The 119,954-nt window shown below is 38.0% G+C and overlaps 2 protein-coding genes across 3 annotated transcripts; both read left to right on the plus strand.

Moving 5' to 3' along the window:
* The first annotated feature begins 2,586 nt into the window (after nucleotides 1–2,586).
* LOC150081790 (flavin reductase (NADPH)) lies at nucleotides 2,587–118,091 on the plus strand. Of its 2 annotated transcripts, XM_090379670.1 has the most exons (5): nucleotides 2,587–2,852; nucleotides 42,796–42,957; nucleotides 59,971–60,060; nucleotides 93,187–93,318; nucleotides 117,834–118,091. In XM_090379670.1, the coding sequence occupies exons 1-5, from the start codon at nucleotides 2,768–2,770 to the stop codon at nucleotides 117,977–117,979; spliced, it is 615 nt and encodes a 204-aa protein (XP_090235796.1). In that variant the 5' UTR covers nucleotides 2,587–2,767; the 3' UTR covers nucleotides 117,980–118,091. The 2 variants fall into 2 exon arrangements, with proteins under 2 accessions (XP_090235796.1, XP_090235797.1); XM_090379671.1 differs by lacking the exon at nucleotides 59,971–60,060.
* Nucleotides 3,020–3,927, plus strand: LOC150081791 (methylglutaconyl-CoA hydratase, mitochondrial). Its single transcript, XM_090379668.1, has one exon. It carries the CDS (start codon nucleotides 3,028–3,030, stop codon nucleotides 3,904–3,906), a length of 879 nt encoding a protein of 292 aa, XP_090235794.1. The 5' UTR covers nucleotides 3,020–3,027; the 3' UTR covers nucleotides 3,907–3,927.
* Nucleotides 118,092–119,954: the final 1,863 nt, after the last annotated feature.

The raw sequence follows: 119,954 nt of genomic DNA on the forward strand, positions 1-119,954 counted from the left end.
TCCATAATTATGAGAGCATCCTTTGACTCAGGGGAGGTTCCCACGGACTGGAGATGTGCAAATGTATCCCCATTTCACAAAGGGAGATCGAAGGGTGACACGAGTAATTACAGACCAGTTAGTTTAACTTCTGTTCCGGGTAAAATAATGGAGTCACTAGTTAAAGATGCATTTCAGGATCATCTAGACAAGACTGCAGCAATAATTCAGACACAGCATAGGTTTGTTAAGGGAAAGTCTTGTCTGACAAATTTGATAGGATATTATGATGTGGTTACAAAGGAACTGGATGCAAAAAATAATTTTGATATCATATATATGGATTTCAGGAAAGCTTTTGACACTGTTGCGCATGGAAGATTATTGTACAAATTGGAGCAGAATGGTATTAAGGGTAAGTTGCTACAATGGATAAAAGGATGGTTAAGTGGGAGAAGACAGAGGGTGGTAATCAATGGGTGCTGCTCTTCTTGGACTAATGTTATTAGTGGAGTCCCACAGGGTTCGGTGTTAGGTCCACTGTTGTTTTGTGTATTTATCAATGATATTGATGAAGATATATCAGGCTTAATGTCGAAGTTTGCAGATGATACAAAGGTTGGCAGGGTTGTTAGTGACAGTAATGGCAGTGTGCTACTGCAACAGGATCTAGATAATTTGGGCAGATGGGCTAAGAAGTGGCAACTGAAGTTTAACCTTGACAAATGCAAAGTACTGCACATGGATAGAAGTAACCCCAGAGAAACGTACCAACTGTGTGTGCTACTACACTTAAGGTGGTAGAAAATGAAAAAGAGCTGGGAGTAATTGCGCAGGCAGATATGAAGTTTTCTGAGCAATGCAGACAGGCTGCCAGGGCAGGTCATGGGGTTTTGTCAATGATATATAGGAATTTTGCTAGCAGGGAAAAGGAGGTGATTATCCCTCTGTATAAGGCAATGGTCAGGCCACGCCTTGAGTACTGCATACAGGTCTGGAGGCCTCATTTTAGTAAGGGTGTAGATTTACTTGAGCGTGTACAGAGAATGGCAACAAGATTGGTGAGGGGAATGAAGGGATCCTCTTACCAAGAGAGGCTTAAGTTCTTGAAATTGCAGTGGCTGGAGACTAGGCTCCTGCGCGGTGATCTGATTGAGGTGTATAAGGCCTTGAATGGGTTCAGCACGCTGAATTCTGATAGGATCCTTCCACTTGTTAAGATTACCAACCTAAGGGGGCATGAATTTAAATTAAGAAAAGACAGATGTAGATTAGATGTGCGGATATTTGCCTTTAGCCAGCGGGTGGTTAATTGCTGGAACAAACCTCCATCTGTCGTGGAAGTTGATAGGTTGAATAAATTTAAGGAGGTGGAACTGGACAGGCATTTGGAGGGAACGGTGTGATTTTTTTTTTTTTTTGGCTGATGCTGCATAAGCTCATACACTTACTTTCTTGCATCAAATGCCACTGCTACTACTAGTACTACTACTACTAGTACTACTACTACTACAAGTTGTGAGCCCGTGGTGCGTGAAAAGTTCAGGAGAACTGCCGTTTCAGAGATGCTTTGTTCATCACATCTGGCACCTACTACCATGCCATGTTCGAAGTCCGTCAGATCACTCCTTTTTCCCCATTCTTGGTACGGTTTGTACGCTTAAGTGATACTAGAAAGGTTGTAATGCTGCAATTATATCTACAACTGTGGTCATGTGACTTGTAACGTTGTGGGACAAACCATTATTATTATTACTAGCCATATAGTGCAAGGAAGCCTGGGACTTATGCTGCACCAGCTAAAAAAAATTGAGTTACCCTGAGAGAGAGAGAGAGAGAGAGAGAGAGAGAGAGAGAGAGAGAGAGAGAAGGGAATCACCAAGAAAGGGAAGAATGATGACATCCAGCTCAGGACCCTGGGTGTGCCAAGCCCATACTGACCAGTGTGCACAGCAGGGGTGTACCTAATAAAGTCGCAGCACAGTGTATATAATAATTTTATTCTTTATATAGAGGTACTAAATAAAGATCAATTATAGATCACCACAAAATTAAAATGATACAGTACAATGGATGTCGTACAGCTTTTTATAATGAAATAAATGTACAAATTAAAAAAATATATATAATAATAACTTTAAGTAACTTACACGGCACCCCGGTTGAAAACCACTGCGATATACTGTAGAACAAAGAGTTCGACGGCAAATTTTTGAATATCATTTTCAATTGGTTCGCGAATGATAAGTGAGGGAGGGAGTATAAATCCTTTCTCTATTTTTTTTTCAAAATTTTCTTGGAGCTCGAGCTTAATCCATAAAAAAAATATCATTATTATTGCTGTTATATTATTTCTCCCTGATTTGGGGGGAGGGTTTCACCCCGTGACGGGTACTGCTACTAACACAGGGTGGTCTATTTTTATTATTATTATTACCTATCTTTCATTCATTCAGAATATGAATATACTGATATTCCCTTTCGCTTTCCATAGACGAGCAGAATCGACTGAAATTATTTTTATCGTCCAGTAAATGTCCAACTATCGAATAATATCAGCTCCACTGTCATGTATTTGGAATTTGATTGGTTATCTGTGCTCGAACGAAACACCGACTGCAGTCTTCGACTTGTTGAGGAACTCTCGAATAATTGCTTTTAATGAACTGTGCTCTCCACCAGAGTAGTTACTACTCTGTGCTCACTACAAAACGTTATTTTCTGTCTGTAGGTCGATGCCAACGGCAGTTGTAAGTAAATCTTGATAGAATTCCGAATTCTGAAAAAAATGAGTTCTTCGCTAAAAAAAATTATTATATTCGGGGCAACTGGAAATACTGGATTGGCTACTGTGGAGAAGGCTTTAGAACTTGGTAAGGCTTGAGAAATTTTGTAAAGGTGTTTATATTATTTTCGTTGATGATCAACTAATAATTTTTCTCAACAGATGTCACTTCAAGAAGTATATACGTTTAGTTAAAACTTTGATAAATCATTCTGCTTTGTGTGAATTTTTTATGTCAATCGCTGCTTCGTCGGATATAGAAAATGTTGAGTTTGTCAGTTTTTTCGAGATTTTATAGATATCCGAGGCATTTTTGTAAAGGCTTCTCTTCGGTTTCTATTACGGATGAAATCAGAAAAGAGCTACTGAATGGTGAAGCAGATGGAATTGCTTTACTTGGTCTTAATAGACCATCCGCAAAAAATGCATTCAGTTCAGGCTTAATGAAACAATTTTATGAACATATAAAAATTCTGAAGTGTAATAGTAATGTCAGAGTACTTATAATACATAGTTTGGTACCTCAAATTTTTTGTGCTGGCGCTGACTTAAAGGAGCGAGCTACAGTTCCAGAAGCGGAAGTTGGACCTCTTGTTAGTAAAATTAGGCAGTTTATGAACGAAGTTCACGAATTGCCCATGCCAACCATTGCTGCTCTTGATGGTGTCGCACTTGGAGGAGGCCTGGAACTAGCATTGGCTTGTGACATTCGAATTTCATCTTCTAGTGCTAAAATGGGCCTTGTAGAAACAAAACTAGCAATAATTCCAGGCGCAGGAGGTACGCAACGACTACCGCGCATTGTTGGTTGTGCATTGGCTAAAGAACTAATATTCAGTGGACGCATTATTGACGGAAGGCAAGCTTGCAGAATTGGTCTTGTGAACCGTGTTGTGGATCAAAATGCAAATGGAGATGCGGCATTTCAGAGTTCGCTGGATTTGGCGAAAGAAATTGTTTCGAACGGCCCAATTGCTGTGAGAATGGCAAAACAAGCCATTAATGCCGGGAGTGAAGTTGATATTAAAAGCGGTCTCGAATATGAAGAAGCTTGTTATTCCCAAGTTATATCAACCAAGGATCGTATCGAGGGGCTTCAGGCATTCTCCGAAAAACGCCCTCCACATTATAAAGGCATCTAAATGCACAACATTTGACTGAAAAAAAAAAAAAAAAAAAAAAAAATTGTGAACGTTGCAAAAAAATTTTCTGCAATTGAATTCCAAAAATGTTTCGATTGGTACCACACACTTGTGGTGGTACCAATCGAAACATTTTTGGAATTCAATTATGACTTAGGCGATCGTGTTTGGATTTCTTAAAGTGAACCAAATCGCTATCGTTCCGTGTCCTGTTTTAATTTTTTTAATAGTAGTCGCATGGTGAGAAATCTGGTCAATAAGATGAGTATAGCACGACGAGAATGTTTTTGTCAATGAAAATTGCTTCATATTTTGTCATTTTTCAGTACAAGAGACAAAGCAATTTTCTGCTTGCAAACTCTAACAAGTTAAAACTTTTGTGTGCATGCTCCAAAGATGCATGTATACCCAACTCAAGGCCTTTAACGTGAAGATTCCATCATGCATTAACGAATTATATCATTCGCGAAATTTTTTTTTTTTTTTTTTATTAAACTTTGTATTAGGTTTTCAATATTCCTGAATTGTATGTTCCAAAACAAAACTATGGCAGTATATTTTATTTTTACTTTGTTGCTTGTAATCGACATTTTTATAAATGTTGATATTTTAAATAAATAACTTTTATACAGTGTGTGTGGTAGGTTTGGTTTTTGCACAAGCATTGTCGTAGAAAATTTTGACATACTTGTATGAGTTAACATCAGTATTAGTGACAGAAAATTGTTATCATACTTTGAATAATTATATTATGTCAAGATAAATTTTTACAAAGGATATGCACCCATTTTGAGATTTAGTGGATTGCAGATATAGGAGCTGTTAATAACTTTTTAAAGCTATTTGTTCATTTTAGCATACTGAAGTTTTAATTTTCAACACTTAGATTGCTTATTTCTGTTGCCATTACTTCTCTGATTATCATTTCTTAGTGTTATATTTGGATTTCAATCCCAGAATGGTATGGAGACTTCAGTTAAATTTTTTATTTTAACTACTTGCATAAATAAAGTTTATATGACAATGTGCGTGCACACACAAAATATACACTTTCAAAAAATAAGGTATTTATAGGAATAATTTTTAATTTATATAAAGGTTGGAAAATTCTTCATATTTCATGCAATTGTAGTTAATTAAGAATATTAGAAAAAAATTAAAGTTCAAAAAATAAAATTATAAATTAGCCAGTAGTCCTGTTTCGTGTGGGATTTGTCAGAAAAATTCTAGTAGTATTCTAATGCTGCATTTGAAGCTTGGAGAGTGATGAAGGAAGAATCAAATGCTTAACTTTAAGATAATATGGCAAACAACTTAAAGTGTTGTCAAGTTCAGTCCAAAAAAGCAGCTTTTGTAGTGTTTTTCAGTTGATGTTAAAGTGAGTGTATAATACTGCTGCCACAAGAATGACGTCACGGTCATTGCTATACAGTCTATTTAAGAATTAGAAGTATTAGTGAAGTAGGATAAAAGGTGAATGCAAAAGTTATATTTGTGTTATTGGATCAAGATTGAAATGACAATTGATTCTATACATTATTATTATTTGAAAAATGAGAATACTGTAATCACTCCTTTATCCTAAAATAGACAATCTGGCAGTATGACTATGTAATATTTTAGTGTTTTTAATTTAATTTCTCATCTCTGTTATGACATTTTCCTTCAGCATCATTATTAGTGTATTGCTGCAGGTTGAAGTCCACAGAAAATAGAAATTTTAGCTAATCTATAAATTTAATTTAACCTTCTGCTGGTAGTATGATATCTAACAGACTCCACTATTTTCAATTACTTTTTGTTTTTTAAAATTTGTAATTGGAAAAATCCTCCCATTTGCCCACCAACAATACTGGTTATACAATATTGTTAGTGGGCATATTTCTTTCCAGAAAAAGCATTTACCTTGTTTCTAAGCCATTTCCACTTTAATTTGGTGTCTGTGAGATACCAGATGATCTTGCCAATGGGGGCTTTGGTTTTTCTGTGGTGCTTTTGCCAGATGCTTTTTCATGGTGCTTTTGCCAGATATACGTAAGTGAAATAAAAATAAAGTTATTTTAAGAAATATGATGAAATCTTTGTTATGTTTTCTGCTTGTTTTTTTTAACTGGGTTTAGCAAATCATAATAGGGAAATATAACTAATATATCACAGATTAATTCAGTGAAAAAAAAAAGGTAAAAGTTAAATTTTTATAATTAAGACAAAATGGAATGTCTCAATGGAATGGCATGTGTCTTTGTTAAATTGATGGCGAATGGCAAAACATTAATTAGCAAGGGCACATGATACAAGAAGGCAAGCTTTTATAGCATCAGCCAAAAAAAAAAAAAAAAACACACCCCTTCTCGTTTCACCCATTCACTCGCTCCAAATGTTTGTCTAATTCTGCCTTGAATCTGTTTAAGCCATCAACCTCTACGACAGATGGAAGTTTGTTCCAGCAATCAACCACCCGCTGGCTAAAGGCAAACTTCCGCACATCTATCCTACAACTGTCTTTCCTCAATTTGAATTTATGCCCTCTCAGGTGATTATTCTGAGTAAGAGAAAGAATCCCATCAGCATTGAGCGTGCTCAAACCATTCAAGGCTTTATACATTTCAATCAGATCACCTCGCAGGTGCCTAGTCTCCAGACACTGTAATCGAAACCTTGGTTCTCCAACAAATGTGCTAAGGCTGTCCAAGAGAAGAATGTTGCATATCGTAATTGGCTTGTTTCTAATTTTTCATTTTCTGCCTACACCAAAGCTCGCAACAATTGTAAAGCAGTTATTAATCAGTCCAAACTAGAGTTTGAACAGGCTAAGAGTAGAAAACTTGCTTCTTGCCGTAATGGTAGCCGAGCATTCTGGTCTCTTGCCAAAGCTATTGGCCGCAACTTTTGCCCATCTCTGCTCCCACCTCTGTCCAAACTAGATGGTTCTGTTGTCACTTCAGCCAAGGATAAAGCTGACCTGCTAGCATCCCATTTTTCTTCCAGCTCATGTATTAATGATCTTGGTAAAACACCTCCCACCATTCCTAACACGCTCCATTCAATGCCTTCTGTGGTCTTCCGTCAAAAGGATATCAGAAGGATTTTGATGAATCTTGATGCTAAGAAAGCTCCAGGTCCTGATGGTATTTCTCCACTTGTTCTCAAAACCTGTGCTCCTGAACTTACTCCTATTCTTTGCCGCCTTTTTTTACTTTCTTATTCCAAAGGTGTTTTTCCTTCTGCTTGGAAATTTGCTCATATCCAGCCAGTTCCTAAAAAGGGTGACAAATCCCTCCCATCCAATTATCGTCCCATTGCAATTACTTCTACTCTTTCTAAAGTAATGGAGAAATCAATTAACCGGCAACTCTTAAACTATCTAGAAACCTTCCGTCTGATCAACGATCGCCAGTATGGATTCCGTCAGTGTCGATCCACTGGTGATATTCTGGCTTATGTTACACATTTATGGACTAATTCAATGGAAAGGTTCGGTGAAACACAAGTAGTTGCTCTTGACATCTCAAAGGCTTTTGATCGTGTTTGGCATAAAGGTCTTCTAAACAAGCTTCCATCTTATGGTTTGCCAACTGTTTTTAGTAATTGGTTATCCAGTTTTCTCTCTGATCGCTCACTGAGGGTGATGGTAGATGGCTCTCTGTCTTCTAACTTCTCCACTAATGCCGGTGTCTCCCAAGGTTCAGTTCTTTCCCCCACTCTTTTCCTCTTGTATATCAATGACCTTCTATCATTGACTGGATATCCTATCCATAGTTTTGCCGATGATAGCACATTGCATTCAACTTTCCATTTTGAGAAACCTTGACCTGCTCAATCAGCTTTAAGTTTTCGAAAATCTGCTGCCAATTCCTTAAATGCCGATCTTCAGGTAATTCTCCAGTGGGGCAAAGACAACTTATTTGATTTCAACCCTTCTAAAACTCAGTCTTGTCTTATATCTCGCAAAAAGGATTCTTCTGCTCCTATGATTATCTTTAGTGACACTCCGATTTCTAGGCAAAATGATATATCTCTTTTGGGGATTACCCTGACTTCTAATCTCTCTTGGCACAAGCACATTACAAATATTGCTTCCTCTGCATCTAAAAAACTTGGTTTTCTCTTTTGCTCTCGGCGTTACTTTTCTTCCAAACAGCTGCTCACTCTGTATAAATCGCAAATCCACCCTGACATGGAATATTGTTCCCACAGCTGGGGTGGTGCCCCAAAACCTCTCTCAGGCTTCTTGATTCCATTCAGAAGAGGGCAGTTAGGTTAATTAATGATTCATCTCTAACAGAGTCTCTCCACTCGCTTTCTCATAGACGTACTGTTTCTGCTGCATGCCTCTTCTACAGATACTTCCATGGGCACTGTTCTTCTAAATTGGCTTCTATAATTCCCGCTCTCTCTTTCAAAACAGTCCAAACACGTGCCGCCACCAGTCAACATCCATTTACTGTCCAGCTTCAAACCCACAGAACCAACTTTTCATCTTCCTCATTTATTCATTCAACTGCCGTTTTCTGGAACAACCTTCCTTCATACGTATTTCCTGAAAATTACAATCTACAGAAGTTCAAGTCCAATGTCAACAAATATCTTCTTTTGTCTTTTGAACCTTCAACCCAAGCACGGTACTAAGTACTATAGGTTCTAATACCTCTCGTTTGGGATTCTCATAAAAAAAAAAAAAAAAATTTGCAAAACTTAAGCCTTTCTTCGTATGAGCAACCCTTTGTTCCATTCACTAATCTTGTTGCCCTTCTCTGTACTCGTTCCAGCAGCTCTATATCCTTCTTAAAATGAGGCCTCCAGACCTGTCTGCAGTACTCGGTGTGGCCTGATCATTGCTATACAAGGGAATAATCATCTCCTTATCTCTGCTAGGAAAAATTCATGTATATCATTGACATGACACCATGAGCTACTCTTGCAGACTGTCTGCACTGCTGATAATACTTCATATCTGCCTGCACAATTACCCCCAGGTCCTTTTCATTGTCTATCCCTGTTAGTGTAGTACCACACAGTTGATACGTTACTCTGGGGTTACTGCTTCCCATATGCAGTACTTTACATTTGTCAATGTTAAACTTCATTTGCCACCTCTCAGCCCATCTGCTCAACTTTTTTAGATCCTTTTGCAGTAGTGTACTGCCATTAGTGTCATTAACAACCCTGTCGACCTTCTTTTCATCTGCAAACTTGGACATTAAGCCTGATATACCATCATCAATATCATTAATGAATACAGAAAACAGTGGACTCAATGCTGAACCCAGCGAGGCTCCACTAATAACATTAGTCCACGAAGAGCAGTGTCCATTAATTACCACTCTGTCTTCTCCCACTCAATCATCCCTTTATCCATAGGAGCAATTTGCCTCCAATGCCACACTGCTCCAATTTGTTCATTAGTCTTCCATGTACAACAGCATCAAAAGCCTTTCTAAAATCCAAAATATATGATATCAAAATTATTCTTTGCATCCAGTTCCTTTGTGATTACATCATGGTATCCAATCAGACAAGACTTCCCCTTAACAAACCCATGCTGTGTCCAAGCAATAACTGAACTCTTGTCTTGATGAGCCAGCAATGCTTCTTTAACCAGTACCTCCATAAATTTCCCGGGAACAGAAGTTAAACTAACAGGTCTGTAATTACCCATGTCTCCTTTTGATCCTGCTTTGTGGATTGTGGTCACATTTGCATATTTCCAGTCCATGGGTACCTCCTCTGAGTCCAAGGAAGCTCTCATAATTATGGCTAAGGGTTTGCTTACTTCCTTTGCTGCCTCCTTTAATATAATTGGATAGATTCCATCCACCTCGGGTGGCTTATGTTTATCTTTAACAATTTCTCCTCTACTTTATTACTCTACTCTCATTTATTACAAGATTATCTAGCTTACTGCCAGAGTTTAATACACCTCTGGCATTCCCCTTCCTGAATAACTCCTCATGTGTGAATATAGATTACAGACCAGTTAGTTTAACTTCTGTTCCGGGTAAAATAATTGAGTTGCTGGTTAAAGATGCATTGAAGGATCATCTAGACAAGACTGCAGCAATAATTCAGACAACATGGGTTTGTTAAGGGAAAGTCTTGTCTGACAAATTTGATAAGATATTATGATGTGGTTACAAAGGAACTGGATGCAAAAAATAATTTTGATATCATATATTTGGATTTCAGGAAAGCTTTTGACACTGTTGCGCATGGAAGACTATTGTACAAATTGGAGCAGAATGGTAATAAGGGTAAGTTGCTACAATGGATAAAAGGATGGTTAAGTGGCAGAAGACAGAGGGTGGTAATCAATAGGTGCTGCTCTTCTTGGACTAATGTTATTAGTGGAGTCCCACAGGGTTCGGTGTTAGGTCCACTGTTGTTTTGTATATTTATCAATGATATTGATGAAGGTATATCAGGCTTAATTTCGAAGTTTGCAGATGATACAAAGGTTGGCAGGGTTGTTAATGACAGTAATGGCAGTGTGCTACTGCAAGAGGATCTAGATAATTTGGGCAGATGGGTTAAGAAGTGGCAACTGAAGTTTAACCTTGACAAATGCAAAGTACTGCATATGTGTAGAAGTAACTCCAGAGAAACGTACCAACTGTGTGGTACTACACTTAAGGTGGTAGAAAATGAAAAAGACCTGGGAGTAATTGCGCAGGCAGATATGAAGTTTTCTGAGCAATGCAGACAGGCTGCCAGGGCAGGTCATGGGGTTTTGTCAATGATATATAGGAATTTTGCTAGCAGGGAAAAGGAGGTGATTATCACTATGTATAAGGCAATGGTCAGGCCACGCCTTGAGTACTGCGTACAGGTCTGGAGGCCTCATTTTAGGAAGGATGTAGATTTACTTAAGCGTGTACAGAGAAGGGCAACAAGATTGGTGAGGGAAATGAAGGGATCCTCTTATCAAGAGAGGCTTAAGTTCTGCAAATTGCAGTGGCTGGAGACTAGGCACCTGCTCTGTGATCTGATTGAGGTGTATAAGGCCTTGAATGATTTCAGCACGCTGAATTCTGATGGGATCCTTCCACTTGTTCAGATTATGAACCTAAGGGGGCATAAATTCAAATTAAGAAAGGGCAGATGTAGAGTAGATGTGCGGAAATTTGCCTTTAGCCAGCGGGTGGTTAATTGCTGGAACAAACTTCCATCTGTCGTTGTGGAAGTTGATAGGTTGAATAAATTTAAGGAGGAACTGGAGAGGCATTTGGAGGGATGGTGTGATTTTTTTTTTTTTTTTGGCTGATGCTGCATAAGCTCATACATTTGCTTTCTTGCATCACATGCCACTACTACTACTACACACCTCTGGCATTCCCCTTCCTGAATAACTCCTCATGTGTGAATATAGATGCAAAATATTCATATAGTTTGTTAGCAACCTGAGCAGGATCATCAAATGTTGAATCATCAATATCAGTGGACCAATGCTGTTTTTCTTTGCATCCTTTGCCAAAGATTTCTCGTAGTCTGCCTTTGCCTGCCTAACTTCCTTTGTAGCAGTGTCATTTGATGCAAGAAAGCAAGTGTATGAACTTATGCAGCATCAGCCAAAAAAAAAAAAAAAAAATCACACCATTTCCTCCAAATGCCTGTCCAGTTCCTCCTTAAATTTATTCAACCTATCAACTTCCACAACGACAGATGGAAGTTTGTTCCAGCAATTAATCACTCGCTGGCTAAAGGCAAATTTCTGCACATCTAATCTACATCTGTCTTTTCTTAATTTGAATTTATGCCCCCTTAGGTTCGTAATCTGAACAAGTGGAAGGATTCCATCAGAATTCAGCGTGCTCAACCCATTCAAGGCCTTATATACCTCAATCAGATCACTGCGCAGGTGCCTAGTCTCCAGCCACTGCAATTTGCAGAACTTAAGTCTCTTGGTAAGAGTATCCCTTCATTCCCCTCACCAATCTTGTTGCGCTTCTCTGTACACGCTCAAGTAAATCTACATCCTTCCTAAAATGAGGCTTCCAGACCTGTACGCAGTACTCAAGGCGTGGCCTGACCATTGCCTTATACAGAGGGATAATCACCTTCTTTTCCCTGCTAGCAAAATTCCTATATATCATTGACAAAACCCTATGACCTGCACTGGCAGCCTGTCTGCATTGCTCAGAAAACTTCATATCTGACTGCACAATTACTCCCAGGTCTTTTTCATTTTCTACCACCTTAAGTGTAGTACCACACAGTTGGAATGTTTCTCTGGGGTTACTTCTACCCATATGCAGTACTTTGCATTTGTCAAGGTTGAACTTCAGTTGCCACTTCTTAGCCCATCTCCCAAATTATCTAGATCCTGTTGCAGTAGCACACTGCCATTACTGTCATTAACAACCCTGCCAACCTTTGTATCATCTGCAAACTTCGACATTAAGCCTGATATACCTTCATCAATATCATTGATAAATATACAAAACAACAGTGGACCTAACACCGAACCCTGTGGGACTCCACTAATAACATTAGTCCAAGAAGAGCAGCACCTATTGATTACCACCCTCTGTCTTCTGCCACTTAACCATCCTTTTATCCATTATAGCAACTTACCCTTAATACCATTCTGCTCCAGTTTGTACAATAGTCTTCCATGCGCAACAGTGTCAAAAGCTTTCCTGAAATTCAAATATATGATATCAAAATTATTTTTTGCATCCAGCTCCTTTGTAACCACATCATAATATCCTATCAAATTTGTTAGACAAGACTTTCCCTTAACAAACCCATGCTGTGTCTGAATTATTGCTGCAGTCTTGTCTAGATGATCCTGCAATGCATCTTTAAACAGCGACTTCATTATTTTACCCGGAACAGAAGTTAAACTAACTGGTCTGTAATTACTCGTGTCACCCTTCGATCTCCCTTTGTGAAATGGGGATACATTTGCACATCTCCAATCTGTGGGAACCTCCCCTGAGTCCAAGGATGCTCTCATAATTATGGCTAAGGGTTTGCTTAGTTGCTTTGCCACCTTCTTTAATATAACTGGATAGATCCCATCCACCCCAGGTGCTTTTCTTATGTTTAACTTCAACAATTTCTTTCCACTCTGTTCTCAGTTATTACAAAATCATTAAGCACCCCGCTACAATTTGATAATCTTCTGGCATTTTCCCCGTTAATAACTCCTCATGTGTGAATGTAGATGCAAAATACTCATTCAGTTTGTTTGCTATCTGAGCAGGATCATGAATAGTCAAACCATCGACGTCAAGTGGACCAATCAGATTCATTCCCTTCCTTTTAGAGTTTATATAAGTAAAGAAATCCTTGCTGTTTTTCTTAGCATCTTTTCCAAGGATTTCTCGTAATCTGCCTTCGCCTGCCGAACCTCCTTTGTCACCTGATTACAGATTAACTTATATCTGCCATAGGCTTCTGAGTCGATTGATAATTTATATGCCTCCTATGCATTTTTCTTCTCTGTTACGAGTCTCATTAGTTCATTTGACAACAATTTAGGCCTAAACCTTGAACAATATTTCTTAATAGGTATGAAACTTTTAGTAGCTTCCACGATTAATTCCTTGAATGCTTCCCACTTAGAATTTACTGTTTGTAACATCAGTTGATCCCACTGTACAGAATTTAAAAACTGTCGGAGACCACTGTACTCGCCTTTACGGAAGCAAAAACCCTTTCCTTTACCCCTGATCATAATTAAATCTTTAAGTAAATCCCACGTCAGTACACTGTGATCACTGCCACTTAGTGGTTCTTTTATCTGCAAATTCCTAATACATGAATGATCACTGCTGATAACCAGATCAAGAGTATTACTTTCTCTGGTTGCGTCTCGAACATGCTGCTGCAGAAAACAATCATCCAATAAATCCACAAAAGTCTGACTAGTGTGTGAGTGCCCAACCCACAAGTTCCAGTCAATATCTGGGATGTTAAAATCCCCCATTATAAGACATTCCGATTTACTAGCCCACTCTATTTCTCTGTGCAATTGTTCATTGTACTCATTCGAGTCATTAGGCCTATAACACACTCCTACTCTTATTTTTGCTTTCGCAGTGCTTATGTCACACCAAACTGACTCAACAGTGCACTGTTCATCTATATCAACTGGATGCACTTCTTTTGATTTTAAATTTTTCTTTATTAACAGCATAACACCTCCTCCCTTTCTATCCTGTCTACCTTTCTGTACACATTGTACTCCCCAAATTCCAGTTCGGCATTCCTTATATCTGTGTGACACCACGTCTCTACTATCCCAACAATATCCGCCTTTGATGTCTTGACCAACACTTCAAATTCATCAAATTTATTTACTATACTTCTAGCATTGGTATACATGCTACTACTCCTATTCTTAGTTACCCTAACACATCCCATATACCCACCTATTTCAGGATGATGCCATCCGTCCCTTAAACCCCCAACACCCCACGCTTGTGACATGGTGACAGACCAGCTTATATCTATCATAGGCTTCTGTGTCACCTGTTAATTTATGTATCCCATGCATTTTTCTTCTCTGCTACACATGTAATTAGTTCATCTCACATCCATTTAGACCTACATCTTGAACAATATTTCTTAGTGGTATGAAAAGCCTAGTAGCTTCCAAGATTACTTATTTGAATGCTTCCCATTTTGAATTTTCTGTTGGTAACATCATCAGTTGGCTCCGCCGCAATGAATTTAAATACTGTCTGAGACCACTGTAGTCACCTTTACAAAAGCAAAAACTCTTCCCTTTACCCCTAATGGTAGTTTGAGTAAATCCCACTTCAGCACACTGTGATCGCTTCCACCTAGTGGTTCCTTTATCTGCAGATTCTTAATGCATGAAGAATCACTACTGATAATCAGATCAAGAATATTACTTCCTCTGGTTGCCTCTAGAATATGTTGTGGTAGAAAACAGTCATCCAATAAATGCACAAAAGTCTTACTGGTGTGTGTGAGTGACCATTCCTAAGTTTACTGGCCCACTATTTTTCTGCACAATTGCTCATTATACTCATCATATTCACTAGGCCTACTCATTTTCCCTTTTCCAGTGCTATGTCACACCAAACACACACCTACTCATTTTTCCTTTCCCAGTGCTATGTCACACCAAAGAGACTCAGCATTGCATTGTCCACCAACATCAGTGGAATGCACTTCCTTCGATTTTGTTTCTTAACTAACAGCATAACCCTTCCTCCCTTCCTTTTTTTTGTCTGTCCTTTCTGTACACATTGTATTCCTCAAATTCCAATTTTGCACTGCTTATGTCTGTGTGACACCACGTCTCTGATATCCCAACAATATCTGCTTTTGATGTGTTTACTAGCACTTCAAGCTTATCAAATTTATTAACTATATTCCTAGCATTGGTGTACATGCAAGTATACATGCAACTGTTTCTACTCTTAGTTACCCTAACACAGTCCATGTATTTTCTTGTTCCACTATAACTCCCAGCAGTCCTGGAAATTCGCCTTGCTTTCCAGGCTGGTGCTCAATTGCATTTCAATAGAGGTAGTGCAAGAATCACTTTTATCTCTGCCAGCGGCTACTGCTAATCTATTAGTCTATGTATCCCCCTCAAAGCTAGGAGTGTTCCGACCCACCTAACCCTGCCTTGATGGCATCAGCAAATATTCTTGCACCTTTTATATTTAAGTGTATCCTCTCTGTAGAAGCAGTACTCCTGTTAACAAGCAGAGACCAGGCTGAGAAAACTTCTACCCCTTGAGCCTTGCACAATCTCTCCATGGTTGAATTGATCGACAAGGCTCTTATCATATACTCCTTCCTATTGTGTCTGGGGAGAATTGCAGACACTTTCAAATTCAACCCTAACTCTTGGCTTTTTTCAATTGTGGTTTATTAGGCACTCAAGATCCTGGGTTGCATTGTTGTCCTGTACTCCGTAGAGTAAGTTCAACAGCCATAGCAAATGACTCACAAAAGACAACTCAGAATGATGAAACCATTTGATTTTGAATATGTTAAATTATCATGTTTTCAAGGTACGTAATTTCGATATTGAAGATTTAATTGTGTTTTTTTTTTTAGATGACTCATTCTTCATGCATGCGATTATTTGGTGACTGGATCTTTTTATTTTGTACTGAAATAATAAAGAGAATTTTCTTATGTAAACAAAAACACTAATTAAGCTTTCATTTTATATATATGAGGTAAGAATAGTAAATCTATTGAAAAGTGAAAGTGTCCTTAACCTCTCGCTATCTTTGTCATTTTTATCTACAGTTTCTTCCCTTCCCTCAATTCACTCCCTTGCCTTATACCATTTGCTTACATTATCCTCTAATTTTACATTTTTATACAAATTCTCCCAAAAAATCTTTGCTAAATCGTGTCATGCACCAATTCTCACTTATAACCGCTTGTTATTGCATCTAAGTTACGCTGTAAGCACTTATTTTAATACTATTTTACTTCTTAATTTACTTTAATTTCTTTTGTTCTACAGCATACACTGCGTTGGGGGACTATGTCCATATTTTGTGGAAGTTCTACTGCTTTAACCTCCTATTTGCTCTCACTTATTTTAAATTCCTTTTCTTCCACAAGTAGGGACAAATATAGAAATGCAGTTTTTGATACATGATCAGGTGAAGTCCCCTGATTATGCTTCAATATTTGTTTTTAGCTAACATTGATCAGATTTTAATTTTATAATTTTTCTCCCCCACTTTCCTGGACTTAAAACCAAAGTATCCCACCCTTATCTGATGCTTGCTGTTACTCCATATATTAATATCATTATTTTTCCTTTACAGTTCCATTCTCTCTAATTGGCTATCCAATTCAGCCTATAATTTTATTTAATTCATTATATCATATAGAATATTCACATTCTTTCTTATGCCTTCATTATCTCCAATTTCAGCTATTCTATTAGTTTTGGCATTCTGTGGTGTTTTTTTTTTTTTTTTTTTTTTTTAATATGTGAACCCCAAACACGAGACGTATTAGAACCTATAGTACTTAATACCGTGCTTGGGTTGGAGGTTGAGAAGATGAAAGAAGATATTTGTTGACATTGGACTTGAACTTCTGTAGATTGTAATTTTCAGGAAATACGTATGAAGGAAGGTTGTTCCAGAAAACGCAGTTGAATGAATAAATGAGGAAGATGAAACGTTGGTTCTGTGGGTTTGAAGTTGGACAGTAAATGGATGTTGGCTGGTGGTGGCACGTGTTCGGAATGTTTTGAAAAAGAGAGCGGGAATTATAGAAGCCAATTCAGAAGAACGGTACCCATGGAAGTATCTGTAGAAGAAGCATGCAGCAGAAACAGTGCGTTTATGAGAAAGCGAGTGGAGAGACTGTTAGAGATGAATCATTAATTAACCTAACTGCCCTCTTCTGAATGGAATCAAGAAGCCTGAGAGAGGTTTTGGGGGCACCACCCCAGATGTGGGAACAATATTCCATGGCAGGGCGGATTTGCGATTTATACAGAGTGAGCAGCTGTTTGGAAGAAAAGTAACGCCGAGAGCTAAAGAGAAAACAAAGGTGTTTTTTTTTAGATGCAGAGGAAGCAATATTTGTAATGTGCTTGTGCCAAGATAGATTAGAAGTCAGGGTAATCTCCAAAAGAGATATATCATTTTGCCTAGAAATCGGAGTGTCACTAAAGATAAGCATAGGAGCAGAAGAATCCTTTTTGCGAGATATAAGACAAAAGGGTTGAAATCAACCCTTTTGTCTTTATGAGTTTTAAAAGGGTTGAAATCAACTAGGTTGTCTTTGCCCCACTGGAGAATTACCTGAAGATCGGCATTTAAGGAATTGGTAGCAGATTTTTGAGAAGTTTAAGCTGATTGAGCAGGACAAGGTTTCTCGAAATGTAAAGTGGAATGCAATGTGCTATCATTGGCAAAACTATGGATAGGATTTCCAGTCAATGGAAGAAGGTCATTAATGTACAAGAGGGAAAGAACTGAACCTTGGGGGACACCGGCATTAGTGGATAAGTTAGAAGACAGAGCCATCTACCATCACCCTCAGTGAATGATCAGAGAGAAAACTGGATAATCAATTACTAAAAACAGTTGGCAAACCATAAGATGGAAGCTTGTTTAGAAGACCTTTATGCCAAACACGATCAAAAGCCTTTGAGATGTCAAGAGCAACTACTTGTGTTTCAGCGAACCTTTCCATTGAATTAGTCCATAAATGGGTAACATAAGCCAGAATATCACCAGTGGATCGACACTGACGGAATCCATACTGTTGATTGTTGATCAGACGGAAGGTTTCTAGGTAGTTTTAAGAGTTGACGGTTAACTGATTTCTCCATTACTTTAGAAAGAAAGAGTAGAAGTAATTGCAATGGGACGATAATTGGATGGAATGGATTTGTCACCCTTTTTAGGAACTGGCTGGATATGAGCAAATTTCCAAGCAGAAGGAAAAACACCTTTGGAATAATAAAGTGAAAAAAGGCGGCAAAGAATAGGAGTAAGTTCAGGAGCACAGGTTTTGAGAACAAGTGGAGAAATACCATCAGGACCTGGAGCTTTCTTAGCATCAAGATTCATCAAAATCCTTCTGATATCCTTTTGATGGAAGACCACATGAGGCATTGAATGGAGCATGTTGGGAATGGTGGGAGGTGTTTTACCAATATCATTAATGCATGAGCTGGAAGAAAAATGGGATGCTAGCAGGTCAGCTTTATCCTTGGTTGTAGTGACAACAGAACCATCTGGTTTGGACAGAGGTGGGAGCAGAGATGGGCAAAAGTTGTGGCCAATAGCTTTGGCAAGAGACCAGAATGCTCGGCTACCATTAGGGCAAGAAGCAAGTTTTCTACTCCTAGCCTGTTCAAACTCTAGTTTGGACCGATTAATAACTGCTTTACAATTGTTGCGAGCTTCGGTGTAGGCAGAAAATGAAACTGAAGAATTAGAAACAAGCCAATTACGATATGCAACATTCTTCTCTTGAACAACCTTAGTACATTTATTGGAAAACCAAGGTTTAGATAAAGGAAGAGATTTTAAAGTGGAGTGTGGGATAAAGGATTCCATTCCTGCAAGAATAATTTCACTGACACGATCTGAGCAAACGTTGACATCAGAAGTTTTGAAACAGTAATCCGACCAAGGAAAAGAAGTCTCGCAGGTCATCCCATATTGCGTTCTTGTAATGCCAAACAACACGAGGTTGGGAATAGCAATGAGATAAAGGTTCCATTGGAGAAGAGACAATCACCTAGTTATGATCTGAAATGCCTAAAGGACCTCTCACTTCGACCGTGTACTTAGAAGGGTTGTTTGTGAGAAAAAGATCAAGCGTATTGGCTGTATGATTATGATTGTCTGGTATTCTTGTAGGTAAATGAACAATCTGTGCTAGGTCATTAGTAATTGCAAAAGCCTCAGCATCTCGACCTGCTGGGTCAATGTGACTAGAAAACGGAAGCCAGCTGGAGTTGTGAACATTAAAATCACCAAGAAAAATTACCTCACTGTTAGCAAAGTTGGACTGGAGAAAGTCAAGTTGCAAAGAGAGGAAGTCAAAGATCTCCAAGTGATTAGTGGAGTTGGGAGAACGGTAGAGACAACAGATGAATTTGACACAATGAGGTAGAGAGATTTTAAGCCAGAGAAGATCAAAGAGGAGATTCCAAATTGCCAAGTCTCTGACAGGGAATATCAGAACGGACATATGCACAAGTACCACCTTTGAGGCGAAAGGAATCATACAGCGAATAATTTGGGCATCTGAGATGAGCAGTAGTTGAATAAACCGATAACTGAGATTCTGTCAGAATAAGTACATGAGGTTTGGCAGACTGCTAGTGGAAATGGACATCATTGAGATTAGAATTGAGACCACGTATATTTGTGAAATGAATTAGGAAGTGCTTGGGAGGTTTAGATCTTTTTGCAGATAAGCTTGCTTTATTAGTTTGACAATTCATGGTGTATTCAATATTAAGAAAAAGTGGGTGGGACATGCTGTATGAAGTAATGAAATTTTTGGATATGCCGTACACGTGGTAAGAATATACCCAGATCCTTGACATAACGTGGCCTCGCAATTCTCCCCGCATACAGACTACTCGGACTCCCTCCAGCCACTATCTGGCAGAGTAGAGGTAGCAAGATTATAACACTAGCTGATCCAGAAGCCTCCTAGAGTTACCAATAGGTTTGGTCCAGTGTACTAACTAGCGGCCGGCCTGTGAACACCGTTTTAGAGCTGTACCCTCAATGTAAGGTATATTGGATCTCGCCATGACATTCATCATAACCTCAAAAGTGATCAATCATACTGCATGATGGAAGAAATAGGGAAGGGTTGACCAGAACTTAGCTCTAGAGACTAAACATAGGTTTCCCCACTTCAAACCTCCAATAAGCAAAGTGGTGGTATTTCACTGGTTGATGAGAGTCATCTACCTCCATCTGTGCTCTTTTCAATAGATACTACCTTTATCTCATACATATATATAAACTTTTTTATCCTTTGCTGCTGCTTTGCATGCTTGCGTGCAATTGTCATTTTATTTTTATATCTCTATTATCACTTAATTTTTCACCACATTTTTATCCTTATTATGGATGCATGCATACACACACATATATATTTAAATATTTTTTTCCCACATGGTGTTGGCTTTCAGGTTGAGTAGACAAAAGATGATACTTGTTAACACTAGACTTGAATTTTTCTAAATCAGAGGGTCCCAAACTTTTATGCATTTTGCCCCTTTAAAATATTTCCTAAAATTTCACGTGCACATGCCCCCCTTCTTCTAGAACAAGTGCAAATAAACAGATTTGACAGAAACTTTCTTGGACAGTTTGATAGCCTCTTAATTGATAGCCTCTTAATAGTATAGTTATTTCTCATAGATAGGATTTCTTTTCATTTTTTTTTCATTCTCATAGAGAGCATTTTTTAGTCTCAAATTCCTCTGTTGCTCATCTTCACCACTAAAATCATATTGGAAGAGTTCATCCAAAATGTCTACATTGTATCTTTCTAGCCAAGAGTTTCCCTAGAGCCAGTTCGCTTAATAGCTGTACTCCTTCTGTTTTCAACTTATTCATCAGTATCTTAAAATGCAAACTCCAGGTGTCACGATTACTTTCACTTCAATAATATCTTGCCATGATTTTAGATTATAAAACCTTATCTTTCCAGCATACAAGTTTTTTAACTTGCATCTATTGCTCTGTATACAATCTATACTATCTGTAACACCTTGCTCTCTAGTATTTCTTCTTGGCCTTAATTGACTTAATAGTCAGTAAGCTTACTATTCCATCAAAGTGCATTCCATTTTTGTCCATTTATTTTTACACACAATTTTTACATTTATATAGAAAAGTTACAAAATATATATACAATTTTATATACATTAACATTCTTGTTATATTGCCCCAGGGGCTCACATCTGGTGAGTATGGGCCTGGCACACCCAGGGTCCTAAGCTGGATATCATCATTTTTCTCTTTCTTGGTGATTCCCTTCTATTTCTCTGTCTGTCTCTGTCTGGGGTAACTGAAATTTTTTTTTGGCTAGTGCAGAAAAAGCCTCAGGCTTGCACCATAAGGCTAATAATAATACATATATGAAATACTGTATTATATATGACCTCCTGGTGCATAGGATTCGTGTATCCCAGAATCAAGGGTGGCTCCTAGGCAAAAGCCCATCTCCACCTAGTTCATCTGTACAGCCGTAGAACCTGTACAAAGTTGGCTTAAAAAAATGTGCAGTATTATACCACCGTCGATCAAAGGCAGCCACTACCTGGTGCCCTTCTCTAGGCCCAGGTTTGTGTTGAATGCACAAGTCCTGCACCCACTGGAGATAGTGCAATACCAGTGGATGCCTATCTCCCTTCCAGATTACCCTGAACTTGGAGCGAGTGAATAATTAAATAAGAAATGAATGAAAAGTGAATCACTAGTGGAGAAAATTCCACAAATTATCCTCAGTTCACCAAGAAACAGTAATTATTATATAAACATATACAACACTTGTTTTAAATGTGCTCAGTCTCAGAATTCCTGAGAATCTGAAAACAATATATAATTAGTTTACATACAATAGACTATGTTTAACTACAGAAATACTCTTCAAAGAAAGACCACCTCCACATTCAATTAACAGCACTATCTAGTCTTTCTGCTAGAATTTCCAAACCTGCTGACATCTTGTCAATAGCAATTGACCTAAATCACCATTGATTAACATAAATCAACACAATAACAATTCACGTAAATCTTCTATTTCCATATTAATCATTTGTCTTTTTTGTGAAGTCAGTTCCCAGGAGAAGCTAAAGTTCTTAGCAGAGTCCTCAATGTAAAGACAGTTCTCGAAGGTTTGCAGAGCTGTAAAGTTATCACGATCTTCAACTAGGATATTTACATTGGTCTCCAATAGGTTTGGAACCACATACATTAAATCCACTGTAGGTTGAGAGTACAATGCAATGGACAGTTCAAAAGTACATGAATCCGATAGACTCAATTGTATGTCCTCAGTTGGCAGACAGTAAACAGACAATATGAAAGGTGTGGAGATCATTAAACAGGTCACAGTGTCTGTACACAGACCTGTAATTTGGTAACCATCAGATCGTTATTTAAAACAACTATTGCACTTTTTGGAGGCAAGAATTATTCATTCAAGGGAATGAATAATTCTTGCCGAGGTTGGAAAACCCATAACTTTATGGTCCCCACCTCCTACCTGCAAAGAATGGAAGGGTTCCTGTTTGCAAATAATGTCAAAAGTTATTTTCAAATGCTGATATTCTAATCTCATCCATTGCCACTCCTGAGTGCTGACCATTTATCTGAAGAACTTTTACACCCTCATATATAAAATCACCCAAAATTGGATTCTTATCCACCACTCTGTCACTGAATTTGAACCATTAACCATTATCACTCATGTTTTGTTCTACTGTCCATAAGCTGTACTGCTTTCAAGTATTCTGGACACCTAAAATCCCTTTCAGAATGATTATAATCTCTACCACATCTCTTACAGTTGATAGATTTTGGAGAATCTACTTGATGGGGACACTCTCCATAGACATGACCACCCTCTGCACCGGTGTCCACAAGAAACTGCCTTATGGGAACAAAATTGGGCCGAGTGGCCATATCCCAAACAACGGAAACATTTGCTTACAATCGTAAACCTACGGAACCTGTGTGATGTGAAACCAAGATATATTCTGTCACTCTCCAGAATATACCTCATCATGCGAGGACTAAATCCAATCACCCAATTAACCACTTTTGTACCTGATCCAGAACTAAATCTGAAAGTCACCTCGTCTTTAACTTCATCCTCCGAGAATCCAAAATGTTTTAAGTTTTTAAAGAATAGATCAAGTATATCCTCCTTAACATAATCATGAGGGACACCATATATTAACGCTGTTAGATCTGATAACCGAGGTTTTTCCATTGTAAGGCCTGTCTCTTTCAAGGCAGGAGCAGAAGAGATCCTATTAGCATCCACCGAATTTGTGGTCTCCACAAAGATCCCCTTATTCCTAAGGAGACAAATACCTTTTACTTTCGTCTCCTTGTGGTCACGCTTAATGACTTTAGTCACTTTCTGCTTTATGTTGTGACTCGAACTCAAGGAAGAGTCCTCAGTGGGCCTTAGAATAACCAGATTCTGAGGATTAGGCATACCTCTAGGAACTGATAAGGAGCTATCCCGATTAACACTGCCAGTCCCTTCTTTGGATCTTGGTTTATTCTTGATGTCCATAGGATCAGTTAACTTGAGATCCTGCCGCACTATATCTGCATAAGATTTGTTATGAAGTTCAATCTGGCAATCTAAAATTTTGATTTATCTGACAAGCATTCTCCTCCAGATCCCTAGCTCATACCTTGAGGCACTCATTGTCCACGAACAAAGCTGTTGTCACCACCTCCAAGTAAGCCCAGAGACCACAAATTTTATTGGACTCTGGTTTTGTTATTTTACTTTACCCTTTAGACATTATTTCTCCTAAAGCCTTTCTTATCTTAGCCAATGCCACACACCTCAGAGGCATTTAATGATCCTCCCAAGTTTAAACTATCTATAAAAGAAATCCTACGGTCCCCCCCCCCCCCTACTACAAACAGTAATTATATCATCCCCTACACTACTTGGGGGATCAATCTCCATAAACCTCACCGTTCTCGGCTGTACTTGATTGAACTACTTTAATGAGAGATGGGTGGTTCATATTTTTTTCATCATTGAAGGTAATAATTTTTTCCATAGTTGTTTTATCAAGTTTCGGTTTGTCTTTTTCCCTTATTATAATAGTTTTAGGGGTCTTTGATTTCCTTTTACATTTATTCCTTACTGGTGTCCGAGAAGATCCTTTCTCAATAGACACTTGTCTTGTTGCAAAATCCAGAGAGGAAAAATATGCTTCAGATTCCTGGGACCAAGTAATATCTCTGTCTTCTGACATTATGTTATTTAGAAAAGTAATCTAGACAACAAAAACCAATTAATTCCCACAGTCTATCAATATGTCTATACAGACACTTTTCCCCACCAGGGATGAAATCTTCATTGGAGTTGAAGATTTCCCTAAAGCGAGTTTTCAGATCTCAGCCCCTAATGGACAGGGGTGCCACAAAATTATGCACCAAATAAGTAATTTCAAGAAGTTTCCTTTCTTCAAATATAAGATCCTCAACCCCAAAATTAAGAAAGCTATAACCACTTCAAGTTTCTTTAAAAGTAGCTCAAAACTAGCCCCATGTTAGCCTATGGGACATTTACCAAAATGTAAATTCTAAGTTATTAAATACTAATATGTCCACAGTATATGATCACATATAAATATTTAATGGCTTCTCCCTAAAGGTAGCTAACCTAAGCCAGTAAATATCCAAGGCAACAAGGTATCAAGTCTCCATTTTGTGTAATGTTATTTCAACCGGACAATGTAAAGTCTATGGGAATTTTGACAAGGGAAAATCCTCTATGGTAATCATGAGGCTATGGTGTATATATGTGTCACTATTAGAGAAAATTTTCAAACACCAGTATCTTGTATGTCTCTTCAGCACCTGCAATAAAATTTTATCCTATGACTCACCAATGTTATCTATATCCATGTTATATATTTAATAAACGTAACAACTCTTTAAACCACACTTGTACATCAAAACAGGGAAGCACAATTCCATAAGTACTTAACACAACCATCACTATGCCAGCTATCTAAATACAGAGGTGCTTCCACAATGACTCCTCATAGAAACATGAGGCTCTGTATAAAATATTACCAAGTATGCATGCCTTATTAGATGCCAAGTTGCCATTCCAAAGAACTTCATTTTTTTCTGTCAGTTGCTGCTTATAAAAACTAGTTCAGTCAGTAGAGGAAACCACATCAATCCTTATCCATTCCTCCTGTTATTTCTTGATCAAACACATATTTAATCTGAAATAGAATGGCATGATGGTCACTTGTAGACCAAGTATCCATTACCTGCCTGTTCTGAATTTGAGTGCTAATGGTTATACTGGAGACTATTACAGTAATATATCCTAATGTAGATGAAAAGCTGCTAATCTGATTTAAAGTATTTATTATTTTGAGCCTGTTTGCTATGAAACAAACATCAAATGCATTCCTCTTTCATCTGTAACCTCACTGTCCCACAGCACAGACTTTACATTCATGTCCAGTCCTATAATTAAATGACTATTTCAATTTCTCACAAACTTTATCAACATACAAGGGGTGTTCAATAAATTATCTACCTAAGGTACTTCCCATAGTTGTATTTCAATGATTCATGATTTATGTTCCTACATATCTCAATTTGAATAATAGTAATTTTGATCCCATTATATTTTTAGGTTGTGCTGCTGTAACAGAAAGAAGGAAGACACCTGTATCAAATTATGGATTTGCTGAAATTGGAGCATTGTTCGGTCATAAAGTTTTTCACCAAAGAAGGAAATGGACTATCATGAAAGGATGGTGACTGTGTATGGCAACAGTGCACATTCAGAGTACCAAGTGAAATTCTGATCAAAACAATTCAAGTGGGGGTAGAGAGTCCATCAAAGGTGAACCACATCTAGGAAGGTCTGTGATGACAGTGACCACTCCAGAAATGTGCCAAGCTGTGGAAATCCATGTGCTGAATGACACATTTAAAGGTGTCCCAAATGTCTAGGGAATGTGACATATCTGAAGGCAGTTAACAATCCTCCATGAATATTTGGGGATGACTATGATCAGTGCAAGGTGGGTTCCCAGATTTCTGACCCCTGTTCAGAATACTGTGTTGTGGGGAGAATTGAGCTTTATGGAAGGGATCCTGAAACTTTCATCTCCAGAATTGTTACAGGTGATAAAACATGGGTTCATCACTGGGATCCTGAGACCAAGCAGGAATCAATGCAGTTGAAGCACACGGGTTTCACCCCCACCCAAAAAAATTTCAGGCAACCTTCAGCTGGCAAGATTATGGTCACCATTTTTTGGGATGCTGAGGGAATTTTGTACAATTCACTAATTGAAACACAAGCAGACAGTCACTGGGGAGTCATAAGTATCCCTACTATACCACCTAAGGGATGCCATAAAGAAAAAATGACATGGAGAACTTTCCAGTGTGCTGCCTCTTCAGGACAATGCCCCAGTGCACAGGTCACATGCTGTTGCTACTGCTTTGAGAGACTGCGACTTTACAGAACTTACCCATCCACCTTACAGTCTGGATTTACACCCCAGTGACTATCTCCTGTTTCGACACTTCAAGAAAAATGTACATGGACATCACTTTGCTAATGATAATGAACTGATGTCTGCTGTTTCTGCATTCTTTGATGGAAAGGACAAAGAATTTTATTTGTCTGGTATTTCCTCATTGTCAACAAAATGGAACAAGTGTATTTAAGTTCAGTAGCATTGCATTGAAAAATAAAACCAGATTTTTGCTTCTATCTAATTTCCTTCATAGGTAGATGGATAATTTATTGAACACCCCTCGTATTCCAGATATTTATGACTCCTCTCTATACTGGCAATAAACACTTGCTAAATACACCTTTCAGTGTCTTCCAGTCATTCCATACATACTCCATGTGACAAAAGTAAGGGGAAGGCCATCTTTATAAAGAGAGTCCTCTCAAGCAAGAGATGTGTGGCAGATTGTCTTTATTATACACTCGCACAGCAGCCTGACACCCTTGACCATTCTGCACAATCCTATACCTTAATGGGGAACCTTTAACCAGACCAACTGTGTAGAGCTCCTATACTAAAAGGACATCAAACTCTTTCTTTTTCAATTACTCAGCCACCTATAAAACATTTAAAGGAGCACTGACCATTAATCCATGCTATTTTCATCCCATTTGTCTTAATTTTCTTTCTGTCCATAATTAAATCATTGCTGAGTAATCTCTAGATATCCCTTAAACTCTGGACATTCATGTTAACAGGAGAGACTGCTTCTACAGGGATGGGATACCCTTAAATAGAAAGGGTGCAAGAATATTTGCTGATGCTATCAAGGCAGTGTTAGGTGGGTTGGAAAACTTCTATATTGGGGGTGGGGTTTGCAGGCTAAAAGATTAACAGTAGGCACAGGCAAAAGCTATTCTTCACCGCTTATATTGTAAGGAGCAGCAGCCTAGAGAGCAGGTTGTTGGGGATTTCAAGAGCTGCTGGGAGTATGGAACAAGTAAATGCATAGACTGTGATAGGGTAACTAAGAGTAAAAACAGGTGCATGTATACTAGCATGTACACCAATGCTCTAGTATAGTAAACAAATTTGATGAATTTGAAGTGCTTCAAAGGCAGATATTGTTGGGATATCAGAGATATATTATAACACACAGATTAAAGTAGTGCAGTATTGGAATTTGGGGAGTACAATGTGTGTAGACAGGATAGGAAGGGAGGAGGGGTTATGCTGTTAGTTAAGGAACACATAAAATCTAAGGAAGTGCATCCAAATGACATGGGTGGACAGTGCAATGTTGAGTCAGTTTGGTGAGACATAAACACTGGCAAAGGGAAAATAATAGGAGTGTTTGAGACCTGATTACTCTGAGTACAACAAACAAATGTACAGAGAAATAGAGGGCCAGTAAATCAGAATGTCTTGTAATGGGGATTTTAACTTTACCGATATTGACTGGAACTTGTGGGTTGGTCACTGACATGCTAGCAAGACTTTTGTGGATTTATTGGAGGATTGTTTTCTATAGCAACATGTTCAAAGGGAAACCACAGGGTGTAATACTCTTGATCTGATTATCAGTAGTGATGACTCGTGCATTAGGAATTTGCAGATAAAGGAACCACTAAGTGACAGTGATCACAGTGTACTGATGTGGGATTTACTTAAAGATGTAACTACCATCAAGGCTAAAGGGGAAGGGCTTTTGCTTTCATAAAGGTGACTACAAAGGTCTCTGGCAGGTTTTAAATTCTGTATGGTGGGATCAAGTGATGTTAAAAACAGTGAATTCTAAATAGGAAGCCTTAAAGGGATGAATCTTGGAAGCTAGTAGGCTTTTCATGCCAACTAAGAAACACTGTTCAAGTTTAAGCCTAAATGGATGTCACATGAACTAATGAGGCTCGTTCCAGAGAAGAAAAATGCGTGGCATGCATATAAATTATCAGGTGACATAGAAGCCTATGGCAGATATAAGCTAGTCTGTAATCAAGTCACAAAGGCGGTTGGAAATGTGAAGGCTGATTACGAGAAATCCTTGGCAAAGGATGCAAAGAAAAACAACAAAGACTTCTTTACATATGTAAACTAGAAGGAAGGGGATGAATCAGGATGGTACATTTGATGTTGGTGGTTCGACTGTTGATGATCCTGCTTAGATAGCTGACAAACTGAATGAGTATTTTGCATCTACATTCACACATGAGGAATTCTGTAAGGAAGGGGAGGACAGAAGTGTATTAAAATGTAACAGGGAGCTGAATGATTTTGTAATAATGGAGAACAAAGTGGTGGAGAAATTGTTGAAGTTAAACATAAAAAAGGCACCTGGGGCAGATGGAATCTTTTCAGTTATATTGAAGGTGGCAGCGATGGAAGTAAGCAAACTCTGAGCCATAATTAAGAGAGCATTCTTAGATTCAGCGGAGGTCCCCATACACTGGAGATGTGCAAATATATCCTCAATTCACAAAGGGGTTGCGAAGGGCGACTCAAATAATCATAGACCTGTTAGTTTAACTTCTGCTCTGGGGAAAGTAATGGAGTCACTGGTTAAAGAAGTGATGCAGGATCACCTAGACAAGACTGCAGTAATAGTTCAGACAGTATTTGTTAAGGGTAAGTCTGGTCTGACTAATTTGCTTGGATTCTGCAATGTGTTCACAAAGGAACTGGATGCAAAAAATCATCATTCCAGGGGCTCACACATGGTTCTGAGCTGGATATCATCATTTTTCTCTTTCTTGGTGATTCCTATCTCTCTCTCTCTCTCTCTCTCTCTCTGTCTCAGGGTAATTCAGAAATTTTTTTTCCTTGCACCATATAGCTAATAATAATAATTTTGATATCATATATTTGGATTTCAAGAAAGCTTTGATACTGTTGCACATGGAAGACTGCTGTATTTATGAATGACATCAATGTAGGTATATAAGGCTGAATGTCCAAGTTTGCAGATGATAACAAGGTTTGCAGGGTTGTTAATGATAATAAAGACAGCAGTCATCCATCCGCAACAGTATCAAGACTGAAGTTTAATATTGACAAATGCAAAGTACTGCATATGGGTAGCAGTAACCCAAGAGAAATATACCAGCTGTGTAGTACTACTCAGGGAATTGGAGAATGAAAAAGACCTGGGGGTGATTGTGCAGTCAGATATGAAGTTCTCTGAGCAGTGCAGACAGGCTGCCAGAGCAGGTCATGGAGTTTTGTGAATGATATATAGGAATTTTGCTAGCTGAGACAAGGTGATTATACTTTTGTATAAGGCAATGGAGAGGCCACACGTTGAGTACTGCCTACAGGTCTGAAAGCTTAATTTTAGGAAGGATATAGAGTTGCTAGAACAAGTACAGAGAAGGGCAGCAAGATTGGTGAGAGGAACAAAGCTGTTCTCTTACCAGGTGAGACTTAATTCTGTAAGTTCCAGCCTCTGGAGGCTAGGCACCAGCAAGGTGATCTGATTGAGGTGTCCAGGGCCTTGAATGGTTTGAGCAGGTGCAATGCTGATGGGATACTTCTGCTTGCTCAGATTAAGAATCTTCGAGTTTTGTTTAAATTAAATTTAAATTAAGGATCATTTAAATTGAAATTTTGAACTTACTGAAAAGTAAAAACTGAATAAAATGTGAAAAAAGTTTTAATCAAGAGAAATATTTTTTGTTTTGTGACCGAATGGGGCGGAAATGGAAGGTATTTTTATTTTTTGGCTGATTCTCTGTAAGCTTGCTTTCTTGCAACCGATGCCTGAACTAATGCTGAACATAATACAGTGTATCATGTTCTACTAAGGAAGGCGAACCCAGTTTTGCCTTTATTTTAAAATGCTGTCTATCATCGTCATCATCAACCATTTTCAATCCACTGAAAGATGAAGGCCTTTCCAGTTCCTTCTGTTTTGTGCAATAGCCATCCATTTACTACCCACAGACTCACGAATGAAATTTCATGAATTTCAGGAAATATATTTCCTGAATGCATCCAAAATTTATTTTTCTCTTGCCTTCCAGCCATTTATCATTATTACTGCTAATGACTTGTCCCAGATAAGTATATGACTCCGCCTTTTCAGTTACTGCTCTTTCAATCATTATATCCTTTTCTGTGGCATACTTGTTCATCATTACTTTTGTTTTAGCCATATTCATCTTTAGTCCAAAATCCTTAATAACTGTGCATAACTGATTAAGATTTTCTCTAATTCTTTGGGATTGTGGCTTATGACCACAATGTCATCTGTAAATGGTTTAGGTACTCTCCATTCACATTGACTCCTTTCTGCGACCAGTCTAATCTTCTGAAGCTTACTCATGGGCAGCAGTAAACAACTTCCGAGATATTGTGTCTCCTTGTCGAACTCCTTTCTCAATTTTAAATTTACTACTGTCTTTGTATAGTCTAATAAAGAAGGTAGCATTCTCATATTTTCTCCAAAATCATAATATATGGGGTGTCTATGCCTTGTCTTTCCAGTGCTGAAACATTGCCTTATGCTGTATGGAGTCAAATGCCTTTTTATAATCCACAATTGCCAGGCATAATGGTGTTTTATATTCATTTGCTTTCTCCCATTAGCTGTGATATTATGTGAAGGTGATCCATAGTTGAGAATCCTGTCCTAAAGCCAGCTTTCTCTTTCAGTTGATTCTCATCAAGTATTCTTTCTAATCTGTTAGCAATGATCCTTGTGAAAGACTTGTAGATAACAAGGGATAACAAGGTAATTGGTCTATAATTTCCAATTTATGATTTATCTCCTTTCTTATGCAGCAAAACCATGATTGCATTATTCCACTCCTTGGGCATCACACCTTTTCTAATGCATTTTGTGAAGAGTTTTTTGCCAGTTTGTGTCATGTCTGTTCTTCCCAATTTTAGCAACTCTACAGTAACTTCAACTTCCCCCGGGGTTTTCTGATTCTTCATTTTCTTCAAAGCATGTTCTACCTCATCAGGAGGGATATCAGGTATGTTGTATGTGTTACTAATTTGCGAGATCCATCTTCCCCACTGCTGGCATCATTCCCTTGCTCCTTGTATAACTCTTTATAGTAGTCTTTTGCTATTTGAATTATGCCTTCTCTGCTATTTATAAGTACACCATCGCTATTCTTCAGTTTCAGTATCATTTTGTCTTTCTGTATTACTGCTCATGGCTGCTGATTTCAATCCTTTGTTTTCCCTTAATGCTTCTTCTACTTTTGTTGTGTTAAATCTTATTAGGCCCTCTCTGAGTCTTTCTAATGGCTTTGCATAACTCAGTATACTCAATTTTCTCCTTCTCAGTGTTTATCTTGCTCATCATTTGTCGTCTTCGATTCACCATGACAAGTGTTTCTTGACTAATTTTTTTTCTTCTTTGGATTTCTTTTTAGGTTCTTTGGCTTTATCACTTACAGAAAGTTGTAGTACTCCTCATCGATATCTTGGTCCTGAACAGTCTGCAGAAGCTGAAACTTGTTCTTAAGTTACAGTATATACTGCTTTTTCTCCACTTCTGTTATCTTAAATACCTCCGTATTATTTACTCGAGTCAGTTTTTTTCCTTTCTTTTCTTACATCTATATCAAGTGTGCATCTTAATGTTGTAATCACTTCCAAGATTTACCTTGTTCAGGACAATATCATTCACGATATCTTCTGTTAGTGAGGATGAAGTCTATTTCTTTAGTTGTTAATCCATTTGGGCTCTTCCATGTTCACATTTTTTCCTTGAAAAAATGTTCATTACTGACAATCCTCTGTTCTGCAAATTCCACAAGTCTTTTGCCTCTTTCATTTCTTTTACCAATTCCAAAATTTGTCTCCCATAATGATAGTGTAGTGGGTTTTCTGATCGTCTAGAACCACAGTCACCAAACTTTCGGACCTCACGGACCACTAAACTCAAAATTTTGAACCCGCGGACCACTGCCATGATTTTTTCCATAAAAGTAACATTCTAAATATGAAATGGTACTTACACTTGTTTTTGAACTCCAAGTTATTTGCAAAAAATTGGATATCATTAATGTTAATATAATTAATAATATGGCCTTATAATGATAAAGTATAATAAATAAACGCAAATATATTCATTATGAAAAATGCAAAAAAACATTTTAAATTTCATTTTATTAAAAAAAGAATTAACAGAACCAATTAATATTAACAATTATCAAATATCGAGTGCACCTCAACATAGAGGTGTATAAAGGATTAATTATAGCAAAATAATCAGCGTGACATTTGTTGCTACAAACAGCTCTCTGTTACTGCAACATGGAGAGCTGTTTGTATTTCTAGCTGACAGCGGTACTTGTTTTTAATTGCCGTAACTGATGAAAATGTTTTTTTCATACATATATGTAGTTGCGAATGGAATTAAAATTTTGATGGCCTTTTCACTCAGCACTCTGTACTCACTTTTTACTGAAAGCCAAAAATGAGATCTTGTTAGGGACGAGTGGAATTTACCTTTGAGACTGTTGTCAGATGATAAATCGATTAGGCTTTCTTTTTCTTTCATGTTCAAATTACTATCCTCTATTTTTGCTGCAAATGGATCTATTATCCACGTATTTCCGTGTCTGGGGTCCTCTTCCTTTGGGTAATAACGACCAAAATAGTCAGTGAGCAACTGTAAGTGCAATCGAACAAGAGTTATTACCTGTTGGTTGACATCCTCCTGTTTCATATAATCATCAAAATTTGGGAACATTTGCAGATCTTCTTCAGCGAACCGCGTTTGCCACAGCAATATCTTCCTTTGAAATGCATCCATTTTGCCTTGCAGTGTGAACTCGTCCATAAGCTGTCCCTGCAAGGATGTGTTCAGCTTGTTTAACAGAGAAAAAATACCTGCCAAGTATGCAAGCTTGGCTAGCCAATCATTATCAGACAAGAGATCATGGAACCTCGAATTATTTTGCTGCTGGAAGAATAACTTGACGTCGTGGCGCAGGTCGAACGATTGAGTTAGTACTTTGCCCCTCGACAGCCATCTTACCTCAGCGTGAAGAAGAACATGAGTATGCTGAGAGCCCATTTCTTTACAAAGTGCCTAAAATATTTGAGAATTGAGTGCTTTGTGGCGAATTTCGTTTACAGTTTTAATTACATCAGAGAGTACTTCATGCAGTTCTGAAGATAATATTTTCACCACAAGTTGCTCACGATGTATAATACAATAAGTAAACAAGATGTCTGGGTGTCCACTGTCTTTCACTTTTGCAACAACTCCCGAATGATGTTGAGTCATGCTTGCGGCACAGTCTGTGCATATCCCAACACTTCTTCCATTCAATACTGTGTTTCAGGAAATAACCATTAAGTTCATTGAAAATTTCATAGCGGTTGTTCCACCCGACAAGATTAGTGAACGGAGGAGTTCTTCCTTTAATTCTCCTTGGCAATCAAACCTCACAAACTGCCTTGTTAGTTGTCCATTGATTCGTCAAGTTGAATTGAATTAAAACGTAGAATTTTTCACAAGTGCAATCACTTGATTTTCAATATCTTCGGCCATGTCTTTAATTCTGCACTTCAGTGTTAGCGGACATAGGAATTCCTTTCAGTTTCTGAACAGCCTGTTTCCCCAAAATCTCTTCACAGGCTTGTAACAAGCAAGGCTTAATTAATTCTTCTCCAATTGTATACGGCTTTTTACATCTCACGATTTGAAGTGCTATCAAATAAGATTTTACTAAGGACTTATCTTCAACAATCATCGTTGCTAATGAACTTTTTTGCTTTTGCAAATTTTCATGCATCCTTTGGAAATATTCATCTGGCTTTTTTAGCTAAATCTGGGTGTTTTTGACAGCAAGTGCGTGCCGAGTTTCAAAGGTTTCATGGCATCATTGGATAAACGCTCAGAACATATAATACAAAGCGGCCATGGATCCAGTTCACTTCCAGGTTGTTGAATAAATCCAAACTTCAAGTAGTCCACATCATATTTTCTTGAAACTTAACTTTTTCTTCTCTCCGCCTCCAGTTCTAATGTCCTTCCTGATGATGATGCCTTGTGGTGGCTGCGGAGGCTCTGATTCATTAATCAACTCATAAAAGCGCCATGTATTACCTAAGAAGTGCAAAATGCTTGCTTGTTTTTTCTCACTCATTGGGGTTATTTTATTTGAATCTAAAACCAAACAAGAAATAAGATAGTTATCAAACTCAAACTCTTTGATGCCATTAAATATCACACTGTGCACAGTTAAAATAAAAATATCACTGGTCACTTGCCTAAGAACTGCAAACCATGCCGTGCCCAGGCTAGGCCATTGATTAGAAATAGCTTTCTATATTTTTTACAATAAAAGCATCGCTAATATCGGATATTGCACTGGGCCTTTTATAAACATGCAACGTAATAAGGCGAAAATTGCAAAAAAAGAATCGGAATATAATGAAACATTTTAATAAACACGAAAATTGCAAATATATTCAGATTACTCTGCGGACCACCAAAATTCTCTCGCGGACCACCGGTGGTCCGCAGACAACTGGTCTAGAAAACTCAATTTCTGTGAACATTTCTTCAACCTCTTCATCATCATGGCTTGATTTTGGTGCATAAATAATTATAACCTTTAGCTTGTACTTCTTAGAAATCCTGAGTAGTAGTCTTGACACCCTTGGTCATGTAGTAGTATACTAAAAATGTAGGTAAAAATATGACTCCATTTGTTTTTCTGTATTTTATCCTCCTCTCACTACCTAATTGTGCTGTATTTTATCCTTCTGGCACTACTTAATATCAGTGTTTTCCAAACACTGATATTAAGTAGTGAGAGGAGGATAAAATACAGCACATTAGGTAGTGAGAGGAGGATAAAATACAGCACATTTTGGTAGTGATAGGTGGATAAAATACAGCAAAACAAATGGAGTCTTATATTTTTACCTACATTTTGTAGTGTACTACTGCATGACAATTTGGACAGCATTTTAAAATAAATGCAAAACTGTTTTTGCCTTCTTTGGTACCATCTGATACACTGTATTATGTTATTAGCATTATTTTTCAGTTGAACAAATTGTATATAAACTTCCAATATCTTTTGCACCTTTTGATTTTTATTATAAGAATACTAATAATCTAAAATTTTATTTTGTATGGCACTATTATTAGCTTAAATTTTGAACAGATTTAAGTGTTTGCAGATGATTAGATGAGCTTGAATTCGATGAGCTCGAAGTGCTAGTCAAGACATCAAAGGCAGATATTGTTTTGATATCAGAGACGTGTCACACAGACATAAGCTGTGCAGAACTCTAATTTGAGGAGTTCAATGTGTACAGAAAGGATAGACAGACAGAAAGGGAGGAAGGGTTATGCTGTTAGTTAAGAAACAAATAAAATCTAACGAAGTGCATCCAATTGATGTTGGTGGACAATGCAATGTTGAGTCTGTTTGGTGTGACATAAGCACTGGGAAAGGAAAAATGGAAGTAGGTGTGTGTTATAGGCCAAAAGAATCTGATGAGTATAATGAGCAATTGTGCAGAGAAATAGTGGGCCAGTAAATCAGATTGTCTTATAATGGGGGATTTTAATTTCCCAGAGATTGACTGGAATTTGGGGGTTGGTCACTCACACACTAGCAAGGTTTTTGTGGATTTATTGGATGATTATTTTCCACAGCAGCATGTTTGGGAGGCAACTAGAGGGAGTAATATTCTTGATCTGATTATCAGTAGTGATTCTTCATGCATTAAGTATCAAGAATCTTATGTATCAAGAATCTGCAGTTAAAGGAGCCACTAGGTGGCAGTGATCACAGTATTCTGAAGTGGGATTTACACAGAGGTAATTACCATCAAGGGTGAAGGGAAAGGTTTTTGCTTTCGTAAAGGTGACTACGGTGGTCTGAGACAGTATTTAAATTCTATGCGGTGGGACCAACTGAAGATGTTACCAACTGCAAATTCTAACTGGGAAGCATTCAAAGAATTAATCTTGGAAGCTACTAGGCTTTTCAAGATATTCATACCAACAAAGAAATATTGTTGGAGATTTAGGCCTAAATGGATGTCGGATGAACTAATTAGACGTGATAGAGAAGTAGTGACAGTGGTAGAGAAGAAAAATGCATAGGATACATAAAAATTAACAAATGACACAGAAGCCTGTGATAGATATAAGTTGGTCCGTAACCAAGTTACAAAGGAGGTTAGGCAGATTAAGAGAAATCTTTGGCAAAGATTTCTTGTAATGTGATGCAAAGAAAAACAGCAAAGAGTTCTTCTCTTATGTAAACTCTAGAAGGAATGGGATGAATCAGTTTGGTCCACTTGATATCGATGGTTCAACTGTTGATGATCCTGCTCAGGTAGCTAACAAACTAAATGAATATTTTGCATCTACATTCACACGTGAGGAGTTATTCAGCGAGGGGAATGCCAGAGGTTATTCAACTCTGGCAGTAAGCTAGATAATCTTGTAATAACTGAGAGTAAAGTGGAGGAGAAATTATTGAAGATAAACATAAGAAAGGCACCTGGGGTGGATGGAATCTATCCAGTTATATTAAAGGAAGTAAGCAAACCCTTAGCCATAATTATGAGAGCTTCCCTGGACTCAGGGGAGATACCCATGGACTGGAGATGTGCAAATGTGACCCCAAGCTACAAAGGAGGATCAATGAGAGACACACAGGTAGTAGTACTAGTAGTAGTAGTGGCATGTGATGCAAGAAAGCAAATGTATGAGCTTATGCAGCATCAGCCAAAAAAAAAAAAAAAAATCACACCATTCCCTCCAAATGCCTGTCCAGTTCCTCCTTAAATTTATTCAACCTATCAACTTCCACAACGACAGATGGAAGTTTGTTCCAGCAATTAACCACCCCCTGGCTAAAGGCAAATTTCCGCACATCTATTCTACATCTGTCTTTTCTTAATTTGAATTTATGCCCCCTTAGGTTCGTAATCTGAACAAGTGGAAGGATCCCATCAGAATTCAGCGTGCTCAACCCATTCAAGGCCTTATACACCTCAATCAGATCACCGCGCAGATGCCTAGTCTCCAGCCACTGCAATTTGCAGAACTTAAGCCTCTCTTGGTAAGAGGATCCCTTCATTCCCCTCACCAATCTTGTTGCCCTTCTCTGTACACGCTCAAGTAAATCTACATCCTTCCTGAAATGAGGCCTCCAGATCTGTACGCAGTATTCAAGGCGTGGCCTGACCATTGCCTTATACAGAGGGATAATCACCTCCTTTTCCCTGCTAGCAAAATTCCTATATATCATTGACAAAACCCCATGACCTGCCCTGGCACCCTGTCTGCATTGCTCAGAGAACTTCATATCTGACTGCACAATTACTCCCATGTCTTTTTCATTTTCTACCACCTTAAGTGTAGTACCACATAGTTGGTACGTTTCTCGGGTTACTTCTACCCATATGCAGTACTTTGCATTTGTCAAGGTTAAACTTCAGTTGCCACTTCTTAGCCCATGTGCCCAAATTATCTAGATCCTCTTGCAGTAGCACACTGCCATTACTGTCATTAACAACCCTGCCAACCTTTGTATCATCTGCAAACTTCGACATTAAGCCTGATATACCTTCATCAATATCATTGATAAATATACAAAACAACAGTGGACCTAACACCGAACCCTGTGGGACTCCACTAATAACATTAGTCCAAGAAGAGCAGCACCCATTGATTACCACCCTCTGTCTTCTCGCACTTAACCATCCTTTTATCCATTGTAGCAACTTACCCTTAATACCATTCTGCTCCAATTTGTACAATAGTCTTCCATGCGCAACAGTGTCAAAAGCTTTCCTGAAATCCAAATATATGATATCAAAATTATTTTTTGAATCCAGTTCCTTTGTAACCACATCATAATATCCTATCAAATTTGTCAGACAAGACTTTCCCTTAACAAACCCATGCTGTGTCTGAATTATTGCTGCAGTCTTGTCTAGATGATCCTTCAATGCATCTTTAACCAGCGACTCCATTATTTTACCCGTAACATAAGTTAAACTAACTGGTCTGTAATTACTTGTGTCACCCTTTGAACCCCTTTGTGAATTGGAGATACATTTGCACATCTCCAGTCCATGGGAACCTCCCCTGAGTCCAAGGATGCTCTCATAATTATGGCTAAGGGTTTGCTTAGTTGCTTTGCCGCCTCCTTTAATATAAGTGGATAGATCCCATCCACCCCAGGTGCTTTTCTTAAGTTTAACTTCAACAATTTCTCTTCCACTTTGCTCTCAGTTATTACAAGATCATTAAGCACCCTGCTACAATTTGATAACCTTCTGCCATTTTCAAACCTTAATAATTCCTCACGTGTGAATGTAGATGCAAAATACTCATTCAGTTTGTTTGCTATCTGAGCAGGATCATGAATAGTCGAACCATCGACGTCAAGTGGACCAATCAAATTCATTCCCTTCCTTTTAGAGTTTATATAAGTAAAGAAATCCTTGCTGTTTTTCTTAGCATCTTTTGCCAAGGATTTCTCGTAATCTGCCTTCGCCTGCCAAACGTCCTTTGTCACCTGATTACAGATTAACTTATATCTGCCATAGGCTTCTGAGTCGCTTGATAATTTATATGCATCCCATGCATTTTTCTTCTCTGTTAAGAGTCTCATTAGTTCATTTGACAACAATTTAGGCCTAAACCTTGAACAATATTTCTTAATAGGTATGAAACTTTTAGTAGCTTCCACAATTAATTCCTTGAATGCTTCCCACTTAGAATTTACTGTTGGTAACATCGTCAGTTGATCCCACTGTACAGAATTTAAAAACTGTCGGAGACCACTGTACTCGCCTTTACGGAAGCAAAAACCCTTTCCTTTACCCCTGATGGTAATTAAATCTTTAAGTAAATCCCACGTCAGTACACTGTGATCACTGCCACCTAGTGGTTCTTTTATCTGCAAATTCCTAATACATGAATGATCACTGCTGATAACCAGATCAAGAGTATTACTTTCTCTGGTTGCCTCTCGAACATGCTGCTGCAGAAAACAATCATCCAATAAATCCACAAAAGTCTGACTAGCGTGTGAGTGCCCAACCCACAAGTTCCAGTCAATATCTGGGATGTTAAAATCCCCCATTATAAGACATTCCGATTTACTAGCCCACTCTATTTCTCTGTACAATTGTTCATTGTACTCATTCGAGTCATTAGGCCTATAACACACTCCTACTCTTATTTTTGCTTTCGCATTGCTTATGTGACACCAAACTGACTCAACAGTGCACTGTTCATCTGTATCAACTGGATGCACTTCTTTTGATTTTGTTTTTCTTTATTAACAGCATAACACCTCCTCTCTTCGTATCCTTTCTGTACACATTGTACTCCCCAAATTCCAGTTCGGCATTCCTTATATCTGTGTGACACCACGTCTCTGATATCCCAACAATATCTGCCTTTGATGTCTTGACCAACACTTCAAATTCATCAAATTTATTTACTATACTTCTAGCATTGGTATACATGCACCTATTCCTATTCCCAGCCACTCTAACACATCCCATATACCCACCTGTTTCACGATGACTGACATCTGTCCCTGAAACCCCCAACACCCCTCGCTCCAGGTCGCTACTTATTCTAATAGAAGTTGTGCAAGAATCACCTTCACCTCTGCCTACAGCTACTGTTAAACTATTAGTCCTTGTATCTCCCCAAGCTATCAGTTTTCCGACCCACCTAGCACTGCCTCGATAGCATCAGCAAATATTCTTGCACCCTTTCTATTTAAGTGTATCCCATCCCTGTAGAAGCAGTCTGTCCTGTTAACAAGTACAGTCCAGGCTGAAAAAAATTCTACCCCTTAAGCCTTGCACAATCTTTCCAGGCCCGAATTGATCGACAAGGCTCTCATCATATACTCCCTTCTATCGTGTCTGGGCAGAATTGCAGACACTTTCAAATTCAACCCTAATTCATGGCTTTTTTTCATCAGTGACCTGTACTTGTTAAGTAATTGTGCCGGTCTCCTACTCTTAATATCATTAGTGCCAACGTGTACAACTATATCACCTTTTGTGCCCTTAAAAGATGATATCTGCTCTACAACATCATCAACCTTTGCCCCTGGCAGACATACCCTGGTCCTGTTCCATCTATCCTTTCTGCAAAGGATGTTTCCCGTTTCCCTGACAATAGTCACCAACAACTACTAGTTCCTTTGGGACCAGTGCAATCTGCCTTGGGGGTTGCCGCTGTGTTGAGTGATGACGAAGTGCAAGCTCTGGCGTTGATTTGGCCAGCTGAGAGCCTGATGGGCCCCTCAATTTAGATCTTTCGAGGGCATCCACCCTGTCCTTCAAACTCTCATATAGGCCCATAACAACGCTGAGTTGTCGCCTAATTTCCTTACACTCCTTACATCGCGCACACACACAAAGACATCCCCCATGGCAATATCATGTTCCGTTCCAAATAGTTCGGCAAACATTTCAGAAGTTGCACATTTTTTTAGGCTGTGACGCGTTGGAGAATCGCCCCCCTCAGTTCTCCCCCGAGTCACAGCACTCCTGCCACTTTGTGCCCGTTGCTTTGCTGCTCTTGTTTGGGGCATGATATTTTAAATTAATAAGATCGATAAATTAAATGTCAATACTACCCTATCTAATAGAAACAGTGAAGCGTATTACTGTTTCTATAATTATACGCTAGAGCTACCTAGCTATCTCAATTAAAAATTTGAATTCCCTATCACTATATACAAAAACAATGCCTGCAATATTACAGGTAATTACAGACCTGTTAGTTTAACTTCTGTTCCAGGGAAATTAATGGAGGCACTGGTTAAAGAAGCATTGCAGGATCATCTAGACAAGACTTCAGTTATAGCTCGGACACAGCATGGGTTTGTTAAGGAGAAATCTTGTCTGACAAATTTGATTGGATACTATGATGTAGTCACAAAGGAACTTGATGCAAAGAATAACTTTGATATCATATATTTGGATCTTAGAAAGGCCTTTGATGCTGTTACACACGGAAGACTGCTGCACAAATTGGAGCAGTGTGGCATTGGAGGCAAATTGCTGCTATGGATAAAGGGATGGTTGAGTGGGAGAAGACAGAGTGGTAATCAATGGATACTGCTCTTTGTGGACTAATGTTATTAGTGCAGTCCCTCAGGGTTCAGTGTTGGGTCCATTGTTGTTTTCTGTATTTATAAATGATATTGATGATATATCAGGCTTAATGTCCAAGTTTGCAGCCAATACGAAGGTTGGCAGGGTTGTTAATGACAATAATAGCAGTGTACACTGCTGCAACAGGATCTAGAAAAGTTGAGCAGATGGGCTGAGAGGTGACAAATGAAGTTTAACATTGACAAATGTAAAGTACCACATATGGGAAGCAGTAATCCCAGAGTACCATATCAACTCTCTGGTACCACACTGACAGTGGTAGAGAAAGAAAAGGACCTGGGGGTAATTGTGGAGACAGATATTAAGTTTTCTGAGCAGTGCAGACGGTCCACAAGAGTAGCTCATGGTGTCAGGCCACTCCTTGAGTACTGTATACAGGTCTGGTTTTAAGAATGTTGTAGAGCTGTTGGAACGAGTACAGAGAAGGGCAACAAGATTAGTGAACAGAACAAAAGGTTGCTCTTACGAAGAAAGGCTGAAGTTTTGCAAATTACAGTGTCTGAAGACTAGGTACCTGCAAGGTGATCTGATTGAGGTGTATAAAGCCTTGAATGGTTTGAGCATGCTCAATGCTGATGGGATTCTTCCTCTTGCTCAGAACAATCGCCTGAGAGAGCCTAAATTCAAATTGAGGAAAGACGTTTGTAGGATAGATGTGTGGAAGTTTGCCTTTAGCCAGTGGCTGGTTGATTGGTGGATCAGACTTCCATCTGTCATTGTAGAATTTGATAGCTTAAATTGATTCAAGGCAGAACTTGACAAACATTTGGAGTGGGGGGATGGGTGAAATAAGGGTGTTTTTTTTTTTTTTTTTTGGCTGATGCTATAAAAGCTTGCTTTCTTGCATCATGTGCTAATGCTAATTAGTGGTCTGTAGAGCATATGTTAAACACTGATAGAAAGTAGCTGGAGTCTAAAACAATTGGAAAGTGGCACAGAAATCTAACATAAATTTTTTCTCTTTGATGTGTGTGATATTATTTCAGTATTTAAAAATATATATTTAAAAAATATTTTTTGTTTTTTAGGTTGTGAAGTGACTGCTTTTGTTCGTGATCCCTCTAAACTGCCAGAAAGTTTGAAAGTGCAGCATATCATACAGGGTGATGTATTAAATATGAATGATGTTCATAAAGCACTTTTTGGACAAGATGGAGTAATAATAGCACTGGGAACTCGTAATGATTTAAGTGAGTAAAAGCATGATTGTCATTGCATTATTAATATAAAGAATTGAGAGATTTAATGTTCATAACAGTGTTTTGGCTTAACCCCCCCATCCCCCCCCAGTAGTAGCACAAACACCAATGGCTGTTGGGACCTGTGGTACTCAGTTCCATATATGATTTGAGAAGACAAATACTTGCTGATATCGGACCTGAATTTCTGTAGCCTTCGATTTTATAAAGAACAGAAGTAAAAAGGATATGTGAGGAATAAGAAAAGTGGGAGTGAAGTTTTAACTGTGAATTTAGGTTTTTTTTGTTTTTTTTTATGAAAATCTCAAACGCTAGAAGTATTAGAACCTATAGTACTACAGTAATACCCCGAAGTTACGCGATAGGTGGGTCCGACGAAAATCGCTTAAGTCAAATTCGCGTAAGTCGGGGTTCAACTTTGCATATAAATACATATAAATTTTGTTTAATTGGGACCAAAGACTAACAAAAACACTAGTTTAAAAGAAAAATATTTAATAAAATTGCAGTTATTTATACATATTAATACAAATTATGTATTAAAAAAATAAATGAGTTACGTAAAAAAGTTATTTCGATGTCGATGGCTTCATAAAATCTAACAAATTCGTCTGACGACACAGCGCCTTTTTTTCACGCAGAATTTCTTCGTAGCAAGCTAATAATTTTTTATTCCTTGCTTTGTAGCTATAATGCGTTCTTCGTTGGAGTCTGTTTTCTAAAATTTTTAAGCCCTTTTCAATTGAGCTGAGACCTTCTGTCAAGCTTGCAATTGTCTATGCTCTTCTGGTGGAACTGGGTCTGAAGTGTCGGATAATTCAGTGATGTTTTTCTCACGCATCTCTGAGCTCATTCATTGTTTAAAATAAAAATATTTAATAAAATTGCAGTTATTTATACAGTTGGTTATACAATTGCAGTTGGATTCACTATGTGAATCCAACAGCTCGTTGACATCATCACCATTGACTTCCAAATCTAATTGCCTGGCAAGATTAACAACTTCTATCATATAAACGACATGATCAGTTTATGGCATTGTTTTCGTCTCGTTTTTGAAAAAAAATGGACAAAGTTTCTTCCAGACACCATTCAATGTTTTTTTGTGAATTTCATCCCTGGATTCTTACGGCATCTAAAACATTGAATTGTTTCCAAAAGTCTTTAACAGATATCTCACTATTTTGTCTCATAGCTTCATTCAGACGTGCAAACGAACGCCTAGTGTATTAGGCCTTGAATGTTTTGATGACTCCCTGGTCCATCGGTTGAAGCAAGCCTGTTGTGTTTGGAGGCAAAAACACAACTTTCACACATCGGTCGAAATTAATTAGGGTGGCAGGAGGATGACCAGGTGCATTGTTAATAAGAAGGATCAATTTAAATGGAATCTGTTTAGACTTGCAATAACGTTAGACTTCTGGTATAAAGTGGTGACCAAACCAGTCCTCAAAAACGGAAGCTGTCATCCAAGCTTTATGATTTGACTTCCAAATCACTGGTAAGCTAATTTTAGATATATATATTTTTAAAACTCTTGGGTTTTCAGAGCGATAAATTAAAAGAGGTTTTAACTTGCAGTCACCAGCGCCATTCCCGCCGACCATCATTGTCAATCAGTCTTTGGAAACCTTAAAGCCTGGAAAGTTTTTTTTTTTTTTTTTTTTATTCGTGAAAATGATGTAATTTCCGACAAAAGTTGAGCACGAATTCGAACGCACACATATAAATATGACAGTTTATATTTTATGCAGCAGCAAAGTTGAATTTTGTTCATCTTTCGCTCTCACTCTCCGCCGTCGCACCGTATATCGATAGCATATGAAAAACGACCTTGAAGATAGTGGGCGGCAGTGTTGCCAAACGAAAAAATCAAGAACCGCGTAACTCAGAGTTCGCATAAGTTGGGGTATTACTGTACTTAGTACCATGCTTGGGTTGGAGGTTGAGAAGATGAAAGAAGATATTTGTTGACATTAGACTTGAACTTCTATTGACTAATTTTCAAGAAATACATATGAAGGAAGGTCGTTCCAGAGAATGGCAGATGAATGAATTAACTATGAAGATGAAAAGTTTGTTCTGCGAGTTTGAAGTTGGTCGGTAAATGAATGTTGGCTGGTGGCAGCATGTGTTTGGACTCTTCTGAAAGAGAGTGGGAATTATAGAAGCCAATCCAGAAGAACAGTTCCCATGGAAGTATCTGTAGAAAATGCATGCAGCAGAAATAGAACATCTATGAGACAGTGAGTGGAGAAACTCTATTAGAGAGGAGTCATTAATTTACCTAACTGCCCTCTTCTGAATGGAATCTAGAAGCCTGGGAGAGTTTTGGGAACACCACCCCAGACGTTGGAACAATATTCCATGGTAGGGTGGATTTGCAATCTGTACAGAGTGAACAGCTGTTAGGAAGAAAAGTAATGTCGAGAGCGAAAGAGAAAACCAAGTTTTTTAGATGCAGAGGAAGCAATATTTGTAATGTGCTTGTGCTAAGAGAGATAAGAAGTCAGGGTAATCCCCAAAAGAGATATATCATTTTGCCTAGAAATTGGAGTGTAACCAAAGATAAGCACAGGAGCAGAAGAATCCTTTTTTGCGAGATATAAGACAAGACTGAGTTTTAGAAGGAATGAAATCAATAAGTTTTCTTTGCCTCACAGGATATTGGCATTTAAGGAATTGGTAGTGGATATTCGAGAAGTTGAAGCTGATTGAGCAGGGCAAAGTTTCTCAAAATGGAAAGTGGAATGCAATGTGCTATCATCGGCAAAACTATGGATAGGATTTCCAGTCAATGGAAGAAGGTCATTAATATGCAAGAGGAAAAGAGTGGGGGAAAGAACTGAACCTGGGTGGGGACAGCAGCATTAGTGGAGAAGTTAGAAGACAGAGAGCCATCTACTATCACCCTCAGTGGGCAATCAGAGAGAAAACTGGATAACCAATTACAAAAAACAGTTGGCAAACCATAAGATGGAAGCTTGTTTAGAAGATCCTTATGCCAAACACAATCGAAAGCCTTTGAGATGTCAAGAACAACTGCTTGTGTTTCACCGAACTTTTCCATTCAATTTGTCCGTAAATGCGTAATATAAGCCAGAATATCAACAGTGGATCGACACTGATGGAATCCATACTGGCGATCGTTGATTAGACGGACGGTTTCTAGGTAGTTTGTGGAAGAGGTTGACTAGGTGATGTATGTATCCTTGGTGCACTATGGCCATAGATGCTAATGTGCCTAATAAATCCTTAAACAAATAAGCATGTATCCCAGTGGTTTGGAAAAAAAGGGGTGGTGTCCGATGTCACTTCAGAATAGTAGCAATGGAAATATCCATGAAAAAGGCATGAGGAAAACTGAAAGGGTTTCCTGAGAGAGAGAGAGAGATCATTAATTAACTGACTCCCCTCTTTGGATTTATATAGAATTTAAGAGGTTCTGGGATTATCTATTTTGGATTTGTTCGGAGTTAGCAACTCCGAACAAATCCAAACTGATTACACAAATTAATACTGAGAATGAAAGAGTCACTTTTTTTTTTTTTTTTAATATGGAGATAGCAAAATTTGTGATATGATTATTCCAATACAGATTGTTACATCTGAGTTATCTCCAGTAAAGATATACATTCTTATCTACAAATCTGAGTACTGCAGACAAGCATGGGACTAACATTCTGTTTTGCAAGAAATAGAACACAACTGGGTTTTAGGATTGGAGTTAAGCAAGTGGGTTTTCTCACTGGAACATTAACTGGAGATAAGCATTTAAGAAGTCATGGTGGATTTTCAAGAAGTTGTAAATGTGCAGAGCAAGGTTTGTTAGAAGTAGAATTTAGTGTGCTAACTTAAGTAAAGCTATTGATAGCACTTTTTATTAGTGGAATAAGGCCATGAAGACATTTAGTTTTCATTAATCTACTTGGAGGGGGGAGGTTTTTTTTTTTTTTCCCTTCAATTGACTTAGAACTTAGTTTTTCTCTTACAAAAAAAAAAAAAAATAAATTTTCTGTTTATACTCCGGCATGACAACCAAGTCAGTAGAGTTTACAATAAATCGTCAGTACAAATATTTATCGTATTTAGTAGTGACGGGCTTGAACCCTGGTCCAATCAAGGAACGTGTGCTATGCACTCTCGCTCCTGACCACAACTAGTCAAGCTTAAAAGTGATGTAAATTTATATGTATGTTATAATTGTAGCTGTTGTTATTTTTATTTGTCTATAAATGAAAGGAAAAGGAATATATATTTTATTGTTAGAAAGTAAAACTGTAATTTAGAAAATTAGGTGTGTGGAAAATGTTCTTAGTGGGATTACTTAAATTTTTGTGTTATGAAAAAAATGTAGAGGAAGTCCACATACACCTAATATTATTATTAGGTTAAACAATTCACCTAACCAATTAGGTGAATTGTTTAACCATTAATTAATTTTTGATCTCTGTAGCAGCAATACAGTGTAATATTTTATTTTTTTCAAATAAAAGTGTGTATTTTTATTCATTACTACAATTGTGATGTCACAATCTAAAGATGTTTTCAATGCCTGCCAGATTATGTACCTAGTACATAAATTTTTTTTTTTGAGATCATTAAAAAAGAAAATACTAATGTTCATGTACCTTTACTGAATGAAAGTCTTGTTAACTCTAGCTCCATGCTGAGTAATTATACAAGAGAGAGAGTGAGTGAGTGAGTGCGTGCGTGAGTGCAAACATGACAATATTCGTGAGAATGGAGAAGTGAAAATATGAAGTTAAAGTGCAGTATTAGAGTTTAAAGGGCTGATTTATTTTACCAATAATGTTATTGAAGTATCTTAATGATAAACACTGGTTTCTATTTTAAGAAAAGTTCTCTGATATTTTACTGCTGATAAGTGATCTGAACTACATTTTAAATGGAAATTTTGGAAGTTACTTGAAAGTTGCCCTTGCCCCATCACATTAGAATTTTAATCAAAAAATAAATATATATATATTGGAGGATGTGCTTCTGGTTTATTTTGTATGTTTACAGATTTATAAATAGGTTACTTTTATATAAGAATACTCAAAAATATATGTAGAAGCAGAAATATGAAAGACCATGTCTCTAACAAGCATAGATGGCTGCAAACTGGGTTTCCTATACACTAGACTGGGCTAAACTGCCAGCTAGTTTCAGTGGCTGTTTGTCTTTTTAGCGTTCAGTAGGCAGCTATCATATTGACATTCCTTCTCTCTTTGTACGTTTTTCATTCCTAGATGCATGGGGTCAAGTCAACCCTGTCAGGGTTAAATCGACCCTGTTCATCTAATTCAGGGTTAAATTAACAGTTACTAACCTAAACTGGTGAATCTATTTCATCCTTAGTTTCAGTCCCAGTAGCAGGGATATTAAGCACTTGATTGAGTACAAGAGATTGAGCTTTGATAGTAAAATGCTATTCTTCTCATCTGATTCAATTTGTTTATGCCTTCTGAATATTTTGTGGATATTCACTACTATCTAGAAAAATTCATTAAAATATGCCTATCAAAGAACACATTATTGATAAGTGCAGCATTTGTGTAACAGTAATCCTAGAATAACATACCATTTCAGTAGCATGAAACTCAATCAATAAAGAAAAAGAGCTAGAAGTAATTTTACGGTCTGAACTGAAACTGCAAACAGGCTACTAGAACAGCTCAAGCAGTTCTGTCAGTGATTATACAGGAACTTAGCTAGCAATGGTAATAATCTCATTATATAAGGCAATAGTTAGGTTGCATAAAGGTTTGGGAACCTCATTTTATAAGACAATGGTGAGGCTGCACCTGGAATACTTTATCCAAGCATGGCAACTACACCTGAAAAAAAAAAAAAACAACTTGAGCTTCTTTAAAAGATTCAGACAGGCAAAATGCTTGGTGATATTGGCAATGGGTACCCATATGTTTAAAAACTTGAGATATGTGGACTGTAGAGCATGGTGATTTTAGATACCTTAGAGCAGTGCTTCTAAACTGATTTAATGTTGACACACTATATTATGTGCAAGGGGCTTAGAGGGGAACAGGTATTCTGTGTGTTATCAGACACTCAGCCTAAAACACTGATGGATCCAAATCTCTCTATTACAGAAGATTTAGGAGAAGTCCGGTTGGCCTGCCTCCCTAAAATCCACTCGTGCACACCTTCTCGATGGTAAGCCCTGTTACGTCACTTAGGTGGCAACGAACGTGTAGAGTGGTTCTCTTCAAGACGCCTGGTCAGTGTGAAGAGGAAAAGACCAAACCCTCCAGCATATGACAGCATGACGAAACAAATGGCCCTCAGTCCCCAGCAGCTTTCACTCTCCCTCTTACGGCAGCAAGAGGATCTCGCTGCAGATCCTTAGCAGAGGGTGCTAAGAATCTCTGGATACGACCAGGCTGCCATGCACGGAAACTGAACCTGGCCTGTTATAACGTAAGATCACTCATCGGTGAAGACAGGATATTAGAGCTGGAAAAGGAATTAGAAAATGTGAATTGGAATATCATTGGTTTGGCTGAAACAAGAAGAAAAAATGAATCACTTCTAAGTTTATCAAGTGGAAATCTGCTGTACACAATGGAAATAGTGGAAGGAGTGAAGGTGGAGTTGGGTTTCTGGTCCATAAAGATTTTAAAAACAATATTTTGCAATTCTAAAATACATCACCAAGGGTGTCAAGACTAATACTCAAGATTTCTAAGAGGTACAAGCTAAAGATTATAATGATTTATGCACCAACATCGAGCCATGATGATGAAGAGGTTGAAGAAATGTACACAGAAATTGAGTCTTCTAGATGAGCAGAAAATCCACTACACTATTATTATGGGAGACTTCAATGCTAAGGTTGGAAAAAGACAAAACAGCGCAGAAAGGGGAACTATAGGAAATTTTGGAATTGGTGAAAGAAATAAAAGAGGTGAAAGACTTGGGGAATTTGCAGAATCTCAAGGACTGTCAGTAATGAACACTTTTTTCAAGAAAAGGGTGAACAGAAAGTGGACATGGAAGAGTCCAAATGGATTAACTACTAATGAAATCGACTTCATCCTCACTAACAGAAGATATATTGTGAATGATGTTACCGTCCTGAATAAGGTAAATGTTGGAAGTGATCACAGAATGGTAAGAAGTACACTTGATATAGATGTAGGAAAGGAAGGGAAAAAACTGACTCGAGTAAATAATACAAAGGTCTTTGAGATAACAGAAGAGGAAAAAAGCAGTATGTACTGGAACTTAAGAACAAGTATGAGCTTCTGCAGACTGCTGAGGACCAAGATATCGACGAGGAATATTACAACTTTTTGAAAGTGATAAAGCCCAAGAAACCTATAGGGAAAAAGAAATCCAAAGAAGAAAAAATTATCCAAGAAACACTTGTCATGATGAACCGAAGACGACAAATGAAAAGCAAGAAAAACACTGACAGGGAGAAAATTGAGTATACTGAGTTATGCAAAGCCATTAGAAAGAGACTCAGAGAGGACATAAGATTTAACACAAGAAAAGTAGAACAAGCATTAAGGGAAAACAAAGGATTTAAATCAGTAGCCATGAGCAGTAATACAGAGAAAGACAAATGATATTGAAACTGAAGAATAGCAATGGTGTACTTATAAACAGCAGAGAAGGCATAATTCAAATAGCAGAAAACTACTATAGAGAATTATACAAGGAGCAGGGGAATGATGCCAGCAGTGGGGAAGATGGATTGCAAAGTGGCAACACATACGACATACCCGATATTCTTCCTGATGAGGTAGAACATGCATTGAAGAAAATGAAGAATCAGAAAGCCCCAGGGGAAGATTAAGTTACTGTAGAGTTGTTAAAATTGGGAGGAAGAGACATAACACAAAAACTGGCAAGGCTCTTCACAAAGTGCATTAGAAAAGGTGTGACACCTAAGCAGTGGAATAACGCAATCATAGTTTTGCTGCATAAGAAAGGATATAAATCATAAATTGGAAATTATAGACCAATTAGCTTGTTATCCCACATCTACAAGTTGTTCACAAGTGTCATTACTAACAGATTAGAAAGAATACTTGATGAGAATCAACCGAAAGAGCAAGCTGGCTTTAGGACAGGATTCTCAACTATGGATCACCTTCATGTAATATCACAGCTAATGGAGAAAGAAATGAATATAAAACACCATTATGCCTGGCATTTGTGGATTATGAAAAGGCATTTGACTCCATACAGCATAAGGCAATGTTTCGGGCACTGGAAAGACAAGGCATTGATATCCCATATATTATGATTTTGAAGAAAATATATCAGAGTGCTACCTCCCTTTATTAGACTAGACAAAGACGGTAAGAAATTTAAAATTGAGAAAGGAGTTCGACAAGGGGAGACAATATCTCCGAAGCTGTTTATTGCTGCCCTTGAGGAAGCTTTCAGAAGATTAGACTGGTCGCAGAAAGGAGTCAATGTGAATGGAGAGTACCTAAACCATTTACGATTTGCAGATGACATTGTGGTCATAAGCCACGATCCCAAAGAATCAGAGGAAAATCTTAATCAGTTATGCACAGCTAATAAGGATTTTGGATTAAAGATGAATATGGCTAAAACAAAAGTAATGATGAACAAGTATGCCACAGAAAGGGAAATAATGATTGAAGGAGCAGTAATTGAAAAGGTGGAGTCATATACTTATCTGGGACAAGTTATTAGCTGTAATAATGATAAATGGCTGGAAGTCAAGAGAAGAATAAATTTTGGATGGATAGCATTCAGGAAATATAGTCACATACTGAAGAGCAATATCCCAGTTTGTCTGAAACGTAAAATAATGAACCAATGTATACTCCCCACCATGACTTATGGAAGTGAAACTTGGGCACTCACCAAAAGAATGGAAGAGAAGCTGAGAACTACACAGCGAAGAATGGAACGAATTATATTGGGAATCAGACTGTTAGATAAGAAGAGAAACACATGGATTAGGCAGCAAACTCCAGTAAAGGACATTGTTATCAAAACTAAAGAACTAAAATGGTCTTGGGCAGGACACATAGCTCAAAGACATGATGACAGATGGACTAAGAAAATAACAGAATGGTATCCAAGAGGAGCTAGAAGAAAACCTGGAAGACAAATGTGGAGATGGATAGATGAAATTCATGAGTTTGTGGGTTGTAAATGGATGGCCTTATGCTCAAAACAGAAGGAACTGGAAAGTTGCTGGAGAGGCCTTCATCCTGCAGTGGATTGAAAATGGCTGATGATGATTATGTGCAAAACTAATCTGACACTGAAATCATATTTTTTAATAAATAGATACTGTATCCCTCTTTTTCCTCGTCTTTCAGTTGATACTGAATGCAGTAGTCCACAACTTCCTTTGTTTTGATTCACAAACATGTAGATGAGAGGGAGAGCAATACTACACACAAGTTTAACCAAAGCTATCTGAAACTAATTACATTTATTATTATCTTTCAAAAAGAATGTATCCAGAGCTCGTCAGCCATGAAGAAATGATGCATGTGAAACCTATAAAGTTGAGAAGTCAAAATTTTTATTTATTACTTATTAATCATATTTTAATTAATCAGTTACATTTGTATATGCAGTGAAAGGAAATTAAGTGAAGAAATGCTAATATGATGCCAAAATTTAGCAGCAACCTTTAGGACAACAGACAACACCCACTTTGAAAATTTCTGCCTTAAAGGGGACCTGATTAAGGTCTGTAAAGCTCTGAGAAGGATAATAGAATGGATGCATATAAATTTTTGTAATCATAAATGGTAGAACTAGATGAACCATAAATTTAGATTTAGGAAAATCTTAGTGTACTGTATTGTCAAAAATTCTACTTTAGCTAGTGAGTTATTAATTTCGGGAATAAGTTATTGCCACGGGTCAGGATCCTTGTATGCCTTTGACACTTCTGTGTTGTAGGCTATTTGGTGGATGCTTTTGTTTTATGGGTGTATTGATTTTTGTGGATAAATGGTGGTGATCAAAATTTATGTACCCAAGAAGAGCTGGCATCTTTGTTAATTTTTTTATTATACAAAAAAAAAAATTTTTTTTTTTTTTCATAAGTCCCATGCCTATTAGAATATATGGCCCTGATATTGGAAAGAATGGAACACTTTTTTTTTTTTTTTTTTTTTTTTTGCGGCTAAAGCTTCAAAATAAGGTGGTTAAAGGACATAGTTATGTATCATTAGCATTAGTAGAGGCATACGATGCAAGAAAGAAAGCTTAGCAGCATCAGCCAAAAAAAAAAAAAAAAAAACCTTCCCATTTCACCCCTCCATTTGTTCCAAATGCCTGTGCAGCTCAACCTTAAATTTATTTAGGCTATCAGCTTCCACAACAAAAGATGAAAGTCTGTTCCACCATTAACTACCTGAAGGCAAATTTCTGCACATCTGTTCTACAACTGTCTTTCCTCAATTTGAATCTATGCCCCTCAAGTTTTTAATCTGAGCAAGAGGAAGAATCTGATCAGCATTCAGCTTGCTCATCCCATTCAAGGCCTTATACACCTCAATCAGATCACCTCGCAGGTGCCTACTCTTCAGGCACTGCGATATGCAGAACTTAAGCCTTTCTTGGTAAGAGCACCCCTTTATTCCCCTCACCAATCTTTTTGCCCTTCTTTGGACTCGTTCTAGCAACTCTACATCCTTCCTAAAATGAGGCCTCCAGACCTATACACAGAACTCAACGTGTGGCCTGGCCATTCCTTGTATAACGGGATAATCACCTCCCTGTCCCTGCTAGCAGAATTCCTATATATCAGACAAAACTCTGTGACCTGCCCTAGCTGCCTGTCTGCACTGCTCAGAAAACTTCATATTTGACTGCACAATTACCCCTTCCCAGGTCTCTTTCACTTTCAACTTCCCTGAGTGTAGTACCACATAGTTGGTACATTTCTCTTGGGTTATTGCTACTCATATGCAGTACTTTGCATTTGTCAATGTTAAACTTCAGTTGCTACTTAGTCCATTTGCCCAACTTATCTAGATCCAGCTGGATTAGCATACTGTCTTTACTGTCGTTAACAACCCTTCCAACCTTTGTATCATCTGCAAACTTGGACATTAAACCTGATATACACTCATCAATATCATTGATAAATATACAAAACAACAATGGGCACAACACCGAACCCTGGGGAACTCCGCAAAGAGCAGTATCCATTGATTACCACTCTCTGTAGTCTCCTACTCAACCATCCCTTTGTCCATTGTAGCAACTTACCCTTAATGCCATACCTCTCCAATTTGTACAGCAGTCTTCCATGTGCAACAGTATCAAAAGCTTATCCAAGTATAAGATATCAAAATTATTTTTGCATTCAGTTCCTTTGTGACCACATCATATTATCCTATCAAATTGGTAGACAAGACCTCCCTTTAACAAACCCATGCTGTGTCTTAACTATTACTGCAGTCTTTTCTATCTTGTCCAGATGATCCTGCAATGCTTCTTTAACCAGTGATTCCATTATTTTCCCCAGAACACAAGTTAAATTAATAGGTCTATAGTTATTTGTGTCACCTTTTGAACCCCCTTTGTGAATTGTTGATACATTTGCACACCTCCAGTCCATGGGGACCTCCCCCTGAGTCCAAGGAAGCTCTCATAATTATGGCTAAGGGTTTTCTTACTTCCTTAGTTGCCTCCCTTAATATAACTGGATAAATCCTGTCTACCCCAGGTGCCTTTTTTATGTTTAACTTTAACAATTTCTCTTCCAATTTGCTCTCAGTTATTACAAAATCACTTAGCTCCATGTTAGATTTTGATAAAATTCTGACATTCCCCTCATTGAATAACTCTTCATGTGTACATGTAGATGCAAAATACTCATTCAGTTTATCAGCTACCTGAGCATGATCATCAATAGGCAACCCATCTATTAAGTGATCCAATCTGATTCATCCCTTTCCTTCTAGAGTTTACATAAATAAAGAATTCTTTGCGTCTTTTGCCAATGATTTCTCGTAATCTACCTTCACCTGCCTAACCTCCTTTGTGACTTGATACATACTAGTTTATACCTGCCTTAGCTTTCTGTGTTACCTGATAATTTATATGCATCCCATACATTTTCCTTCTCTGCCACGAGCCTCATTAATTCATCTGACATCCATTTAGGCCTAAACCTTAAACAGTGTTTCTTAGTTGGAACGAAAAGCCTAGTAGCCTCCAAAATTAAGTCCCTGAAGGCTTCCCATTTAGAATTCAACGTTGGTAACATCAATTGATCCCACTGTACAGAATTTAAAAACCGTCTGGTCTGAGACAGTTTTTAAATCTGTAGTCACCTTTACGAAAGCAAAAGCCCTTCCCGTTAACTTTGATGGTATTTAGCATTAGTAGAGGCATTTGATGCAAGAAAGCAAGCTTATGCAGCATCAGCCAAAAAAAAAAAAAATAAAAACGACTTCCACTTCACCCCTCTGTTCGTTCAAAATACCTGTCCAGCTGAGCCTTAAACTTATTTAGGCTATCAACTTCCACGACAAGGGATGGAAGTCTGTTCCACCAACCAACCACTCGCTGGCTAAAGGCAAATTTCCGCACGTCTATCCTATATCTGTCTTTCCTCAATTTGAATTTATGCCCTCTCAGGTGAATATTCTGAACGAGAGGAAGAATCCCATCAGCATTGAGCATACTCAAATCATTCAATGCTTTATACACCTCTATCAGATCACCTCGCTGGTGCCTAGTCTCCAGACTGTAATTTGCAAAACTTAAGCCTTTCTTCGTAAGAGCACCCCTTTGTTCCATTCACTAATCTTGTTGCCCTTCTCTGTACTCGTTCCAGCAGCTCTACATCCTTCTTGAAATGAGGCCTCCAGACCTGTATACAGTACTCTAGGTGTGGCCTGACCATTGCCTTATACAAGGGAATAATCACCTCCTTATCCCTGCTACAAAAATTCCTATATATCATTGACAATACACCATGAGCTACTCTTGCAGCCCGTCTGCACTGCTCAGAGAACTTCATATCTGCCTGCACAACCACCCCCAGGTCCCTTTCATTCTCTACGACTGTCAGTGTAGTACCACAGAGTTGATACGTTGCTCTGGGGTTGCTGTTTCCCATGTGTAGTACTTTACATTTGTCAATGTTAAACTTCATTTGCCACCTCTCAGCCCATCTGCTCAACCTTTCCAGATCCTGTTGCAGCAGCATAGTGTCAGTAGTGTCCTTGACAACCCTGCCAACCTTTGTATCGTCTGCAAACTTCGACATTAAGCTTGATATACCATCATCAATATCATTTATAAATACAGAAAACAATAATGGACCCAGCACTGAGCCCTGAGGGACTCCACTAATAACATTAGTCCACGATGAGCAGTGTCCATTGATTACCACTCTCTGTCTTCTCCCCCTCAACCACCCCTTTATCCATAGCAGCAATTTGCCTCCAATGTCACACTGCTCCAATTTGTGTAGCAGTCTTCCATGTGCAACAGTATCAAAAGCCTTTCTAAGATCCAAGTATATAATATCAAAGTTATTCCCTGCATCCAGTTCTTTTGTGACTGCATCATAGTATCCAATCAAGTTGGTCAGGCAAGACTTCCCCTTAACAAAACCATGCTGTGTCTGAGCTATAACTGAAGTCTTGTCTAAATGATCCTGCAGTGCTTCTTTAACCAGTGCCTCCATTAATTTTCCTGGAACAGAAGTTAAGCTCACAGGTCTATAATTACTTGTGTCAGCCTTTGATCCTCCTTTGTGAATTGGGGTCACATTTGCACATTTCCAGTCTATGGGTACCTCCCCTGAGTCCAAGGAAGCTCTCATAATTATGGCTAAGGGTTTGCTTACTTCCTTTGCTGCCTCCTTTAATATAACTGGATAGATCCCATCCACCCCGGGTGCCTTTCTTGTGTTTATCTTCAACAGTTTCTCCTCCACTTTACTCCCAGTTATTTCAAGATTCTGTAGCTTACTGCTAGAGTTGAATACACCTCTGGCATTCCCCTTGCTGAATAACTCCTCATGTGTGAATGTCGATGCAAAATATTCATTTAGTTTGTTAGCTACCTGAGCAGGATCATCAACAGTTGACCCATCAATATCAAGTGGACCAATCTGATTCATCCCCTTCCTTCTAGAGTTTACATAAGTAAAGAACTCTTTGCTGTTTTTCTTTGCATCCCTTGCCAAGGATTTCTCGTAATCTGCCTTTGCCTGCCTAACCTCCTTTGTAACTTGGTTGCATATCAACTTGTATCTATCATAGGCTTCTGTGTCGTGTTAATTTGTAAGTATCCCATGCATTTTTCTTCTCTGCAATATGCCTCATTAGTTCATCTGACATCCATTTTGGCCTAAACCTTGAACAATATTTCTTAGTTGGTATGTAAAGCCTAGTAGCTTCCAAGATACGTTCTTTGAATGCTTCCCATTTTGAATTTGCTGTTGGTAACATCATCAGTTGGTCCCACTGTATAGAATTTAAATACTGTCTCAGTCCATCGTAGTCGCCTTTACGGAAGCAATAACCCTTCCCTTTACCCCTAATGGTAGTTACCTCTTTGAGTAAATCCCACTTCAGCACACTGTGATCACTGCCACCTAGTGGTTCATTTATCTGCAGATTCTTAATGCATGAAGAATCACTGCTGATAATCAAATCAAGAGTATTACTCCCTCTAGTTGCCTCCCGAACATGCTGATGTAGAAAACAATCATCCAATAAATCCACAAAAGCCCTGCTAGTGTGTGTGAGTAACCAGCCCCCAAATTCCAGTCAATATCTGGGAAATTAAAATCTTCCATTATAAGACTCTCTGATTTACTGGCCCACTCTATTTCCCTGTACAGTTCCTTATTATACTCATCAGAGTCATTAGGCCTATAGCACACTCCTACTCTCAATTTTGATCTCCCAATGCTTATGTCACACCAAACTGACTCAACACTGCACTGTCCAGCGATGTCGACTGGCTTCACTTCCTTGGTTTTTATGTGTTTCTTAACTAATAGCATAACCCCTCCCCCCTTCCTATCCTGTCTATCCTTTCTGTAGACGTTGTACTCCCCAAATTGCAGTTCTGCATCCCTTATATCTGTGTGACACCACGTCTCTGATATCCCAACAATATCTGCCTTTGATGTTTTGAGCAATACCTCAAATTCATCAAATTTATTTACTAAACTCCTAGCATTGGTGTACACGCAAGTATACCTGCACCTGTTTCTATTGTTAGCTACCCTAACACAACCCATGTGTTTACTTGTACCGCAATGGCTCCCAGCTGTTTCTGAAATGCCATGCATCTTGTTTTCCAGGCTTCTGCTCATTCTAATAGAAGCAGTGCAAGAATCTCTTTCACCTCTGCCAGTGGCTACTGTCAATCTATTGGTCTTTGTCTCCCCCCAAGCTAGCAGTTTTCCGACCCACCTAACACTGCCTCGATAGCATCAGCAAATATTCTTGCACCCTTTCTATTTAAGTGTATCCCATCCCTGTAGAAGCAATCTCTCCTGTTAACAAGTACAGTCCAGGCTGAAAAAAATTCTACCCCTTGAGCCTTGCATAATCTTTCCAGGGCCGAATTGATCGACAAGGCTCTCATCATATACTCCCTCCTATCGTGTCTGGGCAGAATTGCAGACTGTTTCAAATTCAACCCTAATTCTCGGCTTTTGTTCAACAGTGACCTGTACTTGTTAAGTAATTCTGCCGGTCTCCTATTCTTAATATTATTAGTGCCAACGTGTACAACTATATCACCTTTTGTGCCCTTAAAAGATGATATTCGCTCTACAACGTCATCAACCTTTGCCCCTGGCAGACATACCCTGATGCCAAATGTAATGACCAACTGTAGCAACTCACCAGTTAGTAAAGATGAACTTAGGATATAAACACTGGGGGGCAGAGGTGGCACAGCTTAGTCAATGCCATGCTAGTCTTTATCTTGAGGTTGACTTTGCAAGTTGTATGCTTAATTGGGCAGACTCACATTAAGCACTACCATTTCAAATTTTGTTTGTTGATCTATTAATTTTGAAAGTAGAAAATTTCTTTACAAAATTAGAAAATAAAAATAGCAACACCTGCACTAAACATGTCAACAGGGTTTGTGTGGTCTGCACACCATAATAGAATCCAATCAAAACTGTATTACTTTAAAAGAGTACCAGAATAGAAAAAATTAAGAAAAAATGTGGAAAGTTGTGATTTGATTACATGACTAATCTGTATGCCTAAAATATAAGCAAATATCAGCATTGAGGATGTGATAGAATGACAGTTTCATCAGGTTACTGCTAAAATTATTAATCTGTGCATGACAAACACTCATTTCTCTCCCAATTTGATGTACAGAGTTAAGTGTTACCTCTGAAAATTGATTAGTCCAAATATGATTATGAAAAATCTTTTTTTTTTTTTTTTTTTAAGACACTGCAAAATGTGGGCAAGGAATAGTTACTATCCCCATGCATTAAATTTAGGTCCTGGAAACACTCAAATGTAAAAGTGAACCATCACAATTCACTAGGTTACCGTGCACCCTCTGTAAGCTGATTTTGCCACAAAAGGAGATCTTGTAACATCACCATTCATCTTATTCATCAGATTTGGCCTCTGCAACTTCTTTCTTAAATAAAAGAAAACTTACGAAAAGAAGAAAAGATTTTCTAGTATTAATGACACTTAAAAAAAATGTGGTGGTGTTTTGTAGTCTATTTTAAGAGAAGTTCTAGAGATATTTTAGTCAACAGCAGGATAATTGGTTAAAGTACATTTTCATGGGGTGGCTACTTTTAAAGAGAACATTTGTTGGGGTTATGCTATTAATAACACACATTTATCATAATGTTAAATTCATTGCTTTATGGTTTTAGTTTGCATGTTGTAGCATGTTTTTATTTATTTATTTTCTAAGATAATATTATTTTTACTCTATTAGAAATTTTTTTTTTTTTTTTTTTTGTTGTTTTTTTGTTATGCTATCAATCCAAAATTTTAGGTCCAACAACAGTTATGTCAGAAGGGTCCAAACATATATTAGGAGCAATGAAAATGCATGGAATCACTCGTGTATCCTGTTGTATATCTGGTGAGTGTTCATTTGTTTTGAAAACTACGTTCATTAGTTCTGTGAACTATGTTGTTAACTTAAATTAGATAAATTATGTAATTATAATAATGCAATAATCAGTTCTAATTGAGTCAAACCTCTCTTTTTTTTTGACTTCCTGAGCAGTGCATTTGCTAACATCACTCACAGAATTCTTAAATCTGAAACTTTTCTACAAAAAGTTCAGCTGCACACAGATTTTTTTTTTTTACCTTTGTTTACTGCCATCAGTCACACTGATGTATGATATTAATGGGTGATTTGCTAATAATCAAACTTCAGTCTCTCAGATTCTAATAAAACCCATTGCTGTGAAGTGAAATAGTTTGGTAATTACTTTGGTGACATTTGCCTAGTCTTTTTGAAATTTCTTTAGTGTCACTTTACATTTAACCATAACCTAAACAATTTCTTTAGTGAGATTAATCTCCACCAAACATCATGAAATTTCCCATCATCAGTGGAGATGTCAGTTTCAGTCTTCATAGACAGCAGTTAACTGAGACTCACCTCTTCCCGATTTCTGACAATAGCCCTGGGATGATACTCCACAATCAGATGTAAATATGGAAATAATTTTATTATTGAACATGGTGTGGGATCCCTCTCCACCTGGCTATTGTAAATATCAGAGGCCTGGTACCCTATTAGCATTAATAGTGGCATATCTTGCAAGGAAGCAAGCTTTTATTAAGCCCAGGGGCTCACATCTGGTGAGTATGGGCTTCGCACACCCAGGGTCTTGAGCTGGTCAATCTTTTTCTTGGTGATTCCTTTCTACTTCTCTCTCATAGTAATTCAGAATTTTTTTTTTTTTTTTTTTTTGGCTGGTGCGGCATAAGTCTCATGCTTCCTTGCACCATATGGCTAATAATAATAATTAGCAGTAGCCAAAAAAAAAGATATGTCATGATCTTAACATGTCAAGGTAACAGAATTGAAACATCACAAGTAACAGCTCATACAGAAGCCATTAATCAACAGCAAAACCAAGTGGATAAAATAAATTTTGTTGGTAAATTTCTCTATAATTAGTTTTGTAATTATGTGCCATTCCATTGTGGCACACACATTTTTGTTATCCTCTGTCACTTGAAAATGTCTTCAGATTTGTCTCATGTACCCTATCCACAGGCTTGTGGACACCCTGTATATTCAATAAAAATACTAGGTTATGCTTAACATTACTTTCATAACTGCATCAGTGACAGCAGTGCTCAGCTTTTTTACTGAAAGACAATGACAATTGGTGTCTCCATAGCAAGGTGGGCAGGAGCAGCAGTGCGTAGCACACACTTCTTGATTAGACTGGGGTTCGAACCTGTGACCACCAAATACGGAGGATGCGGAAAGGTCAGGGAATAACCACTTCATATCCCTGGAGCAATATGGCCTTAGTTGCTAATGCTCCTAAAAACCAAAATACAACAATGACAATTTTCATGTGCCATCATATACCTTGGCACCTTCGTAGCCAGGTGGGAAGGCACAGCAGTGCGTAGCACACGCTTCTTGATTAGACCGGGGTTTGAGCCCGTCACCACCAAATACTGAGGATGCGGAAAGGTCAGGGAATGATGACCACTGAGCAATATCCCTGAGCAATATGGCCTTAGTTGCTAATGCTCCTAAAAACCAAATAACTAACTAACCAACTAACCATCATATACCACTTTCACTCAGCAGTGAAAAATGGTGGTCATTTAAGTAGCTACATAAGTAGCTGAAGTTTGTTTGTGTATGCAAACTTTTCCTTGGAATACCAGTTAATTTTCCTAGGCTTTACATTGATTGCATGCTATTTTTTTAAGAAATGAAATTTCTTGCTCTATGCAGATATTTAAAAAGGAAGGGGTTTGACCCATTAAAGGTAGAGGTATCCTATTACATTAAAAAAAATTCTGTATGCAAAAATGATAAATATTAGCATTAGTAGAGGCATATGATGCAAGAAAGCAAGCTTATGCAGCATCAGCCAAAAAAAAAAAAACAACTTCCACATCACCACTCTGTTCATTCGAAATACCTGTCCAGCTGAGCCTTAAATTTATTTAGGCTATCAACTTCCACAACAAGGGATGGAAGTCTGTTCCACCAACCAACTACCTGCTGGCTAAAGGCAAATTTCCACACATCTATCCTACATCTGTCTTTCCTCAATTTGAATTTATGCCCTCTCAGGTGATTATTCTGAGCAAAAGGATTGACCATGCTCAAACCATTCAAGGCTTTATATACCTCAATCAGATCACCTCGCACGAACCTAGTCTCCAGAAACTAATTTGCAAAACTTAAGCCTTCCTTCGTAAGAGCAACCTTTGTTCCATTCACTAATCTTGTTGCCCTTCTCTGTACTCGTTCCAGCAGCTCTTCCCCCTTCTTGAAATGAGACCTTCAGACCTGAATACAGTACTCGAGGTGTGGCCTGACCATTGCCTTATATAATCACCTCATCACTGCTAGAAAAATTCCTGTATATCATTGACAAGACACCATGAGCTACTCTTGCAGCCTGTCTGCATGGCTCAAAGAACTTCATATTTGCCTGCACAATTACCCCCAGGACCTTTTCATTTTCTACCACTGTCAGTGTAGTACCACAGAGTTGATACGTTGCTCTGGTGTTGCTGTTTCCCATATGTAGTAATTTACATTTGTCAATGTTAAACTTCATTTTCCAGCCCATCTGCTCAAACTTTCCAGATCCTGTTGCAGCAGCATAGTGTCAGTAGTGTCCTTAACAACCCTGCCAACCTTTGTATCGTCTACAAACTAGGACATTAAGCTTGATATACCATCATCAATATTATTTATAAATACAGAAAACAATAATGGACCCAACACCGAACCCTGAGGGACTCCACTAATAACATTGTTCCACGATGAACAGTGTCTATTGATTACCACTCCCTGTCTTCTCCCCCTCAACCACCCCTTTATCCCTAGCAGCAATTTTCCTCCAATGCCACACTTCTCCAATTTGTGCAGCAGTCTTCCATGTGCAACAGTATCAAAGGCTTTTCTAAGATCCAAATATATGATATCAAAGTTATTCTTTGCATCCAGTTCCTTTGTGACTACATGATAGTATCCAATCAAATTAGTCAGACAAGACTTCTCATTAACAAACCCATGCTGTGTCCGAGCTATAACTGAAGTCTTGTCTATATGATCCTGCAATGCTTCTTTATCCAGTGCCTCCATTAATCTCCCTGGAACAAAAGTTAAACTAACAGGTCTGTAATTATCTGTGTCTCCCTTTGATTCTCCTTTGTGAACTGGGGTCACATTTGCACATCTCCAGTCCATGGGTACCTCCTCTGAGTTCAGGGAAGCTCTCATAATTATGGCTAAGGGTTTGCTTACTTCCTTTGCCACCTCCTTTAATATAACTGGATAGATTCCATCCACCCCAGGTGCCTTTCTTGTGTTTATCTTCAACAATTTCTCCTTCACTTTGCTCTCAGTTATTTCAAGATTATCTAGCGTACTGCCAGAGTTTAATACATCTCTTGCATTCCCCTCCTGGAATAACTCGTCATGTTTGAATGTCGATGCAGAATATTAATTTAGTTTGTTAGCTACCTGAGCAGGGTCATCAACAGTTGAACCATCGATATCAAGTGGACCTATCTGATTCATTCCCTTCCTTCTAGAGTTTATGTAAGTAAAGAACTCTTTGCTGCTTTTCTTTGCATCCTTTGCCAAAGATTTCTCGTAATCGGCCTTCACCTGCCTAACCTCCTTTGTAACTTGATTACAGACCACTTATATCTATCATAGGCTTCTGTGTCACATGTTAATTTATATGTATCCCATGCATTTGTCTTCTCTGTCACATGTCTAATTAGTTCATCTGACATCCATTTATGCCTAAATCTTGAACAATATTTCTTTGTTGGTATGAAAAGCTTAGTAGCATCCGAGATTATTTGAATGCTTTCCATTTTGAATTTGCTGTTGGTAACATCATCAGTTGGTTCCACCGTATAGAATTTAGATACTGTCTCAGACCACTGCAGTCACCTTTATGAAAGCAAAAACCCTTCCCTTTACCTTTGATGGTAGTTACCTCTTTGAGTAAATCCCACTTCAGCACACTGTGATCACTGCTACCTAGTGGTTCCTTTATCTTCAGATTCTTGATGCTTGAAGAATCACTACTGATAATCAGATCAAGAGTATTACTCCTTCTAGTTGCTTCCTGAACATGCTCTCATAATTATGGCTAAGGGTTTGCTTACTTCCTTTGCCGCCTCCTTTAATATAGAAAACAGTCATCCAATAAATCCACAAAAGCCTTGCTAGTGTGTGAGGGACCAATCCATAAATTCCAGTCAATATCCGGGAAATTAAAATCCCCCATTATAAGGTGCTCTAATTTACTGGCCCACTCTATTTCTCTGCACAATTGCTCATTGTACTCATCAGATTCATTAGGCCTATAACACACAATTACTCATTTTTCCTTTCCTAGTGCTTATGTCACACCAAACAGACTCAACATTGCATTGTCCACCAACATCAATTGGATGCACTTCCTTAGATTTTGTTTCTTAACTAACAGTATAACCCCTTCTCCCCTCCTGTCCTATCTATCCTTTCTGTATACATTGTACTCCCCATATTCCAGTTCTGCACTGCTTATGTCTGTATGACACCATGTCTCTCATATCCCAACAATATCTGTTTTTGATGTCTTGACTAGCACTTCAGGCTCATCGAATTTATTAACTATACTCCTAGCATTGGTGTATATGCAAGTATACATGCACCTGTTTCTACTCTTAGTTACCCTAACACAGCCCATGTATTTACTTGTTCCACTGTGACTCCCTGCAGTCCTTGAAATTCCCATTGCCTTGCTTTCCAGGCTGCTGCTCAATTGCATTTCAATAGAAGTAGTGCAAGAATCGCTTTGTTTTTTTTTTTATGTGAACCCCAAACACGAGAAGTATTAGAACCTATAGTATTTAGTACCGTGCTTGGGTTGGAGGTTGAGAAGATATTTTTGACATTGGAATTCTGTAGACATTGAACTTCTGTAGATTGTAATTTTCAGGAAATATGTATGAAGGAAGGTTGTTCCAGAAAACGGCAGTTGAATGAATAAATGAGGAAGATGAAAAGTTGGTTCTCTGGATTTGAAGTTGGACAGTAAATGGATGTTGGCTGGTGGCGGCATGTGTTCGGACTGTTTTGAAAGAGAGAGCAGGAATTATAGAAGCCAATTCAGAAGAACAGTGCCCATGGAAGTATCTGTAGAAGAGGCATGCAGCAGAAACAGTACGTCTATGAGAAAGCGAGTGGAGAGACTCTGTTAGAGATGAATCATTAATTAACCTAACTGCCCTCTTCTGAATGGAATCAAGAAGGCTGAGAGAGGTTTTGGGGGTACCATCCCAGATGTGGGAACAATATTCCATGACAGAGTGGATTGCCATGGAACAGTAGCCTCTGCCAGTGGCTACTGTTAATCTATTAGTCCGTGTATCCCCCCCCCCAAGCTAGCCGTTTTCCGACCCACCTAACACTGCCTGTATAGCATGAGCAAATATTCTTGCACCCTTTCTATTTAAGTGTATCCCATCCCTGTAGAAGCAGTCTTAAATTGACGAAAATATTTTTCAGTATTTTCGTCAATTTGACTTGATGATGGAAGGCCTAAGTGCTCAAAATCCTCAACCGAAATCCGGCTGCATTGGAAATGCAAATATCATTGAAAAGTTTGTTCTATCCATAGCATCATCACCAAATGCTTTTGTAAATCTGTGAAGTTGTTTTTCCAAGTTTATGATAAAATTTGATACATTCACTGTTCCTTAATGTCTCCCATCTTAGTCAACTACAAAAATGCAAGACAACAGAAACACACTTAAACACCATTTTCACAAAAGCACACATTTCTATTGGTACAAATGATCCAAACTAACTGCCAATGAATTAGTTTAGTGGTATCTAATGGTGCACTGCTATACTACATGTGGTGTACCGGTGAACATATCCAGTCTGGAAATTTTTAGCTTGCACCTCTTATACCCTTCTTATAGTATCCATGATTTGAAATGGTTAAACCCAAGTCAGTAGCATCACTGACTTTAAGTTGGTGTTCAGCTGTGGCATAGTTATACTTTATTACTCTTGTTTCATGAAAATCTGTATATGAAATTACACTATATTTGTTTGGGTTAACTATGAATCTGTTTTCCTTCAGCCACTGATTGACTTTATTTAAGCTGTACTCAGATTAATGCATTTTTAATTATGGAAATGGCTTTATATACCTTCATATCATCAGTTTGGCAACAGTATTAAATTGTCATTAATAAATGAATTTTATTCATTTATGAATTGAATGAAATTGAACATCTTTATTCATTTATAAAAATTCCTATGGAACACCCTTAACTATGGAGAATATTGATGAGTATAATGAAGAACTGTACAGAGAAATAGTGAGCCAGTAAATCTGATTGTCTTATAATTGAGGATTTTAACTTCCTAGATATTGACTGAAACTTGTGGGTAGGCCACTCGCACACTAGCAAGCCTTTTGTGGATTTATCGGATGATTATTTTCTACAGAAGCAACTAGAGGGAATAATACCCATGGGTTGTGTTAGGGTAGCTAAGAATAGAAACAGGTGCATGTATACTTGCGTGTGCACCAATGCTAGAAGTATAGTAAATAAATTTGATGAATTTGAGGTATTGCTCAAAACATCAAAGGCAGATATTGTTGGGATACAGAGACGTGGTGTCACACAGATATAAGGAATGCAGAACTGGAATTTGGGGAGTACAACGTCTACAGAAAGATAGACAGGATAGGAAGGGAAGAGGGGTTATGCTATTAGTTAAGAAACACATAAAATCCAAGGAAATGAAGCCAGTCGACATCGATGGACAGGGCAGTGTCGAGTCAGTTTGGTGTGACATAAGCATAGGTAAATCAAAATTGAGAGTAGGAATGTGCTATAGGCCTAATGATTCTGATGAGTATAATAAGATACTGTACAGGGAAATAGAATGGGCCAGTAAATCAGAGAGTCTTATAATGGGGGATTTTAATTTCCCAGATATTGACTGGAATTTGTGGGTTGGTCACTCACACACACTAGCAAGGCTTTTGTGGATTTATTGGATGATTGTTTTCTACACCAGCATGTTCGGGAGGCAAGTAGAGGGAGTAATACTCTTGATCTAATTATCAGTAGTGATTCTTCATGCATTAGGAATCTGCAGATAAAGGAACCACTGGGTGGCAGTGATCACAGTGTGCTGAAGTGGGATTTACTCAAGGAGGTAACTACCATCAGAGGTAAAGGGAAGGGTTTTTGCTTTCGTAAAGGTGACTATGATGGTCTGAGACAGTATTTAAATTCTATACAGTGGGACCAACTGATGATGTTACCAACAGCAAATTCAAAATGGGAAGTATTCAAGGAACTAATCTTGGACGCTACCAGGCTTTACATACCAACCAAGAAATATTGTTCAAGGTTCAGGCCTAAATGGTTGTCAGATGAACTAATGAGACATACGGCAGAGAAGAAAAATGCATGGGATACATACAAATTAATGGGTGACATGGAAGCCTATGATAGATATAACTTGGTCTGTAACCAAGTCACAAAGGAGATTAGGCAAGCAAAGGCAGATTATGAGAAATCCTTGGCAAAGGATGCAAAGAAAAACAGAAAAGAGTTCTTTACCTATTTAAACTCAAGAAAGAAAGGGATGAATCAGATTGGTCCACTGGATGTTGATGGTTCAACAGTTGAGGATCCTGCTCAGGTGGCTAACAATCTATACAAGTATTTTGCATCTACATTCACACATGAGGAGTTATTCAGGAAGGGGAATGTCATAGGTGAAGTAAACATTGGCAGTGAGCTAGATGATTTTCTAATAACTGAGAGGAAAGTGGAGGAGAAATTGTTGAGGATAAACATAAAAAAGCACCCTGGGTGGATGGGATCTATCCAGTTATATTAAAGGAGGCAGCAAAGGAAGTAAGCAAACCCCCTAGCCATAATTATGAGAGCTTCTTTGGACTCAGGGGAAGTACCCATAGACTGGAGATGTGCAAATGTAATCCCAATTCACAAAGGAGGATCGAAGGCTGACACAAGTAATTATAGACCTGTTAGTTTAACTTCGGTTCCAGGAAAATTAATGGGGGCACTGGTTAAAGAAGCACTGCAGGATCATCTAGACAAGAATTCTGTTATAGTTCAGACACAGCATGGTTTTGTTAAGGGCAGGTCTTGTCTGACCAATTTGATTGGATACTATGATGTAGTCACAAAAGAACTGGATGCAGGGAATAACTTTGATATTATATATTTGGATCTTAGAAAGGCTTTTGATACTGTTGTGCATGGCAGACTGCTGCACAAATTGGAGCAGTGTGGCATTGGAGACAAATTGCTGCTATGGATAAAGGGATGGTTGAGTGGCAGAAGACAGAGTGGTAATCAATGGACACTGCTCAATGTGGACTAATGTTATTAGTGGAGTTCCTCAGGGTTCAGTGTTGGGTCCATTGTTGTTTTCTGTATTTATAAATGATATTGATGATGGTATATCAAGCTTAATGTCCAAGTTTGCAGACAATACAAAGGTTGGCAGGGTTGTTAAGGACACTACTGATGCTATGCTGCTGCAACAGGATCTGGAAAGGTTGAGCAGTTGGGCTGAGAGGTGGCAAATGAAGTTTAACATTGACAAATGTAAAGTACTACATATGGGAAACAGTAACCCCAGATCAACTTATCAACTCTGTGGTACTACGCTGACAGTGGTAGAGAATGAAAAGGACCTGGGTGTAATTGTGCAGGCAGAAAATGAAGTTCTCTGAGCAATGCAGATGAGCTGCAAGAGTAGCTCATGGTGTCTTGTCAATGATATACAGGAATTTTTCTAGCAGGGATAGGGATGTGATTATTCCCTTGTATAAGGCATTGGTCAGGCCACACCTTGAGTACTGTATACAGGTCTGGAGGCCTCATTTCAAGAAGGATGTAGAGCTGCTGGAACGAGTACAGAGAAGGGCAACAAGATTAGTGAATGGAACAAAGGGTTGCCCTTACGAAGAAAGGCTTAAGTTTTGCAAATTAGAGTCTGGAGACTAGGCATCGGCGAGGTGATCTGATAGAGGTGTATAAGGCTTTGAATGGCTTGAGCATGCTCAATGCAGATGGGATTCTTCCTCTTGCTCAGAATAATCACCTGAGAGGGCATAAATTCAAATTGAGGAATGGATGTCGGATAGATGTGTGGAAATTTGCCTTTATCCAGCGGGCAGTTGGTTTGTGGAATAGACTTCCATCACTTGTTGTTGAAGTTGATAGCCTAAACAAATTTAAGGTTCAGCTGGACAGGTATTTCAAATGAACGGAGGGGTGAAATGGGAGTAGTGGTTGTTTTTTTTTTTTTTTTTTTTGGCTGATGCTGAATAAGCTTGCTTTCTTGCATCATATGCTAATGCTAATACTCTTAATCTGATTATCAGCAGTGAATCTTCATGCATTAATAATCTGCAGGCAAAGGAACCACTAGATGGCAGTGATCACAGTGTTGATGATGTAGGATTTACTTAGAGATGTAACTACTTATTTCTCTGTACAGTTGTTCATTGTTCTCACGGAAGATCTGCAGAGTTGTTAATGACAGTTTGGGTCCATTATTGTTTTCTGTATTCATAAATGATATTGATGATGGTATATCAAGCTTAATGTCAAAGTTTGCAGACGATACAAAGGTAGGCAGGGTTGTCAAGGACACTACTGACACTATGCTGCTGCAACAGCATCTGGAAAGGTTGAGCAGATGGGCTGAGAGGTGGCAAATGAAGTTTAACATTGACAAATGTAAAGTACTACACATGGGAAACAGCAACGTATCAACTCTGTGGTACTACACTGACAGTGGTAGAGAATGAAAGGGACCTGGGGGGTGGTTGTGCAGGCAGATATGAAGTAATCTCAGCAGTGCAGACGGGCTGCAAGAGTAGCCCATGGTGTATTGTCAATGATATATAGGAATTTTTCTAGCAGGGATAAGGAGGTGATTATTCCCTTGTATAAGGCAATGGTCAGGCCACACCTAGAGTACAGTCAGTCCTCGTATAGCACGATAGTTGCGTTCCTAGAAACCCTCGTGCAATGCAAAATCGTGCAATATAAACAACAGGCCCTATGGGAAAAATGGGGTTAGGTGCCGACCACCCAAGATTGAACACACATTTGTAACCAAAACATTACCAAACACAATAAATAATTGTAATAAAATACTTACGCATTTTATTACGACTATTACGTAATAAAATATTGCTAATGCTTTTGCTTATATCGTAAGCAAACTTGTTTTTTTGTTTTATTTTCTATCCAAACAGATGACAGGCGTTCCATCTCTTCCAATTCTTTGTGTCTTAATGGAATGGATTTTAATTACACTTTGGGTTGTTTTTGTTTTCTCTGCATTCTTTCTACTTCTCGGCGTTGCCTCATTTAGGTCTGTACACGTGAAATATCACATTTCGCTCAAAGCGTTTCACAATTTCATATTTTTTCTCAATCGACAGAGGCGGACGGCCATAAGCCTTACCAGGGAAACCCCGGTGGGCTGGAGGCCCGTGTGATTTTGGCCATAAACCAGAGTATGAGACCACTATAAATTTTCCCGGGTAAGAATTTTTGACTCAGTCCGCCTCTGTTTATCGATATTGCTTTTCTTTTTCTCTCCGAATCTGTAGTGTCATCACCAGGACGCTTCCTTTTCACACCTTTTAAGTATTTTACTCATTTTTAGGGAATAAAGCACAATTACAAAATGAGGAGGCATGCTTGATACACGTAAACAAAGCTGCGCGCGTATAGCAACTGAATAAACTACACCGTAAAGGCAGAGACACTCTATTAACACCTCACTGGCTCACATTTTACTAAAGCACATTTCTGGGGGTTACTACCATAAAGCAATAAAAACAATTTCCAGTTGCCCTCCCTCCCGCCAGTGGAATCTATTATAAACTGGTAGTAAACTCGATCTAATTGCATTTGCGATTATACCGATAGCTGGAGTTGTGTTGGCTTTTACGTTATTATGGTGAAATGTGTTTCCCCTTCACTGATATAAAAAACATAAATACATTTTCAGAATCTTCTCTTCATTCCTATCGTGTTGGATTCGGTTGGGGTGATTGCCATTTCTTGTAAACACAAAGGCGAATCGTGCATAAGCGAATTCGGTTCGTGTTATATAAGATATCGTTCCCCTATTTATAAATCGTGTATGATCGAATTCGTGTAGTGTAAACACGTGTTATACACCAGCGAGGTGATCTGATAGAGGTGTATAAAGCCTTGAATGGTTTGAGCATGCTCAATGCTGATGGAATTCTTCCTCTTTCTCAGAATAATCACCTGAGAGGGCATAAATTCAAATTGAGGAAAGACAGATGTAGGATAGACGTGCGGAAATTTGCCTTTAGCCAGCGGGTGGTTGGTTGGTGGAACAGACTTCCATCCCTTGTCGTGGAAGTTGATAGCCTAAATAAGTTTAACGCTCAGCTGGACAGGTATTTTGAACAAACAGTGGGGTGAAGTGGAAGTGTTTTTGTTTTTTTTTGGCTGATGCTGCATAAGCTTGCTTTCTTGCATCAAATGCTTCTACTAATGCTAATGGCAGTGTACTACTGCAACAGGATCTAGAAAAGCTGGGCAGATGGGCTGAGAAGGAGCAACTGAAGTTTAACATTAATACTGTACAAATTGGAGCAGTATGGTATCAAGGACAAGTTGCTACAATGGATAAAAGGGTGGTTGAGTGGGAGAAGGCAGAGTGGTAATCAATGGATGCTGCTCTTCATGGACTAATGTTATCACTGGAGGCTCCCAGGGTTTGATGTTGGGCCTATTGTTGGTTTTGTATATTCAATGATATTGATGAAGGTATACCAGGCTTAATATCCAAGTTTGCAGATTATACAAAGATTGGCTGAGTTGTTAATGACAGTAATGGCAATGTGCTACTGCAACAGGATCTAGAAAAGTTGGGTAGATGGAAGTTTAACGTTAACAAATGCAAAGTACTGCATTGGGTAGAAGTAACCCCAGAGAAATGCACAAACTGTGTGGTACTACAATTAGAGTGGTAGAAAATTAAAGACCTGGGTGTATTTGTACAGTTAGATATGAAGTTTTCTAAGCAGTGCAGACAGGCTGTCAGAACAGATCATGGGGTGTTGTCAATGATATACAGAAATTTTGCTAGTAGGGAGGTGATTATCCATTTGCAGAAGTCAGTGGTCACACCTTGAGTTGCTTCAGCAAGTACAGAGAAGAGCTACAAGATTGGTGAAGGGGGGATGAATTGGTCCTCTTACCAAGAAATTATTAATTTAATTCTGCAAATTGCAGCATCTGTGGAGACTAGGCACCTGTGAGGTGATCTGATTGAGGTGTACAAGGCCTTGAATGGTTTCAGCAGGGTCAATGCTGATGGATTCTTCTCATTTGCTCAGATTAAGAACCTGAGAGGACATAAATTCAAATTGAGGGAAGATAGTTGTAGAATAGATATGCAAAAATTTGCCTTTAGCCAGCATGTAGTTTATTGCCTGAACAAACTTTCATCTGTAATTGTGCAAGTTGATAGCTCAAATTCAAGGAAAAACTGGAGAAACTTTTGGAGAAAATGGATGTGCAAAATTTTTTTTTTTTTTTTTTTTTTGAAAAAAAAAAATTTTCGCACATCACATGCCTTTACTGTTATTACTACTGTAATAATAGTAGTGATGGTACTTTACCATCAGTGGTAAAGGGAAACGTTTTTGCTTTTGTAAAGGTAACTATGGTGGTCTCAGACAGTTTTTAAATTCTATACTGTGGGGCCAACTAATGGGAAGCATTCAAGGAAGTAATCTTGAGAACTACTAGACTTTTCATACTAACTAAGAAATACTGTTTAAGTAATACTTGAACAGTATTTCTTAGTTGGTATGTCAGTTTTTTTAGTTCATCTGCCATCCATTTAGGCCTAAACCTTGAAGGTTCAAGCCTAAATGGATGGCAGATGAACTAATAAGACTCGTGGCACAGAAGAAAAATGCATGGGATGGATATAAATTATCAGGTGACACATAGACTATGGTAGATATAATCAAGTCTGTAATCAAGCCAAATAGGAGATTAAGCAGGCAAAGGCAGATTATGAGAAATCCTTTGCAAAGGATGCAAAGTAAAACAACAAAGATTTCTTTACTCGTGTCAACTCTAGAATGAAGGGGATGAGCCTGATTTGTCCACTTGACATTGACGGTGTGAATATTGATGAACCTGCTGAGGTAGCTGACAAACAATGAGTTTTTGCATCTACATTCACACATGAGGAAGTCTGTAGGGAAGTGGAAGTCAGAAGTTTATTAAACTCTGGCAGGGAGCTAATATAATAACTTAGAGCAAAGGGGAGGAAAAAATTTTTGAAAAATGAACATTAGAAAGGCACCTGGAGTGGATGGGATCTATCCAGTTATATTAAATGAGACAGCAAACCGTTAGCCATAATTATGACAGCTTCCCTGGACACAGGGGGAGATTCCCATGGACTGGAGATCTGCAAATAGATCCCCAATAGGAAAAATAATGGAGTCATTGGTTAAAAAAGCAATGCAGGATCATCTAAACAAGACAACTGCCGTTATAGTTCAGACACAGCATGGGTTTGTTAAGGGAAGTCTTGTCTGACAAATTTGATTGGTTACTATGATGTGGTCGCAAAGGAACTGGATGTAAAAATAATTTTGATATCATATACCTGGATTTTAGAATAGCTTTTGATACTGTTGCACATGGAAGATTACTGTAGAAATTGTAGCAGTATGGCATTAAGGGTAAGTTGCCAATACGAACTTTTTAGAAATCTTCAAGTACCGTGTTATTAGACTAGAAAAGAATAGCGAAAGCTTAAAAAGCGGTACTCACCTTGAAATTAATCTGCGATGGTTTACTTAGGTAGCGTGGTTAATGTTTAAGTTGAATTGTTAAATTGAAAAATTAAAAGGGAGGGAAGTAGGTAAAAGTTGACTGAGTTAAATAGGTGCAAGGAAATAGAAGTGTACACATCCAATCCTTGGTTGTCATCGAAATAGAAGAAAAGAAAAGAATAGTTAAAAACTGTAAGTGAATCCGGTGAAGCCAATAGTCTTTACGAGGACTTTCGTTAGTTAAAGAACGTCTTCAGTTGGCAATGTAAGTTGCCACAATGGATAAAAGGATGATTGAGTGGGAGAAGACAGTGGTTATCAATGGATACTGCACTTTGTGAACTAATGTTATTAGAGGAGTTCCCCAGGGTTGGGTGTTGGCCCCATTGTTGTTTTCTGTATTTATGAATGATATTGATGAAGGTATATCAGGGTGAATGTCAAAGTTTGCAGACAATACGAAGGTTGGCAGGGTTGTTAGTGAAAGTAATGATAGTACACTACTGCAACAGGATCTGGAAAATTTGAGCAGATGGACTGAGAGGTGGCAACCGAAGTTTAACATTGACCAATGTAATGTACTGCATATGGGTAGCAGTAACTCCAGAGTAACATTCCAACTGGTACTACACTCAGGGTAGTGGAGAATGAAAAGAACCTGGGGGTAATTGTGCAGTTAGATATGATGTTTTCTGAGCAGTGCAGAGAGGCTGCAAGAGTAGCTCATGGTGTCTTGTCAAGATATATAGCAATTTTGATAGCAGGGATAAGGAGGTGATTATCCTTTTGTATACGACAATGGTCGGCCACACCTTGAGTACTGCATACAGGTCTGGAGGCTTCATTTTAGGAAGGATGTAGAGCTGCTGGAACGAGTATACAGAAGGGCAATGTGATTGGTGAGTGTAACAAAGGGTTGCTTTTACCAAGAAAGGTTAAAGTTCTGCAAATTGCAGCATCTGGAGACCACGCACCTGCGAGTTGATTTAATTGAAGTGTATAAGGCCTTGAATGGTTTGAGCAAGCTCAGTGCTAATGGGATTCTTTCTCTTGTTCAGATTATTCACTTGAGGGGACATAAATTCAAATTGAGTTAAGACAATTGTAGAATAGATGTGCAGAAATTTGCGTATAGCCAGTGGGTAGTTGATAGTTGGAACAAACTGCCATCTGTTGTAGTGGAGGTTAACAACTTAAATAAGTTCAAGGCAGAACTAGACATTTTGAATGGATGAGTGAAATGTAAAGGGTGCTTTTTTTTTTTTTTTTTTTTTTTGCTGATGCTATATAAGCTTGCTTTCTTGCATCACATGCCTACACTAATGCTAATTTTCTTGAATAATTATGACTGTGACAGTCCTGTTGTTTTGGAAACAAACAAATTAAATTTTAAGGCCTGACTGATCACTCCATGGTTTTGAAATTTTGGAATTGGTGGTGGGGTACTGAATTAAAGACTTTAGAAATATCTAGGTATACCACATATAATTGTTTGTTAAGTTGCATAACTTATTCCAAAGTTATGTGGTGGTTGTTTTAGGTCTACCCACAATAAAGTCATATTGAATGTTTAGCATTATTTTTTAAAATAACATTTCAGTTTGAACTTGGACTATATATCCTATAATATATTCTATACTTTGCATTCAACATTGACAAATGCAAAGTACTGCATATGCATAGCAGTAACCCCACAGAAATGTACCGTGTGCTACTGCACTTAGGCTTACGTTAGTGGGGAATGAAAAAGATCTGGCTGTAATTTTCAGTCAAATATGAAGTTTACTGAGCAGTGCAGATAGGCTGCCAAAGCAGTCATGGGGTTTTGTCAATGGTATACATTCATTTTTTGGTTCGAGAGTACAAACTGTGAATTTGAAGAATTGAGTTCCTCTGAATGGATAAATTAAGAAAAAAAAATTTTTCCATTTTATTGACCTAATTATCATATTAAATCGTATTCTATAAATAACTTTATAGTCTCAGTCAAGTTTCTTAGTTTATTTTTAAATTTAGCTACAGATTTTGTAATTAGAACTTAATATACATAGAACCTTTGTATCTGTAATTTGGTGTGAATATTGTTCTTGCAACTTGTATTATAGTGAGTGGTAGGGTAATTCTACCATGTACTACAGCAATTGTGATATATTAAAGTATCTGCAAAGTTCAAATCATAGGTTGGCGTTAATAGATAATCTTATCTATTATAATTAATTCCGACCGGGCTAGCCAGGTGGGTAAAGTGCCTGCCTGGCAACCCAAAGGTCGTGGGTTCAAATCCTGCCTCTGGCTTGGATCAGAGTAAAATGCAAAAATTTTGGGAGGTGCATTATGGCCACAGAAGCTGATGTGCCAACAACTAACAAAAAAAAATATATATATAATAAACTTGGTCTGTGCTTGTTGACAGGAGAGATTGCTTCTACAGGGATGGGGTACACTTAAATAGAAAGGGTGCAAGAATATTTGCTGATGCTATCGAGGCACTGTTAGGTGGGTTGAAAAACTGCTAGCTTGCGGGGATACACAGACTAAAAGCTTAACAGTGGCTGCAGGCAGAGGCAACAGTGATTCTTGCACTGCTTCTATTAGAATGTGCAGCAGCCTGGAAAGCAAGGTAATGGAGATTTCCAGGACTGCTGGGAGTCATAGTAGAACAAGGAAATACATGGGCTGTGTCAGGGTAACTAAGAGTAGGAACACGTGCATGTATACTTGCATGTACACCAATGCTAAGAGTATAGTTAATAAATTTGATGAGCTTGAGCTGCTAGTCAAGACATCAAAAGCAGATATTGATGAGATATCAGAGATGATGTGTCACACAGATATAGGCAGTGCAGAATTGGAATTTCGGGAGTACAATGTTTACAGGAAGGGAGGAGGGTTATGCAGTTAGTTAAGAAACATATAAAATCTAATGAAGTGCATCCAATTGATTTTGGTGGACAGTGCCGTGTTGAGTCTGTTTGGTGTTGAAATAAGAACTGGGAAAGGAAAAGTGAGAGTAGGTGTGTGTTAAAGGCCAAATGAATCTGATGAGTATAATGAGCAATTGTGCAGAGAAATAGTGGGACAGTAAATCAGAATGTCTTATGATGGGGGAATTTAACTTTCCAGATATTGACTGGAACTTGTGGTTGGTCACTCGCACACTAGCAAGATTTTGTGGATTTATTGGATGACTGTTTCCTACAGCAACATTTTTGAGAAGCAACCAGAGACAGTAATACTCTTGATCTGATTATCAGCAGTGATTATTCATGCATTAAGAATTTGCAGATAAAGGAACCACTGGGTGACAGTGATCACAATGTACTGATGTGGGAATTACTTAAGGTTGTAACTACCATCAAGGATGGTAGTTACAACCTTAAGGATCAACCGATGATGTTACCAACATTGAATTCTAAATGGGAAGCCTTCAGGGACTTAATTTTGGAGGCTACTAGGCTTTTCATTCCAACTGAGATATACCGTTCAAGGTTGAGACCTAAATGGATGTCAGATGAATTAATGGGGCTCGTGGCAGAGAAGAAGAATGCATGGGATGCATATAGAGAATCAGGTGACACCAAATGTCAAAGAATGTTTATTCTTCAGCATCATCAACTAAATGCATACTTGTTGATCACTCATTATTGGCTCGGAGAAGCCTATGGCAGGTATAAACTAGTCTTTAATCAAGTCACAAAGGAGATTAGGCAGGTGAAGGCAGATTACGAGAAATCTTTGGCAAAGGATGCAAAGAAAAACAGCAAAGGGTTCACTTATGTAAAGGAAAGGGATGAATCAGATTTGACCACTTATCATAGATGGGTTTACAATTGGTGATCATGCTCAGGTAGCTGATAAACTGAATGAGTATTTTGCCTCTACATTCACACATTTTAGTTGACTGTCCAGATTTTAGCAATATCCGTTTTACTGCTTTTAATCATCTGACTGAGCCGTATACACTCAGTCAGATTTTATCTGACAATGACAATGTGTCTGCTGTTTTTAGCTATTTTAAATCAATAAATGTTTTTACTTGTATTTAAAATTTACATGTTATTGTTATTTCTTTATTGATTTATCTTTTTTACATTTTATACTGTTGTTATTTTATATCTTGACGTGGTGACCTAAGTAATTAGGTCAGAGAAATTAAAATTTTTATATATAACCTGATTTTGGTGCATTATAGCCTTAGTTGCTAATCCGCCAATAAAACCCAACAACCAACCAACCATCTACATTCACACATGAGGAGTTATTCAATGAGGGGAGTGCCAGAAGTTTATCAAACGCTAACAGGGAGCCAAGTGATTTTGGCTCCCTGTTTATCAGAAATTGTTCAAGTTAAACATAAGGAAGGCACTTGGGGTGGGCAGTATCTATCCAGTTATATTAAAGAAGTCAGCAAAGGAAGTAAGCAAACCCTTAGCCATAATTATGAGAGCGTCCTTGGATTCAAGGGTGGTCCCCATGGACTGAAGGTGTGCAAATGTATCACCAATTCACAAAGGGGGTTCAAAAGGTGACACAAGTAACTATAGACCTGTTAGTTTAACTTCTGTTCTGGGGGAAAATAATAGTCACTGGTTAAAGAAGCATTGCAAGATCATCTAGACAAGACTGCAGTTACAGTTAAGACACAGCATGGGTTTGTTAAAGGGAGGTCTTGGCTGACCAATTTGAATGGATATCATATACTTGGATTTCAGGAAAGCTTTTGATACTGTTGCACATGGAAGACTGCTGTACAAATTGGATAGGTATGGCATTATGGGTAAGTTGCTACAATGGATAAAGGGATGGTTGAGTGGGAGATGACAGAGTGGTAATCAATGGACACTGCTCTTCATGGACAAATGTTATTAGTGGAGTTCTCCAGGGTTCAGTGTTGGGCCCATTGTTGTTTTCAGTATTTATCAATGATATTGATGAATGTGTATCAGGTTTAATGGCCAAGTTTGCAGATGATACAAATGTTGGCAGGGTTGTTAATGACTGTAAAGACAGTATGCTACTCCAACTGGATCTAGATAATTTGGGAAAATGGGCTGAGAAGTGGCAACTGAAGTTTAACAGTGACAAATGCAAAGTACTGCATATGGGTAGCAGTAACTAAAGATAAACGTACCAACTATGTGGTACTACACTCAGGGAAGTGGAAAGTGAAAAAGACCTAGGGATGAATTGTGCAGTCAAATATGAATTTTGCTGAACAGTGCAGATGGGCTGCCAGGTCAGGTCATGGAGTCTTGGCAATGATATATATAGGAATTTTGCTAGCAGGTACAGGGAGGTGGTTATCCCTTTATACAAGGCAATGGTTCGGCCACACCTAGAGTACTGTGTACAGGTCTGGAGGCCTCATTTTAGGAAGGATGTAGAGTTGCTAGAAAGAGTACAAAGAAGGACAAGATTGGTGAGGGGAACAAATGGCTGCTCTTACCACGAAAGGCTTAAGTTCTGCAAATTGCAGCGCCTGGAAAGTAGGCACCTGTGAGGTGATCTGATTGAGGTGTTTAAGGCCTTGAATGGCTTGAGCAAGCTGAATGCTAATAGGATTCTTCCTCGTGCTCAGACTAAAGAACCTGAGGGGGCACAGTTTCAAATTGAGGAAAGATAGTTGTAGAATAGATGTGCCGAAATTTGCCTTTAGCCAGTGGGTAGTTGATTGGTGGAACTAGATTCCATATTTTGTTGTGGAAGCTAAAGCCTAAATAAATTTAAGGCTGAGCTGGACAGGCATTTGAAACGAGTGAAGGGGTGAAATGGGAGGTTTTTTTTTTTTTTTTTTGGCTGATTCTGTATAAGCTTGCTTTCCTGTATCATATGTGTTTGCTAATGCTAACTTATAACCTTACAAGTGTAATACATATAGTGTAAACTCAATAACACAATATATATAGAAGGTAATAACAATATATAAACTCTATACCATTATTTATTTATTTTATTTTTATATATATATATATATATATATATATATATATACACACACACACAGCAAAACCCTGCTCAGCAAGGGTTTTCAACACGGTTTTCAAGTAAGTTTAAGTCAAATTTACTGTATATATTAAAACTTATTCAATAGCCTAGACAGGTACTATACATATATGCTGCAGCACCAACTCTGTTGTCTACCATGCACATGTGACAACTGCTCTGTTCGGGCAGTCAGCTGCAACGTGCAACAATGTTCAGTATTCTTAATTCCATCCTGACGAGACGACATGATAGTTTTTCAAACTTTTCATTTCAAAATTTGTTTTTTACTCCTTTAAATATGATCGAAAATATATCTGCATCTTGGCTAGAAATCACTGCCAAGGACATGCCTTCTGTTTGGCAGAATGTTTTGCCCTATTTGGTAAATGTAATTTACCAAATAGGGCAAAACATTCTGCTGGTTTTGACTGGAAAACCAGCGAAATGTTTTGGAAAACCAGTGAAATGTTTTGACTGGGCAAAACATTTCACTGGTTTTGAATCGCAAGTTCAGATAATTGCCGAAGACATTTTGAAGGTTGGAAAAGACTTGGAATTGGAAACTTTGGAAGCTGCCAATGTACATGACTGCATTGACTCGCATGTGACTTAGATGATACAACTCTCCTTGAAATTGACGAGCAAACTGCATATGCAGAAGAGGAAAACAATTCTAAATTGGATAACGCTGAAGTGCTACCGAAATAATTTTCAACAGAAGAACTGGAGAAAGTTTTTTTTGGGTGGTTGACATGGCCTGTGAGGCGATTACGAATGGAGATCCGAATGTTGAATGTAGCATCAAGATATGGCAAATTTTAGATGGGATTCAATGCAACATAGACTTGTATGCCGAGAAAAAGAAGAGATGGCTTTGCCAGACTTCATTATTGAAATACCTAAATAAACAACTGCTTTTTTAAAGGTTTTTTTCTCATGTTACCTTTTCATTAATAAAATTTTTGCAATATATTTTTTTAATTTCAAATCCTTTTAATTGGCTATCAAGTGCAAATTGTTTATAGATTTATTATAATTTGTTTATAGACTTTTTCTCTGGCACACATTCAATTAAAACCCATTATAATTATACCTCAATCAGCATGGTTTCGCATAACACGGAATAGTTTCAGTACCAATTATCAGTGCTATGCGAGGTATTGCTGTGTGTGTGTGTGTTTAATGTCAACTTGACTGCGTAATATGTATTATTCTGCATAACCACCAACTAGTGTTATTATTGCAATTAAGTATACTACAGGCAACCCCCCCGTATTACCTGTACTTTAGTGTATTCTCAATTAAATTGAATTTGAATGGAAGTCTTGTCTCAGACTAGAGCAGCAAAGCAAAGGGCTCAAAGTAACGGGAGTGCTGTGGTTTGGGGGGGGCGCAGTTTTCATCTGAATCGCTGTTTTATGAAATGTACTACTTGTTTTTGATATATGGAATCTATCTGGAATGCAGGATGTGATACAGCCAAGGGGAATGTCTTTGTGTGTTTGATGTAAAGAGTGTGAGGATATTAAGCATCAACTCTGCCATTCTGATGGATACCCAGTAAAAATGTCTAGTGGTAAAACTGCCATTTTTCAAAAATTAATTAAGAAAAAAATTAATCAATCTCACAAGGAGCTCATTAATGGCATTTGTATATTTAAATTAGTGTTAGCATACATGCATAAAGTGCCTATTGTCTTCACTATGTCCCTCCATCTTTCTGCATGTAACAACTCAACTCCTAATAGATGATTTTTGATAAAATTTTATATTTAGGTTGATTAGAAAAATTTGTGAAACTTCATTAAAATCAGAGCAATAGAAATCCAGCAATTATTTTATGTCCATACATCTGCACGTAATAACTTGACCTCCAGTGAATGGATTTTCATGAAATTTTATATTTATCTCTAATACATATCCATCCTTCCCAAATATTATTAAAATCGGATGAATAGAAATACAGCAATTATTATTTCTTTGTCTGCCCATCTGCATGCAATAACTTTACTTCCAATGGATAAATTTTCGTGAAGTTTTATATGTGGGTCTTTTAGAATGATTTGGTGAACCATCCCAAAATTATATACAAATCATGTATTGTTATTATTTGCTGATGTACCTGAAATGTAATGCACTGCATACATTAACTAACTTATTTTTTTGTATTGGTAGGTGTGCTAATTAGCAATTACATTTGTTTGAAAACATGGAAGGCAATATTCATTTGCAATAGAGAATTAGCAAAATAGCAGAATATGCCAATTTTGCTGGCTTCCTGGCAAACTAAATTTGAAATAAATGAAAATGGAAGTAAATATTAACTTCCATTAGATGCCACTGTATGGCATCTAATGGAAGTTAATTTTTAACTATTCATGTGCAGAGTACACAAATGTATCCTCTTGCAAATGTTTAAAATTACTTGTGTTTAGCAGTTTTTTAAACCTTGGCAGGTTGTAGGTAAAACAGCCCACTAAAGAAAGGACTAGGAAAAAAAGGCTAGAGATAAAAAAAAAAAGGACCGAACAGCCATTTAAAATGATCAAACACATTCATTTCGTTATCTATTTTTATCAAAAGAACAAGCAGGCAAGCAAATGCACAGTACTCAGTTTAATTCTAATTATTACCAACTGCTAATGTAAAATTTTATAACAGCTAATAAAGTGTGATTGTTGGATAAATTTGAAGAAATATAAAACAGTATACAGCAGGCCCTCGTTATGCTGTTTTTATATTATAACTCATATCTCACTCTAATGCTGTCACAACTCACTATAATGCTCTTTTACCAGCGTACAGATTGAATTTTTGGCATGTTTAATGAAAACTTTTCATCTGATGTAGTCGATAGCTTGAAAATGAATAGTAGTTTCCTACGCTGACTTGTGAAATTTTCTCGCATGCTAATTTAATTGCACTATGGTGACTTGTGCAATATTTGCATTATATGCATTTATCCGAAGCCTAGTTATCACTCAGTACAGTGTTAGACATCGTCCGTATTGGATAGTTTACTCGAACATTGTATCATAATTAATGCAACGCAGCTACATTTTCGAAGGTTAATAATGGCTGATAAGAATTAAAAACGAACAAAGTCTGGACATGGTACGAAGCCTACTAAGGTAAGAAAAATACTGTATTTGAAAATTAAATTATAAGTTTCGAAGTGAATCGATTCTATTCCACGACAAGTGGATGTGTGCAATAATTTAGGACTGGCAGGTTCAACTGTAAGAACAATTATAAAGAATTAATTTTAGCAGCGAGAAAGACAGCTGTTCCACTATAAGCAACTAGGCCGACTATTATAATTGAAATGGAGGGACTTCTAAATAATTTTATTGAAGATAATATCCACCGCACAATTCCATCAAGTTAAATATTATTAAAGAAAAAGTGATTAGCCTATATGATGATCTGAAGGGGAAAAAAAAAATGTGGAACCATTTAAAGCTAGTAAGGGCTGGTAAGATGGATTTAAAATCCAGGGAGAAGCCGCAAGTGCAGATCAAGGAGGCGAAACTTTCAAAAAAGAACTTCTAAAAATTATTGAAGAGTGGTGTTAAACTTCTCAACAAGTTTTTAACATAGATGAAACAGGACTTTTTTGGAAACGAAAAGAAGTTTCATATTGAAAGAAGGAAAAAAAAGCATGCCAGGCTTCAAAGCGGTGAAGGATCGATTGACTTTATTGTTGGGTGGTACCACTGCGGGGATTTTAAAGTAAAACCCCTTTTAGTTTACTAGGAAGACGGTCAAAGTACAACCCAAAATTGACCAAAGTTACGAAAACTCGACAGCCCAGTGCCATCGGATAATTCATGATTTTAAGTGTAATTTTGATATGTAAAGTAGTTACTTACCACATAATTATACACACACACACACACACACACACACACACGTATGTAATGGAGAATATTTTACATGTACAAATTTTTTATATTAAATATTTTGACCGACATTTGCATGTCTTTTCGCTACTGTTTATTATTGATTAAGAAATATCCTATGGCATGATTGCGACTCACAAATACGTATGTTACATTACGGGAATATGGTGCTCACTTAGCACTGATTCACTTAGTGCTCTGTTTCTTGGGAACAAATTATCAGCGTTAAGCGGGGGTCACCTGTATTTAGAATCTGTATATTGTGAGGTAGTCAGAAGCAAAAGTATAATTAGAGTGGGAGTAACTACAGACCAGAAGATAATGAGGAGTATGACTTGAGTCTACATGTAGATGGAATGGGCAAGCAAGTGCGAATGTCTTTTTATGAGTGACTTCAATCTTCTCCATATTGAGTGGAATAAATGGGAGGAAAAAAATTTTTTAAATAAACTTGATAATTAATTATACCATCATTTAAGAGAAAATACTAGGGGTAAGAATATTCTTGACCTCATCATTACTCACAAACGAGATGACATCAGTGCTTAAAGTATGGAAACTATTGGCAGGTAGTGACCATGCAGTTGTTAGTTGGAAGATGAAGAAAGATGTTGCAGTAGTTAAAAGTAAAGGCACAGGTTATAATTTCAGAAGAGGGAACTATGACAGTTTCAAGGCACTGTATGGCATCTATTAATTGGACATATTGCAAAGGGAGGGTGAATACATTTGAATTATAGAATACCTTTAAATCAAAAATCAAAGAAGTCATGAGTGCATACATACCATTAAGAAAATATTGCATGAGGAAGATGCTAAAGTAGATGAATGCAGAGCTGGTTGATCTAATGGAGCAGAAAAAGATAGCATGGGATAGTTACAGAGTGATGAAAAGTAGTGAAGCCTACAACAACTACAAGTTGATCTGTAACAGTGCCACAAAGTTAGGGAGGTGAAGACTGAGTATGAGAAATCACTGGCGAGGAGAGCAGAGAATGGGGACAAAATTTTTCATATATATGAATACAAAGAAGAAAATAAATCCAATTGGACTCTTGTGTACTGAGTGTGGGGAAAGTATTAGATACCTAGCTGTTGAATTGAATAGGTATTTTCTTTGCATTGGTCTTTATTGATGAAAGACTATGCTGAAGAGAGGCTGACCCACGTGAAATTACTGATTTCAAGATTACTTATGACTTTATTAGAAAAGCTTTAGAGCATAAAGGTAAATAAGGCTTCCAGAAGTTGATAGTATATAACTGTAATTTTGAGGGGGGTGGGTGCCAGCTTGTTTTCAACCATTAGAGACAGTGATTCAGAGTGCAATCCATGGACATTTAGAAAGAAATGGCATTCTGAATAACACACAACATAATTTTGTTAAGGGAAAATCGTGGTTAACTAATCTAGTAAGCTATTTGACTTTTGGCAAAGTATTTGACTCTGGAGAGATTCCAAGACTGATTGCTTGGTGGCTGCAGGCAGAAGACAGAGTTGGGATCAGTGTATATTCTTCAGATTGGTGTAATGTCTGAAGAGGAGACCCAGAGGTTTGGTTCTTGGACCACTGTTGTTTCTGAATTTCTATAAATGATATCAACAAAGGGATTAAGGGCATGATGTCAAAATTTGCGGTTGATGTAAAGATTGGGAGAGTTGTTAATGATCATTGCTAAGCAGTACTCCTTCAGGATGACTTGAACAGGCTTCAGGAATGGTCAGAAAAGTGGCAGCTAAGTTTTAATGCAACAAAATGCAAGATCTTGCACTTGGGGAGTTACAATATGTGCAGGTAAGAATTTTTCCAAGTGGTGTAAACAGGTGTCCAGGAAAGTCCACGGTGGCCTATCGATCTATCAAACATTATCCTGTGGACATAAGGGAGATCATAATCCCACTGTATAAGGCAATTGCAAGACCACATTAGAAATACTGTGTCCAAGTATGGAGACCTCATCTGAAAAAAAGACAATTGAGCTTCTTGAAAGGGTCCAAAGATGGGCAACTCCAAGAGGAAAGACATTGTGTGGGCTATAGAACTTGGTAACCAGGCACCTCAGAGGGATCTGATTGATTTGTAATTTATAAGATTCTGAGAGGGCTTGGTAAAATGTGGAATTTTTATGTTACAAAGAATTTCAGAACTAGGGGCCATAAATTCAAATTATACAGGGAGAGGTTTAGACTAGATTTTAGGAAGTTTTCTTTTAGCCAGCAAGTTGTTGATTATTGGAACAAGTTGCCTTCGCAGGTAGTTGAGTCTGAGAGTTTGAAGAAAGTTAAAGATCAACTGGATTACCTTCATGAGGAGGGAAGTGCATAATTTATTTCTTATCTTTTTTCTGGCTGGTGCACTTCAAAAGTCTATAGCTTCCTTGTACTATTTGGCTAATACTAATCTAATAACAGCTGATTGAATATTACATGCTTTTTTTAATAAGGATTGTTGCCTTTTTCCTGAATTCAGGGTATTTGTTTAATTATTCTTTGATTTTTTTTATATTTTACATGCCATTCGTTTTTTCCCCCCTTTAACAGTAGTTTTTTTCTTCTATTGATACATATAGGAAATTTTTCACTTTCTTTTGAAAATGTTCTTAAGAGTAAAAAGGTAAACTGCAGCCATTATCAACTCACTGCAGGTTGTAAGCCGCCTCAACAATTTGTGTTGACGGAATTGGACTACAATCTGCCATACTGATCCAGTGCGGGTTGGCAGATCGACTGTATTTAGCAGTCATGGGGTTGAACCATAGTCTACTCAAGGAGTGTGTGCTAATGCACCACTTGTCTACGTAGGTACATGATCTTTAATTGCTTTATGGTAATTTGAATATATTTGTTCTAAAGTGTGGGCAGTGTCTGAAGTTTTATAATATTCTGAACAGTAAATTTATGCAGAGTTGTGTTCTTATTTTATTAAAGTCTTATTTGTGAAGTGTTTTATTATATTAAATCCATGTAGTATCTGTGGTTTATAATTCAAACTGAAGAGGTAAATGAACAGTTTGCAAATGTGTCTAGGTATTAGACATGATTGTTTAATTTTGTCTAAGGAAGATATTTTCAAGAGTTAGGGAGAGGTTTTTTAATAGATGGTGTTATTATTAACTATGGTTTCATTATTTAATTATAAATATTATATTAGCTTATGGCTGATGCAGTATAAGCTTCCTTTTTTTCATCACATGCTTCTGCTAATGCTAACTGGAATTTAGCTATAAGCCCTTATTATGGTTAAAAACACTTGATTCAAACAGTTTCAGTTTCTGATGATATAATAAAGCTGACCCCCTCTTCTGGGAACATTAGCATTAGTAGAGGCATATGATGCAAGAAAGCAAGCTTATGCAGCATCAGCCAAAAAAAAAAAAAAAAAAAAAACCCTTCCACTTCACCCCTCCTAATGGCACCTAATGGCATTTGTATATTTAAATTAGTGTTAGCATACATGCATAAAGTGCCTATTGTCTTCACTATGTCCCTCCATCTTTCTGCATGTAACAACTCAACTCCTAATAGATGATTTTTGATAAAATTTTATATTTAGGTTGATTAGAAAAATTTGTGAAACTTCATTAAAATCAGAGCAATAGAAATCCAGCAATTATTTTATGTCCATACATCTGCACGTAATAACTTGACCTCCAGTGAATGGATTTTCATGAAATTTTATATTTATCTCTAATACATATCCATCCTTCCCAAATATTATTAAAATCTGCTGTGGGGTATTTGTTGTTGTTAACACCCAAAGTTGGGGTCCACTCAATAGAATTTAAAAACTGTCTGAGACCACTGTCGTCACCTTTACATAAACAAAAGCCCTTGCCTTTGTCCTTGTTAGTAGTTCACCATTTAGTAAATCCCACATGAATACACTGCAGTAGTAATAGTAGAGGCATGTGATGCAAAAAAGCAAGCTTATGTAGCATCATTTTGTGTGATGCACAAAAAAAAAAAAAACATTTCACACATCCATTTCCTCTAAACGTTTGTCCAATTCCTCCTTGAATTTATTTAAACTATCAACTTCCACAACGACAGATGGAAGTTTGTTCCAGCAATCAACTACCCACTGGCTAAAGGCAAATTTCTGGACATCTATTCTTCAACTGGCTTTCCTCAATTTGAATTTATGTCCCCTAAGGTTTGTAATCTGACAAGAGGAAGAATCCGATCAGAATTCGGCATGCTCAACCCATTCAAGGCCTTATACACCTCAATCAGATCACTTCGCAGGTGCCTAGTCTCTAGATGCTGCAATTTGCAGAACTTAACCCTTTCTTGGTAAGAGGACCTCTTTGTTCACCTCACCAATCTCATAGCCCTTCGCTGTACTCGCTCAAGCAACTCTAAATCCTTCCTAAACTGAGGCCTCCTGACCTGTTTGCAGTACTGAAGGCGTGACCTGACCTGACCTGACCATTGCCTTATGCAAAGGGATAATCACCTCCTTTTCCTTACTAGCAAAATTCCTGTAAAGCATTGAACTGCTTTGGCTACCTGTCTACACTGCTCAGAAAACTTCATATCTGACTGCACAATTACTCCCAGGTCTTTTTTCTTTTCTACCACACTAAGTGTAGTACCACACAGTTGGTACGTTTCTCTAGGGTTACTTCTACCCGTGTGCATTACTTTGCATTTGTCAATATTAAACTACAGTTGCCACCTCTCAGGCTCCTGCCCAACTTTTCTAGATCCTGTTGCAGTAGCACACTGCCATTACTGTGATTGACAGCTCTGCCAACATTAGTATCATCTGCAAACTTCGATATTAAGCCTGGCATACATTCATCAATATCATTGATAAATATACAAATCAACAGTGGGCCCAACACCGAACCCTATGGGACTTCACTAATAACATTAGGGGTCAGAGCCACCTGGTGTTTTTTTTATTTAGAGTTTCTTAATAAAAGTGAAGAATCATCTTAAGTGCTGATTATAATTGGATAAAGTGTATTTCTTTTTCTCATTGTCTTTCTAACATGCTGGTGTAGAAACAATCATCCAATAAATCCACAAAAGTTCTGATGCTGTGTGAGTGACTAGTTTCAGTTAATATCTGGAAAGTTAATATTCCCAATTATAAGACATATACTGCCCCACTCTGTATAGTAGTCAGTTGTTATATTCATCACAGTCATTAGGTCTATAATATACTCCTATTCTCATTTTAGTTTACCCAGTTCTTATGTCACACCAAACTGTCCCAACAGAGCACTGTCCACCCACATCACCTATGTGCAGTTCCTTAAATTTTGTGTGCTTCTTAACTTAGAGCATTATTCATCCCTCTCCATTCTGTCCTGCCTATTCTTCCTGTACACGTTGTATTTGCCATGTTCAAATTTTACAACTGTTATGTGTGAGTAACACTACAATATTCCTACATTTTGATATCTTGACCAATACTTCAAAATGATCAAATTTTTTTAACTGAACTCTTAAGATTAGTATAAACACATGTTGCACTTAGGAACTCCATATATTTGTTGTTCCATGAGCCCCCACCCCACTTCTGCATGCCTTGTAATTCCTGACACCTTGCTTTCCAGGTTGCTGTGTGTTGCAGTAGAATCAATACATGCGTCATCACACCTCTTCTGTGGCTGCTATTAATGAATTAGTGTATGTAGCTCCTCGGGCTAGCAGTTTTCTGACTTGTGTAACACTTCTTCAATAGCATCAGCAAATCTATGTTCTTTTACCCTTGCTGTTTGAATTTATCCCTTCCCTTCCCTTTAAAAATAGTCTCCCCTGTTAACAAGAAAAGACTGTTCTGAAAAAATTGTATTTCATCAGCCTTACACAGTCTCTCCTGGGCTGAAGTGATTGACAAGGCCAATATAATGTAGTCCCTCCTATCCTGCCTGTGCAGAATTGCAGAGACTTTCCAATTTAATCCTAACTTTCAATTTTTTTCTCAGTGTTGCGCTGTACTAGTTAATAAAGTCTTTAGATCTATCTCTTAATATTGCTATTACCAACGTCTAGGATGATATCACCTTTTGTCCCCTTAAAAGATGATAGCTGCTCTACATCATCAACTATTGTCCATTACTCTAGTCCTATTCCACCTGTTCTGTTTTTTTATATAATATATTTCCCTGATAATGGTCACCAGAATAGGTATACATCCTGTGGAAAAAGCTTATTCTGCCATGTAGGTTGTTGTATCATGTGATGCACAAGCATGTGTCCAGTGTTCTGTTAGGTGGCTTAGTGATTTCATTGATTGGGCCCTCTCTTTTATTCCTTTGACGTGATCAACCCTTGTTCTTCAAGCCCCAAAGAAAACAAAAGAAGATTGCCAGGCAAGCAAAATCATCTATTTTTTCTAAGCAATTTCCATTTCCTCATTACCTCTGTGAGACACCAATGACAAGTGCCTAAATTTTATACAGCTTTGGTTTTGCAAGCTAAACGTGAACAGCTGACAAAAATACAGATGTTGACTCTCCATACACCAGATGTCATGTATGTGTCTGCGTTTCACTTTGATGATGAGTGCCTTGAAAATTACAAAAAATACAATAAAATCTCCTTTATTATTAGTTTATTTTGTTTATTTTCATTTGATATTTTTTAATTGAATTTAGCAGATTAATAGATCACTGTTTTCAATTCTTAAAAAAAAAAAAAGCTAAAAATAAATTTTTATAATTAAAACAAAAAGGGTTGTTTTACAGCTGCCACACAAGCATCTTTATTAAATTGAAAGACAGGTGACAGAAGGTTAAAAGATGGAACATAATTTTATCACTTACTTCCATGTTCAAGTTGGAAAATTATGTCCTTCAAACTGGTGTGCGCATTATGCTTTATTTTAGTGTAGAGCTGCTTGTAATATTGTTAAAGTTCTGTAGTCAATCTCCTCTGTAATAATGACTTGTTTATTAGCACAAAAAAATAAAAATCATTTTGCACAACCAACGTAAAATTTCACAACTGTAATCAAATGTACATTTTTCCAACTGTTTTAAAGTAAAATGACAGCAAACTGGTCAATGGTTTGTGCAGGGCTCCTTACCTAAGAAGCATATAGCATCTGTTACATGTTATCTTGACAGTACTTAAAAAAAATTTTAAAAAATAATCTCCTTTTTTCATTGATTACAAGCAAGTTACACAACAAATAATATCACAATTAAAAATCCTAGTAATTCGCTATACACAATAAACATAACACTGATTTTAAAGTGTAGCTTTTAGAGACCAAGCTGTATGATTGGTAATGGTGGACAGACAAGACCTTATCAATATGTTACTACCTGCAAGAAACTGACCAAATTATTGCATTAATCATCTGTTTACAAACATCTACCACAAGAAAACAGAAGGATTCTTAACATTGTGAAAATCAGCATTTTGAAAATTTGGTGAATTTAATACTAATGTTCTTACCTTGTATGGATATTTCTTTAAAATCAAAACTGGTATATTTTGGTCCTTTGAACTTTGAATTAATGAGGTTTTACTGTAAAATCAAAACCTTACTATTCCTTTTGGATCTTCTGGCTTGCCAATCAATTCTCTTCATTCTCTGGCTTGCTAATCAATGAGTAATCTGTTTCTGATTCTTATCCATAAATATCTGGGAAGTGTTCTAGGATCTCCTAAGAGGGTTAAGTGACTGGAAATAGGAGACCTGTTAGGGTAAACTTTGTTTTAAAGATACTCCAAGAAACTTCTCTAATTCTCAAACACTTTAATTCCTATTAAACAGTCTCTCCATGCAACTCTAAATACCCCTCCTGCTGGGATATGCTAAATGTCCCATATGAACTCACTCACTCACTCACTCAAGAGCTTCAGAAACCAAATGTGATGCAAATCAAATGAATTGTAATTAACTGTATATAGTGTGTGTGTAAACTTACTATCCCCAGCTGTATTATTCTGATCTTCATTAGCTCTAATTTTACCTTGTTGGTAAAAGTAGGTTATATTCTCCGTTGCATTTTTCTTTACATCTTGAATTCACTGAAGTGTTGTGTCAAAATTATATTCTCAAATGGCATAGATCACGGTTGACCAATCCCCAGATTATATTCAGAGTGATATAATCATGCAGTAGTTGTAACTTCATAATACTGATGGAAGAAAGAATTATCACACCTCAGCATTGGTAGTACACATCAAATAAATAGCATTGCTCCCTAAGGAGGAGTATATTGCTTTAGAGTAGATTTCTGACCCCTGTACTGAAGCAATTCAGAGTATAGTGTTGTAAGGAGAATTTAGAGCTTTATGGAAGGGATCCCAAAACTTTCATCTCCACAATTGTTACAGGTGATGAAACATGGGTTCATTTCTGAGATCCTGAGACCAAGCAAGAATCAATGCAATGGAAGCACAAGGGTTCTCCCCACCCAAAAAATTTTGGACACAACCTTCAGCTGACAAGATTATGGTCACCATTTTTTGTGATGATGATGAGGGAATTTTGTACATTCACTACTAAGAACACAAGCAGACAGTCACTGGGAAGTCATATGCATCTCTACTGTACAACCTAAGGGATATCATAAAAGAAAAATGCCGTGGAAAACTTTTCAGAGGTGTGCCGCTTCTTCAGGACAATGCACCAGTGCACAGGCCACATGCTGTTGCTGCTACTTTGAGAGACTGTGACTCTACAGAACTTACCCATCCACCTTATGGTCTAGATCTGGCCTCCCCAGTGATATTTCCTGTTTTGACACATCAAGAAAAAGGTTACTTTGCTTTGCTGATGATAACGAACTGAAGTCTGCTGTTTCTGCATTCTTTGATTAACAGAACAAAATTTTATTTGTTTGGTATTTCCTCATTGCTAACAAAATGAAACAAGTGTATTGAAATTCAGGGGAGTTGCATTGAAAAATAAAACCAGAATTTTGCCTTTATCTCATTTCCTTCAATAGGTAGATAGATCATTTATTGAACACCCCTCATGCATAGGTGGGGCTTTTGCCAACTCATGCAAATAAATTTATTACATGTGCTAGTTGCCTTTTAATACTTATGCCACTCTTGCTTTCTGAAGTTGAAGTGAAATTAACATTAAACTTAGCAGTAACTTGCTGGGTGCTCCAGTCCATAATTATCTAACATAATCTCTTGTTGGATTCTATTGAAGTAATACAGAGATTAATGTGATGTTTTGTTATTAATGTGTAAAGAAATTAATGTGATGTTTTGTTATTAAGGTTTATGAAATTTTTATTTTTTAAGCATTTTTATTCTGGGAGAGAGAAAAAGTACCTGCACCCTATATACCAGTCACGGAGGACCATGAGCGAATGCTTGCTGTTTTAAAAGAAAGTGACCGAGAATGGATTGCTCTTTGCCCACCACATATATCAGGTTGGTTTTTTAATGAAAATAGTTTCTAATTAAACTGGGAGAAAAAAAGTGGAAAAAAATACCAGACAGCAAATGTCAGTTTGAAACTGAGGGACGAGAAAACTAGTGTGTGATATTAACACTGAATCAGTTGCATGGTGTCGATTCAACCCTGACATTATTTCAGCAATTTGTGTTTCATATACTCCATCTATGCAGCTGAAATTCCTAATAGCTGTTTTTGAAATTGTTTTCTCTGCAGAAAATTCCAGAAATGTCAATTAATTATCGCACAATTAGGAAAAATTCATGTTTAAGTTAATTTTATGTGCACATTGATTTACATATGTCACCTTTAGTTATTAGCATTAGCAAAGGAACATGATGCAAGGCAAGCTTATATAGCATCAGCCAAAAAAAAAAAACCCGTTATTTCACTCATCCACTTGCTCCAAATGTTTGTCAAGTTCTGCCTTGAATCTATTTAAGCTATCAACTTCTACAACTACAGATGGAAGTTTGTTCCAGCAATCAACCACCCGCTGGCTAAAGGCAAGCTTCCGCACATCTATCCTTCAACCGTCTTTCCTCAATTTGATTTTATACCCTCTCAGGTGATTATTGGTGAAGAATCTATCAGGTGAAGAATCCCATCAGCATTGAACATGCTCAAACCATTCAAGGCTTTATACACCTCAATCAGATCACCTCGCAGGTGCCTAGTCTCCAGACAGTGTAATTTGCAAAACTTAAGCCTTTCTTCGTAAGAGCAACTCTTTGTTCCATTCACTAATCTTGTTGCCCTTCTCTGTACTCGTTCCAGCAGCTCTACATCCTTCTTGAAATGAGGCCTCCAGATCTGTATACAATACTCAAAGTGTGGCCTGATCATTGCCTTATACAAGGGGATAATCACCTCCTTATCCCTGCTAGAAAAATTCCTGTATATCACTGATAAGACCCCATGAGCTACTCTTGCAGGCCATCTGCACTGCTCAGAAAACTTCATATCTGGCTGCACAATTACCCCCAGGTCCTTTTCGTTCTCTACCACTCTGTGTAGTACCAGAGTTGATATGTTACTCTGGGATTACTGCTTCCCATATGTAGTACTTTATATTTGTCAATGTTAAACTTCATTTTCCACCTCTCAGCCCATCTGCTCAACTTTTCTAAATCCTGTTGCAGCAATGTACTGTCATTAGTGCCATTAACAACCATGTCAACTTTCGTATCGTCTGCATACTTGGACTTTAAGCCTGATATACCATCATCAATATCATTTATAAATTCAGAAAACAACAATGGGCCCAACAGTGAACCCTGAGTGACTCCACTACTAACATTAGTCCACAAAGAGCAGTGTCCATTGATTACCGCTCTGTCTTCTTCCACTCAACCATTCCTCCAATGCTACACTGTTCCAATTTGTGCAGCAGTCCATGTGCAACAGTATCAAAGGCTTTTCGAAGATTCAAATATGTGATATCAAAATTATTACCTGCATCCAGTTCTTTTGTGACTGCATCATAGTATCCAATCAAATTGGTCAGGCAAGACTCTCCCTTAACAAAACCATGCTGTGTCTGGGCTATAACTGAAGTTTTGTCTCTAGATGATCCTTCAATGCTTCTTTAACCAGTGCCTCCATTAATTTTGCTGGAACAGAAGTTAAACTAACAGGTCTATAATTACTTGTGTCGCCGTTTGATCTTCCTTTGTGAATTGGGGTCATGTTTGCACATCTCCAGTCCATGGGTACCTGCCCTGAGTCCAAAGAAGCTCTCATAATCATGGCTAAGAGTTTTCTTACTTCCTTTGCTGCCTCCTTTAATATAACTGGATAGATCCCATCAACTCCAGGTGCCTTTTTTATGGTTATCTTCAACAATTTCTCCTCCACTTTCCTCTCAGTTATTACAAAATCATCTAGCTCACTGCCAGAGTTTAACTCACCTCTGGCATTCCCCTCCCTGAATAACTCCTCATGAGTTATTCAGGGAGGGGAATGCAGAGTAGATGCAGAATACTCATTTAGTGTGTTAGCCACCTGAGCAGGATCAACAGTTGAACCATCAATATCCAGTGGACCAATCTGATTCATCCCTTTCCTTCTAGAATTTACATAGGTAAAGAACTCTTTGTTGTTTTTCTTTGCATCCTTTGCCAAAGATTTCATATAATCTGCCTTTGCCTGCCTAATCTCCTCTGTGACATGGTTACAGACCATCTTATATCTATCATAGGCTTCCATGTCACCCATTAATTTATGTATCCCATTCATTTTTCTTCTCTGCCATATGTCTCATTAGTTCGTCTGACATCCAGGTGCCTCCGTAGCCAGGTGGGAAGGAGCAGCAGTGCCTAGCACATGCTTCTTGATTAGACTAGGGTTCGAGCTCGTCACCACCAAATACAGAGGATGCGGAAAGGTCAGGGAATGACCACCGCATATTCCTGGAGCAATATGGCCTTAGTTGCTAATGCTCCTAAAAACCAAATAACAACAACATCTGGCATCCATTTAGGCCTAACCCTTGAACAATATTTCTTATTTGGTATGTAAAGTCTAGTAGCTTCCAAGATAATTTCTTTGAATGCTTCCCATTTTTTATTTGCTGTTGGTAACATCATCAGTTGTGCCCACCATATAGAATTTAAATACTGTCTCAGACCACTGTAGTTGCCTTTACGAAAGCAAAAATCCTTCCCTTTAGCCCTGATGGTAGTTATCTCTTTGAGTAAATCCCACTTTAGCACACTGTGATCACTGCTTCCTACTGGTTCCTTTATCTGTAAATTCATAATGCATGCAAAATCACTGCTGAAAATCATCAAGAGTGTTTGCCCTCTTGTTGCCTCTCTAACATGCTACTGTAGAAAACAATCATCCAATAAATCCACAAAAATCTTGCTAGTGTGTGAGTGACCAACCACAACTTCCAGTCTATATTTGGATAGTTAAAATTCCCCGTTACAAGACATTCTGATTTACTGGTCCACTCTTTCTCTGCACTATTGTTCATTGCACTCATCAGAATCATTAGGCCTATAACACACTCATACTCTTTTTCCCTTTTCCATTGTTTATATCACACCAAACTGACTCAACATTGCACTGTCCACCCATGTCAACTGGATGCACTTCCTTAGATTTAATGTGTTTCTTAACTATCAGCATAACCCTTTCTGTATACATTGTACTCCCCAAATTCCAATTCTGCACTGCTTATATCTGTGTGACACCATGTCTCTGATATCCCAGGAATATCTGCCTTTGATGTCTTGATCAGCACTTCAAATTCATCAAATTTATTTACTATACTTCTATCATTAGTGTACATGCAAGTATACATGTACCTTTCCTTACTCTTGTTTACTTTAAAACAGCCCATGTATTTACTTGTTCAATGATGACTCCCAGGAGCTGTTGAAATCCCTGGCAATTTGCTGTCTAGTCTGCTTATTACAAAGAAGCAGTGCAAGAATCACTTTCGCCTCTGCCTGTGGCTATTGTTAATCTTTTAGTCCGTGAATCCCCTATGAGCCTCGCACAGTCTTTCCAGGGCCGAATTAATTGACAAGGCTCTCATCCTATACTCCCCTTTGTCGTGCTTGGCCAGAATTGCAGACACTTTCAAATTTAACCCTAACTCAACTTTTTTTCAACATTGACCTGTACTTTTTAATTAAATCTGCAGATCTCTTACTCTTAAGGTCATTAGTGGCAACATGTACAACGATATCACCTTTTGTGCCCTTAAAAGATAAAGATAAAAGATATCTGCTCTACAATGTCATCAATTTTTGGCCCTGGCAGACATGCCGTGGTCCTGTTCCACTTATCCAATATAGTCCCTGTCTCCCTAACAATAGAGTAACCAACAATAACTAGCTCCTGTGGAACCAGCACATTTTGCAATGGAGATTGCCGCTATGTTGCCTGATGCACAGGAGTGAGCTGTGGTGTTGATTTAGGTAGCTGAGAGTTTGTTGGGTCCTTCGTATTAATTTCCTCAAAGGCATCTACCCTACACCTCCAACTCATAGACTCCCATCAGAATGCTGAGTTGGCACCTAATTTCTTCACAGTCTCTGTGCTTAGCAGACACAGACATCCTCCTTGGCTAGATCATTTCCTGTTCTAGAAAGATCCACAAATATTTCACATTTTGCACATCTTTTTAGACTGTGATGCATTGGAGAATCACCCCCTTCGGTTCTTCCCCGAGACACAACACTTTCGCTTTCTGTGACCGTTGTTTTGCTGCTCTAGTCTGGATCATGATTCCATTTAAGTACAATTTAATTAACAATGAAATAACATTATAGGTTTGTGCAAAAGCATCATTTTAATGTAGCCATCTACCAAAGTACAGGAACTCACTGACTTACGTAAAGGTTGCATTCCGCAGAACGCTGAGTGCTACACAAGCATTTCCCAATGCTTGTGTAGCACTCAACTGTGCTAGCTGAATTTATTGAATCAAAAAAGAAATGTTCGACGAACATGTAAATAGAATTGTTTATTGTACAGTAAACCCCCGCTATTCGCGGGGGTTATGTTCCTGAGAAATGCCGCGAATACTGAAAACACGAATACTGAGTTATTGCTCCCATAGTAATAAAGGGGTTCCGTTCCAAAGTATGAAATATATAAGAAAAACTAGTCTAAAATTTTGTATCTTCATAATATGACTATGTACATAGACAGTACATAGTGAAATGCAAGCATATGGCATCAAAATGAAAATAAGAAACAATTTAATATTAAATGTAATATTTATTAGAAATTTCAAATAAATCTTTCAAACCAGTGCCTTTGCTAGCTGAAAAACTTATCCCGCCAGTGCTATCACCAGTTTCGCTAAAGTGTTGATAAAGGAGTTTTGCCTTTTCACGAATGATGAGTGAACTTAACGGAATTTTTATTTTGAGTTCGGTCTTCTATCCACAGATTTAAAGCTTTTTCCATTTTTTTAAATTTAACATCACGAGTTACAGAGCAAATTTTTGAAGCAATTAGCGCGTTTTCACGGACACTACAGCGGATTTTTTCTTCCAATTTTTTGATTCATTGTACCGTTGACTCATTGATTTTATAATGTTTTGCCACTGAGGAGACACTTTCACCATTAGAAATTTTGTCTAATAACTCAATTTTATTCGCTAATGTCATCACCTTCTTTGATATTTTCCTTGTTATTCGTAGCCATATTTTTGTACGGGTTAGAAAGAACTTGTCCACAATAAAGTCACTTTCTTCCGTTAACACACTCAAAAAAGTCTGTTTTACACTGCAAAATGGTAGATTTATCACTTTTGTAAGCATATCAATTTATAAATTGATAAATTTTATTCAATTTATAAGCATATAAATTAAAAGCAAACGATGAAACCTTCCATGACAAGCGCATAACACTCTGAACAAGGATTAGCGAGAAACATCCAAGCTCGCGATTTTGTCACCCCCTCTCCCTCCACCCACTGAGCGCTGTTTTGACCAGAAAAGATGATTTTAGCCACGCCTATGTTTTTTTATGGCGGAAAATGTCACGGTGCTTTAAAATTCACATTTTTTTAGGTTTCATTTTATATTAAATCAGCGACTGCGAATACAGATACCGCGAATAGCCGGGGGTTTACTGTATTTATTCAATTTTTTATCTCGTGCACAGTAAAAATTACAAAAGCGTGCAATTTAAAAAAGATTCAAAATTATAAAATTACAAAAAAAAGGAGACAGGCATTACATCAGTAAGTTTTACCACTCCAGCATTTTTACCAGAATCAACATCTTCAGCTGATAAGTACGCTGCTACTGAGGTTGAGGGCTGTGGAGATTTAGTCAGGGCTCTGACTGGATGGTGGCTTTTTTCTTTACATCGTAGATTTCTTTCTAGTAAGCAAGCATATCATTCACCCCTCTTAACTTTTAAGAATTGTTCGCTGTCAGGATTCATCTCAAACCTCACCATTACTGCTGCAATTTCAAGAAATGCCATTGCCATCTCTCTGGTGATGAAGTGTCTTGGCTCCTCATTTACTTCATCTTGAACTTTGTCATCATTTTCTTCTTTCACTATTGCTGCCTACAAGTCAGTAAGTTTTGTTAGATAATTCCTTCTCCTCTTCCTCTATTAACTCCTCCATGTCTTTGGCAAAACCTCCAACTGAAGTAGCTGTGCAACCTTTACAATCTTTTCTGTAACCTCTTCATATGATTCGTCTTTTTCAAATCCTTCGAAACCTTTTAAGTGCCTTGGGCATATTTTCTTCTATGCACCATTTAATTAACTTTTAGTAATTTCCACCCTGGCCTTATTAATGTTTAAGATGATGTGGTAAATGTTGTAAGATTTCCAAAAGTCTTAACGTAAAATTTTTCTCATCGTCTATTGTAGACAATGCCTGAGCAAATGTACGTAAATAGTATGCTTTTAAATTTGAAATAACACCCTGATCCATAGGTTGGATGAGTGAAGTCGTGTTTGGCGGTAGAAATATGACTCTCCCGTTCGAATTGAAATCATCTAGATGCGTAGGATGTCCAGTAGCATTATCTAATAGAAGAAAAATCTTGAAAGGAACATCGTTGTCTTTACAATATTTTCCAACCTTGGGAACGGAGCAGCATTTAAACCAATCCTCAAAGAGAAATATTGTTATCCATGCTCTCTGGTTCAATCAGAAATGCATGGGTAGGGTGCCTTTATTGACGCCCTTAAATGCACGAAGATTTCCAGAATGGTACACAAGCAGTGGTTTTAATCTGTAATCTCCCACTGCATTAGCCCCGAGCAAGAGTGTGGCCCATCTTTTGATGCCTTGAAACCTGGTATTGTATTTTCCTCTTTGGCAATGTACGTTCGATATGCATTTTTTTCCAATAAAGAGCAGTCTCGTCAGCATTAAAAATTTGGTGCGTTGAATAGCCGCTATCATCGATAATTTTTTCCAACACATCACAATTTCTCTGCAGCTGCAGAATCAGCACTGGCAACTTCGCCACATACTTTAACGTTGTCGAAACCAGCGCGATGCTTGAACCTATTAAACCACCCGTTGCTTTCCACGAACTTGGGTTGGGGTTCACCGTACTTATCCTTAATATCTTTATCAATACTTGTTGCTTTTGCTTGCATGGTCATTAGACTCAGGGGCACTCGCTTCTGAATCGGATTTTCCGTCCATATTATTAACAGCTGTTCCATCTTCGATATAGCACCTGAACACTGTTGATCTTAAGTGCATTGATCTTTTGACAGTGCTCATATAGTGCACTATCCTTTTAAAGTACTATTCACTTTTGAAGCAGCAAGACTATTCTCTTGCGATAGATGACAAACTTTGTTCTGCTTCTAAATTAATCATCTTCATTTCAAAATCAATTTTGTTTCGTTTCCTGGCACTACCACCACTTGCACTTTTTGTTGTCGCTGTCCTTTCTTTGTAATACATAAATAGGAATGAAGAGAAGTTTCTGAAAATTTGTTTTTTATATGATTGATTTCAGGAAGGGGGAACACATTTCACCATAATAGCATAAAAACCCACACAATTGCAGTTATTGGTATTATTGCAAATGCAATACGATCGAATTTACTACCTGTTTATAATTAGATGCGCTAACAGAAAAGCCCAATAAACCGTAAAGTGCAAATTGTTTTTTAGTCGTGAACTCCAGAAACATGCTTTAGAAAATATCACGAAGGCGTTCAAAATTGCTTCTTATAACAGGAACTTATGATAACGATGAAAGGGTAGTGCAATTTCCATTATAAATATGACCTTTTACAGAGATAAATAGCTTAGTAATATAGCAAAATTTTCAACTTCCAAGGACTTGGAACGAATTACAAAAAAACCCCCAAAAACTGGGTTATTGGGTTCACATGATATTTTCACGATACCTCCATTTATTCATATGGGGTACAAAATACATTTCCATGATTTTAAGTTTGCACCAGCTTAAAAAAACTTACATAAAGTCGAATTTCCATAAGTCTAGTATTAGTAAGTCGGGGAGTTCCTGTAGTTAAATCAATTAATTAAATTGACATTGTTTTGGTTATATCTCATATTGTGAATGCCTTCACAATGAATTGCCATGGTATTGTACTACCTCGAATAAGTAACACTTCACCAGTGGAGAAGATTACTGTTACCTATTCTCAGCAGATACCACCACCCAGACAGCACCATTTCAAAGCTTGTTGGCTGATCCTCGGTGGGGTGGGCAACCCAGTTATGAAGTATAACTTCACAATATGAGAGATGCCTGATGGTGTGCTGTGCTGATAGACTATATTTTATAGTCTATTAACAATGAAATTTAATAAGATTAATAAACTTCAGTGATTAATTGATAATGCTATACTAAGTTAACAGATACTTAGATAACTAACACTGTGCTACGTATTTTGCTATCTAGTTTTACGTTAAACCTCAGTTCAGGATATACGTTACACTATTCCTTATTGTATAACAATGGCCACAAGTGACGAACGGTAAAATCTACGGACACTAAGTATTAACTTTCAAAGTTGCTATCTAAATTTAAAATAAACCAAAGGAACTTGACTAGGACTACAAGCTACTTATAGAAAATAATTTAATATAACAATTAATTCAATAAAATACCTAGATGTAATTAAAAACTTGGCATTCGGCGGAGCTGCAAAATCCTGTCCAACACGTGGATAACCTCGTACCCCTTTGTCAACAATGAGATTTTTCATTGTCGAGCTATGCGACTGCAATGTATGATTAGAAAAATATAAACTACTCAATAATACATTATTTTAAATAGGAATTTGCTCAAAATCTGTATTTTTGCAATATAAGAAAAAATATTTTAACAAGGAAAATGTTCTGCTCAAAAAAATTTACAAGAACTGCGCCCTCCCAATTCGATTACTGTGTCTAAAACTCGGTTTGGAAATAAGACAAAAATCGAATTCTGAGACATATATTTTAAATAACTAATAATTGCATATATTTTTATAACCTGTAAAAATAAAATATATGGTTACAGTTAAACTAAAAGAAATTAAGTACATAAAAGAAAAGTTTGTTTATAACAATTTATTAAAACTTACCTTTTTAATGTGGAGACGAAACAACTGAATAACAAAATTTGAATTACACTTTCGTATCTTTTAACCTGCAACTACATTCACAATCAAGCACTTGTGCGATTCAAGAGAAATACTCGCAACCTGGCTAGCACTGAAGGACAAACCCAAAAGCTCAGAAGTGTGACGTCACAATACAGGCCATACTTTATAGAAATTTGTAATTGGAGTTTGTTATTTTTGAAAAATGAAAAATCACAACAATTCCTGGAATTGTATGTAGTATATACAATGATAATTTTTGTAAAATAATAAGAGAAGTTTACCTCGATATAGTACGTAGAACACTTCCGTATGATACTCTCCAGAAATTAAAATGAAAAAATCGAAAAACTTACATTAGAGTAACAAATAATTAAAAAAATAATTTAACACAATTAAAAATCAATTTAACGCAATTAAAAATAAGAAAATTAAAAGAATTTAACGAAAAAATTGCAAAACAGATTTTCCTTCCTGTTAATCGGAGATCAGATATGGCCGACAAACATCAACAGAATTTTCGTGTAATTTAATTTCTACATTTTCTGCAATTAATAGTCGCATATAATTACATTGGACACTAAGTATTTTGGCCTTATTAAATAAAAGCATTTTTGTTAATGGCATGAAAGGCTAATTCTGATGCTGCTGCCCGAGAAGCATGAACTGAGGCTGCATGTTGATTAACACGAATATTCAAAGGAAAATGCGTCGAACCTTGGTAAGACCAGTCGCAATCACTGCAAGAAATGTTGTATACGAGGTCATTAATTTGTGTTGCGAACGAGGAAAGGACTGAGTGATTGTTCAGTAAAGTGTGTAATTTCCATAGCCTGGCCACAATTTTAAATTCGGTATTTTTGAAGAATCTGTTAAGCTGTTTTTGCCACTATTCAACATAAGGAACAGAAATAAAGTATTTTTTGATATTACTATTGTTGGTTGCTGTAGTATTTTGTATCCTATCCTTAGCTTGTACCCGAATTCAGTTTATTGTAGCAAGGGGATAACTCCTGTTTAAGAATCTGCTGGTCAATATTTGTATTTCTGAGCCCTAAGCAGATTCCGTCGTTGAATATTTGTAGGCATTTAGAAATTGATTAAAGATAATCGATCTTTTGTAGGTAAACAGGTGATAGCTGTTATAATGTAGAAGCATACCGGTGTTTGTAGGTTTTTAATAGGTGTTAAATTGGATTTTATGCGAGTCCCGAGTAAGCGTGAAATTTAGAAAATTTAATGACTTTGTATCTGTATCTTTCCTTTCCAATGTAAATTTGAGTCTAGAATGGATATTATTAAATGAATATAAAATGTCTTGGATAGTACTACTATCAGTAATAACTAGAACATCATCTAAATACCTCCCATAGTATGTGATACGGGGTCGAAAAGTCTTCAAATGTATATGCTCAATCATTGTGAGATAGATCTCTGATATTAAGCCACTCAGGCTCATTCCCATTGGCAAACCAAAAATTTGTATGTACACTGTCTCGAAAGGTATTATAGTTGGCATCAACTAACAGTTTAATTAAGTAAAAAATCTCCTTAATAGGAAGCTTCGTATAATTAATCGGTATCAAGTTATTATTTAACATATCCCAAATAATATCTAATGTGTATTCAACGTTTACATTTTTATATAATGAGGTAACATCTAGTGAGAATAAATTGTCATTGTCGCTAAGTCTACAGTCCTTAACGTTATTAAATGTATTGTAGTTCTTAATCCAAAATTTTATCGCCCGTCTAAAGGGTTTTATAATGCTATATGCACGTGTGGCCAAGGATAAAAATGCCAAGTTTCTGTAGGAAACAATAGGCCAAATAGGAAATCCAGTCTTGAAATCCAGTTTTACCTGGCCAAAAAGTGCAGGAATATCGCATGTTCTGGCCTTTAATTCCTTTAACTGAGCCATAGTAATGTAGTTGTTTTTTCGATACATGGTTATCATTTTATTGTATTGATTGACTAAATTGATAAATAGTGCTGGGTCTACTTCAAGATAAGTGGAGGTATCTGAAACAACTGATTCTAACTTATTAATATAATCAGGTTTATCGAGTATTACCACTTAATTAATTTTCTTATTTTTAATTGTGTTAAATTGAGTTGTATTGTGTTAAATCGATTTTTAATTATTTTTTTTTAATTATTTGTTACTCTAATGTAAGTGTTTCGATTTTTTTTCATTTTAATTTCTGGAGAGTATCATACAGAAGTGTTCTACATACTATATTGAGGTAAACTTCTCTTATTATTTTAAAAATCAACGTAGAACGTATTGAGCATTATAGCTCTGGTTCATACTGTACACCCCTCGACGTGGGCACCTGTACGTGGTGAGGGGACCTCCCAGTGACGCTGCTAGAATTCCAGACTAGCATCACTGGGATCCAACGCCCACAGCCCAGGTTCCAGTCTTACATCAATGGAATCCGGCGTGTTTGCCGTGCGCTGCGACCCGTGGAAATTCGGAAAGGGGGATCCTGGTGGTTGAGGGGCCCAGCTTCAATACACCACTTTGGCCCCTGCTTCGACAAGACGGGTGGTCCTGGAAGGCCCGGCTAGGATCAATTGGCTAGTAGGCTCACCTGAGAGGGTCAACCGTGTCAATGCCACGCCCCTACCCTCATGGTCCGAGGGACAGGATTCAGGCTGGCGGCGGTGCGGGTATAGTGTCTGGGTAGCCCTGGCGTCCCACTCCCGAGCGCATTTATTGCATGTCGGGTAGTGGGCGTCCCTTTGGGCTCCGTGGTGGGTGGGGAGCCCGGGCACTGAACAATTTAAAAACTCTCATGAATCCTGATAAACCTATTTCTTCAGGGGCCCCAACCCGGTCCCTATCTGAAAACATAGACGGAGAGGCAGATAATATTATTGCGACAAAGAGGCAGCGAACTGAAACATCATCATCAGGGCCTGTCCCAAGATTTCTAATAATGCATTCCACCACTGAAAAACCAATTGGTAAAATGTCGCCCTTTTTTATACAAAAAGGGTTAGACGGGTTAGCAGGTTCACCCAAATCAGTTAAGAGGCTTCGTTCTGGAGACCTTTTAATTGAAACTAAAAACGACCGGCAATCTGAACATCTACTCCGAGTAACATCAATCGGAGGAATCCCTATAACAGTGACACCACACAGAACACTCAATTCATCGAGAGGAGTCATTTCGGAGTGGGACCTTCTCGACGTTACCGAGGAGGAAATCTGCTCCGAATTAAAACCACAGGGAGTCATTGCCGTCAAGAGAATTACTGCGCGAAGGGATGGAAAAATTGTTAAAACCAGGAGCGTTATCCTGACTTAACTCTCCTAAACCTCCTGATGAGATTAAAGCTGGATACATCAACTGTTCAGTGCGTCCATATGCTCCGAACCCTTTACGGTGTTTCAAATGCCAGAAGTATGGACATTCTCAAATGGCCTGCCGTGGAGTCCTTGCATGCGCTCGATGCGGTGCAAAGGACCACGAAACAACAGCATGTTCAGCCGCAAAACCCACCTGTATTAACTGTGAAGGCGAACACCCGGCCTATTCACGAGCATGCCAGAGGTGGAAAGAAGAAAAAGAGATTCAACGGCTGAAGGCAGAGCTTAACATATCATACCAGGAGGCAAGGAAATCGGTCAAACCCCTGAATATCAACAGACCTACCTATGCCCAGAAGGTAGCAGGGAGATGTTCCGTCGGAACTCAGACGGACATGACCATTCCTCCAAATCACTCCCATCGCGCGGTATCTCTTAAGTTCTCCAAAACCTGCACAAAAGGACCAATCAGCTGCCACTCCTATATCGGTACCTCCTAATGCTCCAAAAATAACAAACGTAATTATGAAAGAAAAGAATAAGAAAGGGGAAGTCCCCCCTAGTACCCAAGAAAAGATGGATGTCGAGCAGAAGGAGGTACCCGAAGATTCAATCTTGGAACTCTTTGCGGAGGAGGAAATGGACACGGGACAGCGTCCATTCTTCCCCAAAAAAGATAAATCCAAGACTGATAAAAGTAAGCCCTCAGCACCTCGGAAGCCGCCTGATGGACCCACCAAGCCAAAATAATGGCTAAATTCCTACAATGGAATTGTCATGGATTCCGGCGAAATATTGATGACATCAAGGCCCTCCTGCAAAAGCACGAGCCAGTTTGCTTTTGTTTGCAGGAGACATATCTAAAGGCAAATGATGATCCCACCATGCACAACATCAGTTTTTCGAAAGGATAGAATTGTGGATGCCTCTGTACATGGGGGTGTGGCTATCCTTGTGGGTAACCAGACCCCAGTGCAGCCCTTGCTAATTACAACCAGCATAGAGGCTGTTGCAATTCACCTTTCAGTGGGATTTTTAATAACTGTGTGCTCCATCTATTTGCCACCTGGGACTGACATCACCCAGGCAGACCTTGATGATCTAATGCAGCTGCCTCCCCCTTTCTTACTTCTCAGGGATTTTAACGGACATAGCACCCTGTGGGGTAGTGCTAACATCAACGGAAGGGGACGAGTCATAGAGCGTATGCTCAATGACAATGACCTTTCCCTTCTAAATACTGGAACAAACACCTTCTTCCACATGCCTACCCGTACTTTTTCTGCCATTGATCTCTCTATCTGCTCCCCTTCTCTACTCCCTTCACTCACCTGGGAAGTGGAGGAGAATCCATACAGAAGTGATCACTTCCCTGTGATAACCTCGTTACACAGTGGGAGACCATGTCTTCCCTTCAGGTTACCACGGTGGAAGATTGATCAGGCTGACTGGACTGCCTTCCAACATCAGGCAATTTTTGATCTTAGCACGGTCAGTCAAGAGCCTATCAATGATGCAGTTAAGTACATCACAGAAAATATTGTCCAAGCAGCTGCGAATGCTGTTCCAAAAACATCTGCCCGGTTTCCACCATTTCCCAAACCTTGGTGGAATTCACAATGCACAGCAGCAAAAAAGGGTCAAAACAAAGCATGGGGGATATTTCGCCGATATCCTACCACGAACAACCTTATAGCCTTCAAACGTGCACGAGCCAAAGCACGCTACATCCGTCGTCAGAGTCAAAAGGAATCGTGGATCCGTTTTACATCATCTATTAACCAGTCTACCAACTCTAAGGTAGTCTGGGATAAAATCCGGAAGATGAAGGGAAAATATACATCTCACCCTTCTTCAATCCTAGATTATAATGGATGCGCTATTGCAGATCCAACTGCAATAGCTAATGCTCTTGGGGAAACATTCTCTAACATCTCTGCAACATCTTCGTATTCCCCAGAGTTCCTGGTCCTGAAACATAAACTGGAAAGAGAAGCACTTAATTTTAAGTCCAAGGGCCTCTATCCCTACAACGGGGATTTTACTATTCGGGAACTGAAAAGAGCCCTCGCTCTTTCCAAAGCAAGTGCTGTTGGACCAGATGGCATCCATTATGACATGATTAAACATCTTTCCCCAAGATCTATGGATTGTCTGCTCCTTCTGTATAACAGAATCTTTATTGAAGGGCAGTTTCCGGACTCCTGGAAAAAGGCAATCGTTCTTGCCTTTCCTAAGCCAGGAAAGGATCCAAAAGTCACCACCAATTATCGTCCTATTGCTCTGACTAGCTGTCTGTGCAAAATCCTGGAGAGAATGGTTAATTCTCGTTTAATATGGTATCTCGAAACAAATGACCTTCTCTCCAACATCCAGTGCGGCTTCCGAAGGAACCGGTCCACTTTGGACCATCTTATCAGATTGGAAGCATCCATCCGGGATGCTTTCCTAAAACGCGAACACTTGGTGTCGGTGTTCTTTGACATGGAAAAAGCGTATGACACAACTTGGAGATTTGGCATCTTAAAAGATCTGCATAGCCTTGGCCTTAGGGGGCAACTCCCCATTTTTATTAAAAACTTTCTAGCCAATCGATCTTTCCAAGTTCGTGTGGGATCCTCACTCTCTCGTTCCTTCACTCAAGAGGAGGGAGTACCACAAGGATCAGTATTAAGTGTTACGCTTTTTGCCATCAAAGTAAATTCCATCACAGAACAACTTCCTCCAACTGTACACAGTGCCCTCTATGTTGATGACTTTAGCATATTTTGTCAGTCATGCAACATGAGGGTTATTGAAAGACAACTGCAGAAAGCTATTGATCGCCTCAACTCCTGGGCACTTGCTAATGGCTTCAGGTTCTCACCGGAGAAGACCGTTTGCGTACACTTTTGTCGTAAGCGTAATCTTCATCCTGAACCTGAATTAAAGCTCGGACAAAATGCAATTCCAGTAGCAGCGGACACAAAATTCTTGGGACTCGTATTCGATAAAAAGCTGACCTTTCTGGATCACATTCGTCAACTCCGCACAAAGTGCACAAGAGGGCTGAATATTCTGCGCTCTCTTTCCTCAACATCTTGGGGTGCGGATCGCTGCACCCTACTACGCATCTATCGTGCACTTGTACGATCCAGACTGGATTACGGGTCCCTGGTATACAATTCGGCCAGAGACAGTGTACTTCGATGGCTGGATCCTGTCCATCATCAGGCTCTCCGTATCGCTATTGGAGCATTTCGAACATCTCTCGTCCAGAGCTTATACGTCGAAGCAAACGAACCACCGTTATCACTTCGACATAAGCAGTTGTCTCTAAAGTACGCCTTAAAACTAAAATCCCTGCCAGACCATCCTACGTGGCCATTCGTTTTTGAGCCACGATGGGAAAATTTGTACAACATCCGTAAGACTGCCAATCGTCCTTTTGGTATTCGTCTCCAAGAGCTACTCAAAGAACTTAATATTAAGGTAGACTAGGTTGCCCAAACACCAAAGCAACCCCTTCCACCCTGGCATGCTCGTGTTCCAACATGTGACTTGTCCCTCAGAAATTGGGGAAAGTCGGACACTCCATCGTCTGTCTACCTGCAGCTTTATTCAGCACACCAAGCTGAACATTCTGACTTCGCGCCAGTTTACACAGATGGCTCGAAGTCTGAATCATATGTGGGATCTGCTGCTGTCTTTACAGACAGCACTATATCGGAGCAGATTCCCTCTGAATGCAGTATATTTACTGCAGAGCTGCATGCTATAGAGTTAGCCTTGGATCACATTAGTGAATGCCAATACCAACGGTTCATTTTATACTCAGATTCTCTCAGCGTGTTACAGGCCTTAATATCTGTAAGATATAATCCTCATCCAGTTCTGTCTAGTATTCAGCAGAAGATTCACTTCCTCCTCGGACAGGCGCCTCCATAGCCAGGTGGGAAGGAGCAGCAGTGCGTAGCACACGCTTCTTAATTAGACCGGGGTTCGAGCCCGTCACCACCAAATACGGAAGATGCGGAAAGGTCAGGAAATGACCACCGCATATCCCGGAGCAATATGGCCTTAGTTGCTAATGCTCCTAAAAACCAACTAACTAACTAACTCCTCCTCGGACGTGAATATGATATCCGCTTCTGCTGGATTCCCAGCCACATTGGGATTAGGGGAAATGATTTGGCTGACGCTGCAGCCAAATCAGCAATTCCCAATAATAACCGCTGCCTGTCAGTCCCCTATACAGACTACAGGCAAATAATACACAAAAAGATATATTCCCAATGGCAGGATTCGTGGAATAGACAGACTGCGAATAAATTATATCGTATAAAGCCTGTTATTGAACCGTGGCAGTCTAGTCTGCGCAGGAATCGTAAGGAGGAAGTTGTTCTTGCCCGGACCCGCATAGGACACAGTCATTTAACTCATTCGTTTTTGCTGAGGGCTGATGACCCTCCTATGTGTGAGTCATGCGGCACAATTTTAACAATCAGACACCTTTTAATTGACTGTCCAGATTTTAGCAGCACCCGTTTTACCGCTTTTAATCATCTGACTGAGCCTTATACACTCAGTCAGATTTTATCCGACAATGACAATGTGTCTGCGATTTTTAGCTTTTTGAAAGCAATAAAGGTTTTTAATCGTATTTAAAATTTATATGTTGTTGTTATCTCTTTTATTGATTTTTCTTTTTTATATATTTATTTTTAGATCTGGACAATGGCCTAATTAATTAGGTCACTGAGATGTTAAATTTTTACCTGGTCTTGGCGCATTATAGCCCTAGCTGCTAATGCGCCAATAAAATCGAAATCAATCAATCAATCAATCAATCAATCATACTGTACAATTATAATGCAGTATTTCCTTTAATAAAATTTTTTGTTTATTATAAACAAAGATCGTAGGTTGACCAGAGGCTATAGATGGCTGCATAGATTTTACGAGCACCACTTACATTCAGGAAAGGTAATCCCTTTAACCTTTAATTTGTGCTTTCTAATTGCCTAAAGGCCAGAGGTAGAAACAATGCATACAAGGTTAAATCTCTCAATCCTTTCATTGTATGGAAATTTTCTTCATTCTATGGAAACTATTTTAAATGTAATTACCTAAAATACTAAGAGATGAAAATCTCAATCCATCTCCCTTTTCTTAATTATAATAATAAACATGAGAGTTACCTCATGTTTATTATTATAATTAAGGAGACCTTTTTTCAATTTATGAAGAATTATTATCCTTCTAGTGAAAACATCTCGCAGACAAAAAGTTTGGTCCCTTTGAAAGAGATTTGAGTTTTAATAATAAAAGATTACGCATTTTAAAATAAGGTTTATTTTTGATGGAAATGTACCCAGTCTTCTTTAGTGCATGGGTTATCTGATGTCTGGGGCTGGTTGATGTCGGAGGGTTCACGTATGGGAAGTATGAGCATATCGAGGTATTTTAGGTTATTTATTTATTTAAATTTGGTGTTTTTGATTTAATGTAATTTTAATTTATCCGATTTTATCCCAGAAATTGGAAAAAGATCTATTTGGATATTGAGGTAACTCTCATATTTATTATTGTAATTACCTAAAGGAATCAAAAAAATTGCTATAAAGAAGTTCATTGAACAGATGTCTGACTAATCAAATCAAAAATGAGCCAATATTAAAATATATAACTGGTCAAGTGCTCCCTTAAATTGCTGGGGCTGGAGCCAGCTCTCCAACCGTAGTTCCTGCTGTACCAGTTCTATATATTTTGAATTAAAAGCCATCGTTTTGAAATACTAGCCATCATGCCTAAGCTGTGAATAGACACAGGGCGCAATTTCGCTATACAGTTCAATAATAATTTGAGATTAAAGTCAGTATTTATTGTCTTTAACTGAGATACTTTTATCAAATATTATTATAATAAAAATTTTGAATTTTGGCACCTCTATGCCCTTCTTACCAGGTTTACCATGTTCTGCCAGCCCTGGTTGATCATGGTGGCCAGTTCATTTTCAAAATGAAAAATATTATGTGCCAGGAAATGTGAAGCCCGGATGCAAATCACAATTTGCCCCCCCCCCTTCAAAATTTTCTTCATATGTGTACGTAAGTTTCAGGTTTTCAGGTGCCCCTTGAATGTTGCTGCCTGGGTCAGTTCACACCCAAGTTGGTCCACCCCTGATTATGTGATACGGAAACATTGTCTTTAAAGTGTTCATAGAAAGGTGTGTGTGTGTGTGTGTGTGTGTGTGTGTGTGTGTGTTGAACATTCTGACTTCCTTGTGTTGTCAGAACATTCTGACAACACAATCCTGTTGTAACCAGATATTTCATAAGTTGACTCCTTTTTGTTGAAGATCCTCTCTTTTACAAATGCTTGCAGCATGTTTACATATAGGAGTTACTGTGACAGCTGAACCATTAACATTCCCATTAAGGTATGGACCAATGATGCCAAAAATAGACACATTACACTAAACAGTAACTTTTATGGCAAATTTTTGGCTGCCCAGTATCTAAAATTTTTATTTACATACTCATTCAAATGAAAGTGAGCCTCATCACTCATGATTAAATACTTGATTAAATCTGGATCACTGTTCAATTTCTGCAGGAATAATTGCAGAAATTAAAATGTGTATCCAAATCACAAACAAGTAATTATTGAACCATTTGCATTTTATATGGATGGAACCTTAAATCAATATGCTATATATATTTATATGATGCAAACTTTGTTCTGATATTTAATTCTCTTGATTGACGAATAACAGATGTTTCAGGACTGCATTGTAACATTGCTCTGATTCTTTCAATGTTTTCTGAAGTACATGCCATGTGCATCTGAGCTGGAAGTTTCACATCTGTCACAGATGCTCTTGTTCTAAATTTATAAATCCAGTGTTTCAAATTGGAACACTACCATTTCTTCCAATGTTGAAGTAGAGTTTAAATTTACATTAAGTAACTGCAACAAAGTCACCTGATTTCAAACGAGTTTTGATAGCAAATGCTCAATGTTTATTTGACCACTGCTCCATGTTTACTGAATTCTTTAGTGTACTCTACTCCGGGACATAAACCACAGTACTGCAACAGGCACTGCAACAATTACAAAATAGCACCACATTTAAAAAAAGGTAATTGTTTTTGCCCAATCACATACAATAGACTGTCTAAATAATGGCACATTGAAATCAGATGTATACATACAGTGCAGATGTCTTGCAGTGCCGAAAAAATAAAATGGCAAGACACGTAATTACTGTATTTGTTTACGTTTGCCATTTTGAAAGTGAATTCTATACTGATATCACGGATTATACTGCTGTTTTACATTTATTTTAAATTAAAAACCCTCACTATGGCTCCTACAGTTAATAAACTTCATACAGAAAAGAAAAGAACAACAACATTAAAGCTTAGTGACAAACTTGATATCATCCAAACTATTACATTAAGAATATAGTCACCTGGAATGTTAATTCTTATACCCATGTGTATTATGTCTTTAAATTGCATGTGTTCTCTGCTCGATTTTCCTGTTTTGCTGGGGAAAAACCTTGCTATCTATGCCTGAGACCCACTTTTAACTCGGCCATGAAATGAAAAAAGCCCATAAGTTCCTTGCGTTATCTACGGGATTCGAACCCGGGCCTTTTCCCCACCCTGTGTGGGGTGGACGGTTACAGTTACTGCTGTGCTACCACGCAGACTAAACTTGATAAAATAAAGAAAATAGAACAGGGCATAGGTAGGAGTGTATTAAGGGCAGAATGTAACATTGGATTGTCAACATGTTTGTTTTTTATGTGCAGTTAATAAAATTGCATCCTTAATCTCTCTCTTTCTTATTTGGCCTTATTATTTCTGTATTAGCTCAGCGGCCCACATCAACGCCAGAGCTTGCACTTGGGCATCGCATCACACAGAGACAACCCCTAAGGCAAAATGCGCTGGTCCCGAAGGAACTAGTAGTTGTTGGTGACTCTATTGTCAGGGAAACGGGGAAGATGCTTTGTAAAAAAGATAGGTGGAACAGGACCAGGGTATGTCTGCCAGGGGCAAAGGTTGATGACGTTGTAGAGCGAATATCATCTTTTAAGGGCACAAAAGGTGATATAGTTGTACACGTTGGCACTAATAATATTAAGAGTAGGAGACCGGCAGAATTACTTAACAAGTACAGGTCACTGTTGAACAAAAGCCGAGAATTAGGGTTGAATTTGAAAGTGTCTGCAATTCTGCCCAGACACGATAGGAGGGAGTATATGATGAGAGCATTGTCGATCAATTCGGCCCTGGAAAGATTGTGCAAGGCTCAAGGGGTAGAATTTTTTTCAGCCTGGACTGTACTTGTTAACAGGAGAGATTGCTTCTACAGGGATGGGATACACTTAAATAGAAAGGGTGCAAGAATATTTGCTGATGCTATCGAGGCAGTGTTAGGTGGGTCGGAAAACTGCTAGTTTGGGGGGAGACAAAGACCAATAGATTGACAGTAGCCACTGGCAGAGGTGAAAGAGATTCTTGCACTGCTTCTATTAGAATGAGCAGAAGCCTGAAAAACAAGATGCATGGTATTTCAGAGACTGCTGGGAGCCATTGCGGTACAAGTAAACACATGGGTTGTGTTAGGGTAGCTAAGAATAGAAACAGGTGCAGGTATACTTGCGTGTACACCAATGATAGGAGTTTAGTAAATGAATTTGAGGTATTGCTCAAAACATCAAAGGCAGATATTGTTGGGATATCAGAGACGTGGTGTCACACAGATATAAGGGATGCAGAACTGCAATTTGGGGAGTACAACGTCTACAGAAAGGATAGACAGGATAGGAAGGGGAGGAGGGGTTATGCTATTAGTTAAGAAACACATAAAAACCAAGGAAGTGAAGCCAGTCGACATCGCTGGACAGTGCAGTGTGGAGTCAGTTTGGTGTGACATAAACATTGGGAGATCAAAATTGAGAGTAGGAGTGTGCTATAGGCCTAATGACTCTGATGAGTATAATAAGGAACTGTACAGGGAAATAGAGTGGGCCAGTAAATCAGAGTGTCTTATAATGGGAGACTTTAATTTCCCAGATATTGAGTGGAATTTGGGGGCTGGTTACTCACACACTAGCAGGGCTTTTGTGGATTTATTGGATGATTGTTTTCTACATCAGCATGTTCGGGAGGCAACTAGAGGGAGTAATACTCTTGATTTGATTATCAGCAGTGATTCTTCATGCATTAAGAATCTGCAGATAAATGAACCACTAGGTGGCAGTGATCACAGTGTGCTGAAGTGGGATTTACTCAAAGAGGTAACTACCATTAGGGGTAAAGGGAAGGGTTATTGCTTCCATAAAGGCGACTACGATGGACTGAGACAGTATTTAAATTCTATACAGTGGGACCAACTGATGATGTTACTAACAGCAAATTCAAAATGGGAAGCATTCAAAGAACTTATCTTGGAAGCTACTAGGCTTTACATACCAACTAAGAAATATTGTTCAAGGTTTAGGCCAAAATGGATGTCAGATGAACTAATGAGGCATATGGCAGAGAAGAAAAATGCATGGGATACATACAAATTAACACATGACACAGAAGCCTATGATAGATACAAGTTGATATGCAACCAAGTTACAAAGGAGGTTAGGCAGGCGAAGGCAGATTACGAGAAATCCTTGGCAAGGGATGCAAAGAAAAACAGCAAAGAATTCTTTACTTATGTAAACTCTAGAAGGAATGGGATGAATCAGATTGGTCCACTTGATATTGATGGGTCAAGTGTTGATGATCCTGCTCAGGTAGCTAACAAACTAAATAAATATTTTGCATCGACATTCACACATGAGGAGTTATTCAGCGAGGGGAATGCCAGAGGTGTATTCAACTCTAGCAGTAAGCTACAGAATCTTGAAATAACTGGGAGTAAAGTGGAGGAGAAACTGTTGAAGATAAACACAAGAAAGGCACCTGGGGTGGATGGGATCTATCCAGTTATATTAAAGGAGGCAGCAAAGGAAGTAAGCAAACCCTTAGCCATAATTATGAGAGCTTCCTTGGACTCAGGGGAGGTACCCATAGACTGGAAATGTGCAAATGTGACCCCAATTCACAAAGGAGGATCAAAGGCTGACACAAGTAATTATAGACCTGTGAGCTTAACTTCTGTTCCAGGAAAATTAATGGAGGCACTGGTTAAAGAAGCGCTGCAGGATCATTTAGACAAGACTTCAGTTATAGCTCAGACACAGCATGGTTTTGTTAAGGGGAAGTCTTGCCTGACCAACTTGATTGGATACTATGATGCAGTCACAAAAGAACTGGATGCAGGGAATAACTTTGATATTATATACTTGGATCTTAGAAAGGCTTTCGATACTGTTGCACATGGAACACTGCTATACAAATTGGAGCAGTGTGACATTGGAGGCAAATTGCTGCTATGGATAAAGGGGTGGTTGAGGGGGAGAAGACAGAGAGTGGTAATCAATGGACACTGCTCATCGTGGACTGATGTTATTAGTGGAGTCCCTCAGGGCTCAGTGTTGGGTCCATTATTGTTTTCTGTATTTATAAATGATATTGATGATGGTATATCGGGCTTAATGTCCAAGTTTGCAGACGATACAAAGGTTGGCAGGGTTGTCAAGGACACTACTGACACTATGCTGCTGCAACAGGATCTGGAAAGGTTGAGCAGATGGGCTGAGAGGTGGCAAATGAAGTTTAACATTGACAAATGTAAAGTACTACACATGGGAAACAGCAACCCCAGAGCAACGTATCAACTCTGTGGTACTACACTGACAGTGGTAGAGAATGAAAGGGACTTGGGGGTGGTTGTGCAGGCAGATATGAAGTTCTCTGAGCAGTGCAGACAGGCTGCAAGAGTAGCTCATGGAGTATTGTCAATGATATACAGGAATTTTTCCAGCAGGGATAAGGAGGTGATTATTCCATTGTATAAGGCGATGGTCAGGCCACACCTAGAGTACTGTATACAGGTCTGGAGGCCTCATTTCAAGAAGGATGTAGAGCTGCTGGAACGAGTACAGAGAAGGGCAACAAGATTAGTGAATGGAACAAAGGGGTGCTCTTACGAAGAAAGGCTTAAGTTTTGCAAATTACAGTGTCTGGAGACTAGGCACCAGCGAGGTGATCTGATAGAGGTGTATAAAGCCTTGAATGGTTTGAGCATGCTCAATGCTGATGGGATTCTTCCTCTAGCTCAGAAAAATCACCTGAGAGGGCATAAATTCAAATTGAAGAAAGACAGATGTAGGTTAGACGTGCGGAAATTTGCCTTTAGCCAGCGGGTGGTTGGTTGGTGGAACAGACTTCCATCCCTTGTGGCGGAGGTTGATAGTCTAAATAAGTTTAAGGCTCAGCTGGACAGGTATTTTGAACGAACAGAGGGGTGAAGTGAAAGTGGGTTTTTTTTTTTTTTTGGCTGATGCTGTATAAGCTTGCTTTCTTGCGTCAAATGCCTCTGCTAATGCTAATGCTAATTAAATACATTAAAAATAAAACTTTCTAGGTAACGGAAAAATCAAAATAATGGCACCTTGAATCAACAAAGGTGCTGTTATTTTGAAAGTCTACTGTACTAACATTTTCTATCAGTGTTGAGCATCAGATGACTCATTTATTTATGACATTGCATTTCTTCCTATAAACTTAAAAGTTGTTTATCATGTCTCTGAACAGATTACCAAGAGCAACTATTATGAGATTTATTAAAGGAGAGGGGGAAATCTGCAAGCACAAAAATGAATTTTAAATTAGACTATAGTCATTACTAATGGTATTACAAAAAACCACTCGACTAGTAAATGGTTAAGAATACATTTAAGAAGGTTCTGCTTTTCCACATTTGAGAGGAGCACAAGCAAGACACTGAAGATGATTACAGTTAACTTCCACAGTTGTTTCAAGTAGCTTCAATATTACATTGATACAGAAGATAATCACCCTGAAGGGAACGAAGTAAGTTTTTGGCTAATAGTTCTTTTCTTTTTTGTGTATCACAATGATTTAGTGACTGATTCTCATACTTTACAGAAAACTTTTCTTGTGCTAACTTTTATGAGCTGTTTTTTGTATCTATGCAGATGAACCAGCAAGAGGGAATTATCAGTTAAGAAATGATCATCCAGTGGGAAGAGTGATTTCAAAATATGACCTGGCAGAGATATTGATTAAATCTTTATTTTCAAAGGAACATGTACAGCATACTGTTGGAATGGGCTATCTCTAATTCGGATAGACAAAGATTCCTTCCCCCCTCCACAAGTCTGAGATACATACATATCAGTATCCTGGTTATTTTTGACTAATAATATTCCTTCAATAAATGGAGTTTTACATTTTTTTTTTTTCCATTGGTTTTTAATTTTATATTAAATACTTATTTTCACCAATTAGCAAAATCATTATTTTATTGTTTTTACTTCACATTAGTTGTTAAATTTCTAGCTGTTTGTTGAAAAAGTAAAGTGAACCAGTAATGAAGATAGATATTTGTTTGTCCTACATACATGTCAATCATGAAAAGTTGCACTTTGGTTGAAAAGGTTTGGCATGTATATCATTGTTTTCTCAGAACTTCTGACACACACTTCTATCATTACCAACTTGTTCAGTTCCAGAAACGTTTGTCACAGCAAAGTATTCTGCTGAAAAATATGCTATATTGCTAACTAAAAATAATTTGACTTTGTGCTGATATGTTGATTTGCAGTTAAGAAACAAGCTTCAGCATTAATGAAGAGAGTTACAGGTTTTATTTCTTTTTTTTTTTTTTTATCACATTTTTATAGCTATTTTGATTCAGAATTTTCAAAATTAGGTATCTTGTTATAATGAATACATATTATGAGGTAGCCTGCTGTGGATCCCAGCAGATCTAGTTGAATGATTAATTCCATTTATGATTTTTTTTTTTTTTATGGTGACAAATGGTACTAGAACCTATGATACTGTAATACCTTAACTGAGGAGAGAGGTGAACAAACTCACAAAAGGTGAGTTTGGAGATGGAATGGGAGTTGCCTACAAGAAAAACAGACAGATACTTTTGCTCACCTGGCAACTTAAATGCCAAATGAAAATTTAATATCTTGTAATTCATAGTACATCAAAATGAAATTAGAAAATAAATAATTGACCTGAAAATATTGGTGGGAAAAGATACATGAGAGGATTTGATTTGATATACAAATTTAAAAAAATAACAAAGATTTATCCAGATCCAGCTGGAGTAGCATACAGTCTTTACTGTCGTTAACAACCCTGTCAACCTTTGTATCATCTGCAAACTTGGACACAGTCTGATGTACCTTTATCAATATCATTGATGAATACACAAAAAAACAATGGGCCCGCACCGAACCCTGTGGAACTCCACTAATAACATTATTCCATGAAGAGCAGTGTCCATTGATTACCATTCTCATTTGTCTGACACTCAACCATCCCTTTATCTATTGTAGCAACCTACCCTTAATGCCATACCTCTCCAATTTGTACAGCAGTCTTCCATGTGCAACAGTATCAAAAGCTTTCCTGAAATCCAAGTATATGATATCAAAATTATTTTTGGCATTCAGTTCCTTTGTGACCATATCATAGTATCCAATCAAATTGGTCAGACAAGACTTCCCTTTAACAAACCCCTGCTGTGTCTTAACTATTACTGCAGTCTTGTCAAGATGATCCTGCAGTGCTTCTTTAAACAGTGATTTCATTATTTTCCCCGGGAACACAAGTTAAACTAACAGATCTATAGTTACTTGTGTCACCTTTTGAACTCTCTTTTTGAATTGGTGATACATTTGCATCAAGGAAATTCTCATAATTCAGGCTAAGGGTTTGCTTACTTCCTTTGCTGCCTCCGTTAATATAACTGGATAGATTCCGTCCACCCCAGGTGCCTTTTTTATGTTTTAACTTCAACAATTTCTCCTTCACTTTGCTCTCAGTTATTACAAAATCACTTAGCTTCCTGTTAGAGTTGACACTCCACTCATTCAGTTTATCAGCTACCTTGAGCATGATCGTCAATAGTCAACCCATCCATGTTAAGTGGTCCAATCTGATTCATCCGTTTCCTTCTAAGGTTTACATAAGTAAAGAATTCTTTGCAGTTCTTCTTTGCATCCTTTGCCAAATATTTCTCGTAATCTGCCTTTGCCTGCATAACCTCCTTTGTGACTTGATTGCAGAGTAGTTTA

This window comes from Mastigoproctus giganteus, chromosome 8, assembly GCF_048544385.1.
Source record: "Mastigoproctus giganteus isolate SK-2022 chromosome 8, ASM4854438v1, whole genome shotgun sequence".
In the NCBI taxonomy this organism is placed as follows: domain Eukaryota; kingdom Metazoa; phylum Arthropoda; class Arachnida; order Uropygi; family Thelyphonidae; genus Mastigoproctus; species Mastigoproctus giganteus.

Excerpts from the sequence above, each read along its gene's own strand:
- LOC150081790 (XM_090379670.1), top strand. The coding sequence starts at position 2,768 with ATGAGTTCTTCGCTAAAAAAAATTATTATATTCGGGGCAACTGGAAAT. Across the intron at positions 2,853-42,795 it reads GGAGAAGGCTTTAGAACTTG|GTTGTGAAGTGACTGCTTTT; the intron begins GTAAGGCTTGAG and ends TTTGTTTTTTAG. Across the intron at positions 42,958-59,970 it reads GGGAACTCGTAATGATTTAA|GTCCAACAACAGTTATGTCA; the intron begins GTGAGTAAAAGC and ends CCAAAATTTTAG.
- LOC150081791 (XM_090379668.1), top strand. The coding sequence starts at position 3,028 with ATGTTGAGTTTGTCAGTTTTTTCGAGATTTTATAGATATCCGAGGCAT.